General features: G+C 42.0%; 8 protein-coding genes and 2 long non-coding RNA genes across 23 annotated transcripts; 3 read left to right on the forward strand and 7 right to left on the reverse strand.

Annotated features, from left to right (window-relative positions):
• Window positions 1-6960: 6960 nt before the first annotated feature.
• LOC114159841 (myocardin-related transcription factor A-like) lies at window positions 6961-42473 on the reverse strand. 6 transcript variants are annotated; one of them, XM_028042038.1, is made up of 20 exons: window positions 42372-42473; window positions 38074-38174; window positions 35159-35352; window positions 30593-30658; window positions 24015-24070; window positions 22912-22987; window positions 22629-22775; window positions 18089-18246; window positions 17817-17903; window positions 17686-17739; window positions 17449-17618; window positions 17226-17367; window positions 15763-15934; window positions 15538-15659; window positions 13083-13946; window positions 12763-12888; window positions 10437-10589; window positions 10257-10340; window positions 10075-10117; window positions 6961-9405 (listed from the first exon to the last, which is right to left on the reverse strand). In XM_028042038.1, exons 3-20 carry the CDS (start codon window positions 35283-35285, stop codon window positions 8921-8923), a joined length of 3132 nt encoding a protein of 1043 aa, XP_027897839.1. In that variant the 5' UTR covers window positions 35286-35352; window positions 38074-38174; window positions 42372-42473; the 3' UTR covers window positions 6961-8920. The 6 variants fall into 6 exon arrangements, with proteins under 6 accessions (XP_027897839.1, XP_027897842.1, XP_027897840.1 ...); XM_028042041.1 differs by lacking the exon at window positions 22629-22775; XM_028042039.1 differs by lacking the exon at window positions 42372-42473 and having other exon boundaries at window positions 38074-38407.
• ccdc97 (coiled-coil domain containing 97) lies at window positions 37086-45026 on the forward strand. The gene is made up of 8 exons (XM_028042052.1): window positions 37086-37326; window positions 41115-41302; window positions 41388-41552; window positions 42415-42574; window positions 43205-43293; window positions 43387-43567; window positions 43675-43798; window positions 44759-45026. The coding sequence occupies exons 2-8, from the start codon at window positions 41138-41140 to the stop codon at window positions 44898-44900; spliced, it is 1026 nt and encodes a 341-aa protein (XP_027897853.1). The 5' UTR covers window positions 37086-37326; window positions 41115-41137; the 3' UTR covers window positions 44901-45026.
• Window positions 45027-45511: 485 nt separating this feature from the next.
• LOC114159843 (uncharacterized) lies at window positions 45512-54972 on the reverse strand. Of its 3 annotated transcripts, none has more exons than XM_028042050.1 (12): window positions 54707-54972; window positions 51208-51376; window positions 50113-50298; window positions 49895-49963; window positions 49538-49671; window positions 49405-49455; window positions 49051-49324; window positions 48072-48157; window positions 47580-47625; window positions 46412-46552; window positions 46229-46334; window positions 45512-46146 (listed from the first exon to the last, which is right to left on the reverse strand). In XM_028042050.1, exons 3-12 carry the CDS (start codon window positions 50273-50275, stop codon window positions 45903-45905), a joined length of 1314 nt encoding a protein of 437 aa, XP_027897851.1. In that variant the 5' UTR covers window positions 50276-50298; window positions 51208-51376; window positions 54707-54972; the 3' UTR covers window positions 45512-45902. The 3 variants fall into 3 exon arrangements, with proteins under 3 accessions (XP_027897851.1, XP_027897850.1, XP_027897852.1); XM_028042049.1 differs by having other exon boundaries at window positions 50113-50302; XM_028042051.1 differs by lacking the exons at window positions 51208-51376; window positions 54707-54972 and having other exon boundaries at window positions 49839-49963; window positions 50113-50180.
• A 103-nt stretch (window positions 54973-55075) lies between these two features.
• On the reverse strand, window positions 55076-66020 carry LOC114159842 (uncharacterized). 5 transcript variants are annotated; one of them, XM_028042044.1, is made up of 13 exons: window positions 61799-61922; window positions 60510-60768; window positions 60279-60341; window positions 59468-59601; window positions 59331-59384; window positions 58854-59241; window positions 57725-57810; window positions 57292-57328; window positions 57086-57211; window positions 56904-56999; window positions 56699-56819; window positions 56426-56623; window positions 55076-56208 (listed from the first exon to the last, which is right to left on the reverse strand). In XM_028042044.1, exons 2-12 carry the CDS (start codon window positions 60703-60705, stop codon window positions 56434-56436), a joined length of 1491 nt encoding a protein of 496 aa, XP_027897845.1. In that variant the 5' UTR covers window positions 60706-60768; window positions 61799-61922; the 3' UTR covers window positions 55076-56208; window positions 56426-56433. The 5 variants fall into 5 exon arrangements, with proteins under 5 accessions (XP_027897845.1, XP_027897846.1, XP_027897847.1 ...); XM_028042045.1 differs by lacking the exon at window positions 61799-61922 and adding an exon at window positions 65895-66020 and having other exon boundaries at window positions 55076-56623; XM_028042046.1 differs by lacking the exon at window positions 61799-61922 and adding an exon at window positions 65012-65740 and having other exon boundaries at window positions 55076-56623.
• Window positions 66021-67743: 1723 nt separating this feature from the next.
• Window positions 67744-71346, reverse strand: LOC114159388 (GTPase IMAP family member 7-like). The gene is made up of 2 exons (XM_028041331.1): window positions 71152-71346; window positions 67744-69229 (listed from the first exon to the last, which is right to left on the reverse strand). The coding sequence occupies exons 1-2, from the start codon at window positions 71189-71191 to the stop codon at window positions 68286-68288; spliced, it is 984 nt and encodes a 327-aa protein (XP_027897132.1). The 5' UTR covers window positions 71192-71346; the 3' UTR covers window positions 67744-68285.
• On the forward strand, window positions 69431-70025 carry LOC114159389 (uncharacterized). The gene is made up of 2 exons (XR_003598573.1): window positions 69431-69566; window positions 69639-70025. It is a non-coding gene; the product is annotated as an uncharacterized LOC114159389 (long non-coding RNA).
• Window positions 71347-72185: 839 nt separating the features above from the next.
• On the reverse strand, window positions 72186-77498 carry LOC114160210 (uncharacterized). Of its 2 annotated transcripts, none has more exons than XM_028042686.1 (4): window positions 76967-77498; window positions 76726-76794; window positions 75307-75599; window positions 72186-74256 (listed from the first exon to the last, which is right to left on the reverse strand). In XM_028042686.1, exons 1-4 carry the CDS (start codon window positions 77184-77186, stop codon window positions 73375-73377), a joined length of 1464 nt encoding a protein of 487 aa, XP_027898487.1. In that variant the 5' UTR covers window positions 77187-77498; the 3' UTR covers window positions 72186-73374. The 2 variants fall into 2 exon arrangements, with proteins under 2 accessions (XP_027898487.1, XP_027898488.1); XM_028042687.1 differs by having other exon boundaries at window positions 76884-77114.
• A 90-nt stretch (window positions 77499-77588) lies between these two features.
• Window positions 77589-79164, forward strand: LOC114160211 (uncharacterized). Its single transcript, XR_003598738.1, has 3 exons — window positions 77589-77676; window positions 78224-78294; window positions 78494-79164. It is a non-coding gene; the product is annotated as an uncharacterized LOC114160211 (long non-coding RNA).
• A 2153-nt stretch (window positions 79165-81317) lies between these two features.
• Window positions 81318-89909, reverse strand: LOC114160359 (nuclear body protein SP140-like protein). 2 transcript variants are annotated; one of them, XM_028042931.1, is made up of 16 exons: window positions 89524-89909; window positions 88652-88826; window positions 88279-88467; window positions 87415-87531; window positions 87206-87339; window positions 87076-87120; window positions 86958-86997; window positions 86812-86868; window positions 86590-86709; window positions 86337-86476; window positions 83960-84028; window positions 83733-83866; window positions 82399-82516; window positions 82222-82296; window positions 81909-82052; window positions 81318-81561 (listed from the first exon to the last, which is right to left on the reverse strand). In XM_028042931.1, the coding sequence occupies exons 1-16, from the start codon at window positions 89665-89667 to the stop codon at window positions 81475-81477; spliced, it is 1788 nt and encodes a 595-aa protein (XP_027898732.1). In that variant the 5' UTR covers window positions 89668-89909; the 3' UTR covers window positions 81318-81474. The 2 variants fall into 2 exon arrangements, with proteins under 2 accessions (XP_027898732.1, XP_027898731.1); XM_028042930.1 differs by having other exon boundaries at window positions 88246-88467; window positions 89524-89904.
• Window positions 89910-91121: 1212 nt separating this feature from the next.
• Window positions 91122-102212, reverse strand: LOC114160360 (extracellular serine/threonine protein kinase FAM20C-like). Its single transcript, XM_028042932.1, has 11 exons — window positions 101678-102212; window positions 99643-100170; window positions 97512-97690; window positions 94993-95071; window positions 94783-94875; window positions 93881-93996; window positions 93571-93751; window positions 92325-92434; window positions 92140-92221; window positions 91940-91999; window positions 91122-91407 (listed from the first exon to the last, which is right to left on the reverse strand). Exons 2-11 carry the CDS (start codon window positions 100167-100169, stop codon window positions 91149-91151), a joined length of 1686 nt encoding a protein of 561 aa, XP_027898733.1. The 5' UTR covers window position 100170; window positions 101678-102212; the 3' UTR covers window positions 91122-91148.
• Between the last annotated feature and the right edge of the window lie 14968 nt (window positions 102213-117180).

Below are 117180 nucleotides of genomic sequence, written 5' to 3' on the forward strand. Positions count from 1 at the left end.
AATATCACATCAACAATCAAACACGGCGGTGGCAGTGTGATGATCTGGGGCTCATTTGATGCTCTGGGATAATCTGAATCTGACGAGTTCTGCTCTCAGACGGGGAAATGACTTCATCTGGCATTCAGGTTGTCATTTTAAACTCAATCACACTTGAACTACGCATGCAGAAAATGTTGAATGGTTAAAAAAAAAAAATCTACCTTTTAAGACGGACACAAAGCCTTATGACATCAAACGTAAACCTGACAAAGACCCGGACGAGACGAAGTGCTCAGAGCCGTAAACAGATGGTGAACCCCGGACGCGGAGGCGCCGCTCGCCGTCTCTCTCCGCTCTTTGGCGGCAGTTCAGCAGTTTCGTTGAGCAGAGGCACAAAGTATGGAAGCTGTCAGGCGCCATATGATGCTGCCTCTGCAGTTTACACACGGAGCCCCGACTCGGAGATTGATGACAAGGTTGCGGGAACATAAAAGAGTTCCAGCGGAGGGGACACGGAGGTCGAGGGAGGACAGAGCGGGTCCTCATTTTCTTCCTCACTCTGTGTGTTTCACATCACACCCGCTGCCAACTTGTTTAGTACATACTCATCTCAGGAAATTAGAAAATAATCAAACAGTTCATTTTTTTTAGTGCAGAGTGAAGCGTGTGCCTGATATAAATAAGATAGGCACACATTTAAAGTTTTTCTTTTTATTAATGTCTACGACGATAGCTTACGGTTTACAAAAAGCCAAGATTCACTTTCAAATTGAAAGAAAAAAAGATTTTTAATACAGACACGTCAGCCTACTGACTAGTTTATTCATGTATTCCAGCCACTTAACACCAGTAGCGCCTGCTGCTGTACGCGTTGAGATTTTCCTTTAAAAGAAAAATAATTACTCATTGGATTTTTTTATTATCTAACCCTCTTTAAAATCGTGGTGAAAAAAAGACGTATTGTGTCCAAACATCTTGTACGTAGTGCACATCTGTGTGAGTCTGTGGGGGTGAGGACGTCGAAGCCTGAATGTTATTGGTCTGTTTACTTTTGCTTATTTGGCAGCTTGGTGCTTTTTTCTTTGTAAGCTAAAAATGAATGAGCAGAGTTTGAATGCTCTCGTAGTTCTAAGAGGGTTCGAGTGAACCCCGACTGAACTTTGTACTGTATGTGCGGTTCTGGCTGGGTCGCCGGTACATGAGCTTTTTTTTGTGGTTTTGCGAACTGAAGAGCTGACGGGTCACCCGGTTGGCCGACCGTGACATCTGCTGTGCTGTTCCTGAGCTTCACGCTGAGACTGCAGGAGGGTTAAACAGTAACATCTAAGTCCAAACGTCTCACAGAAGAGTAGAAATTAAGCAAACGTTGTTGATTCTCCTGCTCCTCCTCTGGAAATCTGACACACCCACCTGAACCTGGGACTCTCCATCCTCCACCTCCTACAGATCACAGGGTAGGCTTTGTTTTCCTGTTTTTATTACTTAGCATAATTTGTAAAAAGAAACAAAAAACACCTGGAGGTAATTAGTCCATGGTTTTGCTGAGGTGTTGCTCTGACAGCTGCCTTCTCGACAATCCTCCTTATCTATTTTGTGAATTGCCCACTCCTGCAACTAATTATGACGCTGCCACCCCTATGCTTCACAGTTGCTATGGTGTTCCCAGGCTTCTCAAATTATAAATATAACCAATATAACCAAACAAAAGTTTTTTTCATCTCAGAAAATATCAGCAAACCACAATTTGGCTTTTTACATTTCGTTTGGAGTAATGACTTCTTCCAACTCGTGGTTGGAACTGGACTTTAGTCGCCAGTGTAGATAAAGACTCAGTCTTACTAGCAACTAGCAAGGTTTGTTGTAAGTTTGTTTCTATTGTGTTGCCTGTTTTATACCAAAATGACGTTCATGTCTGGGACACAGAACCCTGATCCGTATGACGGCCGGGCATTGGTGTCAACATTTGTAGAAAAGATTATTTGTCTATTTTCTTATACAACATATGTAAATATCTAGCTTTTCCTCAATAAAACACATAACTTTCTTTTTTTTCCCCCCAATTGAATATGTGAAATAATGCTACTTGTCTGTGATATTCTAATTTATGAAGACATGCCTGTTTGCGGCAAAAGGTCAGTAATGTTTCCACTTTGTGAATGACCCAGATTCAAATGCTCTACCTGTGTGTGTGTGTGTGTGTGGGGGGGGGGGGGGGGGGGGGGGGGGGCGGGCGGGCGGGCGGGGAGGGCGTGTGTGTGTGACAGCGTGCATCCCCTTGCCTGGAGTCATGCGTGTGTGTGCGTTGGGATGAAGGGGTGGGCCGACACTGTGCCGCTGCATCACAACTCTGGTCGCATCTGGTTTGAAGCTCAAGTCGAAGAACTTTGCAGTTCTCCTGACCTACATCAGCGACGCGCCGTTCTTCCACAAACTCATTGTATCCTTCTGCAAAACATCTGTGGTCAAGATTGTGTTTGCGTACCTTCCCCCGGAGTCTGACTTTACCACGCAAACACACACACGCCCACACACACACACAAGCTCAGAGAAGGAAATTCAACAGTTTAGTAGTGATAGTGGTCCCACGGAAATGTTGCTGTCACATTACAGGAAGGATTTGATTTATCTTAAGCTTCTCTCAGCAGGCTGCCTCCTGCTGCTAGGTGGTTAACAGGAAAGCTATAATCTCCACACACTCACACACAGAGAGAGAGAGAGAGATAAACAAAAAGTATGAGCAACGAAATACAGTGACTCAACATGCAACCTTTACAAGGAAAAAAAAAGAAGCAACTCTGATCCACACAAAGGGAAACTTCTGCACTCACACACATGCACGTTCACATTGCATGCTATTCGCAGCGGTAATTAGAGGTGTGACAGCCAGACAGGTGGAGGTGACGATAATGGGCCTCAGCTATTTCTGTTCCCCCCTCTCGCTTCGTCTTTACAGCTCTGACATTCCCCCCTCTCACACTCCACCCCTCCCAACTTTCTCAGAACCGAGCGCCAGTGGTGAGAAGGAGTTCAACGCGCTCTCGCCGTTCGCGTTGTTTTCTCCCTACACACGTTCTTCTGTTTGTTCCCGCGCTCTCCCACGCCGCGGGGCTGACTTAATTATCAAAACAGCTTCCTCTATTCCGACAAACAAACATTCATGCAACTTCTTCATATTTACCTTGCTACAAATTGGCAACAATTTAAAGTGACAGGCACCCCAGAAACTTTGTGCAAAAACGGGGGCAAGTTAACTTTATTGTCTTACTTAAAGTGGGATGTCGACACATCGATTTTCGACGCAAGGTTTGTAGTGTGACGCGTTGCGGGCGCTTCAAGCTCCAGTGTGCAGTCGGATTTGGAAAAATGATTTTCTATGAATATTTCATGCTAGAATCCCTAACAGGAACTGATTGCTATATGTTATTTGGAAATCAGTGCATTTGGGAAGTTGACATGTTTCAACCAGCTGACTGGATGATACTAGATGAGACTTTCTTACAGTACATAACGTGTTTTATTCTTTATCTCCTTTATTCACCTCTACACCCACATTAGCTGCCATTTTTGTCATCCCAGGTGATGATTAATTAGGCTTCACGTTCAAGGACTCATAGATGTGTCAGTATAGAGGTTTCAAGGTGAGACATTTTCCATCCCAGTGGACAGACTGCAATATATCACCCTAACACGTTGTTCTTGAGCTTCACGGAGACGTTCACCTGAAGGGTTACCTAAACACTCTTCAACCCATGATATATGCAGCTTTTCTCTGATTCAGGGCTCCAGGGTTCTGCTCCAGATGACCAGGGCAAGAGGGACTGTAACACCTGGACGGGTTCCCAGCGTGTCAAAGAGCAAACTCAGAGAAATCCAGGAGCTTCACTCATACTAGTGTTACACAAAAATGAACAGTGATTTGAAAACAAATAAAGAGTCATAACCTGAAAGAAAAAAGGTATTTAAAGTCAGACAAAAAAAGTCCCTTTCTATAACTGACCTTGTAATTTAGCGCCTTGTAATTGGGTCTCTGTCGCTTTAAGAAAGTTCTCCTCTTTCCAAAACTCTGTCATCACAACGCGACTCCTCTACTAACCCTTTAGCAATGTTTTTACCAGCGTTTCACTGAGAAGTGGCTCGCATAGCTCTACAGAGGCGTAGCTAGCTCCACCAGGTGTTTGCTAATTGCTGCTGGCTAGTCTGAAGGAGCTGAGTGGGAGAGTCAAGAGTGAAGGCTGCAGCCCTTACAGAGCATGCTCTGTAAGGTGGAAAGTGCAACTCTGAGACGGAGCTTCGTCCCCCCAATTGTTTTCCAAAGCTGAATGGTATGTCGCGCGAGATTTAGGCAATCTTTCATTAATTTCACAAACATGAAAGAGTCAAAGCAACACTCCAGGTGTGTTTTTGATGATGGAATAATATAACACGACGTAAAACTCAAAAAAGTCAATTTTACACAATTTCGCCCCTTTAAAGTCTGTCCTGCTGCAGCTCACTACCACCCAGCAGTTAAGCAGTTAACACACGAAAGAAGTCCTGCGTTCCTGTTTTGTTTTTGTCTTGCTGCTCGCCTGCGTGTCGCTGCACACGACATGTTTCCCCACTCGTCGCCTGCATCTGACAGGCAGCCGCTGCGATTTTGTTCGCACATGCAGCTGGAGCTGAAATCCGCCGCTTCGCTCCTGCGAGCACGTGAGCCCGTCGCGCGGCGGGGCTCCTGGTTTAGCGCGTCATCCGTCCTCAGCAGCAGGGACCGCCTCGCGCCCCGACCTTCAGGACGTTACGGAGAGCGCGCGCGTCCCGTAGCTCCTCTTCCTCTCATCCCTTTTATTTCTCCGCCGTCAATTTTTCCCGCCTCATTGTCTGCGTCTTTTCTTCAGAGCAGAGACTCTTACCCTGAATTCATTTCAGCCTCTTTGTAGACTGTAGACCGAGACTTTCACACTATACACACACACACACACATATATATATATATATATATATATATATGAACAATCTTAATTGCACTGGTTGTTAATATTAGCCAAACTATTATAAGTCCTGGAACATGTGACTAATCTCACCAAGTCTGAGGCAGGTTATAAAACAAAAATGAAATCATTCACTGCTTATGATGCAACAGTGGGACAGATTTTTACTATCATTGAGTTACCGACGGGGGTTCGGTTTTCTTAAAAGGCTTACAGCTGTGTCCCTGGGGGCATTTTATGGGATTGTGGGTCAGCCAGATTGCTTTTAAGGACTTTCAATTTTATTTTATTTTTTTTTTTTTACACCCAAATGGAGAACAGTGTCAAAATTCTCGGCACAAGATCAGGCCTGTTCCCAGTGCGATTGCTCGGGTGCCGCCCCGTGTTACGTCGATGTTTGAGGCGTTCGTGGACGAGATCGTTTCATGTTGGATCTCAGACAAGAACAGGAGACGATGGACGGAAGATTTTCTGAGCATCGAGGGTCAAAGGGCAGTAAACAATGACGTGGGATTGAGAGAAGACTCTAATAAAGCTGAAAAAGCTTCTTCACAAAACCACATGCAATGGTAATTTTCCCTTTGCTGTGTTTGATGGGGATTTTTTTTCTTTTTTACATCCTTGCAGTCTTTCGTGGTGTCCATTTCTCGAATGCCCCCATTTTTTCCAATCAAAGCAAGTCTTAACTCTCTTGCTTTGCGAGTTATGATGAGTTTTGGATTGAGATTGGGGCAAGTTAGTGATTAAATGACAGGACGATATTCTGTAGAAGAAACCAATGTAAGGTGTGTTTTCAGAGTACATGTTGCATCAGCCACAGTCTTAAAGGTGTTTCGCTTAAGTGAGCAAAGAATAAGCAGCTGAACACACCTTGAGAAGCGCAGAAAATATCTCCACAAGATGCACATTTTTACTAGTTCGGTCATTTTTCACGCTTAGCGTTTGCCGTGCGCAAGCTACACATGCAGTCTTCAGATGTGAAACTTTCTATAAAAGCGCTTTTAAAAGCAACAAATGTTAGAAGGATTGCATGCTTTCGAGCAGATATAAGTAAAAGGAACGCAAGACTGAAGCTGGATGCAGCGCCGCATGAAAAGCAGAGTGCGGCAGGACGCTTTGCGGCACCAAGTAGGCCATCTGAATGGGTCAGTGTCTGCTTGGTAAGTTCTGCAAAGTGTGTGAGCGTGGCTTGAGTCGACCGTTTGAGCGAGCTTGAAGGCATCGCACCTTAAAGTAAAAACAAAAAATCCAAACCTGCAACCTTTCCGTAATTACATTCAACAGAAACAAATGCAAAACAAAACACTTATTCATCACGTTTTGCTCCGATTTGAAGGACTTTAGTCGTCATTACAAGCACAAAGCGAGGATGGATAACCCCGCCCTTTAACGTCCACTCTGCGTTCTTAGATTTCTCCACACTATAAAGATTATGCTTGATCCACTAACCTATTTTCATCTGTGGGAATTTCACAAAAACACATCTATGTGTGTTTTCTGTGTTCAAGAATGACCTCCTCTTTGTGTTTTGCGTATGTTGATGCGCAGATATTTCTTTCTCAGCGTGTTGCGCATCGCAGGCAGACCTCCCGCTGCAGCGCTGAGACTCATCAAAGCATCTGCAGAGTCACTCCAGGCTGTTTAATAGCGAGACTCCCTCTAAGCTGCATCCAACATGAGAACGCTGCTTTCAGGGTTATGTGTGTGTGTGTGTGTGTGTGTGTGTGTATGTCGGTTAATTACTTTGTGTGTGGTGCCTGTATATGAACTTGCGCATCTCTGGGGCACAAATCTTCCCTTTATACAACCCAGAGGTGAAGCTAAAACAACAGTTTGGGTGGATGGATTTTTATCAAATACGAGATATTTTTTTAAAAATCAAACACACAAAAATGAACTGCAACTAAATTGTAATTTCCTTTTGATGCATTTTTTTTTTTTACAGCAAATGAACTCAAAGGAACTTTGACGCAGAAGTTATTATTTTGCACCGATTCCAGTCTGTTGATTAAAGATACTCCTGATTATTCATTCAGTAGGAATTTATTGACGTCACGATCAATCTAATTTGCCATCGCCGTGGTACCTTCTTCACAACAACAAGAAACACAGTAATTTACAGTGGTGTAAATGTCACACACACACTTAGGCTTCAGTGTTGAATGTGTGCATGTGCTGCTCCCGTAAGACGGAGTAGTGAGATTTCCACGTGGTTACATTCAAGCTACGTCACAAATTTCATCACAGAGTAAAAGAATGCTTTAAAAAAATAATCTAAGAAATATCGTGTTAATAATACAATGCTTTGGACATGCAATATCAAGACAAATAAACCTGTAGGCTTCACATTTAGCTTTTTTTCCCCTTTTTAAAAAAATATGAAATATTATCAGTTTAATATCGCTTTTGAGCCTTTAACAAAAGGTTGGTATGAATGTCTTGCACAACAAATATCTCAAATGTTTAGAAGAGATCTGTAAAATTAGGGTTAGATCAATCCTGCAGCCTTAATTTGTTGGGAATGTGCAAAAACTTCAAAGATATTTCTTGGCTCCCTTTACGCGCCAATTGTTCGTACAGTTGGCGCGTACGAAGTGTAAACAGAGAAGGAGTCTGCTTTTGAAACTCATTTGTCCGTGTGACGCAACAGGCTGTGGATTCAAGTCGATGCCTGACTAAAAATCAGATTGAGTGAGTGGGCACACTTCTGCTAATCCGCCTACAGCAGGCCAACATTTTTCACTCAGCACTTTTGCGTTTTTGCTAAACGTCTTGTGCAATTATAGACTTTATTGTCATTCAGCTGCACATTTACAATCCTAACCTAAGGCTCCAATGTTATTAGCTTCTCCTAAATTAATTTTTCCAAATAAATTCCAAGGTGCTAATTTACTTGGCTGTTTTGTGAATCTTTGCTGGAATAAAATTTGACGTCTGCGTTGAGCTTTTGGTTATTGTCTGTTAAGATTTTTTGTCAAGAAGACGTCTATAGTCACGCTCTTACTTTGAAGTCCGCAAAGACCGCTTACGCAGGCCTTCCGTTTCCTCTCCTAACGTTCTCCACCGTTAACGCGGTGCAGCAAACGGCGCGTTCACACCAAACGCGTCCAACGCTTCAGGTTCAACGCGTGTGAACTCTGAATGCAGATGCTTAACATTTCACTCTACACCTAGAGTTTTGTGCGTCAGGTTTACATTCACAGTCTATGTTGGGGCGTGTCGGGGTGGACGCTCGAGCCGTTGTTTTCTGTTGTCGGATGTGTTGGATGCTCAAATGCTTCAAACGTTTCAAATCGCCGGGCCCTCGACGCACCTCCACATAGACTTTGAATATAAACCAGACGCACGAAATGTGTTTGGTGTGAACGCACCATAACCATAACTCTACCCAGAATGCATTAAAAATCCATTGATGTCAGGTGTGCTTTCTGACCAAAGCCCTGCTGTGGGCAATTGGCCACAATCTGCTAACAGAGTTAGCAATGCTCAACACTGAAACCACGAGTGACTGGTCTGTTTCAGAGAATCACTTCTTGAAGCGCAACCTGACACAGTGCAAGCAATTACTGGCTTTAATGCTTTAGCTTTAGCATTAGCTTCTGCCAGACACTATGTTGCTTTAGTGTGAGCGCAGCTAACGTTTATGATTAGTGGTTTAGGGTTAGTGCAGCTAACCTTTAAGCTAGCAGTACCCACCACTGGCACTAGCAGTGCCACTAGCCTTTAGCACAAGGTATATGTGCTAAAGGCACATAAACCTTTCCAGTGTCCAACTATCTACTAGGTTTCCATCTGTAGGACCAGCCTGAGACGTATTAGCAAGTCAACAAAATAAATAAATGTGAAAATGGTTTAAGACTGAATATGGCAGAATAAAAAATGACACAGACTTTGTGCTTGGTTTAAATCCTGAAAAGTCAGGCATAGACTAAACTTTGAGTTGCTTTTTTGACTGTTTCCAGCTACATTCAAGAGTCCCAGTCCATGTGAAGGTCGGAACAGTCCAGGAAGTCTGCTGAGAACACACTCGGGGGCGTTCGGGGGACCAGTGTGGACGTTTCCCATTCGCTCTCTCCTCCCACAGGGAAGCCCAGCCATTCCTTACGGTCCGCGCTCCGTTCCCTGTCCGAGGAATCCACGGGAGCTGGTTCCAGAATGCAGGTGGTGCACATAATTTGGTCATCAAACAAAGTGGGGAGGATACCTGGTTCCACCCCATGGAGAGGCTTCCCAGGGATACCTTCCAGAAAGTCCTCCAGGCGTCCGCCGCCACACAGATCTAAGTGTTGCTTATAATCCAAGCTTTTGGCTGGAGTCCAGGGCTGCAGAGGAGAGTCGTGTTGTAGCGCAGCACTGATGGGGGAGTTGGGCGGTGACAACAGGAGGTGGAGCGGTGACGGGCGAGGTGAAGAAAACGAGAAGTCTCTGGCGTCTTTCAGTGTGTCAGGTGTTTCTGAAGGCAAAAAGGAAAACCTTCTTACAATGCCTTACAAAATTATTCACATATCTTAACCTTTTTTTTTAATGATTTACAGCTTTACAACAACGTGCATCAATGTGTTTGATGGGGTTTCATGAGAAGTGAACAGCACAACGGTGCAACGTTTTCAAAGGAAAAGTGAAGTGTTGCCTATGAGATTGTCAGACAATATTAGATAAACTAAAGCTCTGCTGCCAACATGACTTCTTATGGCGTTCATTTTTGACACTATTTCCACCAAGGCCGGATTCGTAGAGAGCAGGACTAATCCTCGTGTTGCAGACTCATTCTCCAACCTGAGCTGTGGAGCTCTGCAGCTCCTCCAGAGTCATGGTGGCCTTCGTAACTTCTTCTTTGGCTGACCTCTCAGCTTAGGTGAAACGTTGTGTTTTCATAGATTTGTGCCTTTTATGTACTTCTTTCCATTTCCAAATGAGGGATTAACAGTCTTGCACGAGACGCAAAACTCATGCAAGTGATTCTAAGATGCAGCAACTTGAAGCTGCAATTGTAATAAGGGGGAGTTTTTCCCCACTTTGTGGAATTGTTATATTAGTCATTAAATTTTAAATGGTAATTATTGAGTTTTATTATAGAGCTAGAAAAGATCATTATTTATTCTAGACGGTCCAAGGACTGTACCTCCAGCCTGCAGGATGAGGTCGATGAAATCCTCGTCTCTCAGCTGACGACAGAGAGAGAACAGCAGATTTTACCACCGAATGACTAAAAATAGTTATATGAAATCAAAATCATACAACTGACTGTGAAACCTAAGCGTGACTTAGAAAACTACACAGTTAGACTTCAAAACATTGTCATACTTTATCGTGAGACGGCGAGGCTGCCGTGTCGACCGAATCTGACGACAGAGGACTCAACAAGATATCCAGACCTGGAAACATCTCCTGTAGGTCACAATACATCAGGGAAATAAAAATATGTAGAGAGAGAGAGAGACTAAATCTGAAGTGACAATCTGGACGAATTTTCAGGTTGCTTACAGTTTGACAGAAAGGCGAAGGGGAGTTTTTCCACGTTTGAGGACTCTGCAGCCTGCGTGGCGCTGACGGACGATGGGCCGCTGCTTCCTGCAGCTCCACACGTTCCTGACGCGCCTCAGTCTTGTTCTTTAACGACGGTGTGTCATTAAAGAACTTTAAAGAAAGCGAGTTAGATTAAGAAGATAAAACAAAAGACGTTTTTTTTTTTTTTTTACTTAATTTGGCTGCCTTTAAATGCTTGTAGGAAAATGTTTGACATACAAACAAACGAGCAGGAAACTAGAAGAAGTCGGCTCATATTTTAAATTGCAGCATTCAGTTTACATCAAGAACGGCGAATTGAAAAGAAATTGCAGCAAAAAATAATTAGGATGATTAGTAAATCAGTTGGAGAGGTGTTTAATACGTTCATATTTAATTCAAACATACAACATTCAAGTGTCTTGGAAGAGTCGTGAATGAGTGATGCTGTGGGCAGGAAGGATCTTCCATAGCAGGAGAGCTTAAGCACTAATCAGCTGATTCCAGTTTTACAGAAACACTAACCTGTTGGTGTGGTTAAAATCAAAACAATTATCTCCCCTTCAGTGAATCAGAGCTTCTCCCAGTGTTTTATAAGCCTGGTGGGCCACCAGGCTTTCCTTGCTCCCCCACCAGGCTGAGAATGGTTCATTTAATCACTATAGAGTTTTTTTTTTCAATAAACCCATAGCAGTGACGGGATAAAGAGTCACTTTGGTGAAACACAATGGCAACTTGGTAAGGTGGGTATGTGAACACAAGAAGACTTTTTTATTCACCACTTCCTGTCTTTACCGGTTCACACGGCAACCACTTCAGCAAATAAAAGTGACAAATCGTGGATAAAGAGAAAATGATTTTGGACACTTTTAATTAGGACAGAACAACTGAATTGCAAATAATTGATACTTATTTTAATTGTATTTTTTTAAATGTATGCCTTTTTGACGATTTCTTTTTGTTGGCGTTTAGAAATTGTTGATAATGTTTTCCAATAACACATAATTACCTCGTCTTATATTCACATTTTCGGCCAACTTTTAATAATTTTTTTTAACTCGCTGGCTGCTCAACCTGTCCACCTCCAGCGCCGGGTTTATGCGCGTTTTCCAAATAGAACCCCAGTGAATAAATGTTCTCAAATTAAATGTTTATTTTTGTCCAAAATTGTCAGTGTGTGACATTTCACTAATGCAGTAAATAAGTTCACTTATGTCCTTCTACATATCTTTACCAGGTGTTCTAATACCGTTTGTGGGCTTTAAAAGTCCTAATCTGCACATTCGAATCTAATTCTGTTACTTTATGACAGTCAAAAACCAACGAAGGAGAAAAACAGTCGACGTGTTTCCGTGTAAAGCGCCACTTCGCGTTAAATCCGGATGTTTTTAAAGCCAGCCGGGGACGCTTGTAGAGCCTCTGCGGACCAAGATGTGATGAAGTCTTTGTTCCTCATCTCACAACACCATTAATCATAGTAATGGAGGATGCTGTTAGGGTAATTAGCAGGGTAAAAATAATCAGCATCAGGCCAGTGTCAGACACTTCTCAAGCGCTGCTGCTATTGTTTCAAACGGCATAGGCCATTAATTTCACAGCAATCAGACTGACGACGGCGGTTTCCTTACGCTCTTATTTCACCGCGGCGCATTAACAAGCTGTTCGAATTTTCTTTTATTGCGCAGGCAACAAGCGAATGGATTCAGAAACTCTGTGGTTCGGTTCCCGATGGATCTTCGAGGAAATCGTTAAGAGGCTGTGCTTGCTGGTTAAATTTGGGTGTTTTAATGGTGACGTTTTTTTTAAAAAAAACAACAACAAAAACACGTAGAAAATTCTCACAAGTTTTGCAAAAGCTGGTAATATTTTGCATCTTGTATTCATGCCACAAGCCATGATGGGGACACAACAAACAAACGAAGGTGTTCTGGCCAGATGTGACCAAGTGGGAAGTTTTCAGTTGATGGTCCAGTAAAAAAAAAAGTCCACTGAGAATTTCTGGTAAGACCACAAAGAGTCTTAAAATGTTAAAACCTGTGTGGGACAATTCCCAAAGGACGGCTGGCTCGACCAAATATGAACTCTGGGTGCTGAATACAAACACCATGTGAAAACCACTTTTCTTCCACTACAATCAGATGCCACCTTGTGTTTGTATCGCACATAAAATCTGAGTTTATAACATAACCAACCATGAAAAAAAGGTCAAAGAGTTTGAGATGTTACATCAACTGTCTTCACTGAAATTTGACTGTAGATACACGTCATCTAGTAAACAAATGATTGCAGAGGTCATTCGACGCACCTGAGGTAAATCGGGATTTGACGCCTTTCCTCGGTCTCCAGTAATGTGATTGGTCAAAGGAATCAGGATGGGCTTCTTCTTGCTGTCACCGACCACGGCTGGGCGGGAGCCGTTGCTCAGAAGATCCTGCGGGACGAAGGGAAAGTCTGAATACATCTTTTGATGTTCTGTACTTGTGTGGAGAATGCAGAACCTTGTAATTAAGCCAAACTATCTAAAGGAAAAAAACAGAGTCCGAGGTGGTGATTGTCTAAAATCCGTGCTGCGATTGTCCGTAACGTGAAGTACGCGAGGTTCTTCTTCTCTACTCTTACTCCTACCTGCTGCTGCTGCGGATGCATCCTGCTCTGCATCTGGACAGGTTGCAGTTTGTTGTTCTGATGCTGGTGCTTCTTGGCGACGCTCTCTTGTTTCCTCAGCAGAACCTGTTGCTCCGGCCTCGTTTTCTCCAGCTGGGGGCGACGCTGCTCAGACTGCGTCTGTAGGTGCCGTTTCTGAGATCTCCTTTGCTTCTGCGGATGGGGTTTTCGGTGGGCTTCCGGCGCCTCGTTGACGCTTTGAGCGGCGTGCTGCGGCTTCTTAGTGTTACGCTGCATCAGCAGCAGCCTACTGATGGCCTGTTGCTGAGCCAGCTGTCGAGCAGAGTCCTGCAGGCAAACCTGCTTCTGCTGGAGCTGAGGATGCGTCTGACTGTTAGGCTGTTGAGTTGGGCTAGACGCCTGCAGCGGCATCTTGGATGCTATCTCTTCCTCCACGGTTTCCTTCTTGATGGTTATAACCTCCTCTTCACTAAGAATGACTAGAAAAGGACTTGTTGATCTATCGGGAGGTTCCTCCTTCACTCTTTTGAGAACGTGCGCCTCCGGAGCGTCTCGGTTACTGTTTCCCAGCTGCATTCTCAGCTCCTCCACCAACCTGTGATTCTGCAACAGCATCCTGGTGAGCTCTGTAATCTGCTTATCTTTCTCCTGCAGCATTCTGTCTTTGTCAACAGTCGCAGGAGGAGTTGCCGCGGTAATAGCGGGGGCCGCAGAAGAGACCGAGCTGCGTTCCTGCAGAGAGGTAGACTTTAAGGAGAAGCGACAAGGCGCCGGGCCGGAGCGTCGGCGCTCCTGTTTGACGGCAGCAGACGCCGGAGCCGTGGTGAGCGGCCGAAGGCTGGGATCAGAGGCAGGAGAGCTCATCTGCAGAGAGAATGAAATGAAGCGTTGGTGATACTCCCGTAAATTATCCATATACGACATGTAAGGCGTACGAGCCTTCTCCAGTTCACCGTTCCTTCCGGGGATCACTTTGACTGATATCAGTGCTGTCTATCCATTATAATTTTACACGTTTAACATGCTGCCTAATGCATCCCACACACTAAGAGTTGCCATAATGATTAATCAATTCCGTCGGCCTTAACGCAATGCCAAATCTGAGTGGGAAACCCAATTAAATTGTTGGAGAAGCATTCAAAACGTGGAAAGAGCTGCAGCAAGGATTTACTTCCTTACAAATTCTTCCTACAGTTTTCTTTTTTGGCTTGTCACACTTCAAAGTTTCAGATCATCAATACATTTTAGATCAGAAAAAAAGATGCAAAACTGTGTATTTAGGGAGAAAATAGCTTTCGAACCAACCTACACTGAAAAGTGAATTGCCCCGCTCCTTAAATAATGACGTCGCTGTGACTAACCGCAGTCAGTTTGCTGTTTCACTCACCACACCCAGTCCTGATCGCTGTCTGAGCCTGGGCTGTTTGAGGTTAACATCTCTCAAAAAAAACAAATCATCATCAGATGAGAAAAACAAAATCCCTGACAAGCATTAGTCTGGAAAGGGATACAAATGTGTAACATCTCCGGTTCACCACAGTAAGAGAGATTATCTACAAACGTAGAACGCATGGAGCAGCGGTGAACCTGCCCAGGAGTGACCGGCCTTCAAAAGCTGCTTCAATGATCATCAACAAAATATGCCAGAAGAATATTTAAAGCATTGCAGGCTTCGTTTGCTTCAGTTAAGGTCAAAATTCATGATTCAATAAGAGCTTGGTAAAATGGAGAGAGATCCAAGGTCAAGATTCCTACTGACCAAAAAGAAAATAAAGATCCAGCAAATAAATTTGGGGAAATGTTCTGTGGACTGACGAGGCATTTCAGGACCGAACATAATAGCAAAACATGGAGGTGGGAGTTAAATAGCAGCGTTGATGGACAGGAACGCCCCATTGTTATGGACAGAAACATGAATATCTGTCAGCTGAAGTGTTGACCATTATGTCAACCCAGTGATCCGAAATCCACCAACAAGTTCACATCAGAATGGCTTAAAAATGTCAGACTTTAGGAAGTTTCACCTTAAACGTGTCGTTCATCCTTCAAAGGTTTCCAGTATGGCTGAACTGAAACCACTTTGCAAAGAAGAGGGGAGTCAAATTCTTCCACATCCATTGCTGGTTATTGGAAACGCTTGATGGCAGCCATTGCCACCACTAAGCAGGTATTAAGTTTAGGGGAGAATTACTCTTTTCTTTCTTTATTCTTCAAATAGGCTTGCTCGAATAGTGTTTTCTGACACGCTCGTAGCATTAAAAATACACATGTAGTCTGAATCTGGTTTTGAAACATTTTCCGCGACACTTGAACTTGAAAGTCTAAAGCCATTTCGAACTGAATCCAGCGGAAACATGGACATGAAATGAAGTAATCTTGATCAGCACACACAACGTTTGTGACACAGCTCATCTTGAAGTGAAATAATTTGAACAATGAATGTTTCATGTCTGACCAGTTCTCCCAGTGGGTCAGAGTTAAAGCCGGTTTCTGCTGGACTCGCGCCGTTCGGCAGGCGGGGTCCGTCACACCTCAAGAGCCGCTGAGGCGACGGCTCACTGGCACCGAAACTGCCGCCTGCATCGCCAATACAGAAAGATTCAAGCTAATTTAGTCTTATTTATGCTCAACAGCGGTGTAAACTGTGAAGATTAAACCCTGGTATGTAATCCTGGTTCACCTGTTTTGGAGCGCGGTCGTGCTCTTCCCGGCTCTGGCTCGCTGGGTCCCCCTGCTGTTGGAGAGGCGGTACTGCAGAGTTCCTGGTACGTTCTCAGCCTCTCGATGAGATCCTTCCTGGTGCCAGAGACGGGCAACCTGCGCAGCTTCAACTCACACTTTAGTTCTGCGACCTGGCGGCGGACGGAGTAAGGGACAAATCGAGAATGAGGGAGGGAAGCGAGGAGAAAGCGAGATAGATGAAGAGAGAGGGGAAAAAGTGACAGGTGAAAAAGAATTAAAGAGCAAGGAAGAATAATCTGTCACTGTCGCTGGGGCTATATTTTATGGGGAAAAACTTGTTCCAAGCTTCAGTTTCTGTTTACTTTAATGAAGTTTCACCTCGAAATGAGGATCAGTTTTTTCCTCCATTCAGTCTCAATAAGCCTGGATTGCTTAAATACAATTATGTTGTTGCTTTCTTTCGTTTCTGCGGTTCTTCTGATTCACTTGTGTTTCTTGCTGGTCTCCAGCTTACCTGAGTTTTCCCATAAAGTGTCTCTCTTGTTCATGTCTGCTTTTATGTTAAAGTTGTTTTCAATGAATGTGTGTGCCAAGCACCAGTCAGACGTTTACACACACACTTCACAGAAGCAGAATCCACCTAAATCGATTGAAGGAAGCCGACGCGTGACCTCAGGAAAGAAACACGTCCCACACTGTCAGACACGGTGGTGGCAGCGTCAGGCTGTGGGGCTGTTTTGCTGCTTTCAAACCAATGAAAACTGTACAAAAACATTTATTTCCTGTTTGCTTTAGTTTGCTAGATGATGTTTATTGCCACATTTTGCTCTAAATTTGGGCTGCGCACAAATACAGTGACTGTAGACAAATTGTTCTTTAAGGGATTGGTGAACCTGGATCATAAATCCAATGTTCCAGCATGGTGGTGGCACCATCATGCATAGAGGCTGATTTGCTGCCAGCACATGAAGTAAAATGAAAAACTTTTTGAATTATTTAAAATGAAAATAATCGTATGTTCAACCATGAAAAAAAAGCTATCTGTTGACCTCAAGCCCTGTTGGATCTATTATTAATATGATTTATTGATATTAATATTTTATTAGTAGTCTGTTGTGTGCCAGAAAATCTGAATTTTAGCGTTTCTGAAAAAAAAAAAAAGAAACTATCATTAAAGTTGTTTTACAATAATTTCCCCCTGGAAAAAAAAAAAGTTTAATATGCAAAATATTGGGAATGAATTTTTTATTTATTCACTCATTCATTCGTACATTTACTTACTTTAATCTAAAGCAAAATCGAAACCTTTTTCTTTTAAAGATGTATCAGGATATAACGCTCCACATGCGAAGGTAAATCTGTTGGGTTTCTATTTGAGACTCAGATAAGTTGGATTGCTACACCACTAGACACGACACGGCTATAAAAGCAACAAAAAAAAAAAACTGGGGATGAACGAACCTTCATTTCGTCCAGATTCGGACGGAGTGATGAGACTTTTGTCCCAGAACTTGGACCTATGTGAATGCAAGGAGAGGAGTCAGGTGGGGAGGAAGTGGAGGTCAAGTCGGACGGAGAGGATGAAGGAGGCGGGTCCCGATCCCTGTCGGTGATCCAGAAAGTCAAACATGACTAAACCTCCACAGAAGGCTGATTCACGGATCCGTAAGAACTCTACGCTTACGCGGGCAGCCGGGCGTGGTAGTTGTGCTGCTGCTGACTGAGGATCTGAAGCTGGAGGAAGAACTGCTGCTGCTGGAGGATCTTGGCGTGGGAGGAGTCCAGATCGAGAAGAGGCCCGGCATCTCCCTTCTTGTCAGGAGGAATGTACTGATGGTACTTCAGCTTCTTTATCTAGAGGGGAGCCCGTTCATTCAGCGTCACAAGATTCTCCCTCCAAAACCAAAGCGACAACACCTACCTTTGGTGCGCTGGCCTTTTCTGTCTTGTGTTTCTGGGTGGAGAGGCGCTGGGACTAAAAAACACAACACAAGTAGGTTTTACCCAGACACTCATGAAGCTCAGTTTTTTGTGCTTTTTTATGCATCTTACCTTAATTTGAGGGACTCCAAAAGTTCTCTGCGCAGAGGAGTTTGGACGAATGGAGAAGAGATGAAAAGGAAGAACTGACGGAGGAACCTGATGGGTGGTTACAGACGGAATGTTCTGGTTAAAACTTTGAGAGAGAGAGAAAAAAAGCGTTCTGGACGCATAACACTAAATGCATTTGAGCCGAGTATCCACGGTCGGATCCGTGCGGTGAAACCTGTCAGGATATCGTCTACGTCCGATCCACATGCCCACTCCTGTAGGAGTGACCGTACCTCAGTTGGAGAGGTGAGGTTGCTGCCGGCCGGTTTCTCTGCTGAAGGTTGAATGCCCAGAGGACGCTCCCGGCTTTCTGACTGACGTGGAGACAGGCGGTCATTACTGTCCTCGTCGCATGATGAGTTCCCCCCCGAGGGCTTCGGAAACCGCCTCTCTAAGAGAGGCAGAGGAGCGGAGAGAGAGTCATTTATATCCTGCTAATTTTAACTGCAGAAGAAACAGGAACTCCATCTTGGAGTTCGTGTAACTCACCTGCTTCGATCATTGGTGCATAAAGTCTTTTTTTTTCACAAAAAAGAAAAAAGTTACAGTTATTTTAAGACTTTACGCACCAGTGATCGAAGCAGTAAAGGTTTTACTTCGAGTACATTTATTCAGTGGTGAAAAAATTAATCAGTAGTGTTGTAACTGTTGGTTCTCCAGCAGGTAATGCTTCAATAACAACTTTTATGTCAATACCTCAAAACTTATTCTTTAAAATGTCACAACGTCGGAGCATCCAGAGAGAAATGTCTGACCGTTCCTCTTTGTAACCGTCTCTATTATTCAACCAGAGTTCTGGTTCCTCTCTTATAGCATCTTCTCCTAAGTTGAATTTGTGTCTGAGGAACCGTTTTCTGTCTTGATTTGGTTAAATGTTTTGGACACTGAGCCAAATCTCAGAGAGTTTGTGATGCCGTGTGGTCTAACAGGGTTCCTAGTAGCCAAACTCACCTGGAGTGGTTTCTGCCTAAAAGCTGTCTCTTTAAAGCACACAGTTCCAGTTAAAGTCCCTGTAAAGTTTGGCAAACTCCGCATAAATATGGTTTTAACAGGAGGAGAAAACAGAAGCAGATTATTTATCACGGTTGTTGTGGAGACGTGGCAAAACACAAGACATGACGCATTTTAACAGGGAGGCGTTTGACACTGCGTGGCGGCAGCAGCAAAATTAGCTTAGTTTCCGATTCAGTCTACTGACCACAAACTAAACCAACATTATGTACAGAGCATCACACCTGGAAACAGGAAGTCATTGATTACGACTTGGAAACTACCAGAAACTTTGAAACAAAGATATTTGTTGAAAGTGGTAATGATTTATTTGTTTCAGAGGAATGATTAGAGGGATAAATGTTTGTGCTACTGGTAAATGTTTTTCCCCAAACTGACATTATGCTGCTAATTCAAATGGTTTCTTTTGCACACATCCAAATCTATTGACAGCCCAGTCCGGCTCTGAAGTTTGCAGAGAAAGAGAGAGAGAGAGAAACAAAAAAAAAAAGAAGAGAAAACACCGAGCAACTTCCTCTTTGATTGCCAACTGATGCCGGCAATTCACAAGGTTGCCTAGGTAACACATGCCCTGTTTTCGAGGGTGATCCACACGCCTATCAGCATAAACATTTCACATTAGAGCTTATTAGGAGGAGTTCTCCTCTCTGTCGCTGCTTCTCATTGTATTTTCTTCACATAATGTTTTGCAGGCAGCCAATTAACAACCGGCGAAAACAACAGAAAATGTCCCGCGTCAGCATGAACAGTTTGGACAGGTTGAGTCATCCCGCTGGATATCCAGGCTAATTGTCCCTCTTCGGGCGCCTCGTAGCAAGTCTTCCCCGGGATTCAGGGAATTTCAGCGCCTGTTAGGCTCCCCCGGACTGCTGCGGCGGCTTTTCCCCCACTAATAGATGCGTGTTATTTGATTACACGAGCAGACTGCTATGGAGATCACACTCCTGGCCGATAATTCACCATCAGCAGGCGATGATGAAAACACAACGTGGGGCTGATTTATTATCCTGTGATCCAATAATGTGCCGAGTTACCCACCGCTGTGCTTCATGAGTGTGTGTGTGTGTGTGTTTGTTTCTAATACCTTGTGGGTATAATTTTCCTAACATATCCTACGTTGTGGGGACCGAAGCCTGGTTTCCACAAGGGGAAACGCTGTTTTTGGGTCAGGGGTCAGATTTAGGACTAAGGTGTGAATTGAGTTTTGGGTAGGGTTAGGGTTAGGTATGTAATGGTTAGGGTAAGGGTAAGGTTTAGGCTGTAGAAATGAATGGAAGTCAATGGAAAGTCCCCGCAAAGATAGCTGCGCAAACATGCGTGTGAGTGTGTGTGTTTGTGCGTGTGTGTGTGCAGTTGTGTCTGACAGCAGCAACATGTACTATGCTGAAGCTCTGCACTGTGTCTCTGGTGAATCAATGAAACCTGCCGTATCGGAGCATCGCAGGAACGACTGACACGGGGACTGTTTACATCAGAATCAGTTTTGTTAGGCAAAAATGCTTGCACATCGATTTCTAATCTCTTTTCTAAAGATTTCCTTTGGCACCGCTGGCCTTTATTGAACAGTAATTTGACAGGAAAGAGGGTTGAGAAAAGGGGAAGACACGCAGCAGACAACATTATTCTTTATTCCTTAGTTGAAAGCTCATGTTTAGCACGTCTCTGTTTGACTGAAGAGCCTCCTGTTTGTCCAGTGATTACATTTTAGGATTTCAGATGCTTCTTTTAGAGTCTTTCGTTCAGGGTGAACGTGCTCGATTGGGCATATTGGAAAGTTGTTTTGAATGTTCCACTTGAGCAGTCAGGAGAACACCAAACTAAACAGAACGCACTTTCACCATAGCAATGTCCTGGTTTATGACATCTCTGTATGTGGATTTTTAGCCACTTAAAGTGAAAACAAATTAAGCACCGTCCCAATTTACGTCTCGCCAGAAATGGACTTTTTGTTTTTCAGCCTTAAAAAAAGTTTTAAAATGTCTTTGCATCAGTTTTGTTTGGTAATAGGACATAAATTTCTCAGCCCCGTTAAAATTAATATGAAATATACCTCCAAATACATAAGCAGAATTTTATCGGGCTGTATTTTTCATACTTCCTCTCGATTTTGACTTGGTTGCTGTTTGAAACCTAGAGGCTTGAGCTCGATAGCTGTGTGTGAGAGAGGTCTTAATTCATTAATTAAGAGTGCCGGTTGAGTGCCGCGCGATTACTTAAAGATTAATTCCTGTATTCACAGATGCAGCGGTTGCTTAAAGGTGACAGCAGCGATGGGAGTGAGGAGGGATTCTCCAACTTGTTTTGCTCAAGCAAAGACGAGAGCGCATAAATGATTAACGATGTCTCTGTGTTGGGCAAAGCCGAGGCGTCTCTCAGACCTGGAGCAACATGCTGTCCATGTGGGTGTGTTGTTATCACAGCTTCAATATAGAAACACACCTCCTCATTTATTTACAAAAGATGAGGAAACAGAGGTAGATGGTAGAAAAAATGAACAGAACAGTCTTTAGAAGTTGAAATTCCTGGTGGAAAAGGTCTCGACAACCTTAAATCCAATATGGCTGCCATGTAAAAACAAAACAACATGTATGCTAGCGATAGCAGCTGATCCTCCTTAGCCAGGGTTTAAAGTTTTCACTCATTTTCAACACGCTTTGCTTTTTTTTCTGCTTTTTCTTGCTACATTTCTTCAAGACTTCTGCAGTCGACTGCAAACGCTTCTGCAGTTTTCACTAAAAACCGCTCAGCCTGCAGCGTTCACACCGCGTTTGCACAGGAAACGCACATTTTTCTAGCTATCTTTTACGATCACATTCAATATTTGATACACACATTATTTCACCCCCCCCCCTTTTTTGTGAAAATCATGCCACAGTGTTTTTGAGAGCAAAAACTGCAGAGACCACAGAGAAATAAATTACTAGCAAAGATTTGTTAGCCTGGTGGCTGAGGATAGCATTTGGCTAATCCAACTAATTTCGCAACTCGGAACACAAGAACAGAGTTCTGATGAAATTGACTGTCATCCGCCAAATTAGAGTTGGCTTATCTACGCTCATATTGCAGCTAGCTATAATTTAAAAATCAGTTGCTCAGTGAGAACTTGTTGATTGGGACAGAAGCGTTTTACTAAAGTTTCGTTCCTGGCGTGACTGGGGGAAGTGTTTTGCAGATGCACAGGTGTTGCAGCGGTTTTTAAGTGGGCCGAGTTTGGGAGACAAATGGATCCTGGATTCACGTAAAGGTTATTGGAAGGTTTGAAGAAAAGCGTTAGATCAACTTCCTGGACGTAGATTGTAAATCTGAGATGATCGTGACTCGCATTACTGTTTTAGTTTCTCTAAGCTTTTGCATCGATAACATTAAATGCATTTACTCCCTGGATTTCTGGGGTAAATTAAAATGTTACTCTGAGATTTCCTCATCTTCACTTGCTATTCAGCTGGATAGCATGGGACATCTCCCAGAAATGAAACGTGGCCAAAGAAAGGCAGAAAACTTTTCAAAGCTCCCTCTGTTGGCTAATGTCAAGGAGTTTGTTAGCCTCTTTTGCCCTTGTTCACATATAACTTAACATATTTTTCACCTGCTCTGTTTAGCAGCTTTTAAATAGCCAAATGAAAAATGTATTAAACCTGTGCGGTACATAAGTGAATAGTTTCTCGATATTTTTTCGGTATTTGGGTGGACAGTTTTCTCATAATATAATTAATGTCGATGCTGTGCTTTATGAGACAAACAGAAAATGCTAGCGTGACTCACGCGTGACGGCCTGTTTGAAACACGCGTCCACAGGCAGGATGTTTCTGTGGACCGGCTCTACGGGCCCCGCTCTGTGGGCCATCCTGTTGTTCGAGTCGTCAGCAAGGCGAACGTTTCTGTGCTGAGCGTGTTTGGATGGAAGCTTCTCTAGAGAACGAACAAAGCAAACAAGGTCGTTTTGTTTTGTTTTTTAAGAATGAGAATGGGGCCTTAAATGCTGAACAGTATTTGTCATACCAGCCTGAACTCGAGTGGCTCCGCCGTGAAGCAGTGTGTCACTTACCATCCAGGATCCGCATCCTGATTGCCTCGGGACTCCCTGACTCACTCCTGATCCTCTGCTTGCGACCGTGCGCAGACTGCAACACAAATATTACAATTATCTAATCACATTAAGACTAGAACATTGAGAATTTCTAGTTTAGAAATAATGACATAAAGGCCAATGATACTGGCAAACCTGTCCAGATTAATGAATCCAAGTCAGAATGAGGAACTGATCAAGTGACTGTAGGGTCAATTGCCAATGAACTTTGTTTCTGGTCTACAAATTCCAGCTATTATTGTTCAAATAGTTCTGCCACTTTGCCTAAATGCTGTGAAAACACACAGGGCCCATGATACCGGACTTGTAAAAAGTGGGTTGAGGTTTCTGCTGTGGAACTGTGAGGTCAAAGGAACGTGTTATTTCTCCGTAGACCAGCATTTCTCAATCCCGGTCCTCGGGGGCCGCACTGAGCACCGCAGTGTTTCAGGTGTTCCCCCTTTCTGCCACCACCAGACTCCAATATGTGGATGATTTAACGAGGAGGAGGTCATGGAGTCGTTTGGATCAGGTGTTCTGAAACTGAGATATATTTCAAATATGCAGGACAGGAGGACTGGAATTGAGAAACGCCACCATTAAGGTGAAGCAGCTCTATATTAAACTCCATGTTTTATGAGTCGGATGTCACTGAGGGTCGTGTGTCCTCAATAGTTTTGGCAAAGTAGTGCCCTTAAGAGTTCGGTATTATTTTCAATTTATTTCTGCTGTCCACTTTTTGCAAAGCTGAGAGCTAGATTAAATGTTTCAAACACTGCTAACCGAGAGGCAATTTATGTACATTCTTACTTGCATCTCTATTCAATTCAGATAACGTAATCGAGGCGCAACCACAGATTTAGTGAATGAATGTGCGTTGAACCTCATGCTCCTGTAACATTATTCATACTCTGAGCAGACGGTTATATTTCAGCTCATTTAGGGGTTTCTTCCCCCCCCTTCGGAATTTCTCTATGACCCAGAGTCACTGGAACGACGCCGCTTGTTGCTAAGCCTCTTAAAGGCAAAAAAAAAAAACAGAAAAATGAACCAGTTTCAACTCAGGTGACTGCTCTGCTCACCTGTGCTCGATCCAAGCCCCGTCTCTGCTGGTGGAAGGCAGCTGAACTTTTAAGTGCTGGAAGGATAAAGACATGAAACGGAGAGGAAAAAGCACAGTGGGCATTAACGCTGCTGCATGCCGACTGATGCACCTGAGGAGAGCGAGATGGCTCCAAATGGATCTTCCCTTCATCGGTTAAGCACAAACAGAGTGATTGGTGGGCACAGTTATCGCTGTTTTTTTACAGGCAAAGCTCTGCCTGATTACCGTCTCAGCACAGTTAATGTCTGCTATCGTTTTGCAGCCTTTTATATCTTTGCACAATGATAAAATAAAATGCGGCGTATTTTTGGGAAGTGGTTCCGAGAGCAGCTGCTAGAACGGGTCAGAAATCACTCGAAGTGCAAATGCGACGCGTCCAAAACGCTGAGCTGAGGCAGCCGAACTTCTGAAAACTACAAGTCTGTGAACACACAGGAAATTACAGGGCTGGTAGTTCCTGCTATTTATTTCTATTGAACCTGGTCCTGCAAACTTTAAAAGTGGCATATGAGCAAAGAAAATGCTGACATGGATGTCACTTTATATAAACCAAAACAAATTCTGGGGCTGCTTTCGTTAGATTTATATTTCTATCACGTAGGATTTAACTTGAGTGGTAGATAAATGGATAATAAATCCAATATATTGACAAATATTGGCGTTAATACCTCCAATCTAGCTGTACAACGGGCAGTAGCTCATTTTTTCTTAGATTTTTTAGTCATGCAATGAAAATGTCTCTCAGCATTAGTAGGTAGTATTAAAAAAAGTCAACATATGTTAGTATCATGCTAGCTTTTTGTTTATCCATTGCCAGATTTCCCCCAGAATTGTCACCAACAAAGTATTCAATCATTTCGCAGTGGCTAGCCACGAGGTCAAGAGGTCATCGAAGATGCCAAGTCGACGATTTCATTGTCTCAGTCAAGCCCCGTCTACTGGAGCTCGCAGCAGATAATGCGCTTTTGTCCCAGTCACATCCCTCTTGATTTTTAGACACACACACACACACACACAGCTATTTGACTGGATTAGCAACTCCAAGCGACACTCCGGGTACCTGCTTAAGCCTCAGTTCACGTCGCTGCACACTGTCACTCTGCTGCTGCACACCCCGGAGACATCAGCCCCTCTTTAAGACCCTCACTCTTTCACAAAGGGGGCGCTATGCTGGGTATGAACCTGCCTGAGTCGGAATGAGTGGTGGGTGTGACGGAGGGGAGTCATCTTTTGTAAAGTGGAAGGCGTAGAAATACATTGAAGTGTTGAGACTAAAACAAAAGGAGCTAGCGAGAAAGAAAAAATAAAAGAACAGCAGACCAAATGGAAAGTGAAGAGAGAGAAACAGATCAGGTCAAAGAGGAAAGACCCCATTTAGTCCATGAGTTAGAGGACAAAATGTCACATTTTGTCCATTTCAGGGTGGCAAAGTGTATCGATATTTTTGAAAAGATACATGTCTCTAGTTAATATTTTGGTATGATAGCCCTTCCAAAATGTTTGTTAGTTATAAAAACGTTAATCAGTAATGGTATAAATTTACACTTACATAGACTTTAGGTTGATGTACATAGACCTATTTATCAGATTTTGCAAGTTTTTCCATCATGGGCTACATAATAGTAGCCAAGGATGACCATATATATACATATATATATATATATATATATATATATATATATAAAATGTATCTAGTTTGGTCAAAAGGTGTAGAAACTTTTTATTATTTTTGATTTAACGAGCTCTAGTGACCTCTGTGTTAGTCAGAGAGACTCAAAACTGGTTTAAATGAAAGCCAAGAGTGTCCCCTTTAAGATGATACCAAACATTATATTATAGACCTTTGACAAATGCCCGTACCATGAGCCTAAACCAGACATACACCAGTCTCAAAAAACAGCATTTGTCCAAAAGGGTTATTTACTTCATGAGCTGATAACTATGACTCAGCCACCATTTTGAAAGGGCTATCATACCAAAATATTAACTAGAGAAATGTATCTTTTCAAAAATATCGATAAACTTTGCCACCTTGAAATGGACCAAAAAATGGTCTGGCCCATGGACTAATTACGTGCTTGAGTGACTAACTAACATTGCTGGTCTTTAAACTTTGAAAACATCCAGCAGCATCACTTCCTATCTGGTCTTGATGGTTTTTTTATGTTCTCTCCGCTGCTGACGAGTGCTTTATTCTCCCTTGCGTGTGAACTGAAAGGTTTCTCTGCATTCTGCTTTACTGCCCAACCGGTCAGCTGGTTAAACTTCCCAATATATTTGCAAATGTCACAAAACCCAAAGATCAGAGATATCAGACTCCAGATATGCAGAAGAAAGACATCCATCATAACCCACAGACGCGAGACTTTAAACATGCTCTCAATAGTGAAGAAGGTTCACTTCCATGCTGATTAGCTCAGTCTCTTTCTAGTGGAAGGTTTCATTTAGATCATCGCATGCAGCGGAGTGAGAACCCTGAATTCTTTAGCAAGTCTATAAACCTTTACTTTTTCACAAGCTACAAAAATACCCTGTGAAAGTAAGGCGAAAAGTCACACTCATGATTCAGAGTGCCATGACAACTACATGATCTCGAGAAATAGGAAAGCACCTGCAGAAATCTCTCTCAGTGAAAGTCTGAGCTAATGGAGAAAATCTACATGAGAATAGAAAGCGTGAAAATTTAATGCAAATAGTCCTTCTGCATTTTAGGACCAAGAAAATCTTTATTTTAAAAAGGAATATAAATGGTATGTAGCTAGGTGGCTAGTTGGTAGGTAGCTAGCTAAGCAGGTTGCTATGTAACTAGCTAGACAAGTAGGTGGCTAGCTAGGTAAACAGGTAGGCAGGATAGCTAGCTATCTGTTTAGGTAGCTTGAACTGTAGGGAGCTAGCTAGATAGCTAGCCAGGTACTTAGTTAGGTATGTAGGGAGGTAGGTAAGTAGGTAACTAGATCAGTTGCTAGCTAGATAGGTGGGTAGGTACTTAGCTAGGTATATAAGTAGGTATATACAGTAGGTATGTAGGTATGTAGGTAGGTAGGTAGGTAAGTAGGTAGGTAGACACAGTCAGAAAGACAGACGGACAGATATTCGTAGCATCTGTTTTGATAGCAACTCAGCTACCAAGCGGTAGGTCACATAAAATCACAAACCAGAGATGCTGAAGTGCAAAGTTTTAAAAGGTCGGACATTTTCTTCAGAGTTAATAGGTGCATATTAACTCTGCACCTAGAGTGAGATGCTCTAGACTTCTTTCAGATTAGCTCAAAAACAGTTTGTTGGATTTCCAGGCGGCTGCATCCACGCATCACATCACCATTGCAAAACACTGAATGTTCTTCTATAAACCACGTCAAATCTGGACTCTAGACCAGTTTCTTCAGAGTTATTTCTGACTGCCAATCCAAAGGACAAGTCTGGACTTGGCATAGACTGACTGCTTTGGTGCAGGAGGGTTTTTATTGTGGGGCATCTTAAACTCCCAATGCTTTGTCCCAGCAAGACATTTTGGATACTTATATCCTCCCAACTTACAGTTTGGACAATACCCCTAAGCAAGAAGAATATAGGAACATGGATCAGGAAGTTTAGTTTATAGGAGCTTGACTGGCCTGATAGAACATCTCAGGGATTAATTAGAGCAGAGACATTCTTGTCCAACATCAGTGTCTGATCTCCAAAATGTGCATCAGAAACAATAGTAAAAAAAAAATCCTCTAAACACACACCTACCTAAACCTTGTTGAAAGGAGGAAGAAGTGCATAGGTCACTCGAGGTCACATTTGTGTCCTCGAGTGACACAAATGTGTCAACTATCTGCTTGTAAGGTAGACAAGCAGATAGTTGACATGCAGACATTACTGTTTAGTTTTAGACCAACAAGAGAGTCATTGTTTTAAGAACTTGTTCATCTGCTTTCTTTTTTTTTAAGCTTGAAACTTCTGCTTTCATTCTATCTATCTGTTTCTCCGTGTTTTTACGTCTAAAGTGCAACAGACGTTACAGAAGGTCTGGACAGAGAAAAAGTTTCAAAGCAGACAAAGTTCAAGAAAACCTAGAGAGCACTACTTCCCAACGCGAGAAAGAAATGAGGTGAGGCTTAAAACCGGTGCACAGTTGTAGATGGTGCACTGCTCAGGATGTGGGTACACATGTATGGGAATACCACAGTGCAAAAAAAAAAAAAAAAAAGTAGCAAAACCAGAAAAAACTCAATCATACGACCTGGTTTGAAGTTTTTACGACTTTTTTTTAATAAAATAAAATACATCTCTTGTCTTTTCCGGTCTGAACATTCTGAAAACGTCTGACAATTAACGTCTCTAGTTACAGTAACTGAAATATTCACTCGCATTTTAAAAGAAGAGCTTAATTCTCTTTATCAGTGCAACTAGACCCGACACAAAGACTCTGTGTAGAAACAATAATAAAAAAAAAAGAAGATGTTGGTCAACACGTAGGCGTACGAACGACCCATTTTCATTTCGCCACTGCAAACCAGAACGATACGATAAGAGCAGAGATAAAGCAAACTGCGGCCACGCTGCGCCGTTTCACCGAGGCTTCTGTCGCAACTCGCCATCACGCCCACATGTGGCGCTTTCTCAACAAGCCTGATGATGAAAACATGAACTGCTCCAATTGTCACCGTGGCAAGTTGCATTCTGCGCGTCTCAATTTTTAAAGGCTCTGACTAAACCCAGCATTGTTGTCGCTGCTGCCTGGCAACTAAGATAAGAGCAATTGCATTAAACTGCAACGGAAGAAACAATCTATGTATTGAATGAATGTAGAGGAGGCCCATCCGAGTAGTTTTCAGGGGGTTAATTCAGCTGTGATGAATGAAAAACAAGATATTTGTGTCACATCAGTAGAACAACTGCGAAGGGCAAAGATAGAAACCCGCCGTTCACGAAAATAAATAATGGCTTTAAATGAGCAGATGTATGCAGAAAAAGGTAGCGTGGCTCGGAGTAATTAATTTACATCTACGCAGAAATGTGTGAGAACACGGATCACATTAATGCATGCGGTGGGAAGCAGCATAATGACACATTTTCTAAAGTGCTTTGTAATGAAAATGAACAGAAGGGAGAGGAGGTGAGGTTTGCTGAGCTGAAAGCTCTGGAAGCTGCTGAAACGTAGCACTTTTTTTTTCTTCTTAGCTTAATGGGAAACGGAAAATCATCCGGCGAGCGGCGTCAAAGCGGCTTTTGAATATTCATAGCTGTAGCTGCTGCAAGACATCTACGGGACGACGTGCTTTTGAAGATGGAAAGCGCCGTCTCGTCGGGCGGACGGCGGATTTGTCTTCACAGCAATCCCACTCAGACCAGAAACAGCCAGAGGTGATTCTCACAGTGCTGACTGAGAAAGAGAAACCTCAACCTGAAGTTGCTGCACCTGCGTCACGGTTAGACACCGAGGCTTTTCTGCACATGCAGCTGCCAAGGAAACACTGTTAAAATTAAGTATTAATAGGAAAACAGTATATACTTATCATGAATGTTGCTTTCTGGTAAGTATAGCATTTTTAAGTGCATCCTTTATCTCCACAGTTTGTTCAGGATTCAAATGTCAAGGCCTATTTAAATCCCTTCACTCGTGTAAATATGTTCGTCCGTTATTAAGGTAGTCAAACCTCACTGCACTCATGTTCTCAATACGTTTATAACGTTAGCATGATACCGAGAGCAAAATGTCATAGCATTAGCAATGCAGCACAGACAGCTGTCCCAGGAAGTTAGAAAAGCAGCAGTATCCAGTGTTCACGAGGCATTTTGGTTGATCATTTTTACCATTACTGTTTTTAGAACTTGTTTGGGTCATGACGACATTTATTTAAGGTGGAGTCGTAACAGGTGCTGGGATAAGCAGCAGCTTCCTTATGCGCCATATGGATGGTTGCCCAGAGCAACACAAGAAACGGGGGCAAACAGGGAGGCGCCAGATTAAAATAATAATATAGTAAAAACAGATAAACTGGCAAACGAATGAATGAAAAGGAAATATATTTAAATATATACAGTATAACACAGCGCTTTATGCTAAATCCAGACTTAACCTACCAATGGTTGAATATACGAATAAATAATTAGCAGTATTTTTTTTTTATTTAGCAACAAATGCCCGGTTGAGACGTGACCTCATCATTTGCCCTCGCGTGTGTAACATTTTGAACCTTGCTCGACGTGAGCCTCATCCGAACACAAGCTGCTTTAACATGGCTATGTTTGCTGCTGATCAAATGTGGCGTCTTTTCCAATCGGTGATTTGGCAGTGAAAAGGAAACAGTCGAAAACTGAAGAGAACGTAGCGTCTGCAAAGTTCACACTTAGTGAGCAGAAGTGGATGAAAACTACATATTAAGTCTTTTTTAGTTTGACTGGAGTTAAAACTGCAGACTGAACCGGGTATGTTATCACTTATAAAGATGTCATTATACAAAGAAGTCTTTATTGTCTGGATAAAAGAGAAACACATTCGTATCTAGACATATCCCTGCTTTATTTATATAAAAAAAGCACAAATTGGTTGCAGGATTTACTTACGAGGCATGGCTCCACAGCTCTCCACCGCTTCTCTGCTTCTTCTTTGTTGCAGCTTCAGCTGAAGAACTGAACCACAAAAAGAAGACGCAAACGTCAGTCCCAGGTTTATTGGGATGCATCATTAAACCAGTGATGCATCATCTCTCCCCCACCTTTGCTCTCAGACATGCAAAAAAGCTCAGAAGTAGAGTCATTGCTCAATCAAGCAGAGCACGAAAGAAAAATACGAGAATGCCACTAGCTTTTGAAAGCAACAAGTTTGAGAATTTTATCGTCTCTAGTCAAAAGTCGTGGCCCTCTCTGAGAAGAGCCCCGGCGACTGTGTCACACAATACAACGGGAAGTTGAAGAAGCTCACACTCGAGCTGCTTCCTGTTTCGAGTTTTAGATAAAACGCTGGCGCGATAAGCGGTATCACTTGATCTTCACTGACAGTCTGTAGGAAAAAAACCCAAAACAAACCCCCACAAACAACAACAAAAAAAGAAACTGAATAAAGGTATCACACCCGAAAGAGCTTCTGAGTTTAAGCCCCATGCAAAACTCTTAAGATCTATTCAGTGTCACGGTTTTCTCAGAAAACAACAGAGCTTAACTTCCAAGGTGACATGAAGTTATGAAGGAGCAGGAAACTCTTGTCTGCAGATCAGCGGTTTGAACTCTGAGGCGTAACAACACGAGGTGCCTGGGAGAATTTTTACTACCGAGGTCTGTGTCACACATCCTCACTGGGGTTATATGTCAGCACATAACTGTGCAGCTTTTTTTTTTGGTCTAAGCGCACTGAGGGGGTCACCTAATCAGCTGTGCCTCGAAGGAGGATCAAGCAGCTTAAAAATGTTAAAAACTAAATGTTTCTGAGTGCTTTCGGCTCACTTCCCTTTTCACCGAATAAGAAATCAACAGAGCTGTGAAAAAAGTATTTCCCCCCATATGGATTTCTTCTCGTTATTTTTGCCCTTTTTTTCTTTTTGTCACACTTACAGGTTTCAGATCACCAAACTGAAAATAACACGAGACAAAGAGGGCAGAGATGCAGCTTTTCAAATTGATTATCACATAAATTCAGGGACAAAAGCTTTAAGAAAACGACTGAGCTTGTGCAAAAAGGAAAGAAAAAGAAAGAAAGTAGTCCTGTTTTGTTTTACCAGCCCTCTCATAACATGTTAGCTAAATTACCATAAAACGAAACACATGCTAATGGCTCATTTTTATGCAACCTTTCTGGCATTAGCAAAACAAGCTAATAGTAAAAAAAATTAAAAAATTTGCCCAGGATTTCATGCATGCAAACATTAAACAGTCACAGGCTATCTGGTGACTCATTTAATGAGATGGAAACAGTAAGAACGTCATCTGAGCTGTTTAGAAATTCAAGTGTCCCTGTGTTTTAGTCATGCGGCGGCCATGTTGGAGCTCAACATTGCTACAAACCTCAAGCTTTCCAACTTAGGACGCTAGTTTAACTTATCTGCTTAGCTTAGGAATTCAGTTTGTCCAAAGGAGAAACAAAACACTGCATGGTTGCAACATTCATTTTTCCTCTTTAAATCTAGAAACATTTTGTAAAGTCATCCAGCTTTGTAAAGAAATGAAAACAGCAACAGGTCCCTTTAAAGAAAAGCGCTGTAAGGAGACTGTACATTGCAATTTCCATACATGGTTTTTGCAAAAGTATAAATGGAAATCTTTTCACCTGTTTCTCCCTTCTTTTCCATTCTCAACTCTACATCCACTTTTCTCCTGTCATTTTGTAAAATCTCTGTTTACCTACATGCAAAAAAAAAAAAAACAACCAGACAACTCCTTCCCCCCTATTCATGTTGCTAAAATAATCCGGTTTTGTGTGCACTTGATTAAAGTCGCGCCCTCAGGTTTAGAAACCGTGTTTTATTGTATTTAAAGAAGCACTAATCAGATGTCTCGGAGTTTCCCCAAATCGTCCTGCGGACAATATATGCGCGTCATTCCGCAGCCTCGGACACAAAACAATTCCTGCGCTCTGATTTCGGAGCCAGACGCAGGTCGAGTTCTGTGTTTCCGCCTGGGAGGGACCGGGCTGGCTCCTGCTGCAGGCCGGACACCAGCAGACTATCAACACAGGCGCCGAGCCCCAGCTCCCATTTAAAGCACGTCCGATGTTTGCAGGCACAACACGGGCGGCCGCAGTTAACAACCACAACACGTGTGGTTGTTAAAAAAAAATAAAAATACAAAACCTGCGCTCGTATTATACCAAACACTTGTCGTGTGATTTACGCTCAGAGATGGCAAGATGGCAGTCTATTTCGGGAGCGTGTGCTCGTTGCTCAGATGTCAGCTGTGCGGCACCGAGCGTGGCTCTGCTCAGCAGTTACAGTCCAAGTGCAGCGCCGTAATGAAGGGGGAGCCATTTCTGAAGTCTCAACGTTTTATTTACCCGTGATTTTTATTTTATTTTATTTTTCTGTCGGGGGGTCACAGAGAGGGAGCAGCTGCAGACTCACTTTTGTTCTGCTGAATTGTTAAGAGGAAAGAAAAATAACGTAGGGGTGTCAAAATGTGTACAAATAAATGTACTGTATATCTGAATGGTGTGGCATGTTTTGTTTTTCAGCAATCCTAAATTTATACTGCATGGAAGCAGCAGTGTGGAACAGTGTGTTCGGGGTGACAGACATTGTCTTCTTCATGAGTAGTATTTTTGAATGGAGATTTAATTATGTGAGTTTCTACATCATCTGACCCAAACGTGTTCTGCCGCGTCCCATACGTGACTTTTGGCGAACAGAACTCATCTTTTGTTGTTTCTCCACCTGAAAGGCCCGATTTGCGTCTGACCGTTGGCCCGTCGACAAATTTCACCATCTGAGCTTTAGATCTTTGCAGTTCTTCTAGAACGGGCCTCTGAAATTATTTTCCAATTAATGCTCCAATCGCTAAACCATACTTATTGCTTGTAGGCCAAGAAGTTCAATTTTAGACAAAATTTCAGTCTCTGGACACATACTGTGACACCCCCTAGCTTCTCACTCGCTTGGAGAGCTGACGATTAAAGCGGTTTTCCACCAACTACTCAGACCGTTCTGAAAAGTGCGTGTGGTTATGTGATTCTCATATAGATCCACCGGCAGGAGGAGGTCACTCAGTTATTTATAGCTTACCCAGAGATCTGATTGTTGAATTTCAGAAGAGTCAGCTGAAAATAAGACAGAAACTAATACAGTTAAAATATATCTCCAATTTAAACATTTTCCATGGTCATTTGTCTCCATATTTTTGCTAAATGGAAGTAGAGCAGCTGAACTGGCCCCCTATGCTGCTCCGCTTGCCTGTGTTGTTGCAAAATTCTTGTAATGGTGGCAGAAAATAAAAAACAAATAAATCAGCTTGATGAAACGCTGGAACATTTATCTTTGTCTTTCCACGTGCACTTTTTTTTCTCCCCGCTGTATTTACAGTTTGTTTGTCCCCGGGGAGACACGAAGACATTTAAATTATGGCGTTAATATGTTGCCGTATATTTAACGCCCAGCTCAGAATTTATGCAGTAGACAGATCTCCCTCTGGAGTTTGGCTTTGAATGTCTTTCACCACTGAGACATCTATTAGATATGTACAGTATCTGCCGGTGGCTTTCTATAACTCTGCGTTACAAAACAAACATAATCAGTCTTCTGTTTTGCAGATTTGGCAAGCGCTTCCTTCCGTAAACGTCCCTTACTTTACTTTACTTTGAGCTGTTAGTGTATGAAGACCGTCCTCCTCATTCTCCCTCTGCTCAGTTTTCTGCTTGCAACCGCTGCGATCCTAATCCCCCTGGACAGAAAGATGAACTGAAGAATAGAGCATTTCTGGAAACTTCCAGCACACACACAGGAAGATGTCATGTATAAAAGAGACCTGCAACTATTGGCAAGAGAACTGAGGAGGAATATGACATTGCAGTGAATGAAAACCGTGAATATTGTGGAGGGCTTTATGATATGAATCTCACACACTTGAATGTTTTAATATCTTGTCACTATAAGTCCGGTGCTCCCCCACAGGGAGCCAATCAACAAAATCTAGACTTTAAACTGGGAATCAGTGGCACGACATGTAAACAATCAAACTGATTGGAGAGAAAACGACTTTTTGACTTGTGGAAAACCATAGCCTTAAATCCCTCTGACGTACGTTGAAGTTTGAGGCTGAAATGGGAACAGTTCCCAGGGTTTAAATGCCGGTCGCAGCTCAGGTTGATGAGGTCATGCACTGATGTGTGCCTCACTGTGCCGGCTGGCTGGGGCCCATCTGACGCCCAGCCACATGTAAGTCATCCGATCACCTCAGCTCAGAAAATAAACCTGAATGGCACGTCGGCTCTGAAAATACACCTTAGAAATTAAGCCGCGTTTTGTGGGTGCTGTGGTGGTGCAGGGGTTAAGCACAGCCCACATAAGGAAGGCCTTAGTCTTCAACGTGGCTGTCGCAGGTTCGAATCCCGGCCTGGTGACCGGGATTCGAACACGGTCACCACCCGGCCTGGTGACCTTTCCCAGATTCAAATAAAGGTTCAAATCTGTGCTCCACCAAACCTCCCACCTTTTCTGAGGCTGAGGCAGGCGCGACGCTCCATCGCAAATCTCACGGCTCGTTCATCCATGTCGCTGCTGATTGGCTGAGCGCTGAGAGGGGCGGGGTCGATGCAGACGCCCTGTAGGTGCTCCATCTGCCACAAGTCTTCAGTGTTTTAAGGTCCACAGTGGGGGAAAAGAAATGAAAGAAAATCCTGCAGACTGAAGAAGTGTAAAGAAATAAAAAATAAAGAAACAAAAAGAAGTGTTTTCAGCAATCACAGGTGATCAAAAACGATTTCCATCCACTTGGTTAAATAAATAAATCAGCCACTTTCAAACCACCGTGGAGCTCAGGAAGCGCTTTGCCTGTTGTTGCAAAGGCTGACTGAGACAAGTGTGTGTGTGTGTGTGTGCCTTCATGTGTGTCGGATGTCGGTGAGTGTGTGATCAAGCAGGCTGCCACAGCTGTTGCTTTACTCAGTCCTTCAGCCGGTGACAGACACCAACAGGCGCGCATCCTGGCCGTGCGCGTTCAAACGGCAAATACCGCTCACTTAGCGCCTCTGATGAGATCAGTGCGCACCTCACTGCTGTCATCTTGATCAAGGCCTAAAGAAATCATTATAAACACACTAACGCTACAACTGTGCCGACTTTTCCTTCTCCTGATGTTTGTTTCTGACTGTTTCCTGCTAACAAAGTCGATTTAGACTAAAGATCATGTTTGATTTACACAGCAGAGGAAAAACTAAACCACTTGTTTGACTGGGTGGCGCCAGTGAATGCAGAACAATGACTGAACTGCTGCTTGATTGTAAATCCAAATCCATTACGAGAAAATGAGCCACTCAGAAATGTGGTTATGCTAATAAAAACGATGCAAATCATTCCACATTATCTCTACATCTATGATTTCTCTAAGAGAGCGATTAGCTGCATGAATTTCTTACCAGCAACGTGAGGAAACTGTAAACTTCCCCAATTTAAACTATCCAAAAATAAAAATAATAATAATAAAGGTATCAGCAGTAACTGGAAATGATGACATGAAGAAGTTGAGCAGAGAGCTGACAGCAGGCCTGAGAGACGCAGCGTCCTTCACTTCATCATCTACTGTTTGCTAGTTTCAGACAATTTTTTTTTTTTTTTACATTTTGTCGTCATATCAACTCATTCTACATAGTTTTCCCAAGTCTAAATATATAGACCCGAGTCGTTACTTTGGAGAACCATTGTTCTCTTTCAGAGCATCTTTACATTTTTCATCAAGAAAATGAGATTCTTGCTTGTTTTTCTTTGCAAATGGGCTCAAGTCAAGCTAGCTAGCGAGAGATGGACAAACATCTCTGACCATCAGTTTTCAAGCTTTCAAGATAATTAGCTAGATTTAGGACTGAGGTTTTACTAGGCCATTCTGCCACATAAACCGCAATATAATGTTTATCAGTGCAATATGACTGCATATAATGTCCAAATTTGGGAAGAACTTCCTGGAATCCCATTAAGTTATATAATTGTCCAAGTGCATTCTTTCATGCGCTGCATGTCTGCAATGTTTTAATTAAACCTGTTTAAATGCAGCATACAAATGTAAACCAATGAAAGAGGAAATAAAGAGGTCAAGTTATTAAGAAAATACAACTAAGGTAATGTTTCCCAAACTCAACTTTTCAGTAAAAGTTTCTTTGCTAAGATGGAATGAATTTTTTTTTAGTAATTTGATGGACTTTCTGTGGTCTGCTATTAGCCCAAAGTAAAAAGAAAGGAACACTTTCCGTTTGCTTATTTACCGCAAGTCATATCACCATAGCAACTGTTGCTACTGCCACCGCCGTGTTGCACCGTGTCGTGTTTTTTTTCTTTTAAAAACGAAATTCGACAATTTACAGCGATATCTGAATGTTTTTTCCTCTACGGGGGACCGGAGGTTGTTTTAGGAAACAAGAAAGACCGTTAAATGATCTGTTTTGATGTTGCGTCCGGTCTGCCGGTGTTTTACGGGTCATTTCGGCTCCTAATGGGGTCAGCGCTGTCTCTGTTGCTTTCGGTCTGTCACCTCCTCAAGCCTCCGGGTTTGAATCGTCCGTTCACCTCCGCTGACACTAGAGGTTGTCTCTGTTATCAAGGCTCTTTCCCAGGTGATGTCCCGTAATGTGACGTGGCGTTAGGAGGTGAGAGGGCCCCGTTTCCAAGGTAATAACCTAAGTAGCTTCTTCACGTCTGTCAGTCGGGATTAAATCCAGCCAACGGGTTGGTGTTGCGTTCAAGAGAAATCGGCAAGTTTGACTCGAACACAACAAAGCTGGCGAAAAGTGAGAAGAAAAACGCCTTTAAGGGGCTTTATTATCAAGGTTTTGTGTTAAATATGTTTTCTAAAATAACTCATCAGTCCATCAGGAGAGAGGAAGCACACTAAAAAAAACACACACAAAACCTGACCAGGTATTTTAGTCTAGTTTCTAGTGTGAATATTTCTACACGCAGTGATGGTATAATTACTTTGAAAAAGTAACTTTAAATCAACGAATCTGATTACTGATTACTCCTTGAAAAAGTAACTTAGTTAGTTTTTTCACTTATTACATTTGAAGTAAAAAAAAAATCTACCAGTGGAACTAGTACTTTAATAAAATAATAAAAAAAATAATATTCAGGAATCATAGACTAAAAAAAGCTCTTGTATCTTGCTGAAAAGTTACTTGTAAGTTAGTTTTTCCAACTAAAAACTAGAACAAAAACACAAAGAAATGTGCAACACAGCGTTGTGTTACAAACAACCAGCCAACCTTATCAGGCTCTTCAGGTTTATTTTTATGCCGTATCAGCAAGATTCCTGGAAGCAGCTGCTCTTAATTCAGTCGGTGACCTGATCACCATCAGGGAGGATCAGATTTATGATGGATTCTTAATTTGAAAAGAACAAATTGAGCATAAATGTACGCAGCTTGACCTTCTGGACGCCGTGCTGTTGTTGATGTCAGTCTCTTTAGGCTCTGACCTCATTTCTGCAGTAGTTTCAGCTCTCGTGCAGTTTATTCTGCCTGGAAGGAATTAAGAGCAACAATGACTATGACAAAGAGCTGCTAAGGACAGACATCATTTCAATCTACATCAAACAAGTCCGCCCAAAAAGTGAAAAAATGTTTCATTATGTATTTGTCTCTCACTATCTGGGTTTTGACCTTTCAAATAATTTCAGAAAATCCTGACTCTCAACTTGAACCCAATCTACTGACAGCTTTGTTTGCTCTATCTGAGATATCTGAGTCATTCTAGTCTTTTGTGCATTGGGAGAAAAAAATATATTTTCCTATTAAGAAAATGGAAGTAAGTTTTTTAAACCATGGATGGCAAACCAAAAAAAACAGTTTATGTGTTTGTTTCACATTATAATTTGGATTTATAAGTGGATTTGAGTGTTGCCCAATCAAAGGCCAGCTGTATAATTCAACTGAAAGGTTGTTTGTGTGTGTGTCATTGTAGGTGCTTTTGCTTGTTTTCTTTTTCTCTTGGGAAAATGGTTGAATGAAAATATTTGAACATTTAAATCTGCCAGGCGTGTTGGATAATTCGGGAAGGGTTCACCTCTTTGCATGTTGCAGTTTTTTGTTTTGTATTCTGCTTGAGCTGGGAACGCTTCGGCAGGGGAAGCAGTCGAATGTTATGGGCTAGATGGAAACGGGGACGCGTTAACCACAGCATCCTGTCAGCGCAGAACATCATCTAAAATAGAGCCTGGCATAAATCCTCCGACCATTAAACCATTTGGTCTCGTTGAGAATTAGGTCAAACTGATTCGAACTGAGTTTTGAGAACGTGTTTGAAAGAAGAAATGAACAAGGAATGAATTAAACAAATGAAGTTACTAGAGTTTGCTCCGTCGTTAATACAACCCTCAACAACAAACGACTGCTCAGAATATGTGCCAGAACCAACTTCGGCATATTAAACTAATGCAACTGGAGTCTGAAAACCAGATTGCTAATATTAAAGCCACGCATCTCACATTTTGATGTACTTTTGTAATTATCTTCTCAGGTTTCACATCACACACGGGTCGTGACTTTGTTTTATCTAATCTCATAAAAAGTCACAAATCTGAGCCTCGTCTTTTTAACGGCGAGAGCTTGGTGTCATTTTTCTACAACACGATAAAGCTGTAAACAAGTGTCAGATTAGCTCAAAGTCGCAGCTGCTCTTCCTCCTACACCTGCTCTTATGATTCTCTGATGATTATTTGTCTTGTTTGCGCCTCAGCAACATGTCCTCTATTTCTTTAGGGAAAGTTGTGAGATCCCTACAGGAAGCTGCTTGATTCAAAACGGTCAAAGATTACCACTTTCTCAAGTTCCGTTAGCCTTCGTTTGGCACAAAATTTAGTTTAGTTTTTCTTCTAACATTGTCTGTTTGCAGCAGTCAACAATAATAGCATGAGCACGGGAAATGACCACCCCTGTAAATCTTCTAAACAAGCAGAAGACGGTTTCCTTAAGGGAAAACCAACACTGCTCATCTAAATACACCATCTTCATAGCAACACAGGGTGGTGGCAGCAGCTCTTTTTTAGCAAGTGAAAGGAAGCTGGTCCGATACACGTACCTAATAAGTGTATCATTCGATAAATGATACAGTATCGTGCCCTGTATCGTGTGTCAGATACTGCCCTGTATCTGATACATGACAAGATACAGGGCAGTACCAGAGCGAAACTACAAAGGACTTGTAGTTTCTAGTAAGACAACAACCTGAAAAAACAGCCTTAGGTACAACAAAATTGTCTAGATCAAAGTGGATTTGCGTGTTGCCCAATCAAAGGCCAGCTGTATAATTCAACTGAAAGGTTAATCCTTGATACGTACGGGCCAAGTCAAAGTCTGGATGTGTAGTTCACAGATATGAGTTCAAATGCATTATTTCATAAAATCTAAATAGCATCAAGGAGTGAGTATCAACAAACTGAATAAAACTTCTGCACTGTCTATTGCAGCTTTTGGTTGTGATGTCCGATGATTAGAAGTGACACCCCTGACTAACTTACTTACTGTACACTCAACTGATACCACCCTGCCCCCTCTTCCTTCTTCTTCTTTCATTACATATCTCATAACCTCTGTACTCTCTGCCAAAGGTTTAAATAGCAAGACCAGCTGGTCTCTTCGATCTGATCTGATCTGTAGCAGATTATTTTCATGTGATTTGCTGGTTGCAGTGTGTGTACTGGCCTCAAGGTGGAGACTTGAATCGAAATGCAGCAGAAATGTATGAGTCTAACTGTACGTGTAAGTATGTAATAATTACTGCAGCCCTCATTCTGAGACTGCGCCGTGAAATACACACCTCATGGAAAACCACCACAACAACGGCGCCCCCTACTGTTGAGAGGGAGATAAAGCTAGCCACAATGCAGAAGGGGAACCAACCCCTGTCCAGCTTGTTTTTACAGACGTATCTTAGCCAAATATTCTTGAATATGCTTCACATCGGTAATTGAATCCTGATCTTCTACTGTAAGGGCACCCGTTCATTAAACATAGTTTTTAGATTCTAATATACTGTTATTTTCTGGCTGCATATGGCATAGAAAATGACCCGAATTAACATAAAGTAAATAAACAAGGGACTACAGACCGTATTAAATGAAAAGAAAATCCAAGAAAATGATAAGATTACAAAAGAAAATTCATACACCTTTTTTAATAGTTTGTGGTTGGCGTTCGACGGTCCGCCGCTAGATGGCGACAAAAGCTGACGCCACAGGCTGAGAACGGAACCAACATTTCACTTGCAAACAAGGGAGGGGGACCATAATCATGACGGACTATGATGGCAGCCAAAACAGTTAGCAAAACATGTAAATGTAGTGTGTTTTAAGCATTAAATAACTGTTGGAATGTAGATATTTAAAAACGCACTCGTTCATTTTGGCGTCGACACAGCACGCGCAGTGAATTAGCGTTTATTTCATCGCGTTATCTGCTCAGGTAAAGCCTGCTGGAGTGTAGCTATGTGGGGGGAGATCGACCCTCCCGTTAGAGCCCAGCCCAGGCCGTGTGGGAGCGAAAAGATAACGGTGTTACCAGAGGAACCTGCGGCTCCTGTACAGACATGCGGCCTCTACATACCCAAACACAGAACAGATACCCAGCCGGTCGCCCAGCTGGACCCCTCGGTGAGGCTCCAGGGGTTTTTCCTCATATGTCTATTTTTGGGTTGGATTCTTTGTGCTTCTCTGCTAACTGCGTTCCTAACCACAGGCAGAGCCCAGCTGCGTTGGAGCCATGATAGAGTCGGTAGCCATGAGCGGGAGCCCCGTGAAGAGCCAGCAGATCGGAGAGGCCGAGCTGACCTTCGGGCAGCGGAGGGAGGAGCTGCTGCATCAGTACCGCAGCAGACCGCTGGTCTTCCTGGAGAGGTACCATGTAAGTGCCAGCGGGACACAGGACTAGACAGCAACGAGGGAACAACAAGTAGATCTTGCACAGCTACTGTATGCGGAAGTGTCCTTATGTGTCTTCTGGCTGCCAATCGAAACGTGAGGAAAGATTTGAAAGCTTTAAAGATCGGACTGGGACAATTTGCCTCTGATTAGTGATCCGAGTTTCTTTCTCGTGATGCAGCCTCTCCTGTGCTGCAGTTTGGATGTTGTTTTCAGGCGTACGAGCCTCCCTCGTGGAATGGTGATCATATAGTCAAATATCTCAGTTTCATTTGATCACTAGGAATGTCTCCGTTTTTTTTATGTTTTTGTTCCTGAGAGCATTCACAAACTTTAGTCTGGATTTTCACAATGCTCGTGGAGTTGTGGCCTTTCAGAGCATGTCTGTAGTTTGGTGACCAGCATCATTGAGCACCAAGTTTTTGCTTTTGTTTTCGGGTCGACTCACACACTTAGCACCAACACACTTTCATCCCTGGGACACGTAGGACCCACTTTAAAGGCAATATCAAAAAGAGAGAGATGGCATGCAAAAAGACCCAGAAATATTGAGATAGGGAAACATAAATATCAAAGTACAAATGTTGCAGTGTACAAATACAATGAACTGTAGTAAAAAAAAAAAATGGCAGCTTTTAAACAGCAAAGGATCCCACCAGATCCTCAGGACAAATGAAACAAACCGAAATGTCCAACCTGACCTCAAGGAGGCCTGCAGAGGTCATTCTTGTTTCACTGACAAAAACACAGTAAATAAATAACAGCAGTAATTTAAATAAAAGAAAAAAAGAGCTCAACTTACTGATGTCATGTCTCTTGTGTGATGTACCTTCTTCCATCATCAGGGCCACCTGAAGCCTGAGCACCTTCCTGCTTTCGCCCACGTCAGCTGGGACCCGAGAGCCCAGCACTACAGCCGGCTGGTGCAGACGCGACCTGCAGGATGCACCAACAGGACCAGGGTCAGAAACCAGCGTTACGCTGCCCTCAGAGCGCTGCAGAAAGGTACGGGCTGGGTTACCATGGGGACCGCTGTGGAGGAAAAACTGGTGGTATCATCCATCAAGAACCATGGTGGGATGATTAAAAGTCAATATTTTTCCAGGGCTTTAACTTTGGCAAAATAAAAAAAAAAACAAGAACTTTGTATTTGAGAAATAGTTGTTTCTTTCTCCCTTATTTAACAGAGACAAATAAGTTAAACGTAATTTACTAAATATACCAGTTATTTTTAACGCTGATTTTGATCCGCAATTCATGGATAGAATATGAAACATACACTAACAACACTTAAAATCTAAGTGAACAAAAAAAAAAAAGTCTAGAGACAATTACATACAGATGAAATGACCAGTCTTAATGCACAATCTGGAGGTGTATGTACCTCTGTCCATTTGGGAGCCCAACGTGAAATGAAGTAAAAATGGAGGCATTCAGATTAAACTCCTTATATTTATCATGAGGATTTTCAATATTTCTATATATTCTGGGTAAATCATAAAAAATGTAAAATAAATCCTCACTAATTATCGTTTTCACTGCTTAAAGCATTTCTCTAAAGCATTTCTAATAAACTGGAGTTGTAAATCTTGATCATTTGGTCCTCTTATTATTCTTCTTCTACTCTTCTGGCAGACGGCGAGTATTTCAGCGAGGAACAGATGCGGATGAGGGAGCCGCTGCTGTACGAGCAATATATTGGCCAGTTTCTGACTGATGAAGAGGTCACTCGTATTTTCTTAAATCGACAATATTTATGTGTGTGTGTAGCTTCCACGAATCCTCACAAAACCTGCTGGCTTTGATTTATGTTCCAGGTTTTGGAGCGCTCCCAGGAGGCCATGCTGGACGGTGCGCAGGAGGGACAAGGAGGCGGCGGCTCCTGTGGGCTCGCCAATCTCCTCCTCAACTCCTACCAGGAGCGGCTCATCCAGAACCGCCTGCAGGAGGAGCAGGACAGAGAAGACGGCGCCCAAGAGGAGGACGAAGATGACGACGGTAAGGAACTGCTAAAAGAATACCCAAAAATATGAGTTTTTGTTTTTGTTTTTTTTTACGTCTTCTGCTTCCCGTCTCAATTCGGCTGCTGAACGTTTGTTACACAGAAGATGGAGTCCAGCAGAGGGCATGGCAGCCCACTGCAGAGGAAAAGGCTCTGCTGAGGGAGGAGTTCATCAGTCGGATGCATCAGCGATTCCTAGACGGAAAAGACAAAGATTTCAACTACAGGTCAGTCACAGTTAGCGCAGTAAACTTCTAGAAACTTCTCCAAAAGCGACTAATGTTTTTACTTTAAAAAAAAAAAAATTATTTACAAGTGAAAATAAAATGCTAAATGTAGTTTATTTCTACAATTCAATAATAATAAAGAAGTGAAACCTAAATACGACAGTATAAAATTCTCTCCCAAACTTTTTCATGCCATCACGCCTCAAATAGCCGTAGCTTCTGTTCGGGGAAAACCCACAAACGATCCAGCAAAATATGTAAAGAAACATCCACTTTTGGAAAGTTTTTCCTTAACTTTTATTCACTATTCAATAATCAATACATTCATTTAGCAAAAGAACAGTTCCTTCAGTTTTCTTCTAGTCAGAAACGTGCCCGTTTCATGCTTGCTATGCTAGCTTGAGTAGCAACGCAGTTTGATGAATTTGACTGGCAGCCAATCAGAAATGAGCATGGTAAATAATTTCATTTTTGCTTATAGTTCAAAAAACAGATAAAATTTTCTGATTAAAAAATTTCAATAAAATCAGTCTTCTTATTTTTGCATTTTTTCCCCTCCAGCTTTCTGAGGGCCTCCACAGCTCCCCCTGGTGGCCCACCAGATAAATGCTTTTAAGCCTTTATTTCTGATCAGTTTGATAGATTTCCACTTGTAGTTAATGAAAACATTTAAAATTATAAAAATAGATCATACAATAAATAATTTAAATGAGGAAACATATGAAAGGTACATTTCATTGCTTTTTAAAACTTGTCCATATTCAAGAGGTACTCGCAATCTGATAAAGGAGCTAATTTGTTGGATTTGACTCTAGTTTCACTCTTTTTTTGTTGTTGAATTTCAATATTTTCAAAGAACATTTGGATATTTGCTCACAACAGTGAAAGTAAGTCCTGGAATGTTCAGTAAAAATATTTCACCCCTAGAACATGAAGCACTTTAGTGTTTGTGTGTTTCAGCGAGGTGGACGACAACCCCGACTACGACAACCTGGACATCGTCAGCAGAGACGCCGAGGATAAATACTTTGATGAAGATGACGACGAAGAGGAAGAGGAGGAGATGGAAAAAGATGATGATGAAGAGAAAATGGCTGAATAGGGAAGAGTTCATTAGAAACAACTGATAATCTGTAAATAAGAGCGTACAAATATACACTGCTGGATGTTGTCGATTATTCTTTTTGACTGCATCAACAACCTGCAATAAAACCTTATTGGTCTTTTGCTTTCCTGAGTTTTATTTCACTGTTTGAAACTTTCAGCTACAAGTCAACTTCTGCAGGCGATACTTGGTACCAGATTTTCTTTTGGAGCATCAGAGCAAAAGGGGGCTTAGTGTAAAAAAAAAAAAAAATGTAGAAAACACATTCCAGATTTTCATTCGTTGATAAATGTTGCCGACCATGTTTGGTTGTCCTTCTCTTCTACAGTTGGCTTTTCGCAAAAAAATAAAACCTCAATACGATCCACTCCAGTTTGCGGTTGTAATGTGATGAAATGTATATTAAAATAATTTTACGTTCCTTTTTTTTTTTTTGCTTTTCTGTTTTCTTAGGAGCTTTTTCTTGAAAAGGCTTCTTTAAAGTTGGAAACTTTCCTTTCAAAGCGATGTATTTGTGAAGGTTATTGGATTATTTGGGTGCTGATATGTACGACCGGCTGACTTTGTTTTAGAAAAATTAAGGGAATTGTCCCGGCAGACATCTGATGTAAACATTTTAAGCAATTAATTTAAGCAGTTTTTATTTCCACCTTGAAACAAGACAAATGAAAACTTGAAACAACATTGTCAGAAAACCATCTTGTAACATAATTATGTTAAAATTAACAGGAAGACAGTGAGCAAAATGTCATGTTATCTATAAAACAAGATACTTTAGAAAACTTAAAATATAGCCTCTCTATTTACATATAAAAACAATACCCATTCAAAATTAATGGCCATTCACATTATTTTATTCCCTGGGATCCTAGTTTTATTCCACAGATGATCTAAATCTTCTCTTGGCACTGCAATGATAAAATTCTCAACTCCTTTTGTAATTTCTTGCAACAGGAAATGCTTCATCCCTCCCAGAGTTTGCTAAAGTTGCATCACAACCTACATGGATGAACTGAACCGACCGGCTTTCTGAACTTGTAAAAGGCGCAATTTCAAAGTGTAATATTCCTTCTGTACTCTCAAAGCCTCCCTTTGTTCTCTTGCAGCTTCCAGCTGCGTTTTTAGAGTTTCTCTCTGCAGCTGATCCAGATCCATCGTGTCCACATCGGAACCGGTTAAGACCCCCGACGTTGGGGTCTCCACCTGCTCCGAGATGTGAGTGCTGTCCGAATCGCAGATGCTTCTGGGAGGAAAGGGGAAAGCTGTAACCCCGGGCGCATTTGTTCAGATGGCACCACTGAAGTAAATGAACTCCTACAATTTACCTCGTCTCTGACATCGTCTGGGATTTGAATTCGTCCAAGCAGCTCACATCTGTGTGGTTGTCACATGCGCTCGGACCAGGCATGGTCAAAGTTTCAGCAGAAAGCCCTGCACACTTAAAATATTGTAGGTACCGCAAATTTTAACGTTTTTCCACTGATCTTGCGTTTGGTTTGTGTACTCACTCAGTAATTCGTGGATTTTCTGCTCGACCGGTTCTTGTTGGGGAGAAGTGTTCGTGGCCACGTCTGCCGTTTCACTTTCCACCGGTTGCTCGAGCTTTTCATAGTAATTCATCTCTGAATCTCCGTCTCCTTCCTCATCGTCTACGGGAAAGAAAATTTGGTTTAAAGAGAGAAATTTAAGAACCTCAGAGACACACATGAGAATGTGTGTCTCTGCAGGAGGAACAGTTTATCAGACATGGTGAAAATGTCGGTTAGCTTCACCAAAGCATCTCGTAAAACCGTAAAACCTCAAGATGTTAAAAAACAGAAGTGAATACCAAATTACTGTCTTTTACAGCAGAGAATTCATTTTAAATTGGCCTTTTCTGGCAAAAACAGTCAGAGCCAGTAAAATATTATTTTCCACAAATATATACTTTGTGTAAAAGTTAAATAAGGAACAGAGACATCTGTGTTTGTGAGCATAAAGTTTCTTAGGTAAGACAGTGCGGCTTTGCTAGTTTGTTTTTTATGTTTTTAGCAGCTGCTTTGTGGTTTGTGTAGTAGGGCTGTTGTAAATGACTATTTTAGTAGTCTAGTAATCTGTTAATTATTCTGACGATTAATCGCGTAATCGGATAAAAAAAATATTGATAAATGCTGCCATAGCAGCAGTATTAATATCGGATATCAACATCGGCCCAAATGTTCATATCTGTGCATCCCTAACAATTACTTTTCTGTAGTTTAGAAAATTAAACCTGTAACAATAACATATCATTTTTTAAGTTCACCTGGACAAACATTATACAGAAATCTGAAATCATATTCAATTTAATAATAAAGCAGCAGGCTCACAAAGGCACTTCTAACACCCCGGTTTTTATTTTACGTATTAATCTTCAGTCAGTTTAATAGATGAACTCTCGCTTTGCACAGCCTGTGACGTTTTTGTCATTGTGCGCGGCTGGATTTGGCTCCTTCACACACAGAAACACATCCTGACATCATAATGCAACTCCTGGCTGTGTTTCCAGCTAAGCGCGGCTCGTTGTTTTCATGCTCTTTTTCATACGCATTTCTTGATCGCGATTGAAAAATAATATAATCAACCATATAAATTCTGATTTAAAACAAGTTCAAATGAGAAGGTTGTGAAAATATGGATATATTAAAACGTATAAACCTTTGAGTCGATGTACCACGGCGGCGGTCTGACAGCGACTCCTCGTCTGTGAAATGACACAGAAGAGAAAACCTGATTTAACAGAACACCTCCACAGAGTAAAAGGACAATCCAACATCAGCTGGCATATCAGTACTTCATAACATCTAGTTTCATATCAGAAACTAACTTCTTTCTGTGTGAATATAACCAACTCTTCCTCTGATCCATTCGTGTCAGAATATTTTAGTTCATCAATCAAAGCTTTGACTTCTCATGGAGATGAAGAAGGCTTTTTATCCCATTTCTTCTAACGTATTCCTTGACATTTCTATATTATTGCCATTGGGCTGCAATGAAAGTCTGACTCAGAAGGCATATCTTTACATATATGTTGCATTTATAGTGGAAATCTTTCAAAGAGGAAGATATTTACCTCAATAACCAAGAGAGCAGGCAAAAACCTGGGTGATGTTGTAAAAACCATTGGATAAATTCAGCTGCTCATCTTACCATTGACATTCTTTCGAGAAGAACAATGGAGTTCATCTGCAACGCGAGTTTTTCAGGTGTTGAGATGATCAACCTCGGATCCGGTTCTGAAACAGAGGCGGCGTTTTCAGAAATCCATCATTGGTCAGGAGTAGCGATACAAACTCTGACTGAAGGAACAGACTTTGTTTGAATGATTCGAAAGAATATGTCGTTTTAAGGACGCGGATGGAGAAGTAGAGAGACGGCCAGAGGGAGCTGCAGTGTGTCCTTAGATTCAGAGAAAGAGAGGAACTGTGAAAGCATGAGGAGGTCTGGAGTGGCAAAGAGTGGTTCGGGAGAGCTGTTAGACGGCAGTGAGGTGTGCTGTAGGAGTGCATCAAGGCTGGACTCCAAGCCCCTTCTTGTTTCCTCTGATGAGGCTAGACAGGATAACGATGCTCGCAGATGACATTACGATCTGCAATCAGAGCAGGTCGAAGGTAGAGGAAAAGCTAAGGAGGTGAAGGCGTGTGCTGGAAAATGAACGAAGATCGGTTTAAGCACGACCGAATACATGCACACAAATGATACGGGCGCAAGTGGAACGTTGAAGGGAGTAGAAGAGAAGAAGGTAGAGGACTTTAAGTTTTTAGGGTCCATGGCAACGCAGCGATGCTTGGTGTACAGAGAAGAGGTTGAGGAAAACACTGGATGTTGCAGAGCTCAAGATGTTGAGGTTCTCCTCTAGAAGTGACAAGAATGGACAGGATCAGGAATGAGAACATCAGAGGGTCGACTGGTGTTAGATACTTTAGAGTTGGCCATGTTTAGAGGAGAGACAATTATTATGCCGGTAGAAGGATGTTAATGTTGGAGGCTCAGAGGAAGACCAGAAAGCAGGACTTGAAGTTAGTTGGTGTAAAGGCGAAGGATGCAGAGGACAGGATTAAATGGAGACAGATGATTCACTGTGGCAATCCCTGAAGGGAAAATCTACAACAGAAGAAGAAGACATTACCTTTAGGAGCACAGAGGTCTTTATTGTTGTCATCCCTGTTGTCTTCCATTTCATCCGGTTTCTCATCTTGTTTTTCCTCTGGATGGTCTGAGTCGTTTCTCTCTTTCTCTTCCTTGCTCCTCAGTAACCGGCTTCCAAAGCGTGAAGGAATCCCATCGTCGTTCTCAGAGTCGTCCGTAGCTTCTGCTCCTGACTCTCCTGCTCCTGGAGCATCGCATCGTCTTAAATTATGAGCTGGTGTAGCTCCATTGTTCTGAAATGTTTTACCTTTCTTCTGTTGGACGAAAAAATAATAGTGTTATTGAAGAAAAAAAAGAAAAAAACAGGTTTTGCATCCAAGTGTTACTCGCTTACTTTATACGTCTTTGTCCATTTTTTGTATCCCTCAGTGTCCAGAAGGCCTTGCTGTGATGAGGGAAAATGTTCATTAAATGAAGAGAAAAACAGTATTTTATTGAAATAGGTTCATAAGAAAAACCTAGATTACATCAAACCAGTGTTGCAGAGGTTTTCCATCAGAGTATATGCTGAATTTCCATTTTTTAGCTGAGCCTCTTCCTGCAAACTCCTCAAAGGCAGGCGGGGTGAACATGCGGCCCTCACACTCGATACACTCCTCACCTGCAGAGCGAAGTCGTACACGCATCACAGATAAGACGTGGAGAAACAATTAAAAATGAATTTGCTTTTAATATTTACATAGCAGGATGTTTTTCTCATGCATTTGCTGACATAACATTGAAAAATCCCCTAAAAAATAAGGGCATTTCTCCACTAAACCCCGCTACCTTTAGCTTGTTGTCACGATCCGATTAATCATCTTACACAAACTCGACGTTCTTACTTCTCGCCAGCTTTTGGACGTCCATCATTCCCTTCTTGTCCCCACAGCTTACAGGCCACAGTTCTAGATCTTGCAGACAGAAAAGCCAGTTTATTCCTCAGATATTCCTCAGCAATTGAAGCGAATACAAACGTTTTGCTGTCTCAATAAAATACGGTTTGAAATGCTTAAAGTCACGTTTGCTTTCAGCAGCGTGGATTGATTTAAAAACCGGATACCTTCGTGTGTTAGTGACCGGTCGCAGTCGTCTTCCTCGTAATAATAATAATCTTCATCGTCATCGTGATAGTTGATGCACTTTCTTTTTCTTAGATTATGTTCTGCGTCTGAACTTAGTTCTTCCTGTCCAGAGTCGGACCGTAGCAAAGACCTTCTCTTCATTTTCTCCTCTTACTAACTGCAGTCTGCCTTGAGAAAGAAACCGTTTAGAAATTGAAGGAAATGTAGACATAACCAGTTATTCCATAAAATAAAAAAATTAAAAAAAATACTGTGAATACCCATGGTGAACTTTTGTCTCAGCCTTCAAGATTTTAGGTTTCGCTGCGATGAGACAGACTACATTTATTGCAATTGTCAGGTTTTTAATGTAGTGCTGATAAAACAAATTTTCATATAGTTTCTTCTATATTGGCTCAAGTTTCAAACTTCAAAACATGCAACATCAGACAAAGAGAAAGAAAAAGAACCACAGAAATGTTTTTCATAGGTTCATCTCTTTCTTTATAAACTCAATTGTCTCAGTCGGGACAGAACAGGAAAACATTTACAAGTTTTCACACTTTGGTGCATTTTAATGTGATAACGTCTTTAACAATCAAAGGTGATGTATAACACTGGACACAAGACATATCTGCTACTGTTATAAAAAATAATAATAATAATAATAATCATGGTTTCTCATGATTATTTCCATCTGTGAAAACAACAAAACTTTTGCTGATTTTCTTTCCTCTTTTTGCTGTTCATGCATCACGCTCAAACCCAACTAAAGTCTGTTTAAGGCTGAAAACCTAATGGTGATAATCTCGAAACGCCTTTATTCTCTGTACAGTTCAAAACAAACGTGTCTTTCAAGGAAATCTGCAGCATGTTTTACTTACATTTTTATTAGATCCAGAGAATCATATGGGCCTTTGTGTGCCATTGCTCATAAATATAAACTCATAAGTTTATCAGACTTAAGAAAACCGGTATTGGTCGTAAATAAAACTCTTCTTGGTTCATGACTCGTAAAACAATATAAAATTAAGCAAAAACATTTGTACGGTCCAGCATAAAATAATAATAATAAAAAGAATAAAACTCAGTACCTTCACCATGAAATGATTTCATTGCAGGTTTGTGTCCTGGTCCAGAGACGTGCTCAGCTCTCTCTTACACGACACATCTGGATCCTGCTGTCACATCTGCTGCCTCTGGAAAGCAGGCGGTCCTCGTCGGGACCACCGACCTGCTGTCTGTGACTGGCTGGTGGTTTATCTGCAAACAGCCGTCAGTGAACCAAATAACTGCTTTGTTCTTGTAAAGGTTCAGTCAGGATGCGTTCTTGCATCAATGCACAGTATAAGAACTGTATATTACACATGGATGAGGGGATCATTAGTACAAATCAAATACAAAGGCAGCTGAATGACACCTCTGCTGGAGTTTCCCCTCATTTTAACAGTGTTACAATCTCATCATTAAAATGAGAAAGAAAAAACTTGTAAGTGCATCATACGTCTGACTTTTTTTTTTTTCACTTCTCATTTAGATTTATTACTTGTAAGGGAGCAAAAACAAAAAAAAAAAACTTGAGGGATTGTTGCTGCTTTTTGCTCCTCATCCTGAAGATAAAATATAAAATGTAATAATATTCCATCAAATAGTAGAAAAAGTGTTTCATGAAGGCGTATGAAGCCTGTAGGCAGACATTTTTTGATTTTTTTTACCCTCCCCCACACTGACTCAAGCGAAGTCTGCTGCCATCTGATATTTTTACATGATCTACAAACTTTTCTTTGTTTATCTTGTACAGTTTTTAAAGTCTAAGCTCAGATAGGATCATGTTTAGTTTGGTCTACATGAGGTTGCCATGCAGCGTCAACACTAAAACCAGGTGAACTTGGTGCCAGGCTCGTCACGATAACACATTTAGCCAGACGATAAATTGTCCCAGAACTTATTGCGATAAACAATGACATTGTTGTTTTGAGGCAATTTTCAAATAATATAATGTTAATAATGGAAGAACAACACAAGAATACATTTGCAATGATCAATAAACTTTAAATTCTGATGAACATTTAAACATTGGAACTGGATTCTAATCTAATATCCAAAATAAATAAACAAAACAACAGAAGCAACAAATAAAAGGAGTTGTGAAGTCTCTGTAGACAAAATTGTCTTTCAAAAAAAAAAAAAAAAAGGGAGAGTTGAGACCAAAGCACCAGACTGAAGACCATTTATGGTAGGAAGAGAGTGGAAAAATGTTGACATGAAAATTATTGAGCTTGTTTCAGTTTATGGATTCATTGTTTATTGTGACAGGCCTACTTGGTGGGTTTGCGACCTGCACCGTCCCCTCTTCAGACTAGAAGAGGTCAGTAGGAATCGGAGTAGCAGGTATGTGAGGAAGGGACTGTTATGAACAACAAAAACCTTTCTGAAATCATCAGCATATCCAACCTGTTAACCCGTTTGCACTGACACCCTTCGTCAGAAAACCCAAATATTCATGGGTAGCACAACTTGACGCACTTGATTCCTTTATTTTATTTGTCCAAAATAAAGTTAGTACAACTTTAGGATAAGATTGAAACTGTATCAGGCAGGGGGGAAAAAATAATTTTTTTCTTGTAATTAAATGAAACAGATTTTCAGATGGCTAGACATTACTCCCACAAACTTTTTTATTATTGTCTTGCAGATTTTTTTGACAATGTGTTGTGAGCTGAGCCGTCTCCTTCTACCTGCTTTTGCACCAAATTTAACAGTGAAATAAATGAAAGATTGATAAAGACAAAATTGAGAGTTTATAGATTTTGTTTGTTCAAATATATTTTGTAGTTGAATATTCAGACAGCTACACAGTTTACCAAAAATAAAAGTTTTACACTCGCATCTCTTGCTGTTTTATGAGCGTCGCACTGCACTGATAAAATTTGTTGAGAAAAAAGAAGAATGTTAAAAGTTTGGGGAAGACGATGAATAAATTTGATTTGCTGAATGTTCATTTTAACCGACCATAGATAACGTTTTACTGTTCAATTTGATTGATCAAGTAAAAAAAAAAAAAAAAAAAGTGCAGCTCCTCCATTTTTTCCTCATCTACATGGCAAGTCTGTAGTTAAAACCCTCCTACTTCCTTCGCTCTGTGTATTTAACATAATATTTTATTTAATTAGACCGAGATCTTAGATTTATATTACATATCATAATTGTAGCGACGTTTCTCTCCTAGATGTTTAATCTGAAGGCAGGCTTCCACATTTAGTCTGTTTAAAACGTAACCCTTTAAAACGAAAGAGGTTTATTTTACAACTAAATAAGTAAAACTACACCTTTAGGGAAGACGTCACCACAATGTTATTTTTTAAGCAACTTTTATATCTGCTGTTTAAGTTTGACAAGCTGGCGATTCGATCTACTCTTTATTTTCGGAAAATATGAGCCTTTTTTTAAAAGAAAGGCAGGCTAGTTCACAAGGTTACGTTTGTTAATAAAATAAAAAAATTTTTTTATTGTGGTTTAAAATAATTATCATATACTAGTATAAATATTTTTGTAAACGTTTAATGGTTTAGTAAATGCCTTGATGGTAGATCCAGATATCCTTGTATGGAAGTAAATATGTGCCATCAGGATCTGAATTGAAAATGCCTCTGAAATTTGAATGTTGTATATTTGTACTTACTTTTTCAGTAATATTCCTTATCCTTGACTTTATTAGTATTATTTGGTTGGATTTAAGGGGCTGCTGGTTTATCCGATACGAGCCGAGCGCAGCGCAGAGAAAAAACAACTCTCAAAGTTAAAAATATAGATAAACCGTCTCTATAATTAAACTATTCTACTTTTTTATTTTAATTGTAATTTTAGACAGGTTTTGTTTAAAGATTCTGCGGGTCTGGCACAGACCAGGTCCGGAAGCGTTTGATGAAACTGAACTCTGCTTTCACAGGAAGTGGTAAATCTCAAATAAGTCGTGATTCGACGAATTATTTGAAACATCCGTTTCAAATAACATGTTCAGACGACAGTATTTGGTATATGTTCAGGTGGCTTTCTCTATATTTTAACTTCAATCAGTCAATTATTTACTTTCCCTTTTGTATTAATAAAGTATTTTTGAATTTGAAATCTACTCTCTCTCTCTCTCTCTGTGATGTTAAAAATTCGTCTGTTGACCTGAAACATTTCAGTGTGACGACATATTAAGCAGCCCGTTAATTTTAGAGCAACTGTCAAAAAAAACTGAGGAATTTCTTTTTCTACTCACCATCTTGCAACCAACAATATTTGAAAGCCACAAATCAAAAATATCTTTAGTTAACTTTGCTACTGTCTGTCATCAACCCTTAAATGTAATTTATTCTCCTTTTGTCACCGGTCCGCCCCTTTCCGTCCAAACAGAATTACGAAATATACTTCAAAAACAGTTAAGTCTTCCAGAGATACGTCCACTGGACGGATATTTTGTTTTCAGGCAGCTATCAAAATGATTTCCCTCCTACGCGTTGGTCCAATTCACTTATCTGTGGTTCTTACAAAAAAAACCAACTTGACATTAATTCAAAAAAGTCTTAAGAACCAAAGAAAACTTACGAATCAACAGCGAACGTCTTCCCTCTGCTGAGAAACGAAACGGAAACTTCAGCTGCAGACACGCCCCACATCGTCTTCCTCCTCTGAGAACCAGACGGATCGCAGCATGCCTGAATTTAAGAGAGTGATTCATGGAGAAACCACAGCAACAGCGCAGAGCCGAGAGACGCGCAACAACGTCCAAGGGTTAAAAAGGAAACCAGCTGTTTCCTGGCATAACAAACAATAAATAAACTTTTCAGACAGAAAAAAAAGTTGTGACATTTTAAAACAGAATACGTCATTGCTTCAGATGCTTTACGCATCGCCGGTCACCACTTGTGTGCTTCAGCTGTCGTTGAAGAAAATAAATAAAACGGGAACAAGAAGTTTGGTTAATTATTTAATACAAGAAGAAAAGTGAGCAGAAAACTTGAGACAGACCTGGATACAGCAGCATTTGACATGTATACTAAAAAACAGAGACATTCTTAGCACAGTGTGAGGAAAAGCACCAAATGCAAAATACAGTCAAAAGAGCTATAAACAGCTGAATGAATGAGATGTAACAGTAAATATTTATTTTCTCCTCAGGGTTATTCACAGGTTTGTAATTATGGTATTTGAAAACACCTCTTTCAAAACTGTAAGATAACAAACGGGTTAGAGATTTCAGATTTCCAAGATTGCTTGCCAGTTTTGCACTTATAGGTAATAATAATAATAATAATAATAATAATAATAATAATAATAACATCTTGACCTTGAAAGGTGACCTTCGGAGGTGACCTTCTGGCAATCATGTTTGGGAATTAGAAAAAGAAATACTTTTCAACCTGTAAATGCTACTTATGAAAAGTGGAAAATCACCCAACATTTTCTTAACTTGTCATGTTTGAATGCGAGCTATGTAAAGACGTCGAGATAAACGGAGCTTAAGTCGTGAAACGGCGTAAAAGAATTTGATAAAAATAAAACTATAAATACCCAAATCCTCACTAGTAAAATACAAACTGATTACATGAAGAAAAGTGAAGCTTAAACAACCGCTGCAGAGCTGTTTGGAGAAATGAGAGACCAACGTTTTTGGTCGTCAAAGTAATAATGCCGGTCAGAACCGGAGCAGAAATTACATCTAACTGAATGCAGGCAGACAAAATTTTAGTGTTTTGAATTACCGTTTATAAAACAAAGAATTACTCACCAGCAGGGTGAATTACAGGTAGGCGGGGCAAACAACAGAGGGCTTTTAAATTCCACTGTGGGGTGCCGGTTAGATACGTTTTTAAGCTGCTGTGCTCAGCTCTTCTCATTTCCTCCACTTTTCTGTAAACTTCAAACTATATCATCGCTACTTTCTGTCTTGTCTCTTTGGCAACTTTCAACTGTGACATTTTCTGATAAAAAAAAAAGAGTGATATACAATGTGGAACACATTTAAAAAGAAAAGTTGTAAAAATGATCCAATAGGCACATTGTAAAAAAGAAGGTTAACTGGTCATTTACGATGTTGACACTAAAACCTTTCTCGTCAGTTTCTTTTTTTACCCCTCCAGGGGGTCTTTTGTGGGCTCTAGTGTCCCTTATATGACAGAAGATTGACTGACAGGAAACGGGGAAGGAGAGGAGAGGGGGCAAGACGTGCGGCAAATATCGTCGGGTCCGGGAGTCGAACCCGCGACGGCCATGTCGAGGACTCAAGGCCTCCAAATACGGGTCGCGCTAACCGCTACACCACGCCCTTCTTGTCAGTTTCTTAAGTTGTTTAGCATCAGTGTGTAACATTCCTCTTGCAGTTTTAAAACTTTAAGCTGCATCTTTATTTTTTCCTTCTTCAGCTGATTGATATCCATTGCATCCACGTCGGAGCCGCCTGAGACCCCCGAAGCTCCGTCCTCCATCTTCTCTGAGACATTCGGACAGTCTGAGGCTCTGATGCTTTGGGGGGGAGAAGAAAAATTTGTTTGGTATATTTGCAGAGTTTGTTCACTGAAGCAATGCGTTTCATCTCACCATGTCTCTGACCTTTCTGATTCTGCTTCGTCATGATCCGGTTTGGCTTCATCTGCGTCCTTCTCATTAACCTCTTTATTGACAAACGGAAGCAGCAGGCTTACAGGTGCAACAGAAAGATCTGTTAAGTAATCAAAAAACAATAAAATGAAGGTTTCTGCTGCTTCTTTTTTTTATTACTGATCTAATTAGTTTCTGAACTCACACATCGGGTCACTTGTTTGGTTCTTGACAAGTGGACTTGAGGTCATCTCTGCATCTTGAGGTGACCTCATATCCAACACTGTATCTTTCTCCTCATCTTAAACAATGCCAAAATATAATAAATCTACTTAAATATTTTCAAAAAGACTCACGAAAGCTTTGTTTTAACTAACAGAGCCTTACCTGTCTTGTCACCGTTGCTACTAACGACGAGCTCTGCAGAGGAAGCGCCGAGGTTCTCATTGATCAACTGGTTTCCTTCAGTCTCCTCAATGTGTGCGTTTTCCTCCAAAGGCTCACACCAGGCACCTGTTCACAAGCAACACAATAAAATACTTACTTTGTTTAAATGAAGGGGATTTGAGAAGTTACTTGAGTTACTCACAAACCTTTCGGACGCCATTTCTCCTTACAGGCTCTCCACCTCTGCAAAAGAACGCACAATGAGTGCAAAACAAGCAGAAAGGCTCCATAAGCTGAAGGAATGTAAAAAAATAAAATAAAATCAACCAAAACAAATTTAAAATAAAAGTCAGCAACAAGGACGAATCAGAGCTAATATAACAGAGCTACTTCGACATACTGCCACCGTGAGGACCGTGATGTATGCAAACTTCTGACTCACTGAGGTCACTCTTGCTATTTTGTTCCCCTCAGTTTTATTTTCTTCACAGCACGACTTCGCTGTTTCCAATCGATTTGACGGTCAATTGCAAACTTTTTTCTGTTCGTTTCAAACATATAAAAATGTGTTTGAAACAAAATTCACATTTAAACAATCTGCATGCGGTCTACCATCACTACCTCTGCTCTCCGACTCACCTCTGAAAGCCTTCTGACGATCACTTTAGTTTTCCTCTTCATCTCCTGCTCCTCGGCTCCGGCAGCGTCCGAGTCCTCGTGTCTTTCTGCAAAACAGAAGAAACATTCAGAAATACAAACTCTTGAAAAGCTGCGTACAGCCTTCAAACTCGCTCACATTTGAATACACGACAGCAAACGGCAATGTAATTTAATGGCATTTTGTTTTCCCAAACAGATTTTCTTCAGTGATTTCAACATTTACTTTCTGATCATGACTGAAGAGAAGCATCCCCACAGGATGGTGCAGCTATCGCCTTGTATTACTTACTAAGGATCATTTATCTGGAGGAGTGAAATCTATTTCCCCCTTTGAAGAAAGAAAACACTTTTTTTTTAGGTTTTATGACCATCAATTATTTCGAGTGAGTCATTAACAAACTTCACTGATTAATTGAATTTGTTTGAAGATTTAATTTGTGTAAAATCAGGATTTCGTATCCTATGATAGTATATTTGGGCCACTCTAGATGCAAAAAAAATGGAGGAGTAAATTTCCGTCAAAAAAGTTTCAGAAACTTTCTAGAAAAAACGTTTTGACTTTTGAAGAAAAAAAAAAAGTTGAAAATTTTCAAGTTTTGAAACTCAAACTTGCACCTTTTTTTTTTTTGCAAAAAAATATCAGATTAAGATGAAAATTTCTGAGAATAATCTAAAAAATTGCTGAGATTTTTTGACGAAAATTTACTAATAACCCATAGTAGGTTTCCATTGTTCAGAGTGACATTAGCCTAAACATGATAATACATTAAATTAGAAAATGGTTACAATATTATTAAGAATATTTGTAATTTAGCGAGAGAAAACAAGTGATTAAAATCGGATTTTGTATGTTCAAATAAAAGTTTGAGATTTAATTTTTAAATCACATCCTCCAATCCCATCTACCATGTAAAATAGTTTGCTTTCTAGTTAAATTAAACAACTTGAAACGTATCTAATTTTAAGAGTGAGAAGAAAAATTTCAAGTTTTTAAGGAGAAGAATAAAACCATATCTCTCCAAATTTACAGAAAAGCAAGGCACCAATCCTTCTACCAACACTGGTATCAGCAGTAACTTCAATAAATGATTTTTGTGGGAAACATCACCTCTGGCATCGCCGTGGTCGTCGAGGTAATCAGCATCAGCAAGCATATCCCCGTTGTCCGTTTTATTTTCGTCCTCAGCATCTCCTGAGTTTATACCGTGTTCATTATTTCTCTCATCCGGATCATCTCTATTTTTTTGGTCTCTCTTCAGAAACTCGTCACTGTCGGACTGCTTGTGGTCATCTTTAATATGACTTCCCTCAGGATCCTGTACAAGCTGTACTTCTGCCTCTACTGCCTCTCCAGGAGGGTTAAAGCCTCCTGGGGAGATGCTTTTCTGGGTCACCGAGGTGGAAGATCTCTTATATTTACTGCGCTTAGATCCCTGGAACTTGTGGAAGCTTTGTGTTGGCTTGCTTTCCATTTTTCCTGATGAAACCGTAACCTTCTGTTGTAGGAATTGGGAATGAGTTAAACTCAGAATAAACATAATTACTTAATAAATCATTTTGCTAATGCTAAATGTAGGAACAATACCCTCATAGGCTCGGCTCCTCTTCTTTTATATCCAGTTGTGGACAGAATACCTTTCTGTAAGATCCAACATATGTCGATTAACTTTTGTTTAGGACTTTATCGATTTAAGTTGACAAAACAGAAAAATAATTAATTACCGCAAACCAATGGGTCAGAGGTCTTCCTTCATGGCATATGCTGGTTTTCCATTTTTTGCACGCTCCTCGTCCTGCAAACTCCTCAAAGGCCGGGGGAGTAAACCACAGGCCCCGACACGCTATGCAATTCTCACCTAAAATCAGACCAAAATCATAGATTATATAGATTGTGACAGACACCAGCCCCACTCACAATCCTGCAAGTAAGTGTGTTTAAATAATGGATGGATGGATATTTAAATTGGAGCTAAATATTTAGCCTGGAAAATAAATTTTAAGTTTGGTGCCATCTTGTTAACTACATAACCATATACTTAGCTTGCTAACTACATAGCCAAATATTTAGCTTGCTAGCTACATAACCAAATGCTGAGCTTGCTAACTACATAGCCACATATTTAGCTTGCTAGCTACATAACCAAATGCTGAGCTTGCTAACTACATAGCCAAATATTTAGCTTGCTAGCTACATAACCAAATGCTGAGCTTGCTAACTACATAGCCACATATTTAGCTTGCTAGCTACATAACCAAATGCTGAGCTTGCTAACTACATAGCCAAATATTTAGCTTGCCAATTTATAGTCACATATTTAGCCTGCTAACTACAAACCAAAATATTTGGCTTGCCAACTACGTATTTAGTTTGGAACTGTGACAGGCCAAATAACTCAAATTATTGCTGTTATTATTTGGCTGTGTAACATCCCAAACGGCACCTACTCATAATCACACCGATATTCTTCTACAATTTCATACATATTATTAAAAATACTTTAAATTGCATGTTTGTATAATTTCTTTTTCTCACCTTTTTTCAGCTTTTCTATATCCATAATACCCTCTTTGTTTTCACAAGTCACAAACCAGATTCCTAGGAGGACAAAAGCCACAAATGATAGAACAGTTTATTTCTACATTCATTATCAGAACATTAAAAATGTATATTAACTGTGAAATAATTACACTTTAAATGCTTGGTAAGACTTTTCTTTTACCCCAAAAACAAACAAAAAAGATGAACGCAAAATATAACACCTACCCTGAAAAAACTCACCATTTTGCTTTGTAATGCCATTCTCTTTAATCAAATTCTTCTTCCCATCACATTGGTTACTGTATACATTAAGAGTTTTAACTCTTGCTTGCCTTAAGCCAAACTTTCTGTCCCCAAATTTCTCTTCCACTTCCTCCTGTACACAACAGGATTTCAGCAAAGGCCTTCTTCTCTTCGACATATTTTCTTGCCAAACAATTTTCCGCCTTGGAGCCGGGTCTAAAGAAACTATTTCAGGAGAAGTCTGGGAAAATAACACGAAAAAACACAGTATAGTAATCATGAATGACGTTTTGGTTCATGCCAAACATTTCTCACAAGTTGAATATCCCCGGTATTTTATTTCCTCCATCCCCCTTTTTCTGCTGGTCATGTTCTTTCAACTTTAAATTTTGAGCGAAGTTCTGTATTTTTGTTCAGCCAGACAAAACCACTGTTTGCATTCAGATACATTAATGAATCCCAACAACCTTGGTGAAAATATTTCAATAAAGAAAGCACAAACTTCCTATTTATTGTGCATTTCCTACAACATACAGAGATAAATTCTTATAAAAGTCTTTATGTTCATAGATACAAATTAAAGTGATCACAACTGCCCAGAAACTGATAATGCACCGATTTTAAATTTAAGCTGAGCACAAAGGCTGTTCTGAAACACGTCTCACGGGTTTTAATTACTAAAGAACTGAAAATTATTCTAATTTTCCTCTCCATTAAAGCTGATTCAATTCAGCTTCAGATCTTAAATCACCGTCAGTCTTAATTATGTCTACAGATAAAATGACTGTTATCCCAATTAGAGCTGTGATTTTTCTCGTTCTGGAGTGAGATAAGCAAGATTCGCGGTTGAAATTTCAATATAGCAGAATTGTGAAACGCCCTCTGTGAGTTTAAACAATTATTGGGGAAAATCAACCGACATTTTACATCATGTTGGACAATTGAAATCGGAGAAAACGGCTTCAAAAGAGAGATGTTATTGATATTTGTTGTTTCACACGCCTGGGGGGAAAAAAAATCCATGTTTTTCCCCAGACACGAAATATGAGTTTGTGTTCATCCTGGGAGCAGCAGAACTCCTCCAGTAATCTGCGCCGCCTCGCGGCTAGCATCCCAACAACTAACAAACAAGAAGGAGTCGCGCGCGTAGCTACAGCTGTTCGTTTAACGGAACAACTTAATCCTAACTCGGAAATCACGTCCACCTTTTTTCTTTTTAATGTCCATGCTGCGACGGTGGAAAAATTACAGTCCCGGCTGCGTCCGCTCACCTGAAAACACCGGAGTGAAAACGCCTCTCGCGGTTGGAGCTGCGTTAGCGGCTGCACTCAAAAGCCACGCGCGCGTGCTGAACACGTTGCTACGTTACGCTGCTACGTCGGTGACGTCGATTGTTTTGGCTTTCTCGAAACTTCTTCTTCTTCTTCTTCTTGGTTTTTATTGGCGGTTGGCAACAAACTTACAGTAGCATTACCGCCACTTACCGGTATGGAGTGTGGTTCGAGTTCTCGAAACTTTATTGACAACATCGTATTTATGTGTTACATCAGGGGTCTCAAACTCGCGGCCCGCGGGCCAACTGCGGCCCTCGGGACGATAGTTTGTGGCCCCCGCCTTAATATGAAAGTTTAATGTTAGTGCGGCCCGCGAGTTTGATATAATTGGCACTTTTCAGTGTTTTGTGCGGAGCTGAACGAACTTACCAATCACGGTGGAGTATATTGCTCTCGGGGGCGGGACATCGGCCGGGCCTATTTGTCATTATTTGCATGCGGTACATGCCCAATTTCCGCTACCGCTCCCGCTTCACGTGCTTCAGCATCCAGTCTAGACCCGGAAGTTGCTGATCAGTGTAACGTAATTAAGGTTAGGCGCTGTAATGGGTTGTGTTTAAGGGAGGAGAGGAGGCGGCAGATTCGTCAGGACGGTCAAAAACTCACAACCATACTGGTACTGGGAATTCCACAGTGTTGTCCTTTAAAGAGACACTACACAATTACGGCTGTTACAGCGCCTGACTATGGCCAAATATGGTAATAGGCAATCAGAAATATTCGGCTGAGGAGACCGTGTGTGTGAATGCGGCCCAGCCTCACCCAGACTCTACCTCCAGCGGCCCCTGGGTAAATTGAGTTTGAGACCCCTGTGTTACATGCAACACGTGACTGATAAAGCTAGATAGAAGAGCTCCCAACCAAATATGGGATGTTTCCTCCTAGAACTTCTTGTTTAGGACTCAAATATCAAATCCATCCCCAACAAGAAAGCTGTTTAAACAACAAATATTTTTTTAAGATTAATAACTTCTATGGATGTTTTCAGTCACCCCTGGTACTTTGTAAATCTGCTGTTGTTGGCTGGTCAACAGCCAGTGTTTCTGTATGTCCTACAATTTTCAATAAAACAAACAAAAAAACACAATTAAAATTGCATGAAACACTTGATGTTTTATGTAATTCGGACCGGTTCAGAAATGTGTGCACACGTATTGTGAGTATATGTTAGCTTTTCGGTATTGAACGTTTTTCGCCTACTGTTTAGATAGCAGGGAAGAAAAATGCTAATGCCGATTCTCTCGATATGGCTCATATAGTAGAGTTTAGATGTTTTGGGGGTTTTTTTCGATGTGTTTATCATAATAGAAAACAACTGATGTTCACAATACATTGCGGAGGCATTTTAATTATTTTTTTTTACCCCTCCAGGGGGTCTTTTGTCCCTTATATGACAGTAGGCTGACAGGAAACTGGGAAGGAGAGGGGGGAAGACATGCGGTAAATGTCGTCGGGTCCGGGAGTCGAACCCGCGACGGCCGCGTCGAGGACTCAAGGCCTCCAAATATGGGTCGCGCTAACCGCTACGCCACCACGGCACGCCCTGCGGAGGCATTTTAAAGCTAAAAGATCAGCTGCAGAAGATCTTTCCTGCCAACAGCCATCAATGACTCTTTGAAGAATCTAAATTAATAAGCTACAACAACGTTTATTTTCCCTTTGGGATTAAGAAAGTATGTCTGAATTTGAATCGAATTGAATTAATACAAATAGATGGTTTTCCTGTATCTATAACACAAGTGCAAACGTTACCGGAGTACTGACCGCTCACTAAGAAAATGCCAAAATTACTTAAACCCTACCTAATTTGTCAAATTTAGTTTTTGACGCTTTCACTTTGTTTTGTTTTTGGGGTTTTTTTGTTTGTTTTTTGGGGGGTGGAGGGTTTGCAGCACATGTTTATGCATATCAAGAGCCTGTTCAGAATAACCAGTGTGGTCATTGGCCATTTAAACAGATTTTATGTTTGAAGGGCTGGGTTATGTTCTTTTTTGTGTGTGTGGTTTAAAGTTGTCTGAGTGGAATGTGACTGGTGATGTCATTCCCTTGCTTTGATCTGACAGTGATGTAAGAGATGATGTCATTGTCAGAATCTGCAGTGCCTTTTGTAACAGACACACACAAAGCAGAAGTCATAGAACCAGAAACCACTGCTGAACAGAAGCTGCTAAGAAGCTGCTAAGACGAGAAAATATGGGTCAAAAAGAAAGCTCAACTTCTACGGAAACCAGCAACGCAGAAATGAATGAGACAAATACTCAACCAAAGGAGAGAAGGCGATCCCAACATCGGAAACGAAACAGCAGAGACGTAGAACTCAAAAATTTGGATCAGTCTGGACACACATCTCACAAGAACAAAGGGAGAAAAGTGGAGGAGAACAATTTAAACGATAAAAAGCAACCCCGACAGAAGAAATCGAAGAGCATAGCCACGGATCTCCATATGTTGGGTGTGACTGAACAGACAAAAGACAAAAGCAAAGGGAGAGAAGTCAAAAGTTTGGAGGAAATCAGCATGCCGGAAAGGTATCGGGCCAGTTTTAATGCAGGTAGGAAGTCGAAGAGCGAAGGTCAAAGAGCCAAAACTTTGGATCCGACAAAACAAAGAAAGAAAGACTTAGGAGTAAAATTTTGGAAGGAGACCGACAAGCCAGGATTGCCTCTGGTGGATTTTAATTCAGATGAGAGACAGCGATCTCGACAGAGAAAATCTAAGAGCAGAGACCACCGTGATTCAAAATCTTTAGGTCCAACCACAGAGAAGAAGCAAAAGAGCAAAGTGAGAAGAGCCAAAAGCTTGGAGGACCTCAGCTCGCTGGGACAGTATGTGTCCAGTCTCGATTCGGATGGGAAAACCCAGTCGGGACAGAGGTCACCAAAGAGCAAAGACCCAGACAGCAAAACGTCAAAGGATAAAGCAGAAACGACCATTTTCAATACATACAAAGCACTCAGGTTGATCGATAAGCAACTTGAAAGAATCACGAAAAATCAGGAATGCCTCATCACGTTGTCCAGAAACATCCAGAGCTTTAAGGAACAAGTTAAGACAATTAGGAGTTCCACTTCAGAGAGGCGGAATAAGCTGTGGGACAAGTATGAGGACTGGCAGAAAGTGATCCAGGGTTTTGATTATCCTCTAGCGCACCTTGGAGCCATGATGAATGTAGATATGAATTTTCTGAAAAGGCTTAAGTTCTTGGATTACATCATAGTCAGCATGGACACCCTCAAGGAAAGTTGCAGAAAACTGGAGAAGGAAAAGGACATCTCAGTGGTGAAACACCAAGAAGAACGAAAGAAGCTTCTCGATGACAGGGTCAATTTGGAAAAGGTGCAAAAACGCCTGGAAGACATGTTTCCTGCCATAAAGAAGAAAATGAGGAGAAAAGAGAGAGAATCGCACAGAGCCAACAAGGGAACACAGACACAATCCCACTATGAATCTTCCATGATGCTATCAAATCTGATGGCGCAAATTCACACATCATTCTCACATTTTGCACAGAATTTCCAACACTTATCATTATAATGTCATTATAGGACAATTCCCACACGTCCCCCCTTCCCTAACTAACCTTTTCCACAGCCAACGTCTGATGCGTTGCAGGTTCTGTGAAATTATGAGAACCTGCAACTTGTGAAACATCTGCATCTTCCACAAAAAAATAAAAAATAATCCAACACTTAGTTGTTGGTGTGGGTTTCCCTGGGAGAGCCAGGTTTATCCCACATGTCCCCATCCCTTTTAGTGGTTTCTAAAGGGAGCGTAACAGATTAATGATGCAAAATGAATCTGTTACATGTGTGCCAGATTGTGTCATGTTCTGTGTTTTTCTGTGTATTTATTTAGAGTTTTCTGTGTCCCTGAGTCTCCATGTTGTCCTGTCTCCCTTTGATTACTCCCAGGTGTTTGTTTCTCCTTGTCGCTACCTGCAAAGAGCCCTGGTTTCCGCTCTGCAGTGCTGCCTTGGTTATTGGACTACATTTCTAGATCAGTTCTGTCATTAAATATTCTTTATTTCACTTACCTGGATCTCCTGGCGTCTACCTCACCACCTCAACACCACCGCAATTCCTGACAGAAGGACCCGACTAGAAAGTATGGTGAGGCTTGCTCAATATGGATCCAGCGGGATTAAAGAAAACCATTAGGACCTATGTAGAGAAGGTGGCGAAGCCTTATTCCGCCCCTCAGCGTCTGGGCATTGCTACTCGCCTGGTCCTTATGTTGGATTACTGGATCCCGCCACTTCCGCACCTGGGGCTGGCGGAGTTTCATGAGGAGGCAGAGTGTGAGCGCCTGACGGCGGTTGCCATTCTGAAAGGCAACACTCTGCCTCCTAAACCGCACGGTCTCTCCGCCAGCCCAGCTCCAGCGTCTCCAGCTCCAGCGTCTCCAGGACCAGCACTTCCAGCACCTCCAGAGCCCGCAGCAGCTCCGGATCCTCCGCCTCTCGCCGCAGCAGCTCCGGATCCTCCGCGTCTCGCCGCAGCAGCTCCGGATCCTCCGCCTCTCGCCGCAGCAGCTCCGGATCCTCCGCGTCTCGCCGCAGCAGCTCCGGATCCTCCGCCTCTCGCCGCAGCAGCTCCGGATCCTCCGCGTCTCGCCGCAGCAGCGCCGGATCTTCCGCGTCTCGCCGCAGCAGCGCCGGATCCTCCGCGTCTCGCCGCAGCAGCGCCGGATCTTCCGCGTCTCGCCGCAGCCGCGCCGGATCTTCCGCGTCTCGCCGCAGCAGCGCCGGATCCTCCGCGTCTCGCCGCAGCAGCTCCGGATCCTCCGCGTCTCGCCGCAGCAGCGCCGGATCTTCCGCGTCTCGCCGCAGCAGCGCCGGATCCTCCGCGTCTCGCCGCAGCAGCGCCGGATCTTCCGCGTCTCGCCGCAGCAGCGCCGGATCCTCCGCGTCTCGCCGCAGCAGCGCCGGATCTTCCGCGTCTCGCCGCAGCAGCGCCGGATCTTCCGCGTCTCGCCGCAGCAGCGCCGGATCTTCCGCGTCTCGCCGCAGCAGCGCCGGATCTTCCGCGTCTCGCCGCAGCAACGCCGGATCTTCCGCGTCTTGCCGCTACTCCAGCTGCAGTCCTGCCGGCTTTCCCGAGCCTCCAGCCTTCGCTCCAGAGACTGCTCCAGGCCGACAGGCTGCCCTGGTTAGTGGGTTTTCACCCCGGTTAGTGGGTGTTTTCCTAGTGCCAGTTACGAGACTCTTAGTGCTCCTCCCGAGACTCTTAGTGCCTCTCCCAAGACCCCGCCTCTCAATGCTCCTCCCCCCCACCTGTTAGTGCTCCTAGTCGTTGCCGCTTCAGGGCGACCCCAGAGACTCTTCGTGGCGGCCTCCAGCGCCGTGGACGACTGCCGGACCACCTCCGTGGTTCCCGCCTCCTTTGCCTCTGCCCACCTTGTGGGTCGTTTGTTGTTGTTTTGGACTCTGGCCCCCCATCCAGCGCCCCTCCGCCCACCCTTGTTGTGTTTATGTTTTTTTGGGCGTCTGGTAGCCACCCTTGAGGGGGGTACTGTCATGTTCTGTGTTTTTCTGTGTATTTAGAGTTTTCTGTGTCCCTGAGTCTCCGTGTTGTCCTGTCTCCCTTTGATTACTCCCAGGTGTTTCTCGTTCCCTAATTACCTCCTGTGTATTTAGTGTCACCTGTGTGTCTTTGTCGGGTCCTCATCTCGTTTGGTGTCTTGTCTGATGTTGTCAGTCCATTCGTTTCTCCTTGTCGCTACCTGTGAAGAGCCCTGGTTTCCACTCTGCAGTCACTTGACACACTGCTACGGATATCTAAAGTTTAGTATTGGTCAATAACGACTGGATACAGAAAGAAAATGCTGCATTAACTTAAACTGTTTCTTTTTTTAAAAAAAAAACAAAAAAAACATAGACATAATGGTATTAAATTATAAATTTATTTGATAACTCTGCACCGGTACAGCACGCTTAAATACACCAATAAACTTCACAAGCTTGGTCAAACACGTACAAGTAACACAATTTTAGACACGTCTAAAATATCCAGGGCAGTGCGTACTCCAGTTCTCAGTTGACCCTGAGGATTTAAATGGAGAAACGCTGCCTTAGAACAAGATAACCAGCGGACTCTGCCCTGTAAAATGAGCAGGAAGTTATCGGCCACAATCTGCTGCCTTCATGGTAAACGGAGTAAGCAGAAGCATGAATGACTTTATTTTGTAAACCACACTGCTTGCAGTTTATTGAATTGCTTTACGAGCCTACTTGCAGTACCAAGAAAAGCTCAGTTTCTTTCCTGTACATAACGAACGTACCATTGTGTCAAAGGCTATGGCTTTAATCTTCATCATGACATGTAAACAAAACTCACACAAACATACCAAATATGTCATTCTTCTCCCGAAATGTGCATAATCCACAGAGAGATTATAGATAAAACTGTGATAGAAAAGCTATTTTTTACTTTTTCCACCATGGTATTTGGTTTAGAAACTTTAACGGGATTTTGAAGAACATCCCGGTCCAAACGACTGCTCCTGCAAACAGGTATCCAACTGGAACCTGCAGAGCTAAGCCCAACAGCAGGACCACCAGCATCAAGGACAGGAGGATGTTGGAGACCTTGCTGATTTTTATTTCTTTCTCTGCTTCCTTTCTTGCATTCTCTTCCTCTTTCCTCCAGAGCTCTTTAACCTTCTTCTTCAGCTCCTCTTCTTTGTACTTGAGCTTGAATTCTTCCACTTTACGGCCAATGCCGTTGCTTCTCTCTGCCAGGATGCTCTCCTGTCTTTCTCTGATCTTGCTTTCCTGTTTGGGATAAAGCTTTGCATGGTAGTGACTGCCTCCGTTCAGGGCCACCAGCGTCTCGATCTTCTCCAGAAAGCGCGCCACCTGCACCTGGTCCTCCGGGTTTTTGTTGTTAAAGACGTGGAAGCCACCGCTGCACTTGCGAATGAAGTTGCGGAGGTTGTCATCGCTCTCGGAAATGACTTGGTTTATCGTTTTCCCCTCCAGCCGATCCCCGTGGGTGAACAGCACGAGGGTGTAGTCCCACACCCGCGGGCCAAACTTAGCTTCAATCAGTTTCTGGGTGGATTCGTCCTCCTGTGTCAACCGTCCTACTGGGACCACAAACACGAAGACGTGAGGGCCCGGCTCGTGGAGCGTAACGCGCATGAGAATCTCCCGAATGATTTCGTCCTTGTCGCGGTCTTTCTCAAACAGCCCAGGAGTGTCGATGACCACAACGGGCGTCTCTTCGATCATCCCCTCCTCCTTTTCACAGTGGATGGTGACCCTCTTAAGCTTCATGTCGGATTTAAAGACAACTCTGTTGAGAATTGTGTTCCCGGTGCAACTCTTGCCGACTCCACTCTTCCCAATGAGCATGATCCTCAAAGGTTCTGAAAAGAACATGAGCAAAAGAAATTACACTTCTATTGACAAAAACTATATTTTCTGTCTTTACTTGTTCAGAAATGTAACATTAGCTTATGGTAGTTAACTACAGAATTGTGGTGCTAATAGCAACTACATGATGGAGTAGCTCTGTTAGTTTTTTTTCTGACTTGTTCTAAACTGTTTTTGTTGACAAATTGCTTTTGTAGCAGCATAAATGGTACGCTGCCACTTTAAGATCAATTTCAGCTGCTGCATATAAGCAGGTCTCTACCTGTTACAAGACTACTTGCGTCATGACGTCAACTCATTTTGCTTAGTTTGTTTGCTGAGCTGTGCTGGGTAAGCGTGGCTGTTTCTTTGTTTGTCAGCTTTTATCATAGCCATTAATGCAAGCTGGTTTGATTTGTTTAGCCTCCCTTGCTGTGCCTCCAACTCCTGGACCGATTTGTTCGGTTGTTTGTTTGCTGCCGGGAAGGTAAGCACTAGCATGGCTAGGTAACATCCGTCTCATGTAAACGAAGCCTTTATGTAGTGTTCTGTTACAGCTGCGCTCCATAAGTGACCTTGTGGATCTGTTTGTCTGGCCGTGTAGTAATTTACAGGTAAGCAGCTACCATAAGTCATAGTTTTTATCAGCAGTTGTATTAATAATCTACTTTATTTTTTAGCCTCCTGCTGAGTCCCTGACAACTATTAAATTTGGACGTACACTCGCTGCTGTTTTGCCTACGATGAATTGTTTTAAAAGATTTGTATGAACTTTCCCCCGCTGCCGGGAGTATCGATGGCACTACGAACGGGATAAAAAGCAATATTTTAGTGCTATTATATCACTGTTTTACTCGTATTGTTTCATTTTTTGTCTTTCTTTTAGGGACTGAGGCTTCTGTGGTGGCGGTGGTGACCCCTGGTGGCGGTGTCTTGTCTTGTGTGTTTTGTGGAACACCCCTTTTTTTGTGTGTGTGTGTGTGTTTGCCGTGTCTTTGTAGTGTCCTGGGTGATCCCTTTTTCTTCACTGGATGTTGCCCCTTTCCTCACTACTCTCCCCCCACTGGTAAGCCTCAGTTTCCTTTGAAATGTAAACATTTTATAATCAACTTTATTAAAAATGCATTCACTGTTTTAACTATTCGATTTCAGGTTATTGTTAAATTAAACAACCTATTAAAGTTTAATAAATTTTTTGTAGAATTGTCTGAATCTTGTCTCATTTCCTGTAGAACGTACCTGTGTCCTTATTATTATTATTATTATTATTCTATTTTCCTGGAGTTATTCCAGGTGGCGTTGTCGGTTTTATAATAAAGAAAATCCACCCCCAGGTTGCCACACTTTTATAAAAAGCACATGAGGAGGACTAGCAGCGCTTGCTAACTACTAATCCAGGATATGTTACTGTGACGTTATATATACGTTAGAGGATTAGGGCCCCGAAAAAAAAAAATTCTGACTTTAATCTCAGAATTCTAAAATTAAAGTCAGAATTCTGAGATGAAAGTCAGAATTCTGATTTTTTTTTTTTTTTTTGGTGGCCCTAATCCTATATATATATATATGGTACGGTATATATATTAAATTGGTTTAATTAAAATAAGTTTACATCTCATTCTAACAGGGTGATGAATAAATAACTGACTCTGGATCATAGCTGAGTTGAGTTTTGTTATTCAGATCCTAATCCGACCTTAAAGTTTCACTTTCTGGTTTCTGTTTCAAATGGTTGAAATGTTTAAGGTTTGAAATGTGTTACTCCTCTTAAAGTAGCGATGTCTTTTAAGCAAAGATGTGGTTATTCGTCTTTCTACTTGTTTGGGCTCATTTGCATCATCATAAACACGTTGGTTCTAATTTCCTGGTATCTCTTCCTGGTAAAGATTTTCCCTAGAGAACCAGTGACCGTACTACACGTTCACACTTGGCCTACCTGTGGTCTGTTTCGCGTCCGGGTTTCCGGCAGCAGCCATGGCAGAAATCAGTTCTGGGTTGGAAAATAGCTGCAGCTTTAAATATCCAGTCCTAATAATATCATACAGGTTTTTACGGAAGGAGAAAAACGAAAGGGAAACTAGAGCCAACAGATGTGAGGCTGTGACGGCCGCTAGTGAAACTCGCCAAGTGATCAAAGGCTGGAAAAAGCAGCTATCTGGCGACATCTAGTGGTAATTATAAAGTACGTATACCTCTGCATCCCGTACGTATCTGTAGACTTAGCAATTCACCTAATTAAAGAGACAGTAATTTGTAATAGCTGTTTACTCCATCAGGGTTTATACATATTTTTCCAGAAAAAAATTAAGATACCAGCATAAACCAAAAGCAAGGACACAACGATGAAAGGACATAGGGAATGGAGGAAGGACAAAAGGAAAGGAAGGAGAAACACAAGAAGAGAAGTGAAGGAGGAAAGATGCAAGGACAGAAGGGATGGAAGACGATAGGTACGAGTGAAGGAAAGGACAGAGACAGAAGTGAGGTAAGAGACACAAAGAGGGATAGAAATAAGGGCACAAATGAGGGCAACAAGGAAGGAAGGATATAAAGATGGACAGAGAGAAGGAAAGGACACCAGACAGAAGATCACATATAGAAAATGTATTAGGAAATAAAGTCAGAGTAAAACTTGAAAGACAACCCTTATTTGACATGCAGTCTGTGAAAGATTTGCACTAAAAATGGACGTGGGGTGCGTGCCGCGGTGGCGTATGGGATAGCGCGACCCATATTTGGAGGCCTGGAGTCCTTGACATGGACATCGCGGGTTCAACTTCCGGACCCGGCGATCTTTGCCGCATGTCCTCCCCCCTCTCTGTTCCCCTTCCTGTCAGCCTACTTTCGTATAAGGGACACTAGAGCCCACAAAAAGACCCCCTGGAGGGGTATTAAAAAAAGTGGATGTCAGTAATTATGGCTTCCAACATGGCCTGTTGCTTTTAGGCTGGAATGATCACAGGGCAAACAAACTGTTCCAAGTTAGAATTTATTGCAGATTTTCTCTAGTTCACACAGAGTAAAAAATATTCATATAATCTTAAATATATAATTACATCTCTACGAAATGCCAGTTGCAGAGAAACTATCCACTTTCTCCAGCTATCAAGAATCTTCTGTCACATTCTGGGCTGGATGGTCAACAACTAGCCGAGTTTGTTTAAATAGATTGTTTTTTAGGGGGTTTAAAGGAATAGATCACAATGTCTAATATGGAAGAGGTCAGTGCCAATATATTTGCTTAATGCTAAGTTTTGGTGTGTTGGGATTATGGTCCTGTGGGAACATCCAACTGTGTCCAAGTTTTATCCATTTTATACGACTGGAAGCCAAACAAACCCTCCGTTTGATACTGTCACCATGATGCCTGATTGTTCTAACATTATTCTCAGAATTTTTGATAAACAGCTACATCTTTGTCACGACTGACAATTTAACAGTTCTCCGGAAGGCATTTTGATTGTACTTGTGGGCAACTTGATATTTCCATCAGGCTTGAAGATGACCATTTAATAGCTGGGGTTTGTTTCTTGGCCAACACCCTCTCAGTTCATTGAGCTTTGAACACCTTGGCTTTTCTTGAACAACCTAACCAAATTTCTTGTTGACGCCGAGGGTCACATGGCTAAAGCTTGGACACAATCGTGTTTGCTCCAATGGCACATTGATCCCAAAAACACACCAAAACTGGTTTTGGAATATTTGCTCAGTTAACCGTAACCATTAAATCCACTGGAAATGTTTGACGACGCTTTAAAGTCCATCAGCAGGAAACAAACCAGTTCAAACAAACTCAACTGACTCTGCTAGGAGGAACGGTCCAACACCAAACCAGAATTATGCCAGAAGCTTGTTGATGATTTCTAGGTTCAACTCACTAATGGAACATACTGTGTCTCCAAATATTATCATGGGGTTCAAATACATCCTTAAAGGCTCAAAATGAATTCCTTCGATGGCGAGTGTATGTAAACTTTTCACTGGAAGTGTAAGTGCAACAAACTGAAAGCACATAAAAACACAAATTGATCTCTCGAGGTTTCTGATGAGTTGAAACCTCTTCTTGATAATGTTCTTGTTCACAACATAAAAGGAGAAGTCTTCATAAAGGAACATTTCAAACGAGGTTCAAAATGACCATGTTTCTGCCTTAAACTCATCATTTCCGATCTGCCAGTCTCTGCAGCAGCGCAATGACCGTATCCTGCTTCGAGGAGAGCAGCTCCAACGCCGTGGCTATCCTTCCAAGAGACTCTGACATCCGCACCTCCCTCCTCTCACGCCTCTTCTCTCTGGCTTCCACCCTGCGCCGAGCCACCCGATCCAGGTAGCCCTGCTCTTCCTGCTGCTTCAGGACCTCCTGGAACAACCCGATGCTGCCTTGCTCCTTGTTTCCTTTCTGGTTCTGCCCCCCTGATCCCACACTCGCAGACGCAGATATCGAAGTGGCACTGGAAGCGGTGTGAGAGGAAGACGTTGTGGGGAACGAAGAGAGGCCAAGGATGTTCTGAGTGTGGCTAAGTGGGGTCGTACCGAGGCAGAAAGGTGTGACGCCCGACGTGAAAGACGGACCTTTTCGGCTTTTGTAGGCCGACGAGCCCAGGTCTGTGCTGCCGGATGAGCCGAGAGCAGAAGATGCAGAGGCTGTTTCAGTAAAACATGGTGAAGAGATAAACGATGGAGACGGCACGATGGTCGCTGGCTGAATGCTAGTAGCAACAATGTCACCATTGAGGACAATAACAGGCTTGACCTCTGGAGCATTGACAAGCGTAACAGTTGTTGCAGTCTGTGAGGGACTGGCAGCTGTATTACTCATGATTTGGCTGGCGGCAGCTCCCAGACCAGCCGTATCCAAACCCCCGGTCCCAGCAAAGTCCCCATTGGGACGGATGATGGTGGTGGGCTGCGGAAGCTGCGCTGGTTTTGCAGAGATCTTTGTTGAAGGAATGGCCAGTGAAGAAGCTGTACTGCTACCTTTGTTCCTTTTGTTGCTAATGATTTGCGAGCCAATAGTATCACAGAGCGTGGCATCCATGAGCTACAGAGAGAAAAGGAAAACCACAAACTATTTTTATTAATGATACCAAGATGAGCAGCTAGTCATACCATGTAAAATTAACCTAATTAATACCCCTCTGATCACTGTAAAGCAGGAAGATACTGCCTTGAATTTTGTCTCTGGAAATTTTGAAGGACTTTTACAGACAATATAAAATACATATAGACACAGAGGCTTTATCTCCCGGATTGTGTACTGCTGCATAGAAGAAAAGAGATCATCCTTTAATATTATGAGCTCATACAAAGTTAAGAAACTCTTCTATTGTATCAAGCACAAGAAGTCCTGCACACTTTCTTGTTCAAATTTCACACTTTTCCTCACTCACAATTGTCAGAGTTGTCCATCCACAAAGGTTGAGTTACTTTATAAAAGAAAATGCTTCTCCAGGGATCTGGCTCTAAAGGAAGAACATGCAAAAAGTACACACTGGCAAGGAGTGACAAGTGGACAAGTGGATGGAAAATGGGGAAAAAAATCAATGATTTGGTGGATGAATGAATGATGGTTAGAGACGATAATAAGATAGATGGGTGATAGACAGAAGCAGATGAATGGATGAGTGTATGGAGGCATGATGGATAGATGGATGAGTAGAACATTTAGACAGTGATCCTGGAATCAGTCCAGTTATAAGTCACGTTAAAGTCGAAGTCTTTCATATTTTAACACTCAAATCCATTGGGACTGTTTTCGTTGTGGACTCACTCAGACGTGTTAACATCCTGCTAACACAATGTTCAGCCCTGACTTTTGTTTCTACTGCTTCTTTTTGGAGATTCAGATTTTGTGTCGCCTCCATTCATCTTAAAGGAAAACCTGTTAGACCAGATAATAGCAACGCCTTCATTCTACAACACTGCAAAAAGATAAAGCAAAAGAGGACAACAGGACAGTCTGCGCAATCATTCTTTTATCCAGACTCATTACAAAATGTCATTCCTATATTCTGCTGCTTTAGGAAGGTTTGGATTAGTCTTAAAATGCCCAGCAGAGGGATTTGTCTCCACGCTCCTCCTCCTGACTTACATCAAAGAATTCCCAGGATGTTTTGGCATGTCCCGTCTCCCGGCTGCGGTCCTTGACCCTCTTGTACGTGACAATGAGGTTGTTCCACTTGCGGCGGATTTTTTCCACGGGAAGGACGTGGCCCTTTGAGGCCATCTCTTCCTGGACGCTCTGGAAGAGCTGGGAGCGCTCCCGCGTCTCATAGAGACCCCAGCGGCGGCCGACGGCCTCTATCAGGCACAGGACAGCTTTGGAGGAGAAATCGGAGCCGGAGGAGAGCGTCTTGTCTGAGGGAGCAGGTGGCAGCACTGCAGCTGGGACGGGACAAAGGCGGCTTTGGTCAGGGGCTTTCTCGCCGCACTTATCCTCTCATAACTTTAAAAGGAGCACATAAATCATAGCTGGTGCTGCCGTGACATACTTAAGAATATGTGCCCAAAAAGGATGACACAGGGTTTCCATCAAATTATTATAAGCCTGGCGGGCCACCAGGCTTTACTTGCGCCCCCACCAGGCTAAACAATGTTAATTTATTTTAGTTTTTTTTAAATGATTGCCTTTTTTTAAAAAGATTTTATAGTTGGTGTTTAGGTATTCGTCTTCCATTCTTCCAAAAATGCATAACTATATAACTAATGCATAAGTAATATTTTCAAATTTCCTGTCAACTCTGAACATTTTTTAACTCAAAAACATGGCGGCGGTGGTTGGGCACTAGAGTTTTCTGGGGGAAACCCTGTGACAGACATTTTTTGGTGGAATTCACGTCATTCACCAACACAAAGTGAAAAAGAAGGAAGAGTGGATGATTTTCAACATCATTTGCAATTGAAAATGTGATTACTGCGGAGTGAATTTGCACATCTAGAGTCAAATTATTCCACATTGTTCTCAGCAAAACACTTGGAGTCAGATGAAATGGAGAGTGTCTACTGGAAATTTAGATTTTTCAATTGAGTTCAGGTACAGACTTTGACTAGACCATTTCAACACTTTGTATCTGGCTGTGTTTTTAATGCTGCTGCCCATTAGGAACACTAACCCTTTCCACAGCGTCAAGGCTTTGGCAGCCTCACAGGCTTTCTTCAGGGATCGACCGATTCTAGCTCAACTCATCTTCCCATCAAGTCTGACCAGCGTTGCACCCCCACAGCATGATGCTGTCACCACCATGTTCCACAAAGGGAATGGCGAAAACAGAGCTGTGGAAATCGTGAATTGTTTTCCTTCACTTCACTTTGTTTTGGCCGATCACACCAAATCGCAACAAAACGTATTCAAATGATTTCTGGAATAAAGTGTGAAAAAAACGATATGGAGGCTTTTGTAGATGATACTAATTTAATGGCTTAATCGCATTTGTGTATTTCGTGCATTTACCACCTAGAAATATGCAGCATATCACTGGATTTTACGCATCAGTGTGGTTTCTTCTCTTACCTGGGGCAATCTTCAGGTATGTTTTCCCATCGGCTGATGATGTAAAGAACCGATCTGTGCTCACGGGATCTGAGATCAAACAAATTACATGACAAGACTTGAAACGGTGCCTGTATGAATTATGGTTATTATGGGGTATATTAACATGGAGATTAAACCTCTTATAGCTTTTAAACAATAACTGAGGTCCAGTGTCGACAGACTGATCTGTGGCCCCATGAATGGACTCATCTGTGCTCACACAGCAGAACGGAGGGAGCCGAGGTGTTGGCCTGCAGCTCCGTGTCAGTCAGTTCCTCCGCAGTCTGCTGCGCCCCTCCTCCTGCTCCCGCTCTGCATGCGGCATCTCCGCAGGGCGCAGGCGACTCCCGGCTGCCCAAACCCAGCGCAGATGAGCTTTCATCCCCGGCTTCGGTTTTCACATGCATCGCTGCGCCGCCTCCATGCAGGTTCGCGTCCATGGCTGCTGCGGCATGGAGGAGGAGAAGAAGAAGAAGAAGACGAAAAACAAGAAGGGGGAAAAAAAAGAAGGGAAAAAAAAAAAACTAACGTATGCGCACGTTTTTGTCTGCGCAGGCGTTCAACGGGAGAGAAAGTTTGGAGATCGCGGTTGTTGATCGGCGATGCACGCTTCGGCCGGAAGTCACGCCGCCGTCGCCGCCGCGTTCGGCTCGAGGAACGTTCTGCTCGGCCGCGTGCGCGCCAGGGCGACGCTCCCCCCGCGCGGGTTTTGTTTTCCAGCGACGAGCAGAGAAATGGCTGCGCCGTCCACCTCAGCTCAGCTGGCGGATGCGCAGGGCGGCTGCGCAGCTCGCAGCACGGATTTGCTACTAGGGAAGCGTGACAGTGACGTCAGCTGATCGCACGGCACGTGGTTCGCGAACGCCGCAGCTTCAAAAATAAGGTCAAAGGCATCAGTTCAAACCCACAGGAAAAAGATGCGTACCCAGGGTAGGTCTGATCTAAAATGTGTTCAAAAACTGGATGTTGGTTCAGTAATTTATTTTAACGCTATTATTTTTCTTACAAAGATATTAATACATGTCATATTTGGTTATTTGGATGATTATAATTTACAGCTAATAAAAACAAACTACAAATATAGGCTAATTGATATTAGCCTCCATGATCATTTTTAATTCATAAAAGGCGAGTTTGTAATAATTTAGGAGCCTGTTGACTTGGTCCATACAATCCTCCCTGCACAAGAAGGGTGAAGCCCAAAGTGAAGCTGATCGCAGGAAAATTGAGTGGAAGAAAAAAAAAGGGCTATAAAATCATTAAGTCCGTAACAAAGCTACTGGTTGATTGCCAAATGGAGATGCAAAACTGACAATAATTCACGCAAACTAAGCATTAAGTGTACAAGCTTACATTTCTTGAATTAAAAATATATTTAGGCCCGAGCAGCTAAGTGCTGCAAAGGCCTATTGTAATTGTACTCTTTCTTATTTTTTAGTTCGATCAAATGAATCGTATTTGATCGAACTCCTCCTAGGGATTTCGATCGATCAGCTTCAAACTTGGTCAGTCTGTTCATAAGGCATGGCTGATTAAGTTATCAAAACGGTGAGTTTTTGTGCATGCTGAAGGGGCCTGTGGGATCAGGTGGGATCGACGGAAACGCCGTCGATCCCACCGCATACGGTCGTCTCTAAATAATACATCCATCATCGGATTTCCACGTAACTTTTTATGATTGACTCTTGTGAACCTCTAAGGAGCCCAAAAGCACTGAATCGTAATTTGACTCCACTGCGCCCCCTAGGTTAATCCATCAGCCAATCTGCACCAGATTTTTTGTCCGTCGTCAAAGAGCGCTGCCAAATGCATCGGTACGTATCGTCTGGCAGACGGGCGTGGGAACTGCGGGAGAGCGTCTGCGGTGGCTGGCTGGCAGAGGTGCCAGAATCCCGGCGGTTGGAGCGGCGCTGAGCTCTGAGGGCCGTCCGACGCCGCTTGCGGCTTTAATTCTTATTGTTGAAATAAAATTTACTATTGGCTGAATTTGGGGTTTTCAAGAAGTCTAAGCTAAGCCATCAGTTGGACTGCCATGTTTGATCTCTTTTCTAAACATCCAACAATTTTTTTTTTTCAACTTTTCAAGAAATTTAGGATGATTGCACAAGTTTAGGAAACACTCTAGGTTAATTTATTATAGAAACATTCACAAGACATCCACAGTCAGTGCAGACGTGTCAACCTTTTGGCAGTTTTAAACATAGTTCCACAATGTAATAAAAAACAAGCCACATAAAACAAATTCATTTAAGCATAAAACATACAAAAACATAAAAAAGAAACCGTTATTACAAATTGCATTGGTCCTGCATTTAAAAAAAAAACTTAAGGTCTTAATTGTGTTGAACACTTGGTCATTTTTGTTTGCAGTTTACTCACGAAAGCATTGAAAATGAAGATTTCGGAGATCGTTTTAGATGAAAAAAAAAGAGTTTCTCAAAGAGATAAACATTTGGCAACTGCTTTCTGTACATGGGAGGCAGTTCAGGCTTTACGCACAATTACATCAGCTTTTGTGGGAAATTAATATTAATAATACATACCTCTCGCTTTGCGGTAATGCATTCCTCTTTACATAAAAGTCTGAAGGTTGACATCAAATCCTTATCTGAGTAATACTTTTATCAACTGATGTGCTTAACCAGAATTTGGATTTTAACAAAGGGGAACAGCAACATAATAAAACTTCAACAGTGGCTGCAAATACAAACTTGGCCTCAACAGGCCACCGTTAGGTCAAAAATTAGTACTGGTATTCCTCCATGGATTAAACCAGGTTTAGTGAGACTTTGGCCATGTTAAAATGTCCAAATTGCAAACTCAGTTTTAATCTGTGAGAGCTAAATCCAGGTTTAGTTTTCGCTCAGGGTGGATTTGCGGCGCATGGTGCGATCATGTTGTTTTGAACCGTTGCAACAGATAAAGGCTTCGGATAACTTCAGCAGTTCATCCTCCTAAAATGCACCGTTATCATTTCATTAATATGCATCCTCCATTGCATACCTCTCAATTTTCATAAGTTAAGGCCATAAATATTTGTAAATAAATACTAAAAAGTGTCATAATCTAGCTACGTTTTAACACTTTAAAATCTTGTGTTAAAAAAAAAGTATTATCTTGGACTTTTGGTTATTTCTAGTTGCAAACATCTCAGGTTACGCCGCCATTTTATTCCCCACACAATGTAAAAGTTTGTGGGCCAACCGGTTGCAAAAGTGAGTCTCAAAGTTCCCTCAACTGGCACAACAAGGCTTCAGAGCAGACGGTTGAGTTCTGTGTTTTAGTTCAACGCATTCCTGACCAATCCACACAATAGTTTCACATGGCAAGGGAGCATGTGACAAGAAGGGGCGGACGACATGAGGCTGAGAACAAAAGTGACACCATTTTCGTCACATAACTTCGACAAAGAGAACCGATTTCAAAACTTCGGCCCGACCCTGCAGGACGAGACTTTTCTGAGTTTACTCTAAGACTCTCAGGATGAAGATAACCACAGAACATCATAGAGAATCTGCTGTACTTCAGTTCATATCGAAGCATGTTTTTCAAAGAGTGTGCCATACATTCAGTACTGGCACACATTTTTTTAACATTTTCTTTCATTAGTTCAACAGAATATTTAAAAAAACAAGGTGGATCCTGGTTAGATAAAGAGCAATCAAATTACCGTATTTTCCACATTATAAGGCGCACCTTCAATGAATGGCCTATTTTAAACCTTTTTTCATATATAAGGCGCATCGCATTATAAGGCGCATAGAATAGATGCTACAGTAGAGGCTGGGGTTACATTATGCATCCATTAGATGAAGCTGTGCTAAAGGGAATGTCAACAAAATAGTCAGATAGGTCAGTCAAACTTTATTAATATATTACAAACCAGCGTTCTGAAAACTCCGTTCATTCCCAAAATGAATAAACATCTGTTTGATTATTTTCCCCGAGGTAAAGTAAGTGACGTGGTATTCATTCGTGTGCGGATGGAGAGATTACGTCTTTTCATAAACCGAAAGCACCAAGTAGGACCGCCTCTAAATTCATTGATGTTAGGTTCGCGTGCTAGCGCTGTTGCCTTCATTCGAATAGTGAGTCTACTGACACTTCTACTTGCTGCTCTCTGTTCAACAACCCACTGTTTGAGTTTGTCCTCCAACTGTAGCCATCTCGCTTTGTTCCCTCGGAAACTCTGTTTAGTCTTCTTTACTTTGCGCAGGTCATCTTGTTGCTTCCTCCACTTCCACACCATTGATTCGTTCATGTTAAATTCTCTCGCTGCTGCTCTGTTCCCGTGTTCTACAGCCTGACTGATCGCCTTGAGCTTAAACTCTGCGTCGCAAGCGTGTCTCTTAATAGGAGCCATTTTGGGGTCTTTACACAAAACCCAGCATGCACCGCGCGCTTCTTCTTCTACGGGGGAAAATGAAGTTGGCGTCTGCTTTCCTGTTTCTTCTTCTATGGGGGAAAATGAAGTCGGCGTCTGCTTTCCTGTTTCTTCTTCTACGGGGGAAATGAAGTCGGCGGCTGCTTACCGTAGTTGCGAGACCTGTTGTGGCTCAATATTGGTCCATATATAAGGCGCACTGGATTATAAGGCGCACTGTCGGCTTTTGAGAAAATTTAAGGTTTTCCGCCTTATAGTGCGGAAAATACGGTATTATCAGCACAACATTTAAATGTTATTTATGTATAGCCAGTGTCTGTAAGTGGTGTCCGTGAGTCTGTCGTCTAATCCTGGATGTTGAAGGCCTTCTTGAATTCTCTGTCAAATAACTGCTTCAGGTGTTTGCCCATGTCCAGGTATTCTGGATTGTTCTGTGAAAGAGATTCAAGAGCTTGTTAGTTCTCCAATAAGAGGAGGACGGTCTTTGAAGGAGCAATACACAATATGACTGATGAAGAAGAAAAATATACATTCTGTATTTTCTAAAAAAAACAAAACATTATAGAATTTTGAGCATCTGAGAATTTAAATTTGAATTCAATGTACTTGTGGTACATGTGGTATTATGTGGTACAATATGTGGTACAATGCAAGATTTCCCCTCTGCAGAAATCCCTTTTTAACGCATTCAATATGTTTTGAAAAAGTCAGAGAACATTACCCTGATGTTGAGCGGTTTTCTGTACGAAAGCGCTAGATGCTTCCAACGTTTGCTTACCCTGTTGTATGTGGCAGAGTTGGTGAAAATGAGCTGGACGTCAGACACAAACCCGCCAACAGTCTGGTATTCGCTCCTCTGAAGTTTGCCTGCGATCTTTTCCAGCCACATCGGAGTCTTAATAACGCTGCAGTAATTTTTCAGCTGTGGGTGTCAAGCACAAATTGTGTTTGCATTCATTTTAAGACGACAGAATCAATGTAGCGATATGATAATCAATACTGTGATTTCAGCAGGAGCAGACATAATTCCTGCACTTTGAATCGTTTAAGTTTTATTTTGCGGACACAGAAAGACGCGAGAAGTCACTTACATACTCCCTCGGGTCGGTGGCAAATATCTGCTCCTCGTCAGCGCTGCACAGATAGAGGAGGAGATACTGGCATTCCTGTCCAGGGGAGACAGGAGAGATGAGTTGCAGCAGGACGTCTGAGCGACAGGTTTTTATATGAACAGACTTTCGGACTGGAGCAGAGGAAAAGATGCTCACCAGCATGTGTTGAGATATTTGACGGGACATGACGGCTTCGGTTCTCTGCTCGTCGGGGTAGCGGCACTCCTCGGTGAGTTTAAAGACGCAGAATGTGCAAAGCCACTGGTTGTCATCCCTGAAAAAAATACATATATATATATATGTAACAAAACTAACTCTGAGGGGACAGAGTCTGGTCTCCACTGGATCAATCATCTTCCTTCAAACTCAAAACAACAGCAGTGTAAATGTTGATATGTTGGACAGGCTTGAGTGGTAACATGACAAAACTAATTGCTGTTACTGACTCAAAATTCTGCAATGATTCTTCAGGTATATAGTTGTTTAGTTCTTTTTACTGTTATAGATTTATAAAGAATGCATTTACAGTTACGCACATTGTAGCTATCTCACTTTAGGTAGCATAACAGTCTGATTACATATATTTTAAAACATGTGTTTTATGGGTGTAAACATAAGGAAATTAAATTGATTGCGAAAAACATCAAGTTGTGTTCGAATCATTTGGAGGAGAGTGAATCATCAACAGTGCAGACAGATCGTCTGCATGGTGCAGCAGGAGATTAGGAATTTCTATTGCATCATGGCGGCAAAATATTAGAAGTATTCATATAACTTTCTACCCATACTGGCAGTAGGTACATTTCTACTGATCATAAAATTACGCAAATTGAAATTCTGAAAATAAATATGCTCAATGGAAACATGGCCATTTTGAAAAAGATAGACAGGCAGACAGACAGACAAATCTTTATTGTCATCGTCACAAAAAGCTTGTTAGAAATGTTTTTGGCATGAGGATGATGTAATTTTTCGGTGGCATCAAAATTAGTGTATTTCAGAAAAGTGCAATGAAAACGGTTTTCACAAACTCTGAGCGAAATATCGTTGTTAAATTTATTATATTATAAATTTAACAATTTATATTATTTATATTATTATATTAAGAACTGAATTGAACTGCAGCTGGCGTCAGTTTTGAAAAGCAAAAAGCCAATGTAACTAATAACTGGGACAAAAACTCAAATTGTGATGTAGTAAACCTAAGATAAGGATCATCCTCTAACTGTAAATCAATGTAAAACACAGTTTGTTTCAGAAATATATTTCTATCTTTTCTATGAGGGAATAAAAACTAAATATGGAACCACAAATGCTTCCCCCCCCCCCCTTACTTATTCAGATGTGGAAAATATTACAATCAAATATACTTCTCAAAACTGCCTATGGCCTGCAGAAAAACTCCCAATAAACCCAACAGACCAGATAAACTAAGTCTTGTTTCCAAATGCCACGACTGTCAGACAAACTGAGAAGGCGTTAGTTCTTACCCCAGTACCGTGCCGTCTATATGAGGCAGATGGCAGTTCTGGTGAAATGATCTCGGACATTTATCACACTCCACCAAGTCCTCCTCTCCCTCACTTTTACAGATGCAACACTTGTCGTCATTTTTGTCATCGTCCTGTAAAGTCAGTCCATTCATTTCATAATTGAATTCAATTTCGTGATTTTACAGCTTGTTAAATGCAAAACTAAATAAGCCCAACACATTTACCAGGTCTTCAGGTTTCGGTTTGCACCGTTTGCATTTGCATAGCAACGAATGCATCGTCAAGACCTTTGCCTGAAAGAGAAAAGTAGACAAATTCTCAGTCTTTTGTTTTTACAATTTAGGGCTCCTGATTTAGAAACCGCATATTTTCAGACTCATCTTAGAACAGTTTCATGAAACAACATCACTCAAACTGTGGCAAACCTAACTTGATTCTGCCTAGTTCCCAGCTTCACAACACACAGTTAAAACCTCTAACCAGAAGCATCAATATTTTGAGGATTTTAAAAGCAAAAAAAAAAAAAAGCACATTTGTGTGAAGGAAGTAAGAAAAAAATAAAAAGAATTACAGGATATTGTGATTGTCGATATATATATATATATATATATATATACACAGTTCTGGAAAAAAATGAAGAGCCCACTCCACCAACTCCCATTGAAAACCTCCTGGTTCTTCCACCAAATATTGATTTCTGAACTCTTCCTGAGTTAAAACTTTAGTATTGTTGTTTCTAAAGGATTATGAACCTGTTTTATTTGCATTATGTGAGGTCTGAAAGCACTGCATTGTTTTAATTATTTTGACCATTTCTCATTTTCTGCCAATAAATACAAAATTTTTGCTGGGAATTTCAGAGACATGTTGTCAGTAGTTCACAGAATAAAAGAACAAAGTTCATTTTACTCAAACATGTACCTATAAAAGATAGAGAAACTGATCATTTCGTCTCTTATTTTTTTTCCAGAGCTGTATATAGATAACAAAACAGTAATAGACAGAGTCTCCTCCTCTGCGGACAATAACTTCGCAATTTCCAACCGGGAATGTTTAGCAATTTGACAATCTCTGCAGGTATTTTGTGAAGAATTGTGAAAATCGACACAATTTCTCCCCATGTCTGATAAACGCTCCTCAAAAGTATTTATGTCATCTGCCAACACTGACCTGCATAGTGAAAGGAGACTACTTGAAGCGAAATATCAACGCTGCTGTCTGAGCACAAACTTCTGACCAAGCACACAACGCATCGTACAAAACAGCTCTGCGCAAAACAGTTTGAGACGTGGAGGAGGTCGTCTCTCGGCGAACAAGATGATGCAATTTTCCTCATCTTCATTTCAATTTCAGTCAGTAATTTTCATCAATATGCGTCATCCTACACTCTGGATGAAGTATGGTAGAGTCTGAGGGTGCGCAGAAAGGCCACAACAGTGGAGTATCCCGTGTTGATGCTTTGACATCAGAGACAAACTACCTCAACCTTACAAGCTGCCATCTATTTGGCTTTGAGATGAGTCAAGACAAGGTGTTTAAAAGACTTCATGACCACAATCAGTGCGACTCCCCTGTAATCTTTGACTGTTGTCTTTTTAGGGACTGGGACATTGGCTGAGGTCTTGAAGCAAACTGGAACATGACTGGTCAACAGTTAAAATTGTGAAAACTTTTAACCCCCCCACTGGAGACAGACTATCAGCTGAAACAGAGTCCGGGTCTGTGGCCTGGTGGGGGTTCAGGCCTTTAAACGGTCTGTTTACATCCTGTTCTTTGCTAGAGAGACGTTTAAGTGGTATAAGAGAGTTGGGTGGTATGGTGCTCGGTGGGTGGTTCAGGTGTTGATCAGTGGCTGATAGGTGGAGGTGTGGGAAGGGAGCAGGTCTGAACCATTGCCTTTCTCAACGGCAGCAGAACTGGTTCAGATTGTTGGCCAGGTTCATTAACGATAGGATTTACTCTTTTATTCAGACAGATCACTGGCAGAGAGCTGATTTTATTCTCTCACAATGGAGTAAATCAGCTCTTCTCACCTTTTAGCTAAATGTGTTTTGAGTCTTTGTGTATCTTTCTTTGTCCCCATCTCTATCCAGCCTCTTTCTCTGGTAAGCTGTCTGAGTTTGGTTGGGTTTGTCACTGTTGTGTCCTAATAAAAGTTAATCTAGGACGTCACAGAGTCGGGGCGCTAATCCAGACTGCAGCAGACCCGGAAACACTCCTGACGCTCACTGGTCCGCGATTTAGACGTCCTACCAGCAGGCTTGAAAATGTTTAACTGCTTCTTGTGTGCAGGAATCAAATGCACTACAATCTGGATGGCTCATAGCGGCGCGAGGAATAGCGTGATGAGCGCTGCAGACTAGAGTTTCAATTCACAACCCGAAATACAATATTTCTGATCTCCTTAAAGTCAAAGTTTCATCGGGGATCCATTTTTCCAACAGCTGAAATGATCCCAACTTGATCTACTGTGAAAAACTCTTCACGCCATGAAATAAGCACTAACGGAAAATACCAAGAACCAAAGTTCATTTTAGATTTCAGCTATAATAATCGAATCTACATCAACATGTTGGGTTTCTGACGGCGAGTCATGTCTACCTCCAGGAGAACGCTGAGGGGTTCCCCTTTGTACAGGATGTCCTTCCTCCAGGAGGCGTCTCTCTGGTTTAGTGCTGTGTTCACAAACTCCTCCGGACTCATCCAGCTCACCTCGGTGCGAATACTTTTCCCACATTTCCCTAGTGGGGGGGCGTAAAAGATAACAGACACGTTTCATACGTCAGCGCACGGCGTCTGACAGCAGAACTGTTTTAGTTTAACACTTATTGTTCTTCGGCTGAGTCGTGGTCACCTGATGCAAACCGACATTTGTATAAAGTCCCAGTTAAAGCTCCACACGTCACTCTGAACATGCTCCTGTAATGATCCGGGCCCACTTGTGTCGGCTCGCCTTGTTCCTCCGTTTCTTCTCCTTTGTGAGACGAAAGTTGTGCAAATGATATTTATTACGTCAGCACCGCCGCTGCTATTATGTCAGCGCTGTTGTCTGTTAGTGTTGTGTAGAAACCGGCACCTGAGGCTTCCTCTGTTAAAGGCTGTGCTTCCTCTTCATCCTCACTGTCTTCTTCATCTGACAGTAAAAAAAAATGAAGGTTTTCAGTTTTAAAAAAAACAGAATTTGGTAATTATGAATCTTGGTGGGTTCTGAAATAGCGTTACCTGTGTTTGAATGACTGGCAACAAACAGGGCTTTTCTGGCCTGGCAATTAAAGACGTGGATGAGTGAGTCAAAAATAATGCGGATTTCTTTCTTTGTTGTTGTTGTTTTTGCTTTTACCTGTCTGGTTCTTCTTTTGTAGAACGCTGCCTTCAGGTGCCCGTCCTTTCAAAGGAACGACTGCGTGTGAGTGAACCAATATGACGGACCACAAATAATTGCACAGTTCCAAAACGGCGTTTCGGCAAACCTTGATAAGTTTTCCCAAAGGGGTGTCCTTGCATCGGATGCTCAATTTCCAGTTCTTGGCGCTTCCTTTCCCTGCGAACTTCTCAAATTCAGACGGAGTGAACCGCTGTTTGTCCACCTGGATGCACTTTTCACCTGAAAACAAAACGACTCGATTCTTTCACATAAATGACTCCTGGGAATCCAACAGGCTAATGAACGCAGGCTGACCTTTAGCCAGCTTGTCTCGTATGAGCGTCCCCTCCACCTCGCCACAGGTCACAGGCAGCTGGGTCTTATAGAGGGGCCAGGTCCAGATCTCGCCTGCCTCCCCCTTCCTTGGAGACGCTGAGGAAAAAAGACAGTGGACTGGGATTTTTAATCTTCAAACTGGAACTTTCACGGACTATAAGACACATTCGACATGTAAAATCAGAGGAACCATAGCCATAAAAATACGGTTTTACAAAAGCATTAGATCATTTACAGAGGGGTGAAAGCACGCTGCAGTCAGGTGGACAAGCAGCAGCTGTAATGGTGTGTTTGATTTCCACACAAAAAAAACTGAATTACTGCTTACCGTTAGTGGGAATAATCACATAGTACACAAGAGTTCACTTTAAACATGGCTGCCACATAAAGATACCTGTTTATTTGCACCGCTGACACTTTGCGGCTTATTAAAAACTACTGTGCAATCTGGGAAAAGTCTGGAATTTGATTTCAGTATTTTCAAAGTCTTTATAAGTGTGGAAAAAAGAAAATAAGAGTACGGAAATAAACTTTGTTCCCTTGTAATTCACGCTGTTCTTTCCCGAATCGAGCTCTACCCTCCTTGAGTCCTTCCCTCCTCCGTTTCTGAAATGGATTTCTGATCCATATCAATATGCTGATCTACACCTCTTAAATTATGCCATGAAGAGTTGCACTTAGCTTGGCGCCTCATACCTAAAATCTACTCAAAACACACAATAAAACAGGGAACGTACAGAGATTAGACGGCGAATCCCGGTGCCGCTGCACGCATACGAACAAAAGTGAACTGGCAGAGAGGTAACTTACAGAAATGTATTTTCTTGGCCTTTTTCTTCTGACCTGGAGTCTGTTTTGCTGACGAGCCCGGCTGCTCATCGTCGCCTTCGCTGCTCCCGCTTCTGAGCTTCCTCTTCTTTTTGGCGGTCTTCGTTTCCTTCTCCTCGCCTTCGGAAACCTTCGCGCTTCCCCTTTCGTCGTTCTCTTCGGTTTCCCTCCTTTCAGGTAGTTTTGGGTCAAAGTGGTAAGAGCCTTAAAGCAGAAAATTTACAAATAACTTATGGAATGATTTTTTTTCTTCCAACACAGGAGCTGAATTAATAAAAGGAAGACCCAACATGATAACGACGTGCTATTTAAAACATTTTTAGACATTGTTTTACATTCTTTTAGTTTGTCAAGGTCCAATGAAACAGTAGAGCTGAATACATCTTACCGTCCATGAGACTATTGTGCAGCAGCTTCAGGGTGGGATACTGATTCATGATGACGTCTTTGAAGACACATCTGAAGAACAGCGGGATGTGCTCCGAGTTCTCTTTCTCAAGCCAGTCTAAGAGTTCATAAACAGCTTTTCTCATTTTATCTTTGCTTCTCATCCGGATCGTCGTCTAAGCACACACCAAGAGACATTAAGAGAAGTCAGTACTCGAAATGGCCAAAAATTAGGGACGTTATTTGTCAGTTCAGGTTCATATAAACATGGATATATTTAGCATTTTAAGGACTAAATTATTAGACAGCTGTTTCTCTGATGAAACTACAAGATTAATTAATTCAATTGAAAGATACTTTGTAATACAAGTGACATTTTAAAAGTTACACACGGGTATTGTCTGTATGTGACAGTAAGCAGATTTTAAATACAGGTCTTTTATTCATTCTTTTTTACTAATTTGTAAGTATCTTGTCACTTCCCTCCGTTTGGGTTGCCATGGGTTACGCCGGATGTCCTTCCCCAGTTTACCCCGGGGAGGGAAACGGGGTTCGAACCTGCAACCCTCCGAGCCGCGACCTGCCTGCTCTGTCACTACTAGCCCGTAAAACTACCAACAAACATTACTTCAGTTGTACAATAAAAAATAAGCAGTACATACACTAAAAGAAGCAACTATTTACATCCAAACTGCTAATCAGAGGTTAGAGACCGAAGAGTAGGTGGACTGGTGGTACTCAAGATTGTTTACTCGATCAGCTGTGACCCAACTTATTTGGATAAAACGGCCCACGAAACCGAGTCCGTGTTTATTTCCCGCGCGCGACCTTTGGAGCTGTGGGCGTGTACTCCCATCCGCTTGAAAACTTTACCTTGTATTTGTCTTCCGGTATCAGGTTGTGGTCCCGGAGCTGGTTCAGGAAGGTCCGCGGGTTTTCCATGCAGGACATTTCTGTTTTACGACAGTGGAAAAACCTGAGCAGCTCGTCGTGCTCCAGGAAGTCCAGCGGGTCCATCACCGGTCAGCGTGCGGGCCCTGCGAACCGAGCGTCTTTGCGGCTAAATGCAAAACACTACCCACGCTTGCTGCTGTTCCACAGCTTGAGAAACAACTCGGGTGCACGAAGCGAAACACTTTTTCTTGAAAATATGTTGGAAGTGTCCGGAGCGGGGACGGCCGGAAGCACTTCTAAAGATTTCGCGGTGGAGCGTCCCAACAAAAAGCCTCCGCGGTTCCTCCTCCAGTGACGTTTCGAAAATGAAAGTAGTTTCGGGTTTTTTGCGAAATGTTGTCTTGACAACATTTGGTGCGATCAAATCAAAGGAAAAGATTATGCGCCGTGGATTTGTTTAGTGGTTTTGGAGACAAAAGATCTCACCCGTAACAACAAAATAACCAAAGAGAGCGACATTAATTTGGGAATAAAACCTCAGAGAATTAATAAATTGTGACTTAATTTATAAAACGAGCGCCTTATTGTCTCGCTGAGAAAATGTGAAATGATTTTTTAAAGAAAACTATTCCATGTTCTTTTTTCTCCCTTAACAAATGGACAAGTAAGAATAAAACAGGGTTTTAAATGTAAAGTATAAATTTCTGCTTGATTTCACGGACAGTGCAGCCAATAGAAAACCTTTTTCTGCTTTGTGTGTGTGTGTGTGTGTGTGGAGGGGAGAGTTGATGACATCACAAGAGGTACGAACATCAAACCGTTGATTTTCCACAGCGTGCCTTGAGTTTATCATTTTAAAACAAAAAGATTGTTATTCTGTTGGAATTGGCTTATTTGTGACCAGTTGTAATAAATTATTTTAGCCAGTTACTGTGTGATGTTTTGCTAGCCAGTTAGCAAAAATCAGCTAATTTTCAGGAAAAAAACTATGACTATGACGCCTCGTTATGTCACCAGATCCATGTATACGTTGAGGTTTGTTTTCTGGGAAGGTAGATGTTATCTTAAATATTAACATCCAACAAAAGAGCAAAACAAACAGAAAAACTGGTTGTGATGTGCTGATTTATAGGTGTCGAACTATAGCTCAAGTGAGCTAGGTTTACTTACAGAAACATCTGGCAAGCAGGTTTATTTACTAAGATGTTAAAGGCCGTTTAGACATTTGAAAAATGTTTCAAACATCTCGTTGAACTTCTAGCATGAAGAAAAAAGAAGGTTCAACCAGTAATATTAGGATTTACTTAAAGTTGCTGGTGGCATAACAGGATTGTCAATTGAGGACGGCAGTACACAAATGAGCTTTAATGACAAATAATTGGAATTCTTTTTAATTTGTTAAATGAATGTCTTTAGTTCAGTCGTCGTTTCATTATTATCTCTTAATTATTCATGAAAATATTTATAGTGGTAGGACTAATTGGGCCCATAAGGATGCTGTCGTCAGAGCATCAAAGAATTTGAAACACTGTCTGCTAAATTACATAACAGGGGCGAAAAATATGGGACACACCTGCTAAATATAAAAAATATATAATTTATTGTCATGGATTTTCCCCAAGCTGTTGATCGTCGTGTTCATCCAAATCGTTATAAACGACATCCTCGTTCCCGTCCTGGCAAGTCTGAACGGCCGCCAAAACGGTTGCTAGGCGTCGATCCAAAGCAGACAGGTGTGGCTCGGCGAGGAGGGGGGCCACGGCTGTGAGAGGATCCTGGGCCAACGACTCCCGCATGACGTCACTCAGACGAAAGTCGGGACGGGACAAGAGCCTCAGGCGGAGGAGGGTGGAGCGACGGATTCTACGGAAAAGGAGCGGAAGGTGGAGAAAAATCGACTTTAAGTTCTGAGATTTTCAGTAATATGCAGTGTTGTGAAAAGTACTTGCTCCCTTACAGACTTCTGTTGTTTTTGCTGCTTTTATCACACTTAGACGTTTCAGAACGACAAACATTGACATCAAATTTAACTTGATTAAATACAAAGAGAGGATTTCAATTAGTTTCGTTTCGTAATGCTGCGTTTTACGCACACCTTCCGAAAAGCTCCGCTTCTTTCTCATTGGTTTGCTTTTACCCTACTTCCTGCTGCAAGACGGGTTCTAGTGAAGTAACGCTTTTATTCTGGAGAAGAGGCAGTAACGTTTGGCAGGTGATACTGAATCAAGTGTAGCCGAGCACAGACAACTCAAAGTTTTTGATGTGAGTTTGAATAATATAGCTGTTACAAAAAGAAGAAACCTGTGATTAATATTTTCCAAATACATTTCACAGCACTGCAGATTTTGTTCCTCAGTTTTCCTTTTTTTAAAAAAAAAAAAAAAATTGTATTTACCTGCAACACTGCACCAAAGGAGCTAAAACAGACGGCTCGTCCTGAGAATGTCGCCCGAATCTATTAAATAATTATTAAAAACAGCTTTTAGAGACAACACAGATACATCAATTAATGGCAAATAAAACGAACCATTAAGCAGCAATAGTGGAGTGGAGATCATTTCAAATGATGACGATCATCTTAAAGTCGATACTCACGCCCGGCCGTGGTCCAGGTGAAGGAGGAAAGTCTCGTTGCCAAATTCCTCAAACGTCTCATAGTGATGCCGGTCCATGTTGCCTAGCAAACAAAATAACCAGTAGCAATGCTTTATTTTCCCTGTGGAGTTTTGTTGGTAGTTTGGATGCGATTTCCATGTTTGCCGTTGAAAACATGAACTGACTCATGAGGAAGTCCAGCACAGCCATGTCGATGAGATCCACCAGTCTGCTGCCGCGGTTGTAAGGAGGCGTCTTCTTCACTGTGTCACAGTAAGCGGCGTCCTTTTCCCACCTGGGGACAGAAAGCAATTAACACATTTGTGTAATTTACACAAAACCATAAATACTGGCAACAACTGCAATTTACTGTTCTGTACAAATAAAGTTACAGATTTGAACATTGTGTGTATTTTCAGTCCTTCAGCTATTGGTTTTAATGTTCTTGAATGCCTTCCTCGTTTTAATTATTTATTTGTTATTTGTTACAATTGTTATTGTGTCTTGTCTCTATGCTGTAACTGCAAAGTAATTTCCCTGCTGGGATGAATAAAGTACTTCTATTCTATTCTATTCTATTCTATTAATAACAGAAAACTGTAATCATAAATCTTTTATAAGAACCACCATCTTGCTGTGAATAGATGCATATCTACTCCAACACAACTGAATCAAATGAACAACTTGCTAAAAGGCATTTTGAAAACTTAATAGCGTGATTATGATAGTGCATCTAGATGACTGGACAAAAATGCATAACTGCACCTTGCAGTTTTCTCTCCCACCTCTGGAGGTCAGTGTAAACTCATGGTACTTTAGATGATCGCAGTGCAGATGAGACAGGGTAGCAACAGTAATGTTCCCGCCATACTGCTTTTCCGATGAGTAACGGCGTGTATTTGCATATGCAAAAAAATAAAACAACTTTAAAATAATTAAGGGGTATAAGAGAATTTGCAATATAACTGCCAAAGTAAAACAAGAAGTGAGGTGTGTCAGCAGCAGGGTATCTGACTGATATTCCTTACAAAAATATTCATCCCCCTTGAACTTTTGCACCTTTTGTCATATTCAAACAACAAGCCTCAATGTATTTTATTAGGGGTTTATCTTGTAATAGTGCAAAATGGTGAAATAGAAGCACGTGTATGTTTTTCTTGTGTCTCTTCGGAGACATAACCCAGCAGATTCGTAGTTGGAATTACAGTCCAACCTCGTTCTAAAATATTGACTCAGGAGTGCTAAAAACAAATGGGCTCCATACATCTAAGATTTTTGTTGGGATACGTTTCGAAAGCCATCCACTTCCTAAGTTAGGCACTCCTTTGCATTGCTGTTTAGGGTCAAAATTTGACAAGACGTGGAAGAGTTGAAGAGCAACAAATACTTTTGCAAGCAAATGTTACTCTGCGCTCATAAGAGGCTACCTACTGTGCCAGCTTTGTGCGGCTGTAGGACCGTCTCCACGGTGACCTCCAAGACCTGCGTGGAGCCAGGCTGAGGTCGGGCAGCATGGTAGCGAGGGACACCTCCAACGCGTGAGGCCGACCGCATACCGGGTGCTCTGCTGAGCAGTAGTACTCGCACTGACCGTAGAAACACACGTTCCCGGCTGAAATGAGTGGATAAGACGCAGCGATGTCAGGAAAAAAGCAGGCTGGGACTCCATGAAGGAGCAGCACACATCAGACATCGGCGCTCCAGTAGATCCGGAGGTGTGCGCGTGGGTTGCCTTACACACCTGGGGAGGTGAAGAAGGTCCTGGAGAGCCTCTCGTCAGTGCTAACGTCTCTGATCTCTGTGGTGACGTTGATGAGTCGACCGACCACCGGCGGGATTCTGTTAAAGCCCAGCACTCTGTGACGTTTGAAGGGAAAATATTACATGCTAGCGTAAAACAAATCCCTTACAAAAAGAAATAGTGTATGTTTTCTTCCTAAGCGGAGTTATATATAACACTAAAACAGCTAAAGTCTGTGGCATTGAGCTATCACTCAACAGCCTACTGTGGCGGGTTTGTTGACAGGCTGCATAACCTACTTTCTTCCAATCATTTCATCGGCTTCTGCTTTGATCTCATCGCAGGTCTGTTAGCTTTCAGATCTCTGTTCTTACTTGTACAAATACATCGCGTTCTTGCTCATTCAGCTTATCGGCTTCAAGTAATGTAACTCATTTTCCAAAAGAGAGGCTAACCAGTCAGCTGACACTGACATAAAGCCTTGTTTGTCACAGTACCCGTTGTAAACTACTTTCTGACTCTTATAGCCCAACAATCACTCTGCTTTACTTGTGCTAAACTGCATGTTCTTCAGCCTTTTCCATTTTGAAACCGACCACTGTGACATGTCATTTTCATCCCCAGGGAAACAGGAAGCTGTGTATTACTATTTAAAAGTTCCTAAATATGTACACAAATTCAAAGAGTGCTTCAGTTGCATTTGTATAGTAGGACATTTTAGAGTTGGCAATGATTGGATTGAGAGTTACTAAATAGCAAACAATTATTTCCTCGCATAGATTTTAAATATATACACATGTAGAACAGTAAAGGCACACTCGTTTTCATTTGGTGTCAATAAATGCAGTGAGGGCTCCAACTAAAACTTTTCGCACACCGACAGCGGGCTTAATCATCCGCACCTGTCAAGATGGAAGGCGGAGATCTCTGCGTTGTGTCGCTCAAAGTCGGAGAAATAAAACAGGTTCACATCCGTCTCAGCATCCCTGGATTGTCTGTGGGCAACAAAAGCACACACACAAAAGTATGTTGGTTTGTTTTTTTTAAATAAAATATGAACCACCTCCGGCTGTGTGAGCCTCAGAGTTTTCAGTCGGAACATTGTGTCTTACCTCATGGGTTTGAGCAGAGCCTGGCCGTAGTTTGGGAACGACACGAGCAGTTTCAGCTGGGTGCCTCCTTTCTTTTGAACTGAAAATAAGCACCAACCGGATACAGTGGTGTATAAATGATCAAATACGGAGGGTGTTGTCTTTCCTCTCTGCTTTCGTGCCTTAGTAAGGTACATGCTGTGCACATTAAAGACGAGATTTGTGTTGTTGAGGGAAGAACAGCATGGATTGCAACTGAGAGGCGCAATGTGTCTGTTCCTCCACATGGTGGCATATTACATAACTGAGCTGCTGCTCAGCCATCTATTTACACACTGCAGACAGACCTGGATAAACTGATGAAACTGATTTAATAAGTTAATTCATAAAGTAGGATTTAATAGTGCATGTTATTAATGTGGAATCTTTAAAATATGGCTGCAATGAAGCTGTTTTTTCTCTGTAGGGATTTAAAAATCATTTTAAATATTTCTTTTTCTGCTTTTTTTCACTTATTTTTTTTAATTTTTAGGTGTTTTAATCCCAACCGACCAAATCAGCTTCCTCCAAGCTTCAGAAAATCCCCTTATCGGTATAAATACAATTCAGACGCGTCACCTTTTTGCAATCAAGTTACTAACAGGATGCTCAGGTTTCAGAATAAATTGAGTTTTTATGAACTCAGTTTGGTTTCATCAGGTTGCACAAACACAATCTCATTTAAATGTATTTAAATAGATACCTCGGTGATAAAGAAGTCAGACATGGAAAACCGGATTGTCACGCTGAAGGGGGAAAAAAAAGCCCTTCGCAGAGATTTGAGCTTAATCTGCACTGAAAAATCAATAACAATATTACATCTCAATACATTATTTATCCTGCAGCATGCTGACGCCCGGAGAGGTGCAGACTGTAAACGACAAACTATGGATCGAATACGTTTGTCAAATAAGAAGCGAACTTAGTTCAGCGATTGAAGTGAAAAACGGAAACTCAGACATCATACGGTTTCGTTAAACACAGAGTGATGTCATTCAAACTGTTGTTTTTGTTGATTTTATGATTAATATAAAAATGGCAAATTCAGATTCTTAAGATTCTGATATGGCATAAGACTGAAACAGAATTTCAAAATAAAAAAGTACAGAAATGTTACGTCATAAACGAGACTGCTGACTTGACAGTTGTTCAGCAGACCCAGGTTAAGCTCGGTTAAGCCACCAAATGTCGTCGCTAAGGAAACCGGTTGCTCACAGGGAGCTGTAACCAAGCATATTGTTGTAAAGTTAAGTGGAAGAAAAAACCTGTTCAAGTGTTTGGAGCAGATTCTGGAATCAGAGCTTCAGTCAGACACTATCAAGGAAATGTGTTACAATTGTCCCGTTACTTGATTTAAGCCATTTTGAACGAGCGACAACATCAGAAGCTTTCTAAAAGAAAGTACAAATTGTGCAAATCGGAACTGAAAAAATAAATTCATTGAATGGAAACAAGCCCATTTTAAAAAATTCACTTTTTTTGTTGTTGCTGAAATGTGTCTGCAATACAACAAAGTGGTTTTTCAAACGTATCAATATTTGTGCATTTTACAAAACTAGAAATGCTTATTTTTGTGTCACACAAGTCGTCATCAACAACCAGATGTTTACTACTGGCGGAAAAGACAAAGAAGACAACCGGCGGAAACGGGAGGAGGGTGACATAGCCGCATGTTTTTTTTATACAAGCCCCGCGAACAAACATATTTATGTGTGATTTCAATAGCGTCTCATTTAATGGAAACAACGCAATTGCGAAATTGTGTGGGCTTTTTGATATATTAGCAGAATATTGACAAAGCTCTGCACACATTTGTAATGGAAACGCAGCTGCTGTTCCTCAGTGGTACAAAGTCCTCTTTACAATGTCAACTTATCTATTTTTAAAATCATTTTTGGGGCGTTTTTCTTATCTTTTCCAGCAGAGACATGCAAACTAAATATATCACTTTGTGTATTGAACTTACATTAGCTTACTCTGATGAGAGCTACATGTACTGTCTGCACCAATCAGAGCTCAACGCTGACTTTTAAGGTTGTATTCTGTATGCAGAAAGCATTTGTGAAAGATTCTGTTACTGTGTGTGCTTTCATATAGGTTTCGTAACCGTACAACAACAAACAAGCAAACAAAAAGCAGTTATGATGATGAAGTGATGTTTTTCTCTGCACCGTTTGCTTGTTTGGGTTTAATAAAACATTACGGTCTCTCTCGGAGGCTGCAGTCGGGTCTTCACTGACCTCCAAGCACTCAATTACCGCCCGACTCGCCTCCTTGCTGTTTGCTTTTTAACCCTCTTCTTATCTGAGACCCTCCTGGGCTTGTTTTGGTACGTCCCACTGCGCTGGCAAGCGCTGCCATTTGATTTTCCTCTATCTTATGCGTTGTTATGTGTGAATGTGTGGACATGGTCCTTAAACCTGAAGCAACAACAGTGTTTTCTCCTCGTGTGTCACTTCCGCTCGCCGTCCTCTCTCTCACCTGTCGCCAGGTTTACTCACCGGCCCCCAGGATGCGCTGCGTCGCCAGATAATGAGTCAGCTGGGCCAGGTTGAGGTCTTTCCTGTCGTACAGCTCCCAGCGAGAGATGCCCAGGTGGAACCTCAGCCAGGGAGGGTGGGTCTCCTCATCTCTGGTCCAGGTGACTTTATCATAGCCTTCCTCTTCACTGGCACTTTGCCTGCAGATAAAGTTCCAGTGTACATACAGTAGCATGTAAAAAAAACACTTTGTTGGTCAAGAAAAGCAGGCGAAAATACAACAGCGGAAGGAACATAAAAGATATGGTTACATTAACACCTTATGTAAATGTTTGTCAAAGGACTTGTCTTTTTAAATGTCTGTAATAGTTTTAATTGTTGGTAAAAAAAAAAAAAAAAACAACCTTTTAGGCAGCCCCGGCTACAGACCAGTTTAACATCGGCTTATTTTTTATTTATTTTTTGGTGGTGGGGGAATGAATCTACATAGCAATAGCAATATTACACAAGTAAAAGAAAAAGGTACAGTGCAGTAACACTACTCTTATAAGTACCTTTTTTCTAAAAAAAATAAAAATAAATAAATAAAAGTTACTCAAGTGAATATAACAAGTACTACCCACCTTTGAACATAAAAAACTTCAGCAGCCTACATGTTAACAAGCTTAAGGTGCTGTATTGGTATTAGCTAGGCATCTTTTAGCTAACATTACCTGTATTGAACAGCTTTACTCAACTCACTCTGTTAGTCTGAGGGAAAACTGTGCAAAGTTCTTTGCGTTTTGCTGGTTTGCGGCCATCATTCTAGCACACCTGAGCAGCTCTGCGCAGCAGCAGCAGGTCTCCGTCGCTGCCGCACAGGTGTAAACCCAGCGCGAGCGTCTTAGCGCTCATGTTGCGTTTAAATGGGCCTCGGAAAAACAAGTTACAACGTGTTAACAACGGATTAAACAGTTTTAACTGCTGAAAATGTGACAGAAGGCGCAGATATAGGAAGTGCGGAAAATCCTTCTGTATCAAATCGATATAGGAATAACAGAGTTGGCCACTCTGAGGTAAAAACAGCAAACAGCTTCCAGTCCAGGGGGGGCACGGCCGACTCTATGCCCCCCAGCGCCCGTCCATGCCACCGGGCCTGGTTTTAGGTAACACAATAGCTGTAATTCTTTTCTGTCACCAGCCTGGGTAATGCTGATGGATAACATTTTCTCTCATTGCACCTACAAACTGTAGTGTGGGCTTTGTGCCAGATCAACACAGTGACCGCTATTATTGTAAAGTTCAAGGACAATGAAGTTTGGTCTTCAACTTTTTTGAGGTTGAGGTTGTTTTCCAAACCTAAATTCTATTTGCTAGAAAGTTTATTTCCTAAAGTACCTGGATTTCATTTGGACCATGAAAATTAAAACTTTTAAGATTTTTATTTGACAAAACAAAAATATAAATCGTCCATTACTTCATAGATGCATGTTCATGGATAGACGTTGTGTGCCACTGGAGTGCAAATAAGTAGCTCATAAATGCAGTTCCCACTGTTTTACATGTTGAATTTAAATTTGCACTCTGCTGCTCTTAAGCTGAAGACGTTTCTTGTAACGGTTCCAACTTCAAGACCAAATTTTGTTGCATTTCTGAAAGGAATCTTTAAAAAGATTTGACATCGGAGTTTCCTACACACAGGAAATTACTTCACTACCCAATATTTGGGTAAAAATTGTGAAAATCCTACAACAAAATGGAAATTACCCGTTAGGCTCGGGTGTGAACTTGATGTAGGATTTTATGACAGAAAGCAAAAATCATTAGATTAAAAACAAAACAAAACAAAAACTTTAAATTGTAAGAATTTGCACAAAGACTCATAATAATTAATATATGTGATTACATTTTAAGAATATCGTTCCAATTTGAGGTTATTAAATCATTTGGAAAAGTCATAACTTTAAGGAGTGCCAATGATGGCCATGTTGGTCGTTTTCCCTAAGAAACACTAAAGAAGTACATTTTTCTGTCCATAAATCATGATTTTCATTGGCCTCTAAGAACTTATCTCTAATTTAATTCTCTCAGAAATAAAAGGCCCGGTATGAAGAAGCTTGACCTTTTAAGCTGCTGATTTCAGGTTTGTGTTTTTCTGATTAATCTTCCCTACCAGTCGCTGTCGCTAGTGACAGAGTCTCGATTCGCTTTTTCTTCCTTTTCTATGTCCTCTGCCTCTGCATCCGTTTTCAGCCTCAGCAGCCAATTGTCTTCCTGCTGTTTCGGGCGTGGCAGGTTGTATAAAGGATGTTTGAACAGCTCCTGCAGCTTGGAGCGACCGCGCTCCATTGGGCTCACTTTTCCAACTCCGATCAGTTTCCTAGCCCTCTCCAGGTCCTCGCTGAATGAGTCGTTCCCTTCCTTTTCAAACATGCCACCGACGCTGGGCTTGTGACGATCACCGTGTTGGCGGCAGTTGGCTTGTTTATTTGAGGCAGCAGAAGAAGAGGAGGAGGAGGAGGCGACATGTGAGACTGGATCTATCCTCGGAACGGAGGACGAGGAGGAAGTGGGAAGGACGCAGGCGGACTGGAGGACGGAGAGGCAAAACAAGGCCAGAAGAATGTGGAGAGTTAGGGACACACAAGCCAGGCCCAGGTAGATGGAGCGAGTGGACTGTCTCAGGTTTAGACGCACCATGCTGAGAGCAAGGAAGAGAAAAGAAAGACAAGGAAGTCCTCATGAAAAGCCAGTCAAAGTGTTAAGTTAAGAATCTAATCTAAGGTTAAACCATGATTCAATTTGATTTGTACCAAAGTTTAACTGTTGGAAGTACAGTTTTGTAAAAAAAAACAACCCAAAACAAAACAGATTTGTTCTGTTTCTACTTATTTGTTGCATTTAAATAGTTCAGATAATCGGGAAAAAAATGTGTATGGGCAAATACAAAAATGTAGTTTCTGAATGACGACTTCATTTAGTAAGAAACAAAAAGCTATCAGAGCCGCCCCAATTCTACGTATAAAATTATATCTTCCCCATTTTCCCGGGATAACATTTTTCAAACCACGCCCAGGACTTGACTACTGCCAACAAAATCAGCTGAATTCAACTCGTTGGACCAGATAAAACAGGCTAAAAGATTTCAAGAAGCCACGCATCATGCAGCGATCTGAAGGAATTGAGGAGCAGACGAGATGTTTGTGATTTCAGAGACGAAACACAGAGACGATTAGATTTGCTTCGACTTTGCCCTCAATGGCTAAGCTAACTGCTACTAGCAAAACAAGCATCTCTGAATTTTGTACTTTGAAACACTTTAGCAATATGTATGAAGGCGACCATATTTGATTTTGAGGCTGGGGTTGGTGAGGAACTTCAGATTCCAGAACTGGGAGGTTTGACATTGAGGGACCTTTCTACTAATCCCTCTTAAGACAGACATTGACATTTATCTTTATAAGTAGAAACTGGTGTAATTATTTAACTATATTCTATAATTATTTAAATCACACACCACAGAAAAACTTACAAAGCCAACATAATGTTAGTCATCTGATTAAAAGGATTTGTTTTGTGCTATTTGGTAAATTTAAGGTAGGGCTTGTAAAAAAAAAAGTTTGCTAGCTTCCAAACAGCATCTCAAAGTTTTACTATCAGGTCTGCAACGATTACTCAACACAATAAAGTGGACTATTGTAACATTTTTGTCCTTCCTATCGATTCCTTGTCCTCCTGCAATATGTTCTCCGAGGACAGATCTAAAGCACAGCAGACAGGCGCGGCGACCTTTTTTGTTTTCTGCATCCACACTTTCATCCATATTCATATAAGTCACAGGTGTCAAACTCCAGTCCTCAAGGGCCGCTGTCCTGCAGTTTTTAGATGTTCCACAGGTACAAAACCCTGGAATGAAATGGTTTAATCACCTCCTCCTTGTGTAGATCGGTTCTCCAGAGCCTTGCTAATGACCTAATTATTCTATTCAGGTGTGGTGCAGCAGAGGCACATCTAAAAGTTGCAGGACAGCGGCCCTTGAGGACTGGAGTTTGACACCCCTGATATAAGTCATAAGGAAAAGGTCATTTACATCCAATCAAAGAGAGAAAAGTTCCCAAGGAAAATCAAAGCATTATTGGGCAAGCCTTCAGAATCCCCTGTGAGAAGCCGCAGAGAGGAATAATAATAAAAAAGAAGGAATAACTTACATTTCTTTCCCTTCAGGTCCACCTCTCTCCCCTGCTCCTCTCCTCTTCGTTCCCCCGGTGTGACAGAGCTACACTTTGATCCGCGCCACAGCAGGAAGGCCGATTGTTTGTTTGTCATCGTGTGGTCACTGCAGAGCAAACAGTCGAGAGGAGAACGGCAGGTCGTGGTGACTTGTGTCGGCGTGACCCACAGTTGGGTGGAAAGAAAGCACAAGAAAAAAACACAGCCAAACGCCCATGTTACACAATGCAGGTCAGCTAACATGTACAGGAGGAGGTATCATGATATCAATCTGTATTAACTAGCCCTCTCATTTTCTCAAATCATCGCGTTTTGAGATAAAATACATGGGTTTTATATTAAATATTGTACTATCACGCCTCTTTTGTGGGTACTATATTGGTTTAAATGGCACATTTTCAGCTAGAAAACATAAAAGTTCAAATTAAAAAGCATAGGTAAATGAAATCCTGCTTTACTTTTACTCTTCGTTCTTTCTAAAGGTTGTACTCATCTTTTTTCCCCCCTCAATGTTGTGACAGGAAACAGGTTGAACCATGATTAACGCGGTACATTCCTCAATGGCTGTTCTGCTTTTTAAAGAGGAAAACGCAACACTGAAGTTAACATCCGATGTGACAACTGCATCTCAATGAAAAAATGAGATTTATCCCATTATCAAGTTAGAAGATACAAATCATACGCCATATTCAATTTGTAAGGACAACTGATCATGACTGCCAACTGCTTGAGCACTGCATAAAAATAATTAAAGGGGCAGTGTAGTGGAAAATCTCATTCTTTTTTTGTTTTACATCATGTTATAATGATATTTTATCATCAAAAATATACTTGGAGCGTTGCCTTGATTCTTTCAGGCAAGTTTGAGAAACCCTTTAATCTCCCATGGCAACCATCCATCTGTGCAAAACGCCTGGGTGGACCTAGCTCCGCCTCTGAGATGCACCTCCTCCTCGTAGCTGCCCCCACTCAGCTCCTTCAGACTAGCCAGCAGCAATTAGCAAACACCTGGTGAAACTATGCATCCGTTGCTAAAAACATTGTTACAGGGTTAATAGAGGAGCCATGTTGCGATGACTTCCTGAGGGCGGAGTTTCAGAAAGAGCAGGAGTTTCTTAAAGAGGCAGAGACCCAATTTCATGGCGTTAAATTATAAAGTCAAATTTCTTTTAAGTCATATTTGACATGTTCAGCATTTTTATAAAAACTGAAGGTGACATACTATAGTTACATGATTGCGTTACAAAATAGCACTATGTGGCTGGTAAACACACAATGCTGCTTCTTTAAGTAATTGATAGAAAACCAAAAGTAATCCCAGATGTTGGTCTCACTTTCCTTACGGAGCCACAGGAGACTGGTGTCTGTCTCCTGTGGCTCCGGATGGACACGTCTGGGACAGGTTGGCCGTCCATCACAGGACAAATGATCACACATGAATACACTTGCATCTGGACGCACTATGGAAAGATAAATTAACTTAACATGCATATTTTTGAGCGTTGGGGGAGAAGCCAGAAGGAACCCACGCATGTCCTGAAGAACACGCCAACTCCCTGCAGAAGTACACCAGGCTGGACTTCAAAACCCAAAACCTTGAATGCTCTTTCAGATGTGACACCATTCTGTTACTCTCCTGTTGCTTCAAATTCCTCTTTTCATCTATTTTTTTTTATCTCACCATCTCCTAAATGCAAATAACTTCATTATGCAAAAAGCCTCACTTGAAACCTGGATGAAAATGGAGGAGAAGTGTCTTGAATTCACCTGTGAGGGATTTTCAGGCGCACACAAACAGAAACGCGCGCACAGGCTACTGAATTAATATTCCAAAGAAGCTCAGATTACATCAAATATTCATACCCTGAACACAGTCTCCCTCCATCATTTTTTTTATTTTTTAAAACGACAGCTCCTTTTTAACAAACCATCAGTTGAATCTCCAGCTGCTACTTTAAGGCAATTTTTCCCCCGACATTCACCGTTTTTTGTTTTTTTTCTGCCGATGAAAATAATATTTAACAGTCTGTTGCTAATTAAATTGTTTGGATTTTGCACGTCATGTTTTTTTTTTTATGTGTTACAGTAGATCCCAGTGGATTTCAGTGATGTTTCTCAAGCTTGCATGAACAAGCAGTGGGTAACATATGCAGACATCTTTTAAACATTGTAAATGACACAAAGAGAACAATTAATTTGAGAAAATGCTCTAAATAAACACCACGCCTTGTAAATCTATTCCAAGTAATGCAGTATTAATGGTCACGTTTTTGCTCTGCTAAATGAAAAAAGGTTACTGAGTCACTGGGGCAGAGTGGTTCCATAGATTCATTTTTTTGTGTTATCATAGATTTTAAAAATATGTGAAAGTTTGTGCACGTCAAGCAGTCATTGAGCTAAATTATTTTACCTCCCAAACAAACTTATACTTTGATCACACCAAACCTAATGTTGCTTTTAGGCGCTAAAGTTGTTAGCGCTACTTGCAAAACTTTGCTCTGCTTTATTTAAGACGACTCTGAGGCGGCCTGCAGCTTAACCAAACGTGTAAATGAGCCACTGGCCAATCACAGACTGAGTCCAGTCAGCATGTCGATGTAACCCTGGGCAACTGAGGCACCCAATCCCAAGTTTCCTGTCGACTTGTGTCAGTGTATGAATGTGTGTGTGTGTCAGCGGGTGTGATGGGGTGAATGTGTCTGTGGCGTAAAGTGCATTGAGTGATCAGGATGACTTGAGAAGTGGAGTATAAATTCAGTCTGTTTACCCTTTAACGGTCAGTGAAATGTTACCTCCTGAATTCTGGGTTTTGTTTATGGGGTCTGGTGAAAACTGACCATTCGTTCACTGTGAAACGGACCACAGAAATAAAACGTGTTCTGATCACGAGCCAGATTTAGGTACCAGCTGTCCTGTAGTATGTTTTTACAGAGAGGCATCCATCGTCATGGTGACCACATGCATGTTGGGTTCTTTTAAAGGGGCAGTGTTGTGTATTTTCCAGCCGCATAGTGCTATTTAATAGCACAATCCAGTAATTATGTTTCTGATAGGGAATTGATTCTTTTTACCATTTATTTACTGATGTATGTGCTGTTTTTATATTTCTGCAAAATGCAATTTCCTGTTAAAGAAGTTTCCAGAGAAGGTGCAAAATGCTTTCGCAGCTGTCTATAAAGGTAGGTGACATCCTGTGTAAATGTCAAACACAGTTTTCTTAAAGAGTTACCATATATGGAATGCATTTTCCTGAACTTGTTTTTGCTGTTGAATTATCATTATTACGACACGCCCATGCTTAGAAGTGAATAAATATTGAACCCCGTTGGAGTTGGCCTGTTGGAGTTGGCCTGTTGGAGTCAGCTCGTCTGACGCTGCTAGGTCTGACACGCTTCTCCCCTTTCTGCAGAAAGACACGTTTTTGTGTCCTTGTGATTCTTTCAGAGTTTATTTGAAGAATAAACCTAACGGTTTCCTTCAGGTATTATTAAATTGCTGTACTTACCAAATATGGATAAAAAATACATTTGACATTACAACATGGCTCCTCTATTAACCCTTTAGCGACGTTTTTACCAGCGTCGCACTGAGAAGTAGCTCCTTTAACGAGCTCAGCAGGTGCACAGCTCCACCAGATGTTTGCTAATTGCTGCTGGCTAGTCTGAAGGGGCTGGGTGAGGGAGTCACGGAGGAGGCTTGGAAACGTGGAACATGCATCTCCGTGGTATTTTGCTCAACGGTTGCCATGGGAGATTAAAGGATTTCTCAAAAACGCATGAAAGAATCAAAGCGACACTCCAGGTATTTTTTCTGAAGCGAGAATAACATTAGCATGATGTAAACCTCAAAAGAAGTCAATTTACATAATAGTGCTTCTTTAAACACACCACATGTTGCAATAAGGTTGCACCGAAACGACCACAGAGAAGGGAAAGAGTTAATTCAGATGTAATTAGGCTTACACACATTTATACAATGGAGTCCCACTCATTTTGAAATAATTAGGTAAGAAATGTGTACACAAATCTACTGCTTATTTTCACCAAAGGTTTCGGAGCCTTTTCACTGTAGCCATGGCACATATTGTAACAGGAAATATTCAGCTGGCTGGATTATTATATCTAAGCTACATATTTGAAGATTTATCATAAAAAGCCATAAGAGTTCATTCAGTTTGTCAAAAAAAAAAAAAATCAGATTTGACCTTTAATCTATTTCTCTGTTGCCTAATTGACCAGATTTCTCAGAAAATCTGACAGTTTCTCGTCAGCAACCACTAACTGGCAACATTTTCTTGTGATCATCCAAAACGAGGATTCCACATCAGTTAGGTTTATTTTGTGAAAGCACAGATCTGATTGCAGGTTGTCAGTGAATCATATCGCAAAGTGGCGCCTTTCTCCTCTCATCACATCCTCTCTCCCCATTCTCATGGCCTTCTTCCCATTCTCCCCACGCAGGAAGCGTTCGCCGAACGCTCCCATTCAAACGCCGAAAACATCCTTCAAAAGCTTTGAAGCCCGGCCTCCCTCTCAGCAGTTGTGGCTGAATGTGGGTTGCTTGGAAACAACCCAGAATCTGACACTTAATTGGGCCGCGCGTGCTCTCCTGTACAACAGGCGGGACGACTCCCGGCGACTTTGTTGTGCAAAACCCAGGATAAGTAGACAAAGTGAATGTAAGATCACATCTGGCTCTCCGGAGGGAGACGCTGAGGGCTGACCGACGAAAGTCAAAGGGAGCTTTGTGGATTTGTACTTGTAGTTAGTTATACTGGCTCATGTGGTTGTTTATGTGGTGAGTGAGCCTTCGTTTGGTTTTGTTAAGAAAATGTGTGTTAAAACATACAAGATTAGATTGGGATGTGTTTGAACGACCTCATGAAATTTCCTTCTCGTTGCAGAATTATGTTTTCCAGCTGCATTTTAGCCATTTTATAACACAATCATGTAACCATGTTACCTTTGGTTGTAATAAAATGCTGCATATATCAAATATGACTTAAAGGAATTTTGACTTTGTAATTTAGCGCCTTGGAATTGGGGCTTTGTCTCTAAGAAACTCAAGACGTCATCGAAACATCGCTTCTCTATTAACCCTTTAGCAACATTTTGTCAGCGTCGCACTAAGAAGTAGCTCGTATAATGAGCTACACGATAATAATGAGCGCCATTATTATGTTATAGATTATTGTATAGATAATAATGAGGATAATGAGCACTAGGTGTTTGCTAATTGCTACTGGCTAGTCTGAAGGAGCTCACACCAGAAGGCTGCTCTTTAAGAGTGAAGCTCAGAAACTGCAGCTCTGAGGTGGGGAGGAGCTTCGTCCTCAAAGGCGGGGCTCGGTCCCACCAAGCGTTTCGCACAGCTCAATACTCATACTCATCAAAATACTCATCAAAAACATACACTCCAGGTATGGTTTTGATGAGTATTTTTTCTTTATCAAAGGTAAATTTACATTTCCTCTCTCATCTACTACTTTCTCCTGTTATTTATTCTCCATCACCTCTTTTTATTTCCTTTCCTTACACTGTGAGCTGAGGAGCCGACGCCTTTGACTGCGCCGGCTCCTGCAGCTCAGGCGGCTGCCGCTGCACTCCCCGTATGGAGCGCCTTTAATAATTCATGTTGGGAGAGAGGCGGAGGGGAGGAGGCCGGGACTGAGGTTTGGTAGATGGATATGGGGCCGGGAGCTAGAAGGGATGGAGAGAAACAGGTGACTGCTGCAGAAAGTACAAATGCAAACAAAGAAGACTAAACACAAATAGGGAGGAGATGGAAGCAAGATGGAGGGAGAGGGGGGATGTCGAGGGGAGAGCAACAGCTCACCCAACAACATGCTACTTGGAGACATATTTACTCAAAAACAACACATACCGCTGATGTAAAAAGCCAGGTGATTGTGTTTGTACGATGCAGATGTGATATTTCTGTCCTGTCTGACTCCACAACCTAATGCTCTCATTCTCGTCCGCATCCATCTCAAAGTGACAGCTTGTGAGATAATCCGCTCTCACGTCTTTCCGCAAGGGAGTGATCTGTCATTTGCTGCGACTTAAGTCTGAGGATCGCGGCGGCGCTGTGTAAGGAAGCGATTGTTGTCGCAATGAGAGGAAAACAAAAGGCGTGCAAGCTCGACGCGAATCATTCTAGACATGCTTTTGCTGTAACCGGTGTAATAGGTTTCAGAAGAAGTACAACACAATTCTGGCAAGTGTGTGTGGGTGTGTGTTTTAAACCCAGGGCTATGTAAAAGTATTTGTTTCATTATTTAAAAGTGTTCAAAAGTGTTCTGTTGATGCATAGAGGGTGCTGGACAGGATGCGTGGTCGGCTGCGGACCAGTTGGCCAGCTGGCGTAGTAAAAATGCGTGTGATGTGGTTTACAGTTGTCAAAACAATATTAATACCCAGCTGAAAAGTCATGACTGAGACTCAAGTTTAAAACTTTGGTATCATGGTAGGTACGTACCTAAATGCTAGGCTTACAGTTTCTGCAACATCAGGTGAAAAACTATGATTTCCTTTTTTTTCTTTTGGACTAGAGAAGAAATCAAAGAGAACCTTATTATTCTTTACAGATTAACACTTTGAACTAGAAAATATTTGATCTGATTACCATGAATCTTCTCTAAAAGATGGAACAAGTAATGATCAGATTGTAAGTGGGTTGTGTTCATGGAAAATTTCCTTTTTTAAATGTTTTTGTACTTCTTTAAGGTCTTTACTGCTTCTAGAAACAGCAAAGTGCTTTAAAGCCCCTACAAAAGGCAGCTATAGGGGTTTCACTGCCGTCTGGAAAACAAGCCATTTGAAAAACTTTTTGGTTATAACGTTAGGAATCAACAGCCACTGAACCTCATCCAGCAACGCAAGCGAAGCTGCTCAGCTTTACAACGGCTGCTGGAAAAAAAAGAAAGAAAAGTGTTTTGTAGTTGACTTAGTTGACATCCAGGAACAGCCACTGTATCCTTGACGATGCTTTTTGCTACGTTTGGCGAGTTTTTAGAAAGGGCTAAAGGGAAAACTATTTAAAAATAGTTGTTATTGTGTGGCAGAAAAGCCACTGTCACTGTGTAGTGTTACTGTAAAATGCAAATCCAAATGCAACTATTATGTTTAAAATTCTTGATCCTTTGACAAAGAAACGATGAGAAATGAAAGATTATGTGTCTTGTTATGATCTGCTTCAAACTATTGATTTTTCCAGAGCTTTACGGGCGCATCAAGATGGAGTTTCCTGAATTAAAAAACAGAGAGAGACTTTACAATCGAAAAAGCATGGTGGCGAGGAATTCTGTGCTTCTGATATTTCATCTGGCGTCGTTAACTGTGACTCAAAGAACTGATGCATCGCTACGAATTGTAGCAAACGTGATTCCTGGCTGATGAGTTTGACTGAGAGCTCGGCTACTTCCTGAAGGATCCGTTACTCATGCAACGAAACGAGACTGAAGATGTGGCTTGTGAATGTGTGCATAAATTCTCAAATGCAGAGCGGAGGGAGAGTGAAGAGGAAGAGGGAAGGGACTCGTTTATAATCTCAGGCTTTCAGTTAAAAAAAAATATATAAAATGGCGGTGTCTCAAATCCATTTTGAACAGATGGCATTAAAAGCCTTTCGGAGGCCTCTAGTCTGAAGCTGACGAGGATACCTCACTCTCTGAGCGTTTTCATAATCTATTGATAAGCAAGGGCAGAGAAAGCAGCGACAGGACATGTTTTAGTAACGTGACAGCAAGGTATTACAAAAAATCTCAGACTTATTGTAAGCTGGATGGGTGTCATCCCGAAAGCGGACATTCCCGGCTGCGACTCTGCCGCCACTCGGTTGTCTCCCTGAATTTTCCGGCTGCCGTCTCACATTATCACAAGCCACTCGTTTTTCTCACTCTGCCGCTCGTCGCTTCATGCTCGTTCATCTTCACATGACCGTTTTGTTCTCTCGTCATTCTCCAACTTTATTGGAAATTCAACGCGGCGCGCACAAGTGAGAGAATAAATGTGTCCGAGGCAGACTGAAGTATTGATGGCCTTCCCCAAAACGCGGCGGATAATTTGATTGGGAGTGGGTGCGTCAGCGGATTCGCTTGAAAATGCCACAGTAAATATGAAAGAGCTCTTCTTTAGACGGGAATAACAAAACGCTGTTGAGGACAAAAACCTCTAGGTGGGAAACAAGAGGTGGGGAAGACAAAGGTCGGAGTGTTAGATCAGACTAAGACATTAAAGATTTTGCAGAAAATTTATGCTTTTTTCAGGGTATTTCCTGAGGGATGCATTAAGTACAGTCCTCTTCCTATTGATAAGAATCCTGCAATGTTTAGAATAAATATGGCGCTTAGGCACCTAATCAGGCAGGCAACCATGGTCATTTTTTATAAAGCTTCTGGATCTGTGGCTGCAAGGTGCAAAATGAACAAAAAAAAGTGTAAGATTGATCCCAGCAGAGGAACTGTGCACACACCTCCAAATTGCGCATTTGCCGGTTGAATGGACTCGGACAAAACTCTATGTTTTGTCAGGTGGCAGTTTAAATTTATTTTGATGTGTCATTTTTAGCAGCCGGGAAATTGAAAGAGCAGGCGCTACAAACCGTATAGGGAACATCTCTCTTAGAATAAACTACAGTGGGTTTAAGAGTGAAGCCCAAAAAAACATACTAATTTTGTTTAAAGGTATGATTCCTAATGACTTCTGATACACTCGCATAAAATACTGATGGTGTTTCCTCCTACAAAGCGCTTTTGATTACTGTATTGGAAATTACGAGGTAGATTAATAGTTACAGAAAAAAGGAGTCAATTTAGAGAAACTGACATCACTGCCTACCAAACGACCTAAACGTTAACATCAACATTCTCATTCTTCCAAAAATATTTCTACGTATTTGAAGCTGTAAATGTCTACAAAGGACCACAGAAAAATAAACGCGCTCTACATGTTCTGGCTTTCAAAAGCCAATAACATTGATTAGAGAAGAAGACGCAAAGATGTTGCCTTCATCAGGATGTTTATCGTCTGGACTCTATAGTGAAAGGGTTCTAAAGACGGTGAAATGAGGAAGAACTAAACAGGAAAATGCAGCAATTTGTCAGACTTGAGTTTAATTAAGGACACTAGCGAGAGCTCACAGGAGCCGGGTAAACAAAGAACAAACACTATAACAAATGAATTAATAAGGAACGGGGCTGCAGGCCAGAAAATCCAATAAGAGTCCAAACATAAATCCAGAGGGAAAAGCAAAGGATGTCGGCAGCAGCACGGCAATGATCTGCAGAGGAGAAAACCGGCTTCGTTCTCAGACGTGAAACTGAGACCAGAAGATAAGCCAATGAAACACAATAATGGAGATGCTGTCAAAGATGGTGCTTTTCTGGTGCATTTGCTCCTCTTGTACACATGCAAACCGAGAAGCTGGAGGGAAGCAAAAGATTTTTCCAAAATGGAGAATTTAGAGCCAAAGTTTGGTTTGTCGTGTGTCTGTGTTAACTACACGTCCAAAATTATTCAGAATGATGACATAGGACGACCTATCATCTGCTGATCTAAAGGCCAAAAGTAATAGAGGTGTTTCGCTTTTTTTCTGAGTCTGTGTCCATTAAACGTCAAATAGAGGAAGGGAAACTTAAATAGCTGAGAGAAAATGGTAAGAAATGTTAAAGACAAGCTATGATTGCTCTGGGAGAATTTTAGCCTCGCATGACTTTAGCCGTGCTCAAAGTCTTCTAATTTGGAGTCCTGATGCTGTCAGGTAGTTATCGATTAGGTATTGCAAAATGTTTGACTGGAATGCCACTTATTCATAAACAGAGAGAAAAAATATAACTGCTTCAAAAATAAAACAACTCACCATCTTCCTTTGCTCCTCTTCAGTGTGCAGACGATCCCGTGTGCCCTTCCAAGGACCAGACCCTTTCACCAACCTTTTCATTTTGTTCAATAAACTTTATTTATCTGATTTCCCGTTCTCCTGGTGTTCTGCATGTGGGTTAAGAAACTGGTACCCATCATGACAGAAACAGAACAAAAGTTAACTTGCATAAGAAAATAAGCATGGATCTAAGCAGCTGGAGTTAATTTGATACTTATATATATATATATACTGTATATATATATTTCCTGGAGCTAGACATTTGTTGAAATATTGCAGTGAAAAAACAAACAAAAAAATGTGACAGCTTCTATCTGTCAGGATCTGTGTTTTCTGTGTTCATTTAGAGTTTTTTGTGTCCTTGAGTCTCTTCGTTGTCCTGTCCTCCCCTTGATTGTTCCCAGGTGTGTCTCGTTTCTGTGATTACCCTCCCATGTATTTAACTCCACCTGTGTTCCGTCGGGTCTTTGTCGTTGTCAATGTCTTGTTGATGCGTCTCTGTGCGAGCTGCCTGTTGTTTTGGACTGTGTTTTCGCCATTAAATTCCGTTATTCTTCTTACCTGGGTCCGCTGCGTCTGCCTCACCAACCCTCACCACACCGTTCCATGACAGAAGGACCCGACCAGACCGAACGGTGAGGCTGCTCTAAAATGGACCCAGCTGGAGTGAGGTTTCCTCCTAAAAGGCAGAGCGGACCGAGGGGGAGATCCGGCAGGGAGGAGAGGGAGCTGGATGAAGCCCTCGCCGACCTGCAGCGGGAGCTTTTCCGGGGGACAAGACTGGTGTTGGCACCCCCCGGATTCGGCCCCCGTCGATTGATCCGTCCGGTAAGTCAGCGACGTGAGCCGCCGGTGGACCCGGCCCCTCGTCGTTTTCCGGAGCCGCCACCTCCGCTGTCAGCCCGGAGACAGCGACGTGAGCCGCCGGCAAACCCAGCCCCTCGTCGCTTTCCGGAGCCGTCACCTCCGCTGTCTGCCCGGAGACAGCGACGTGAGCCGCCGGTGGACCCGGCCCCTCGTCGCTTTCGGGAAACACCACCTCCGCAGCCGGCCCCGAGGCTTCGCCCCGGCTCGCCTCCGCAGCCAGCCCCGAGGCTTCGCCCTGGACTTCCTCCCGAGACCCAGACCCTCTGTGTTCCTCCCGAGACCCAGACCCTATCCGTTTCTTCCGAGACCCCGACACTCTGCCTTCCTCCCGAGACCCTCTGCCTTCCTCCCGAAACCCTATCCGTTCCTCCCGAGACCCCGACTCTATCCGTTCCTCCCGAGACCCAGACCCCCTGCGTTCCGGCTGAGACCCCCTGTGCTCCGACCAAGACCCCGACTCTCTGTGCTCCACCAGAGACCCTGCCTCGGGGGGCTCGTCGTCGCCGTCTGTGGGCGGCCCCCGGGACTCCTCATCGCCACCTCCAGCGCTGCGGACCGCCTCCGGGGTTCCCGCCTCCGGGGTTCGTTCCCGCCTCCGGGGTTCCCGCCTCCGTGGTTCCGGCCTCCAGCGCCGCGCACGGCCACCGGACCGCCTCCGTGGTTCCGGCCTCCAGCGCCGCGGACGACCGCCGGACCACCTGGTTCCCCTTGGCTTCCTCCTTCGGCGTCACGGACACCCTCCGGACCTCCCACAACGGTCTGCCTCCTTTGCCTTCGCCCATTATGGATGGGTTGTTTTTTGTTTGTGTTGGACTGTTAGCCCTCCATGTGTTTCCGCCCACCCTGGTGGGTTGCTTTTTGTTATTCTGGACTCTGGCCCCCCGTCCAGCACCCCTCCGCCCACCCTTGTTGTGTTTTTTTTTTGTGGGTGTCTGGTAGCCGCCCTTGAGGGGGGGGGGTACTGTCAGGATCTGTGTTTTCTGTGTTCATTTAGCGTTTTTTGTGTCCTTGAGTCTCTTCGTTGTCCTGTCCTCCCCTTGATTGTTCCCAGGTGTGTCTCGTTTCTGTGATTACCCTCCCATGTATTTAACTCCACCTGTGTTCCTTGTTCCTCGTCGGGTCCTTGTCGTTGTCAATGTCTTGTTGATGCGTCTCTGTGCGAGCTGCCTGTTTTGGACTGTGTTTTCGCCATTAAATTCCGTTATTCTTCTTACCTGGGTCCGCTGCGTCTGCCTCACCACACCGTTCCATGACACTATCTCTCTTTTAAACATCACCCTAAACAACCAGGCAGAATATTCTTTTGTGAAGAAAAAAAAAATCAGAGGGTAAAAACTTTAACATTAAGAAGAATAGCATAAAATAGTTGCACAGAAATGCGATTAGCAATAATCATACATTTCTCAGTGAAACAAATGGATACGAATCCCTCAGAACATCAGAGATCGTTTGAAGCATCAGCCATTAGCGGATTGAAGCGGCAGCATTAAAACATTGTTGGCAGATGAACACAATTTATCGCACGCCTCTTCGAACAGCGTTATGTATTTTTGCAACGTTGCCTCGCGGGGCAAACAAATCCGGCAACTCCTGTTCTTTTTGTTGCTCACACGAAGCCTGGAGCTTGCATCCGAAGGAGCGCTAAATAACAGAGCCGTTACAGATAAGTGAGGGATGGTGGGAGGATGAAAGATGCAAAGTGGGTGACGAACGGAGGAAGAGCCTGTTCCTGTCCAGATGGAGCCTCCATGGGAGTTTGGACCATTTGCAGAAAATGTGTGTGTTTGTGTGTGTGGGGAGGTTTATTGTGTGGAGAGAGAAAGAAATGTAATGATTCTGGCATTGGACCAAGTGGAAGCTGAGCAGTTTGGATCACAAAGTATTTTTTTAAAAACATTTCTGACATGCTGGAAAGCAACTAAAATGTCCAGGTTTTAAAAGCCTTCATGAGAACGTTGATGCAGAGACTCAATATTCAGAGTATTGACCGGTCATCATTTTGCAATTATTGATATGATAAATGTCAATTTATGGGCTAAATCCTGACTGGTGGTGGTGACCCACTGCAGGGAATTTCTACTTTTAAGAAACCGACCTCAGGTTGTCAATGAAGTTAAGATTTGAAGATTTTCCTGGCAACAGAAGTAAATTGTTACTGTTTTCTGAAAAATTAGGTTTCAATACTGAGGTATCAACTGAAGATGTTTTTTTTTTTTTTGTGGAAATTGTTGTGTAAATTAACACATAGTCACATCCAACCTGCTGGCTCTCATAAGCAGGCTCTGCACAGATGGTAAGATGGAATATGACAAAAACATTTTTATATATATAAAACTTACATATTCCAGCTTTACAAACCACTAACACTAGAAGACAATCATTTCAACTACATTTGACATTCTTTTGCAGTTACCACAGCTGTATGGGCTAATGAATCCAAAATAATAACTAAAAACCATAGATGGACTATGATGTGTCGCCTGGATCCACGGTGTGTGATGAGCCATTCTTGATCATGTTTTTCCTGTCTCTTGTTTTTTCTTTCCTTCTTTTTTGAAATATTTCAAGCCACATGTTTCACACACATTCCACCTATTAATATATTTTTCCGTTTTTCTCTTCAGTTTTTAGAGATAAATTGTTTACATGTCCTTTGGGCCTTGGCTGACGGACCGCTCTGTTTGATTTCATTTTTATCGCTCTGTCAGGATTCCTCAGGGCTGCAAATGAGTGGTTGTATACTTGATGTCTAATCCCAGCAGAGGCAGCATTTTTTTGTTTTAGTCACTTGTTAAATCTGCAGATTAATTTGTAGAGAAGAGGAAACAAAAGAAGCTGTTTCAGTTGGATGCCTAAGCTTTGAAAACCCAAAGGCTTTCGTACCCTCGGCTGTAAGAGCCGGCTCGCCCCTTAAATTACTCCGAGGGAAGCTTAGGCACTCTTCATCGAAGATGAGCGCTGATCACGCAGCGACATTACAGGACAGACCAGTGGGCATGTTTGATGTTTGCATGAAATGAGTTGAAGTGGTGTCAGTAAGCACAACAAAAACAAACAATTTGCTGGATTAGATTGGACCGCAATCCCTCCACTCCAACGCAGGATTAGACGGCAACTGGTAATCTGCAGGGAAATAACACGGGTTGAACCCTAAAGATGGTGGTCAGTCTTGCCGGTCAGGAAGGTTTAACAGAAGCTGGAAAAGGGGGAGGTCAAAGGTTAAGACACTGCTGCAGTGCTGCAATGCGCCATTAACTTTATGTAATGATGAGAAAATGTCAAATTCTCCCACGTTTGGTGCTCTCGTTTGTTAAGTTAAAGCAAAAACAGTGAACTGTTCAGAGATGGAAATTGCTCGAGTGATTGTTTGTTTCCTCTCACATTTCTCATGAATTTGGCAGGAGGACACACAGATATAACATGAAAGAAAGCAGTTAGTTGTAGTTGTGGAAGGCAATTTTAAAAAACGAATAAGAATAAAAAAAAAATAGGCAGATTGGATAACAACACATTAAACTAGAGCTGTTTTTGATGTGGGTTGGCTCACCGCCCGGGGCGTCATTGTGTCAGGGGATGACAGATAAACATGAACACTCAAAAAAAAAGGCTCTATGTTATGAGCAGTTCAAGCAATGTAAGAAAATACATTTAAAAAAATGTACATTAAAAAAACTGATTTAAACCGAATGAAACTGAAACATAATTATAGCAACAACAACATTTATACATTTTGAAAAACATGGAAAGAATATCTCAGCTCTAGTTCCTGATTTAGTGGCAAACATGCTTTAAAGGGGCAGTTTTATGGAAGAATCGACTTTTCTGAGCTTCACATCCTGTCATAAAGTTATTCCCTCATCGGAAACACACCAGGTGTGTTGCCTTGATTCTTTCCAGCACGTTTGAGAAATCCTTGAATCTCCCGTGGCAACCACTCAGCTGTGCAAAATGTCTGCTTGGATCTAGTGCCGCCTTCGAGTTTCCAGGCTTCGGAGCCTTCTCACAGAGCGCCCTTCCCCCACTCAGCTCCTTCAGACTAGCCAGCAGCAATTAGCAAACACCTGGTGGAGCAGCTGAGCTCGTTATACGAGCTACTTCTCCGTGAAACGCCTCACCCAGGTCACCCAAGTTGTACCTTGCGCATTTTAAGCCTGTGTTGCCAAGAGAAAATGTTTGGTTGGAAAGGTTAGTTGGAAATGCGTAGCTTTAGCCACAAATTTAGGATGTTAAAGACTATTTGTAGTTTGATTCAAACATAATGTTGCCTTTTTTTTCTTAGAAAGCAGTAAAAAAAAAATTTTTACAGCAGCATTGACGCTGCTCTCAATATGAATAAATGATAACCAACGATAGCAGGAAACCTTCGAACAATGTCAAATTTACAGAAACTGCATCTAATCTCAGTGCATGCATCAAGAGGGACATCAGATTATCTCCATCTAACTCTGGCAATAACCAGGATGCTGTGGTGGCGTAGGGGCAACGCACAACCCACATATTGAGGCCTCAGTCCTTGTGGCGCTGGTCGCAGGTTTGAATCCAGGCGTGGTGACATTTGCCACATGTCTTCCCCCTCTCTCATTACCCTCTTTCCTGTCAAACCACTTTCAAATAAAGATCACTAGAGCCAAAAGAAACCTCTGGCAATAGTCATAAATATGATTTCTATATTTTTTTTAAATAGAGAGAAACATATAGAGCTATGTCAGGTCTCACTTACTAGAATAGCTGGCCA

Source organism: Xiphophorus couchianus, chromosome 16, assembly GCF_001444195.1.
Source record: "Xiphophorus couchianus chromosome 16, X_couchianus-1.0, whole genome shotgun sequence".
Lineage (NCBI taxonomy): Eukaryota > Metazoa > Chordata > Actinopteri > Cyprinodontiformes > Poeciliidae > Xiphophorus > Xiphophorus couchianus.

Excerpts from the sequence above, each read along its gene's own strand:
- LOC114159841 (XM_028042038.1), bottom strand. The coding sequence starts at position 35,285 with ATGGAGCACCTACAGGGCGTCTGCATCGACCCCGCCCCTCTCAGCGCT. Across the intron at positions 22,776-22,911 it reads CAGGATGCGGATCCTGGATG|AGAAGCTTCCATCCAAACAC; the intron begins GTAAGTGACACA and ends TTCGTTCTCTAG. Across the intron at positions 10,590-12,762 it reads CAAATCCCGATTTACCTCAG|TTCTTTAATGACACACCGTC; the intron begins GTGCGTCGAATG and ends CTTTCTTTAAAG.
- ccdc97 (XM_028042052.1), top strand. The coding sequence starts at position 41,138 with ATGTGGGGGGAGATCGACCCTCCCGTTAGAGCCCAGCCCAGGCCGTGT. Across the intron at positions 41,303-41,387 it reads TCGCCCAGCTGGACCCCTCG|GCAGAGCCCAGCTGCGTTGG; the intron begins GTGAGGCTCCAG and ends TCCTAACCACAG. Across the intron at positions 43,294-43,386 it reads AGTTTCTGACTGATGAAGAG|GTTTTGGAGCGCTCCCAGGA; the intron begins GTCACTCGTATT and ends TTTATGTTCCAG.
- LOC114159843 (XM_028042050.1), bottom strand. The coding sequence starts at position 50,275 with ATGAAGAGAAGGTCTTTGCTACGGTCCGACTCTGGACAGGAAGAACTA. Across the intron at positions 49,964-50,112 it reads CCGGTCACTAACACACGAAG|ATCTAGAACTGTGGCCTGTA; the intron begins GTATCCGGTTTT and ends TCTGTCTGCAAG. Across the intron at positions 49,672-49,894 it reads CGTCCAAAAGCTGGCGAGAA|GTGAGGAGTGTATCGAGTGT; the intron begins GTAAGAACGTCG and ends TTCGCTCTGCAG.
- LOC114159842 (XM_028042045.1), bottom strand. The coding sequence starts at position 60,705 with ATGTCGAAGAGAAGAAGGCCTTTGCTGAAATCCTGTTGTGTACAGGAG. Across the intron at positions 60,342-60,509 it reads AAATGGTGAGTTTTTTCAGG|GAATCTGGTTTGTGACTTGT; the intron begins GTAGGTGTTATA and ends TTGTCCTCCTAG. Across the intron at positions 56,820-56,903 it reads CCAAACAAGTGACCCGATGT|ATCTTTCTGTTGCACCTGTA; the intron begins GTGAGTTCAGAA and ends ATTACTTAACAG.
- LOC114159388 (XM_028041331.1), bottom strand. The coding sequence starts at position 71,191 with ATGGCTGCTGCCGGAAACCCGGACGCGAAACAGACCACAG. Across the intron at positions 69,230-71,151 it reads GGACGCGAAACAGACCACAG|AACCTTTGAGGATCATGCTC; the intron begins GTAGGCCAAGTG and ends TGTTCTTTTCAG.
- LOC114160210 (XM_028042686.1), bottom strand. The coding sequence starts at position 77,186 with ATGGACGCGAACCTGCATGGAGGCGGCGCAGCGATGCATGTGAAAACC. Across the intron at positions 76,795-76,966 it reads GGCTCCCTCCGTTCTGCTGT|ATCCCGTGAGCACAGATCGG; the intron begins GTGAGCACAGAT and ends GTTTGATCTCAG. Across the intron at positions 74,257-75,306 it reads CATCCTGGGAATTCTTTGAT|CTCATGGATGCCACGCTCTG; the intron begins GTAAGTCAGGAG and ends TTCTCTCTGTAG.
- LOC114160359 (XM_028042930.1), bottom strand. The coding sequence starts at position 89,667 with ATGGACCCGCTGGACTTCCTGGAGCACGACGAGCTGCTCAGGTTTTTC. Across the intron at positions 88,468-88,651 it reads GCACAATAGTCTCATGGACG|GCTCTTACCACTTTGACCCA; the intron begins GTAAGATGTATT and ends TTCTGCTTTAAG. Across the intron at positions 84,029-86,336 it reads CCCTCAGCGTTCTCCTGGAG|GCAAAGGTCTTGACGATGCA; the intron begins GTAGACATGACT and ends TTTCTCTTTCAG.
- LOC114160360 (XM_028042932.1), bottom strand. The coding sequence starts at position 100,169 with ATGGTGCGTCTAAACCTGAGACAGTCCACTCGCTCCATCTACCTGGGC. Across the intron at positions 95,072-97,511 it reads GCAGCGCATCCTGGGGGCCG|TTCAAAAGAAAGGAGGCACC; the intron begins GTGAGTAAACCT and ends GCTTATTTTCAG. Across the intron at positions 93,997-94,782 it reads TCCGCCTTCCATCTTGACAG|AGTGCTGGGCTTTAACAGAA; the intron begins GTGCGGATGATT and ends CAAACGTCACAG.